General features: G+C 38.9%; 2 protein-coding genes and 1 long non-coding RNA gene across 3 annotated transcripts; 2 read left to right on the top strand and 1 right to left on the bottom strand.

Annotated features, from left to right (window-relative positions):
* Positions 1 to 10497: 10497 nt before the first annotated feature.
* On the top strand, positions 10498 to 42295 carry LOC134670818 (probable cytochrome P450 49a1). Its single transcript, XM_063528641.1, has 12 exons — positions 10498 to 10615; positions 12142 to 12324; positions 29071 to 29236; positions 30194 to 30283; positions 31471 to 31587; positions 33347 to 33423; positions 35820 to 36015; positions 36706 to 36850; positions 37658 to 37821; positions 38255 to 38333; positions 39032 to 39235; positions 40647 to 42295. The coding sequence occupies exons 1-12, from the start codon at positions 10513 to 10515 to the stop codon at positions 40761 to 40763; spliced, it is 1641 nt and encodes a 546-aa protein (XP_063384711.1). The 5' UTR covers positions 10498 to 10512; the 3' UTR covers positions 40764 to 42295.
* A 472-nt stretch (positions 42296 to 42767) lies between these two features.
* LOC134670893 (mucin-2-like) lies at positions 42768 to 69000 on the bottom strand. The gene is made up of 17 exons (XM_063528709.1): positions 68936 to 69000; positions 61581 to 61849; positions 59451 to 59610; positions 57399 to 57566; positions 56644 to 56822; positions 56055 to 56190; positions 55268 to 55700; positions 52123 to 53233; positions 51767 to 52029; positions 49657 to 51622; positions 49061 to 49596; positions 48618 to 49000; positions 48383 to 48557; positions 47699 to 48322; positions 47082 to 47410; positions 46562 to 46775; positions 42768 to 44307 (listed from the first exon to the last, which is right to left on the bottom strand). The coding sequence occupies exons 1-17, from the start codon at positions 68966 to 68968 to the stop codon at positions 44102 to 44104; spliced, it is 7185 nt and encodes a 2394-aa protein (XP_063384779.1). The 5' UTR covers positions 68969 to 69000; the 3' UTR covers positions 42768 to 44101.
* Positions 51577 to 54032, top strand: LOC134670951 (uncharacterized). Its single transcript, XR_010099148.1, has 3 exons — positions 51577 to 51622; positions 51767 to 51958; positions 53942 to 54032. It is a non-coding gene; the product is annotated as an uncharacterized LOC134670951 (long non-coding RNA).
* Positions 69001 to 115591: the final 46591 nt, after the last annotated feature.

Genomic DNA, 115591 nt, shown 5'->3' with positions numbered 1-115591 from the left:
ACCTCATAGCAATGCTGAGCCGAACGGAGCCGAGTTTACCCGAAGTCAGGAGTGTCTCCCCACTATTACAAGTCCAAGTGTGTTTTATTTATTGATACATCATTGTAGGTACCTAGAGTTATACCGTAAAAAGTCTGCAGCGATTTTGATAGCCCACGCAGTGCAAGTGTCATTTTAAACGTCAAACTTCTATGAAATTACGACGTATAAATAACACTTCCACTGCGTGGGCTATCAAATCCGCTGCAGACTTTTATTGGTGCGACTATAAAATTATCTACTTATCAATAAATAAAATACTTTAGTTTAAACGAGTTTTTAGTCATTTATCTTACAGATGTAGTGCATAATTTGTTATCCATCGTATTTTCTCGGAAACGTTCGTATTTTTCATGATACTTCAGTCAACCTCACACTTTTTGTACCGAGACTGACTGAAAGACTCATACACGTTCGTCTGAAATAGTCATAAGGGGTCATCCATTCATTACGTCACACCAATTTCTAGGTTTTTTGACCCCTCCCCCCCTTGTCACACTTGGTCACATTTGGCAAACCCCTCCCCCCCTAGTGTGACGTCACATTGTTTCTACGAAATCGCCAAATCGAATTAAGTACCTAAGTATTATTAATATTTTATCAAAATATTTTTGACGATATAAATATTACTAATTTTATAACCCAAAACTGCTTAGGAAAGAAAATTAAACGATTAAAAACTATTTTGGTTTTAAAAACTTGTTATTTAAATGTACAGCGAACTAAATAATTTAAATAAATTTTCGGTTACTGATGAAGTTAAAGTGACGTCACAAAGTTTGTGTCTCCCCCTCCCCATGTCACAATATGTCACATTTTCTTGACCCCCCCCCCCTAAACGTGTGACGTAATTAATGGATGACCCCTAACTGCCTGTTACACTGTAACTTCGCGCCTAACTACAAAAAAAAAATAGAAAGTACCAATGTATATCAAGTTCAAGTAAAAGTGCGGCCGACAGATGCGTAATCTTTGAATAGGTGTACCACGTGGGTGTACCTGTACCTGTTACATGTACTTACTTCGTTTTTTTATAGCGAGCAGCATAATTGTATTGGCACATTATGAATGGATTCATTCATTGTATATGTGACGTTTACACAATAATAGTTATTTCTTTTACAAGGTGGGCAAAGTTGTTGTTTAACCGCTCGTGCTAATATACCCGAGCAAGCGAAAGATCCCAAACTTGAACCACGACTGTAGCGAGTGGTTCGAAAAATGGAATCTTAAGCGTTGCGAAGGTTTCAAAGCACGAGGGTTAAACGAAATTTGACCCCGAGTGAAACTCATAATAGTCATAATTTTTCACCGCACCAACCCGAAGCAAATATTAAATGTAAAATATCAAACAAAATGAAACCAAATCAAATCCAAATGCGTTTATACCTACCATCCAAAATCATTATTTAAAAGTCAATTCTACCAGCAAATATAAGAAAACAACTCAAAATTTGCATTTGATTACTTTGCCTCACATGTGGATAAAATGCAACTTTGCTATCAGTTTTTGAAGTGCAAAGTATTTAAGCCTTTCGGAGATGGTGTGGTGAAAAGATTTTTTTATAATAAGTAACAGATATTAAGGTTAAGTACCTAGTTCAAATGCTTTGTCACACCGACCCGTCATTTTAGTACAAACGGCAATAGTTATTTGTACAACAAGAGATCAAAGTTTGATATTTCTTCGAGTGCTTATTTTGAGTCCCGCGCAAGCGAAAGATTCTATAATAGATTCACGAGCGTAGCGAGTGAATCTAATTTAGAATCTTGAGCGTAGTAAGGGATTCAAAAGCAGACGAGATGTAAAATAACTTTGATCTCGTGTAGTACACAAAATTTTTCACCCTAAGCAGTGAGAACATACCTATTAGAGGGACAGAGATAATAGAACCCATGTATATCGAACTTGTATTAGACCCCGCATGTTGAAATGACATTTGACTATAAAGGTCACTTGAATGTCATGACAAAATGACTCAGTGAGTGAGCAAAATGCGATTTTGCTCGACAAAATGACTCAGTGAGCAAAATCGCATTTTGCTCACTGATTTTAAGAAGCAAAGTACCATTGTTCGTGCTGCTGAGGTGAAAAACAAATTGTACATCGGTAGACCTTATTACAAAAGGCAATAAGGTTCACAGATGTACAGTCGCCATCAGATATATCGGAGCGGCCAAGGTGCTCACAAATATCTGAACACGCCTCTATTGTCAGGGAGTTAGAGCGCGTGCTCAGATATTGTGAGCACCTTGGCCGCTCCGATATATCTGACGGCGACTGTACAGTTGACAGGGTGGGCGATGGTACCCCAAAAGTAGGATTATTGAGGAGTAAATTGACCAAGGGATCTGTACCGGCAACCATGGTAACTCCAGGTTTAACCGGTTAACCCGAGTTAGTGAATGGAGTAAGTGGCTTTAAATCAACGATATCTAAAAAAGTCCAAAAGCCATAATCTCTCATGTTTAGCAACTTTATATGCAAATTTGCTGGCCCTAAGGCAATTGTTATTTTCTCCACATTCTATTAAAACCTTGAACCTTATTGTTAAGAGCAATAGAGCTCAATTTCGATTGTACCTATTATTACGAATCGGCACTTTCGATCTCGTTTGAGTAAGTAGTAACCTTACACTTGGATGAAAACGTCCGTTGTCATTCTTTAACTGGTCGTGTTTCCATAATACAATGAAGTTACAACAGATTTTTAGCAATAAAAGCGGGCAAGTGCGAGTCGGACTCGCGCACAAAGGGTTCCGTACCATAATGCAAAAAAAACAAAAAAAAAGCAAAAAGAAAAAACGCTCACCCATCCAAGTACTGACCACTCCCGACGTTGCTTAACTTTGGTCAAAAATCACGTTTGTTGTATGGGAGCCCCATTTAAATCTTTATTTTATTCTGTTTTTACTATTTGTTGTTATAGCGGCAACAGAAATACATCATCTGTGAAAATTTCAACTGTCTAGCAATCACGGTTCGTGAGATACAGCCTGGTGACAGACGGACGGACGGACAGCGAAGTCTTAGTAATAGGGTCCCGTTTTACCCTTTGGGTACGGAACCCTAAAAATGAAACTTGGGAACAATTTAAATTATTTAATGCTAACAAAGTAAATCGACTTTATCGTAATTATCAGACATTGTATATTTTATGGCATTTTCGGTGCAGCGGAGCGGTGTTAACGGAATTGGTATAAACAATTTTAACCCTAATGATTAATTTTATTAGCGTTAATCACGTTAATATTAACCTTAATTTACAATTTAAGTTAGAATTATCTATATTCTATACCAATTCCATTAACCCCACTCCGCTGCACCAAAAATGCTATAAAATTTACGATGTCTGGTAATTATACCTAGGTACTTATCTATTGTGTTCCTTTTGCGCTAGCATATGATATGAGTGCGTGCGAGACGCGCTGAGATTTATATGTATTTTTATAAAAACATTGTCATATTTTAAACCTTTAAGTATACAGTTAAAATAATTAATGTAAACAAAAGAAAACGAATTGTTGTTTTATTGCAATGTACCGTTTTAAACTTCAGAATAAATAATAAACTGGTAAGTGCATGCTATAAAGTTCCGTTTTACTTTAAAAAATACAGCTGTTAATTGTTGAACAGAAAATTTTTTTTTACCTGCTATAAATACCGTATCGAATGAAATGTCGTGACGTTGGACAATGGAGCCGCGTGCGCAGAAAGTCGCCCGAACCCTCCACGCGGGCGCTCAGTTCGCTCGCGGCTCGCCAAAAGGGAACACTAAACAAACAACTGACTATAGTGCTATAGTGTGTAGCTGTGTACTTCCTATGGATTATAGTGTGTGAAGTGAAATATTTTTTTGTGTTTTGGATTTAAGGTATTTTTTTTTAATTTTATTTACCTATAACTTTCTGTTGTGTTTTTAACTTTTTAGGGTTTGTTGGGGTCCGTCTGTCTGTCCGAGGCTTTGCTCTATCTAAAATACTAAGTGGGCTCCCATACAACAAACGTGATTTTTTGCGGTTTCTCGCGTAATGGTACGAAACCATTCGAGCGCGAGTCCAACAAGCACTTGGCCGGTTCTATTTTAAAAATTAAGCTCATCTAAAAGAGACCTGGAGTATGTAGGTAAGTGGTGTTATAGGGACCTTCATTTGTGACAGGTACTTAGGGCATATGAAAATTCATGGACTGGCCACATAGAAAAAATAAGTCGTTTCATATATCAGAATCCAGAAACTATCAGTAATACATAGTACCTATGGCCATTATCGCTATATGTAGGTACGTACATATAGCGATAATGGAAAAGCAATTTAAGACGAAACAGGAGCTGAGTTTTAAATATTTTATGTAAATATACCCGTCTCGCTAACGGAAGCGGCTCCTAAAACTAGTGCGATAAGGACAAGGCGAAAAATCCCGCGTAAAAATCTCAAAAATCGAGGTTTCGTACTCGACTGTTTCCTCTTCCAAAACTTAACCAATCGTAACCAAATTTGGAAATCTAAATGATTATGAAATTATCTAGGTCGGACCGTTTTGCTTTTATGGCTAATTGATATCAGTTTCGAATACTACGCCTCTCATTGCGTTGCGGCATAGTCAATTAGGCCATTTTGACCATTTTTGAAGGGCTGTAGTGCCTTAAAAAACAAAACTATCAAAAAAAGCAAAACGGTCCGACACAGATATTGACAATATTAATCTGTGTTGAAAAAAATCATTGCTCTAGCATCAAAACCCACGGAGGAAACAGTCGAGTACGTTTGTATGGAGAAATGACCACTCATGTTGGCTCTTAACGCGGCCCCTTCTTTCCGATATAATTTTGGACACTTTTAATCAACTATAAGATTAATAACTGGGAAAATGCTTACTTACAAACCACAAACAATTAGTAAATGCAAAACAATTAGTAAATGCGAAACATCTACTAATTGTTGAAATAAGTTTGTGGCAAAAATTTCATATTTGGTACGAGTACAAGCTTTTATCGCTGACTGTACTTTTCTTTCCACATACAACTAATACCACAGAATAAATAATAGTACTAGGTACAGAAGACTCACTCCCTAACAAAACGAGTCTGTTACGATTAGCACAGATATGGCCGCTAGGTGGGGACAGCGCCACGCGCGGCTTATGGCAAACCCCAAAATTTTGGCCGAACGGATGCACTTTTAGCTACCTGTAGCAAAGCGACGAAATCGCGGAGTGAGCCACGCCTGCTAATACTCGTACTCATCGAGACAATTCTAAAAACCCCAAACCCGATTAAGTTTTGTGGTTTCATCACTACAGAGTTCTTATGGCCACCTCCTGTCTCCATCATCAGATCAGCTCGATGGTAGGTACCATAATATTGTATTGTCACCCGACTTACATATATATGCAAATTTTCAGCGTCATTCGAAGTTAGGAAGGGGTTAACTTGCAATTGACGCTTACAAACATACATACAACCTACATAGTTACCTACATAGTCATAAAAGTTCTTCTTTCGTGCTTGAAAGGAGGCATGTGGCATGTGCTCATGAGTCGGGCTAATTAAAGCAACTATTACCTACCGTAAAACGGGGTGAGTAGGTTTCGCGGGAAGAGGTGGGTTATGAATGGGGAGAGAAGGTTTGAGAGGGGGGGTGAGAAGAAATTTTAAGGCTACTGCTACAAAAATAATGTATTCCAATTTAAAATGGAGCTATAGTAATAGGTACGCATAATAATAAAAAAATCAATCCAACAATCTTCCATAATCACCTTTGTATGAAAACCCCTCTCACCCCAAATACGAGGCACTACGGGATGAGGTGGGTTTTCCTCTTTATCGTCAAAGTTATGAAATGGAACTACCCAAAATAAAATAAAAACTAAAATACAAACGTCCGGAACACTTATTATATACACCATTCAGTTTTCATACGTAAAAATAAAATGTTATCAAGGTTTGAATTTCAGTTTTGATCCTACTCACTCCATTTTACGGTACTCCAATAAATTCTGTATAATTTACATAAGAATAGGAAGCAATTTCAATAATTTTCATTTTCCTCACAGCGGTGGCGTCGGTAAGGAAACCGAAGTTAATTGGCACGATTATTGCATACCTCTACATAATTGTTTAGATTGTATCTATGTACAGTCGCCATCAGATATATCGGAGCGGCCAAGGTGCTCACAAATATCTGAACACGCCTCTATTGTCAGGGAGTTAGAGCGCGTGCTCAGATATTGTGAACACCTTGGCCGCTCCGATATATCTGATGTCGACTGTATATGCCTGACTCGTACATTATCGGATTACGCAGTAGGCGCTCGGTATTCCGGCGTTCGCTAATCCGGCCCACACAGCAGGTAAGGGATGACACGCTAGACCGGGCCGAGGCCGGGCCGCAGCTTCAGCCGCTTCGTTTTCTATGGAAAGCACCACGTGATCAGCCGTCATAGTTACATGAATACCTAAGAGTGACATTCCATTTCCAACTGCAGCTGCAATACTGCTCATTTTACTATGGAAACGCGTCGCTGTCATTGTCAATTTCCATAGAAAATGAACAGTATTGCAGCTGCAGTTGGAAATGGAATGTCACTTTAAAGATTCCAACAATCAAAGAGGAAGTTAACAGATATTGTGTTAAATAAAAATAACGACTAAAAAACATATACGAGTGAAAGGGACTTCGTAAACACTAAAGACAATCCGAGTAGGCTGAAAAGTTTGTCAATATGCATGCACCATCTGAAAAATATTTGTATGCCTAATGGCTAAACATAGTGATACTCTTTTTAAGTGTACAATTATATCTGTAAAAACCTATGTTTACAAATAAATATATGATTTTTGATTTATGATTTTATAAAATTGGCAAATACTGCGGCTAGACCAAAGGCACTAGAAGATAAATTCTATCAAAGTCAAGAGAGAGTATTTAATGGAATACCTCTCAAACCCTCACAAAGACAGGATCTGATTATGGCTAAAACAGCCGATTGCAGATAAAAAGGAAAAAAAATAGGAAATGACATGTCGGACGCCTCGGCCCGGCCCGGTCTGCGGAAAAAAAATCTGGTTTCGAACATGACGCTCTATGCCACGCCTCATATAAATATTAATACTTAATATTTATTACGGTCTAATAGCGACATTTAACGAACCATCAATAACCTTAATTCATTGCAATAAGGTATATAAATGGTCAATTATTTGTATCGATGTTCGACTACTATTCACACGATTAGCTATGTATACCTACTAACCTACCGAAGCCGAAATTTAACCGTTTTCGATATAAACAGTTAGGTAATAAATTTTATTAAAAATGGTTCTACACTACACAGTCGTGGCTATTATAATATATGTCAGATGAATAAAATTACTATGTATAAAATTTTGAACGGTCTAGTTAGGCGGTCTAAGTAAAGTCTCGATAGAACTAGTAAGTTTTTTTTGTGCTAATGTCAACCAATTCGTATTTAAATAGCTATTTTTTACTTTTACCAGATTTTTTTTTATAACAAGCTATTACGGAGCTCTTAGGTAAATATAGAATGATAAACTAGTTATCGAATTCATGGCTCTGGCACCTATCGATAGCCCAGATAGGTAAATTTTTCTCCAGTCTTTATTAAGTACTTAATTAATTTATTTTATTTTATTAAATACAGCAACTGTTTTTATTTATTCGAATTTCGACACGTCATGTCAAAGAGACCCAGAGACGCCACAGGAGACCGCAGAGCGGTAACTTCCTCGCTCAACGTAATCAACCTAACAATTCAGCGACGAATTACTGCCAAAGTCTTGGGTCAGGGGCCATTTTTAGATTTTTTAGTTGAATTAGTTTTCTTTATTAGTAGTAGTAGTAGTAAAATACTTTATTGTACAAAAAGAAACATAAAACATGAAAGAACACACATCATCATTAGTTTCAATCATAATGTTATTTAATATATTTATTTTTGTTAGAATTAATTAAATAATTTATATTTATGTAGGTGTAATGATAATCACTGACACCATAAAACAAAGTCCCCGTCGCGTCTGTCTGTTTGTGTGTTTGTTCGCGATAAATTTCATCTATCAATAGAGTGATCCTTGAGGAAGGTTTAGGTGTATAATTTGTTAACCCGTGCGAAGCCGGGGTGGGTCCTAACTAATTATACGAAAAAATCAACATAAAAGACGAAAAAATATAGCACAAAAAGCTGTTCTTGGCTGTTCATGTTTCAGCGCTGTTTCTTATCGGACGTATTAGGAACCAAACATTTTTTTCTACTTTACGCAAAAGAATCTTTTAAGCGGACCATCCTCTTAAAGAGAAGTGTATAAAAAACCGGCCAGGTGCGAGTCGGACTCGCGCACGAAGGGTTCCGTACCATTACGCAAAAAAAAACACTCTTATTGTATGTGAGCCCCACTTAAATATTTATTATATTCTGTTTTTAGTATTTGTTGTTATAGCGGCAATAGAAATACATCATCTGTGAAAATTTTAACTGCCTAGCTATCACGATTCACGAGATACAGCCTAATGACAGACAGATGGACAGCGGAGTTAAAGTAATAGGTTCCCGTTTTTACCCTTTGGGTACGGAACCCTACACTGAGAGAAAAATCATCACCAGGAATTAAAAAACAGTTCTGTACTGGGGCAAAAAATGAAGTTTTAGTAATAATTATGGACGTCTCACTATTTCTGTAAAGTTTATTTATTTCTACAAACAGCTCAGTAATCCCAAATATAATTTCAACAAACAGATAATAGAAATTGCAAGAACTAATAGAAATTGCAAAAGTCAATTTGTTCCTATTAGTTAACTGTCCTTGTCCCCGGATTAAGTTTATTTTTGTAATTCTAAGTGTATTTTTGTTGTAGGTACTTTTCTCTCAGTGCGGAGTTAAAGTAATAGGTTCCCGTTTTTACCCTTTGGGTACGGAACCCTAAAAACTATATTCTGCGTGTAGACAAGCCGGCTTTCCTCACGCGAGCAAAAAAAAGCATTACGAAAGCGAAAGTCGATTGTAGTTAAGAGTGTAACCGCGGTTTTAAGACGTATGCGTATGCGCATAAGTGATAGCGTAGCATTCGTGTGGACAGGGCTACGAGTATAACCGCGAAAATCTAATTTCGCAAATTGCGTGCATCTTTCTCTGTCACTCTAATTAATCCTTCATTGGGGAAAAAGAGAAAGATCCCCGCAATTTGCGAATTTCGGCTTTCGCGGTAGCCCCCCTGACCCGCCCCTTTGAAGAAAACTGTACCTATATCGGTGGACCTTATTACAGCTTGTTGCAGCTTATGGAAGGATTATACGCAGAGAGCATATGGAGCCCTCCGGGTCCAACATAACAACGCGTTCCGGGTGCTGGTGGGGCTGCCCCGCTTCTGTAGCGCATCTGGGATGTTTGCGGAGGCGCGTATGGATTGCTTTTATGCGACCATACGCAAGCGATGTTCATCCCTGGTGCGCCGGGTGCGGGCCAGCCCCAACCTCATCCTGCGTTCTATCGCGGACACACTGAGAGAAAAATCATCACCAGGAATTAAAAAACAGTTCTGTACTGGGGGAAAAAATGAAGTTTTAGTAATAATTATGGACGTTTCACTATTTCTGTAAACTTTATTTATTTCTACAAACAGCTCAGTAATCCCAAATATAATTTCAACAAAAAGATAATAGAAATTGCAAGAACTAATAGAAATTGCAAAAGTCAATTTGTTCCTATTAGTTGACTCTCCTTGTCCCCGGATTAAGTTTATTTTTGTAATTCTAAGTGTGTTTTTGTTGTACTTTTCTCTCAGTGCAGGTTCGACTGTCCATACTTGAGGCACTGCTGTGAGAAGCATGTTTCTTGCTGCCCGTATTATATTTAATTTGTGTAAGTAGTTGAAATTTATTATTACAAAAGGCATAAGGTCCACCGCGATGCACAGTTAACAGTGTGGGCAATGGTACCTCTTAGCAATAACCCATCAGTCTTATATATAATTCTAGATATGGTGATGTCCATCCAAAAAACCAAAACATGTAGCGTTAGGCCCGGATAATTCTGCAGCGATTTTCGTAGCATAGACCGTGCAAGTGTTATTTATACGTCATAATTTCATTGTCATTGTGGTTTCATTGTGTTGAAGCAGTGGTGGCCGAGTGGATATGACGTCGGACTTTCAATCCGGAGGTCGCGGGTTCAAATCCTGGACGAGCCAGGTACGAACCAATGAGTTTTTGGAGGGTGGGAGGAGGCCTGTGCTCAGCAGTGGGACGTATATAGGCTGAAATGATGATGGTGATGATGAATTTCATTGTCTCCACTCGAGCACTTTTGCCATCCAGCCTGAAGACGCTGGATGCGGGTCGCTTCCAACCGGTACGAATGGAGGTCCAAGGGGGAGGCCTATGTTCAGCAGTGGACGTCTTATGGCTGAGATGATGATGATGATGATTTCATTGTTGTTACCAGGTTATTAGCTGAAGATGAGGAGTCAGATACGCGTAGCACAGTGGCCTGTCAAGAGCTACTGTCGGCAGGTCACCACCAGCGCTAGGCACCGCCAAGCGGCAGAAGGGCCTCTGGACAGTAAGTATAATACTTACTTAATTACAACAATGGTGTCCTTACCTGCCCCTGGGTCAATTTTCAAATAGGCATTTTTTGCTGTCCCACGGCTAAAACTCGAAGTCCATAGGACTAAAAGGCGGACGGACAACAATTATTTTTTTTCCTTTTGAGGCACGGAACCCTAAAAACTTAGAAGTAAGAGTTTGCTACTATACCTACTTACCTACATCGTAAATACATGCTCACACGCATACCTACATGTAATATAAGTACATGTATTACGTCACTGTTTTATAGAGCACGGAGACAATGGCGTGTTTAAATAAGAAATTAGATAACTTAGTACCTATGCTTTAATATGGTTTTATAATATCCTGGTTTAATATGTAGTTTTGCAAAAGAAAATTGTGTTAATTAAATTATACCAATGAATGTGTTAGAATTTAATGAATCAGTCATTAGTACTTATATGTACGATACGAGTATGTCCGCATGAGAGAACGAAATGATAATATTTCAAGTTTTTATTAGAAATTATTAAAAATGAGGTGTAAATAATATTATACATTACCGTAAAACGGGGTGAGTAGGTTTCGCGGGGAGAGGTGGGTTATAAATGGGGAGAGAAGGTTAGAGAGGGGGGTGAGAAGGGATTTTAAGGCTACTGCTACAAAAATAATGTATTCCAATTTAAAATGGAGCTATAAGTAGTTTACGCGTAGTAAAAAAAATCGATCCAACAATTTTCCAAAATCACCTTTGTATGAAAACCCCTCTCACCCCAAATACGAGGCACTACGGGGTGAGGTGGGTTTTCCTCTTTATCGTCAAAGTTATGAAATGGAACTACCCAAAATAAAATAAAAACTAAAAAAACGTCCGGAACACTTATTATATAGGTACACCATTCAGTTTTCATATGTAAAAATAAAATGTTATCGAGGTTTGAATTTCAGTTTTGACCCTACTTACCCCATTTTACGGTTTTGTTTTTTGTTAACTTTGTTTATTGAAGTGCAGACATCAATTAGAATACACACGAGGGAAAACTGAAAGTTTTTAGAATAGAGAAAACTGAAGTAGATGGGCCGTCACGTAGGCGTGCTAAGATATATCTTTCTGATCAGGGTGCCTACCTACGCGAGGTGACATTGCTTGCGTTGCGACAACGAAATGCTTTGTGTCTCTCTATTACTCTTCTATTTTAGAGCAGTGACATTTGCGTTTCGTTCACTACGGAGCGTGGTAAACGATTAGCATGTTGGCTACGCACCCACGGGTATCTTTTATTTAGGGTCACCTGAAACGCACACGGCTTAATTCTTTAAAAGCCCTTTTTTGGCGATTTTAAGTCCTCATACTTACGTTACTTTTCTAGAACTAAATCTAAAGTCACGCTTTGGCGCTTGTATGGCGACCGTCAGTATTTACTAGTAGCTTGGTCCATGGTTTGGGGCTAGGCCGAGCTTACATTGGTAAAATTGTCCCCAAACATTTAATTATTTATAAAATCAATCTTTCATTAATACCAAACTTTTCTCCAGGTGCCAAACAACCACTCCGCTCATGCCCAGTCCAAGGCCACCGTGCCCGCTCCACTCACGCCGCCTTGGATACTTCAGTATTCGAAACGGTGACCCCTTCGTCCATCAGACCCTGGGAGGAGGTTCCTGGACCTAAACCTCTGCCGCTGGTGGGGAATACTTGGAGATTTGCGCCATATATTGGTAAGTATATAATGACTTCTGATATGTAGGATCATAGAGAAATAATTAAGTAATCATAGAGTGCTCACTCTTTACAACTGGTTATAGGGACCGTGCGCGTTGGAGGGTCTGCCATCTTGTGGCCTTAATCGGAAATATATGTGCATAGTCATGAATATTGCCAAAGTCCAAAGCAAGTGCTACCATCTACCGTTCTCGTCGGTACATTTCCTTGTGCATAGTAGGTTCTGCCATCTTGTGGGCTACATCGGAAGCATAAACGACACATTTACGACTCGCGCCAAAAATCTGACGGCTCCTATGCTGCCCCCTATAGTTCATTGCACGAAGTTTATCAGCCCGAAAGTTTGACACAGTGAAGCTTAGAGCATTTAATAACTGGAGTGGCCTTTAAGAACTTACCCGCCTGCCGAAAACCTTGCATACATTTGACGTGCCCCTCCCCCGCAAAAATCGGCAGACTGTTTTGTAAAGATAATGAGAGCCAAGGGGTCTCCAGTTACTAAATGCTCTAAGTAATCTAAGTAGTGAAGGCTAATAATGATATGTTACTATTCGAAGGTCGCAAAAAATGTGACACACTTTTATGGCTCTACAAGTAAGGTCGTGTCAGATATTTTTGCGGCCTTCGTTGTGTAACATAATTAGGCTTAGACGCACTCTAGGTTTCTTCAAAACATTAGTAATGATAGAAATGACAGCTACTCGTAGAAACTAGAGATGCCACGAATATTCGGTAACTATTCGGTATTCGGCCTTTTCGGTCACTTTGCCTAATATTCGGTATACGGCCGAATGTTGCCTATTATTCGGCCGAATACCGAATATCTGTTGCAAATACCTAAAAAGAAAAATTACACATAATAATGACCAATAACTAGGTTATTTTAATATTTATCATGTATTCTTGAAATTTTCCAGCTCTAACAATCTTTCTTGAAAAGTTGTTAAATACGAAGACCCTTCTTTGAGTAGGTATTTGTTGATTACAAAATATTTGATTATTATCATGGGTCTGATTTATTCAACAAAAAATATATCTTAGCAAACGTTGTGATTTGTTGGTAAACAGTTTTCATAATAATTGTGACTTTCTTTTTTTTTTTTTTGGCTATCGCCACAGAGGCATTTGCCAGCATCACGTCAATAAGATATTGTGACTTAAAATGTTCGCATGTCAGAATATCCGGCGCGGCGCAGAATATTTGGTATTCGGTATTCGGCCAAAACCACTATTTGAGGCATCTCTAGTAGAAACCTCAGTAAAATGGTAAGAAAGCTAGCGTCTTCATAATTCGTTGTGCATTCCGGCACGACTTGTTCTCACGAAGGGTTTCTCGTGTTCTGTGTGCTAGCATTATTACTTTTGAAGGTAAAATTATCATTCTAGTTAGACCAAGATAAGTCTGCAACGATTTTGATAGCATTCGCAGAGTTGTTATCTTAAACGTCAATCTTCTATGAAATTGTGACTTAGGTATTAATACGAGTAACACTTGCATGGCGTGTGCTATCAAAATCGTTGCAGACTTTTCTTGGTCTAACTCTAGATGATTAAATTCGATTTTACGATAGGGGTCTGTCCATAAATTACGTCATCGATTTTTGTCGATTTTGTTCCTTTCCCCCCCCCCCTAAAATCATCCAAAAATCATGCTTCGAATGACCCCATTTCCTCCTACGTCATGCTACCATCATCCGATGTCCAGACCCCCACCCCCCCTAATTTGAAATGACGTAATTTATGAATAGCCCCTAGCTTAAACAACTTGTTACGGTTCTGATCTTATTTTGATAAGACCTTGGAGATCACTCACGATTGTAGCATGCGAAATGTAGTGAAAGTGGTGCGTGAGATGCGCGCTAATCGGGGTCCCTTTGTTTCCCATAAAGTTTTAAGTCATAATGTATTGTTTGTCATATTATCGTTAGTCATAAAACTGAAACCGTTAACTTTTCAGGCTTTTCCTAAGGTTATTCTATAGATAGGTTAGGTTAGGTTAGGTTTGTTTTATGGCAATCCTGAAAGTTTACGCGTTTCTGAGAAAAACCAATTATGACTAACGAAAATTCGGACAAACAATACATTATGACTTAAAACTATTTGGGAAACAATATAGACCCGCGCTAATCACCAAGATGTCACATCAAAACCAGTTCAAAACTATAACAGATTGTTAAATTAGAATCTGTATCTTCAGGTATTTAAATAAATAAATAAATATTATAATAGGACATTTTTTACACAAATTGACTAAAAGGCTTGTGTTGTCGGTAATCAGACAACGATATAGGTATATAATATATAAATACTTAAATACATAGAAAACAACCATGACTCAGGAACAAATATCTGTATCATCATACAAATAAATGCCCTTACCAGGATTCGAACCCGGGACCATCGGCTTCATAGGCAGGGTCACTACCCACTAGGCCAGACCGGTCGTCAAATACCGACCGGTTATTAAATAAAAGTAAACAAACAATTTGTACATTTTCGGGTAGTTATACCTAACATTTATTGGTTAACCAACCAAACGCGCCTGGATCTGACACTGAACAATCTGTCTTTAACCTACATTATTTGATCGTGTAATGTTTTCATCTACCCTCAACTGGCTTAAGGAGCCATTTGAGGGCAGATTTTGTTTACTTTTATTTAAATACCTAAAGACACAGATTAAAGAATCGACCTCTGGGTTATTTCGCCACTCATTATAACAAGGAAATTGATAAAATTGATGGATTACTGTATCTACAACAATAATGCACCTGCAGTTGACATTCGAATGATGTAATCAGAAAAAGTGCATAGGCAGGCGTGGCTCACTCCGCGATTTCGTCGCGTCGCTACAAGTACGTGCGGCCCACACCAATTTTAGTGTGGCGAACGGACGTTTGCTCGTGTGCGCCACCTAGCGATCATATCTGTAGTAATAGAAGCGTTTTGTTAGAGAGTCATCCTTCTGTACTTAGTACAGTCTACGTCAAAGATATGTTGACACTTTTGCACCTTACTCCTTTGTAATAAGGCGAAAAGTGTAAACATATCTTTGACGTCGACTGTACCTATACCTATTTACTATTATTTATAGAGATGTACCGATTAGTTGCCGACTAGTCGGGAAAGCCGACTAAAATGGCCGATTAGTCGGCGCTTTATAAGTGACAGAAAAACAGGACAAAAAGAAATAAACAGCAAATATTTACATAAGCTTTTCACCTATTTTACCCAAAGTCCTATTTAGGGTGCTCACGAAAACTTTTGTTCGAATTATGGACCGCTTGGTCGCTTTCTTGTCCGATTGTCCGGTTGTCGGATGAAATAATAAATTAGGATTTTTTTATTTATTACATTTTTTAGCGTTACTATTTATAATATGACGAATAGCGCGACGAAAGGGGTATAACGGTTGTTTTTAAGTGCATCTGAACCGGACTAAGACATAACTAATGATCTGGCCGACTAGCCGACTAGTCGGCCGATTAATCGGCCATTCTAGCGTCGATTAGTCGGCTAGTCGGCCAAATCAATAGTCGGTACATCACTAATTATTTATACTGCGGCATGGTAACGCTAACTATTACTAAAACGGTTTTTGACCCATCTGTGGTATAAAGACAAGAATTAGCATGCTTTCAACCACACGACATCGACTAATGATCAAATTAGCGCCGAATAAAAACCGTCGCGATTGTTATTCTAAGGACGATGACACTTGACGACCGGCATACAAAATACAAGTGCCGTTACAAAATAATTCGGCCAAGGTCGCTGTTACTTCAGATGTTATTGTCATGACATGTGGTTACCGTGGTTGCCAAGGCGTGGAAGTAAGTACCCGAAAGTCGGACTTTAGCCCCGGGGGGTAACTTTGGCCATTGAGATTTACTCGGTCCAGGTTATATTATTGCACTTTAATTATGGAAATTATGCCATGAGGTTGGTGTTAGCTAACCTTTGACGTTTTTATGTTTTTTATTAGACCATTTTCAATGAGTTTTTCATGTGGGTCAAAGTTACCCTCCATTGGGTAAAGTAACCCGAGTTTACAGTACATACTTCTAAATCAGTAATGCTGATTTCAATCGAAATTACTGCAATGTATAACTGTTGCATGTAACTATGAAAATAGTTAGGACTGCTGCAGTCCTAAATCAAGTCAAGTTTCTTTTGGTATGCAGGTAACTAATAGTTAGCGTGTTTGCTAGCGGATTTCAATCAACATACATGTTCATTTCATCAGGTATTTCAACATTGCCCAGTCTATGTACAGTATGTACATAAAACTTGTGTTCCTTATAGGGTAAACTACTTACTAAATGATCGCCCTTTTAGTCATTTGGTCCTAATTTTTGTAGGAAAGTTAGCAATGTATTAAATATAGTTGTTAGATACTATGAGTAAACCTACAATGCGAGGAATTGATGATGGTAATAGCGATGTTAATCCGATGAAAATACCAGACTTGAATGGAAAGCTCAGAATATACAGTATGTGTCTGACCATGGGGCTTTAATTCCAGGGCTTGATTTTACTCGCTAAATTGAGCTACTTTTACTATGGGAGCAACCCTAAAATCGGGGATTTTTTTTGACTTTTCCATAGTAAACGTCGACATCTGATCAGCCAAAATGTATGAAAAAGTAAAAACATTTTTCGGGATTTCGGGGTTGGTGCCATAATAAAAGTAGCTCAGTTTAGCGAGTAGAATCGAGCCCTGGATTTAAAGCCCGATGGTCAGTAGTACCCTGTATGCCTATGCTGCATTTGTTTTAGAGCCATTTCACATAATCCGATATCCTGTGTGGTGGTACTTCATAGCTAAGTGCAATTTTCACATTAACCGAGGCCACACGATCCGCGATTTCTGAAAGGAAGCAAGAATGTTGCAAATGGTTGCCTACATGTGCGTTCAGTCGTTACTGTAAAAGGAAGTCTTGTATTTCCGACAATTGGCTTACTGTGGTGGATCCGATTCTGATGTTACGTTTTGTAAAAGCAGAGGTGTGAAACTCCTCAATTCGTGCAAACTCGGCTCCGTTCGGCTCAGCATTGCTCCGAGCAATTATTAGGGTTGATACAACTTGAAGTCAATGCGTGCACGACCACAGATAAGATAATGGCTTGAATTTTGACAACCCTAAATAGCCGAAAGTAGGTTTAGGTTTAAAGACATTTATTCTCAAAAAGACGATACATCACTGACATGAGAACATATTTAAAAATACATATTTACATCTATCATGTAATAATCATGTATCATGTAGTAATCATGTTCATTTGTACATTTTGGTCTTACATTTGGCAAGTAGCTACATCATGATACCCTGCTAGGGTGTACAATATAGGATTTTAACTTATAAATAATTTTAATTTCGAGAAATATTAAATGTCAAAGAAATAAATAATAATAAAGTAAGACTAATTCATGCATAAAAGATATTCACATAATGATTGAATTGTCTGAATGCCATAAGTTCATAATTTGACGGAAACAATTGTTTCATGAGAAAATTGACAGTTTAAAATTGAATCCTATTAATAAACGCGTAAGACTCGTTTTTTAACGACAAACTAGTTTTATCTTCTGAGTCTGCCCCAACTATGCTTAAAGGATGTAAGTAGTGCATAATTGTTTTCCATCGTATTTTCTCGGAAACGTTCGTATTTGTCATGCCAGTGCAGTCAATGTCAGTACTTTTTGTACCGAGAATGACTGAAATAGTAATACGCACGGTCGTAAGTTTATTATGCACTACATCTGTAGCTACTTACGAGTAGGACCTATAACTAAAGGTTAAACATAATGTGTCATTCTATGGAACTTGCTAACTATGTAAACAAATCGCCACATTGAAATTGTCTCTAAATGATGAATTTACTAGTGACTTTTGTTTACATAGCTTAGCAAGTTCCATAGAATGACACTTTAAGACATAAACGGCGACCTCAACTTTAACTTCCTGACTTCTAAATACCTAATAGCTGAACTTGAGGAGGCCATTTTGAATTCGAAACAACTTTGACAAATCAGGCAGTTAACATTATATCATTTTATAGGCCTTGTTGTTGATGACGCTATTTATATTAAAATGTTTAAGTATAATAACAACAAGATGACAGTAGAGGTTTTAAAGACCTTGTTTTGCCATCAAAACTTATTTCCATTACTAATTAGTGATTATTATTATGTCATCCTTTGTATCATGGTGACTTAAGAATGTTTTGACGTGACGTGTAGGAATGATTTTTTTACAAGCTTTTTATTATTGTATTGCAATGTACCTATCAGTGGCGGCGCGTCCATAAAAGCCGATTCCCACCGGCTTGCCTGTTTTTGGACGTTTGAGCAGAGTTGTAAAGGAAATTATATGTGAGCCAAATTAGCCCTAGGCTTGCCTATGGATATATTTGACGCGCCGCCACTGGTACCTCTGTATGTTTGTTTGTAAGGGTCAAGTTTCTGACCCACTTCCCGAATGAAGATGAAAATTTGCACACACTACCTATGTAAGTCGGGTGACAATGCAAAATTATGGTACCATCGAGCTGATCTGATGATGGAGACAGGAGGTGGCCATAGGAACTCTGTGATAAAACAACGAAACAATTGTGTTTGGGGTCAGTGGCGGATTTGTAGTCTTTGCCGCCCTAGGCTTCAGGTCCTATAGCCGCCCTATTAGCCGCACCTATATTCGACTGCATTTTTAGTTAGTTCTTATTATCATCAGCGGATTTTTTGTCACAATTTGCCGCCCCTAAATTTTTGTCGCCCTAGGCCTGGCCGTAGCAATGCACGCACGAGAACTTTCCAAAGTTGCGAAACTTTCCACATGAGAAATTCTCGGTAACTTCTGAGAATGTTCTCGAGAACGAGAATTTATTTATTTATCGTAGTTTATACCATGAATATTCACGATAGTTTAGGTGTAGTCCTTACCCCCAGAAAATTCCGACTTTTGGTCGTCCGCTTCCGGTCAGAAAAATGTATGACGGCCCGGCCAAACGGTCAGACTTAGGTGGGGGGTGCTCGACCAAATGTCATAGACGGACCCTGGCAGTTTTTGACGCCGCCATTTTGTTTTTCAATATGGCCGACTTTTTTTTTTACTTTTTTAATTTTGTCCTAGCGCGCTGAAATTTTGGTCACGGAATCTCGGGGTCCCCTAAATACCAATGAAAAAATTTTTTTTGGAAAAATGCTACAATTGCGGGAAAACTGGCCACTTTTATTTTGTATGGCAACTTTTAAACGATGCGTGATAGGTGGGGGGTGCTCGACCAAATGTCATAGAGGGCCCCGAGACAAAATAAATTGCATTAAAAAAAATCAAAATGGCCGACTTTTTTTTAAATTTTTTCAAGTTGGTCCGAGCGCGCTGAGATTTGGCATGGCGGGAGACAGAGGCCTCTAGATAGTAATGAAACAAAAAAAAAATTTAGGAAAAAATTGTCGAAAGTCGAAATGTTCTCTGATATACAGTGAGAATTTAAGCAACTTATTGGTAAACTTATCACATCAACAAAATAGCTAACTGTAATAGACAATAATATATGCATAATAACATTTAGTTTTAAGTTATGCCTATTTAAACTTTATTTCAAGTATATTCTCTTGTTTAAACAATAATTTCCATGTTGCAGGAATGTTCTGAGAACATTCTCGAGAACGTTTCCGCTTTTTGGGAATGTTCTGCAATTTGTACATTGCTAGGCCTGGGCCTACTGGGCGTTAGGGCAAATCCGCCGACAATAGAATAGTCTCATTAGTTGCCTATGGGAAGAAAAGTACAGTCAGTGTCTCAGTGATAAAAGCTTGTACCAAAAATGAAATTTTCGCCAGTAACTTATTTTAGTTATAAAAAGTAGACGTCCGAGTTTCTGAGTCCCAGTAAATGCATTATCATCTTTACATCCTTGTGACAGGATATCATCTAATTGCGTATTAGAATTTCGAGTACTGAGACATTTACCTTATAGTGTAGTACATGCTCGTATTTCTGTCGAAAAACAAGAAAGGTTTCATTCACCCATATATTAACGGTACTGTTTTTGCAAAGTTATATTATAATAGAAACTATTAGTTTGCAGAAAGATACGAACCTAAATAAATACGTGCGCTTTGATTCACACGCACATAATAACTAAGCTGTTATGGTCGTAATTCACTAAAATTAGTCCAGTTAAAAAAAGAACCGTAAGATGAAACATTTATGATAAGTGTTATTAGTTGTTACAATTAATTAAAGTTTGAAGTAGGTGTATAAAATTAACGGTTAAATCGGAATTGTTTTTTTAATAATGCATACAGGCATACAATTCGGTTGATGGAAAGTAGTCACCATAGCCTATGGACTACTGCAACTTCAGGGACCTTGCCGAAGCTTTAATAACCTAATTGTGTTTCGTTTAATGACCCTCGTTCCGGGTCATTCCTGATGAAATAGGGAGTCGATTCAATTTCCGTTCACTGACTCAATTATCACACCTTTTGGACGCCAATGACGTATATATCCGCACCGTAGGTCTAATCCCCCACTGACCACAGAGCAACATAGACCTACGTGCATATGCATAAAGTTCAATTTCAGTTTTGACACTTTGGTGACGTGGCGTCCGAGTGACAGCTTTTGTGTTTGACACAGCGTCGAAAAGGTATTAAAAGACTTTATAACCCATAAATAGAAATAGTTACAGCCGTTTTTTTTCATTTCAGTCATTTAATAAATGTATACCTATGTTTAATTCATATTTTATCCTACTTTTTTGCTAACCGTTTAAATGAGCCTTATTAATTTCAAAGGCCTACTTAGAAAGAGGCGTGGTAGAGATTCGCAAATGGCGAATCGTGAGATCAAAGTATTATATTATAACCCGTTTTGAATTGGAACCCATCTAACCATGTGCTTATAGTGGCACATATACCGTAACTTCATTCACAGGTAATGTTATTATAATTCTATGTCGTTGTTTTTGCAATTTGCACAGATTTTAATTAAATTGCGTTGGTAATGTTGGTATCCGTATCAGACTCGTATTTAAAATATACTTAAGTCTAAATGCTTGAATGTTTGGTACTTTTGAGTCTGTGAAAACTCGCACATAGGTATAGTGTATCCAGGTTTTGTTTTCAAAGTTCAAAATGAAAATGAAGTTTATATAAAGTTAAAATTTAATTTTGGTTGGGGTCACACTGACAGGCTATTTTTTAGCATCAGAAAAATATTTAGAGAAATTGAGGCCTTTTATCAGGTACTTTAGCAAAGTGGTAAAATTATAATACTATGTTAAATTGGTAGGAATCATTCACATAATTTTACATTATACCACACACACACACACACACACACACCCACATGCCTGCACAATGATAAAAGCCCGACGCCAATTCTTATAAGTAGTTTTTCTAAATTAAAAAAACTTGTGTTTTTTACCCGACTACCAATGGATATTTAGCACACTTTTAACCTAAGTTCTTTGAATTGAATTAATTTTGACTTCTAAATTTGAGTAGGCTTAAACATCAAGTAATATAATTTGTGCCTTTTCTATTCCGGTTTACCGCTATTCGACTTTGGTATAAGCTTAAAGATGATATCACTGTCTTGATATCTCTATCAAGTCGGCTTTTTAACTATAGGTAGCAACGTAGTAATATAAAACAAATATTAATTTAAAAAGGTAATATTAAAAATAACTAAATCGGATCTCAAGAAGCTTTCAGTTTAGCCGAAAGAAATTTACTTAAATTAATATCTGTGTTATTTTACATAATATATTTTTTTACTGATCTTTCTTTATGTAAATAATAAGGATTTTAGAAACTCGAACTCGCCTAAAATATGCAATTAAGATGTGTACTAAATTTGTTTAAATGTCGCATTTGCATACAATAGAGAAGCTGTATTTAACGTGTTAAACCGTGAAAAACATGTGGGTAAATATTGCTCTCTTCGACACAAAACTAAGTAGGTATACATACTAAGTCAACTTTCATTAAGCTACTTTAGTAGTACAGTCGCCATCAGATATATCGGAGCGATCAAGGCACTCACAAAGATCTGAACACGCCTCTATTGTCAAGGCGTTATAGAGTGCGTGTTCAGATATTGTGAACACCTTGGCCGCTCCCATATATGTGATGGAGACTGTACTACTTACTACTACTTTACAACTGCTACAGTAGTACTTTAGTAGTAGGTAGTGTAAAGAGGACGACCTAACGGGAGGACACCGTGGGCAAGGGAAACACTTTCTTCGACTTTCTTTTTAAAATATGTTTTTAGCTAATTTTTACAATAAGATCAACATCTATATATACTAGGTAGCTGCCTCTGATCGAATAGTGTAGTAAATAAAGGTAGTGGATCCCGCAGTAATTCCTCAGCCAGAAAAAGCTTTACAGTATGATAAAGTATCAATAAATAAAAAGTATTGTATAAATTTCCAAAGAATAATAATAATAGTATTTAAGTAAATACCTAAAGTCTTAAATCGTTAATATCTTTTTACGGAAAATTGCTCCGTTTAAACTTTCTTCTCCGGACATGTTCATGTAACGTATTGCAACAATATATGAAATATCAAAAAAAAAAATCCCCGCAGAAATACCAATATTAACAAAATATAATTTTTTGACGTGGCTTGGACCGGAAAATTGCTCAGTCTAATTTTTTCACTGGAATGCCATTTTATTGCCGATTTATACATACAAATTGAAAATCTAAAAAATTTACCATGTAACTATACTTTTTTTCAGAAATTGCCCTTTTACTCGCTGTGGAAAATTTCTCTATCCATTTTATTTATTGAATTAAGTTCACAGTTTTCTTTCCATTCAACTATAAAAACATCCAAAAAAATTACGAGCGTATTCAAAACTAAACATATCGGGAGCAGTGTATAGGGAGCGGGGTGTACAAGGGATGACAGTTCTTTTGGATATTTTGGATTTAAGTATATACGTGACTACTTAGTATATATTTTAAAAGAAATCAGGCTAAGAAATTTTCCACTCTCAGTTTTTTATAGTTATTTTTTTTTTTTTTTTTTTTCTAGCCTACTTGGTGTCCCACTGCAGGGCAAAGGCCTCCCCTCGTTTGTTCCACTCGACCCTGTCATCGGCATTTTCCCACCATTTGGGGTAGAATGTGTCCAAGTCGTCCCGCCATCGCCTTCTCCAAGGTGGGCCAAAATGGTTACTGAGTGGGACCCACGGAATACAGTAGACGGTGCAGGCCGGAGTTTATAGTTCTAAAATACATAAACTTGGGTATGCATTTTTTTTTGGATTTTCTTACCCACTACGTCAAATTATATTCTAAGATCATATAAGAAGGAAAAAATGGCAGAGCAATTTTCCGATGAAAATGAGCGCCAAAAAAGGAATTATCGTAAAAAAATATTCTCATGTTTAACAAAAGTTTTAGATTTTTTTCTAGTATCACATACTGATACAAATAACTTATTTGGTAAAATAATTTTGGACGAGGAATTACTCGGTTCAATATATAAACAGATTTGTATTTTTACGTATAAATACCTAACTTAGGAGTGGTTTTTTTTTTGGATATTTATATGTTAGTTTCGGCTCATACTATACAATAACCAAGCAAAATTTCATCGACTGAGGAATTAATGCATGGGTCTCCATACAACAACTTGCTTCGTTTACTACACTAGAATGCCGAATGCGCACCGCGTTCTATTTGACAGCGGGCTAATATTCTAAATTTAAATATCATAACTAACCAGTCACAGATTAAAAAGGCTGTAAAGGTTGCAAACCTTTACAGTAGCTAATACATGTAGTTAGAGTCTGTGCGGAAAGAGAAGAGTCGTGGGATTTGAGGGCGCGCCAGTGCTATTTTATGGTTTTTGCTATGCTGACAACACTGGTCACGTGATTATAGTACGACACTAAAGGTCATGATACTTGAATCCCTTTTGTTCCGGTTTTTTACCACGGCTTACTAAACGGAGCGGTGGTGTCGGCTCGTCAACTCAATCCTCTGATTTAGCGCAGGCACTAGTTTTCTTTTTAAAACACTTGTTTTTATATCTCAGATACTAAAAAGTGATTGCGATTGACAAAACTGCTAAAACTAGTTAAGAATCTGCCTAATACAACTGTAATTTTAGCACCAAACAAGATAGAGTCTCATTTATGTACTGCCTAATCTATGCAGTCCGACAGTTATTAAAACCGGGCAGATCGGATAGAAATTGGGCAATAGAACTGTAATTTTATCTGGGATATATTTCACCCATTGTAAACTTGACTTGTAATGTATGTGTACATTATTTATAATAAATATGAATATGAATAAAAATAGTACATACGTAGGTAGGCCTTATTGGGATATGTCCGGTTCTCTCATCTCACGATATTTTACTTCGCCGAAAAGTCACTGCTAAATATGAAATATAATTTCGTAACTAACAGAACCTACAAATAAAGAAATATTTTATTAGAAAAAGTTTTATTCAGAACCTAGTAAACGAACTTACAAATAAAGAAATATTTTATTAGAAAAAGTTTCATTCTTTGTAATCGAAGTCTGAATTAAAATATGTATTCAATGTCACTTATGTTTGAGCTAGCTTCAAAACAACCAGGGACACTCGTGGAACTATCTTCATCTGAACTGGATGTGCTTGAATCCGGCACGTAGATTAAGAATTCTTGCATATCACCTACTTAGCGGTCTTTTATTCGAGATACCGTAGGTACATTTACACAATCCTGAAAAAGAAATTACATATAAATATGCATAAAATGGCAAGTATCAAGACTATTTGTCAGTTATTTTAAAGATCATGAATGACCTGCATATTTATGAAAATTAATATATTTTGAATTAATATCCTTGCCGATTATGTACCGGAGACAAGTTACTTAGGGGGCTTATTAAATAGGTAATTATTTAATATTAAATACAACATCAATACCCGCGAATAGCGGAAACACGTTCCGCGACTTTTTGTAAGTCGATAGTCGGCTTTTAGCCGTTTTCTTCCCGCTGACAAAACCGAACAATGTTAAATATAATTTTCCTTGTGGTTTTATGTAAGGTTTTATCGTGTTTTGAAAATATTTTATATATAAAACTTGCGATTTTTGTTAATAAAAATATACATTGACAGAAGTTTGTTTAGTTTTTACAAGACAGGTGTCAAAGGTTTGATTGCCATATAAAATTTAAAATGTTAGTTGCCGTTTCTGCCACGACTCTTCTCTTTCCGCACAGACTCTACTTCTATATGTATGCTAGTTTTAAGGTATATTATATGGCCACTAAGGTGTAAGGCCACACTAAGGTGTAATATATGGGCCACTAGTTGTCTGAAAAAAAAATTGTAATTTTTATTTGAAATATTTTATTGAATTTTTACACGTTATATTTCGGGGCAAATGCCTTAAAAAATCACACAGAAACTAGAATTATATTTGCAAGAGCAGAATTCAACCAAAACCTTAAAAGTTTAAAGATAGCTCGATATAAAAAATGACGATAAATTTCTATTTTATTTATTTTCAGTTGCATATCGTTACCTAAAATTGTAGTACATATACTGCTTTATAATGAAAGGCGTTAAAATACATGTGGTGGTTTATGAAACGAATGCAATTGGTGCCTAAAATATGGGGGCGTCATGGTATCTACGCACGTAGCGTTCCAGACAAATGACCGGCCCATACTCCAAGGCACCAGCGTCATTCTATCAGTCCTCTTGCCATCGACCCTGGCCAGACCGTTGGGCTTTAGGACCGCCGGTATCTTGGCACAGACAAGGGCCCTTCGGATGACGTAAATTTTCTATGCAACAATGAAATAAAGTCATCATGGTAATGTTTTCCATTTTATTACCTAGCTGGTAAAGTAATTTATAGAGAAATGTGGTTTAGATTGCCTGTATTGCGTCAAAGTTAATAGCTTTTAGATAGATTTTTAATGTTCTGTCCCCACATTATCTTCTGTTTAAGTACCTACTAAGTACCTACTTACTCAAAGCCGGTTTTATTCAACTTATATTCAGTCACCGGTGGCATCATTTAGGCTTTTCTACCGAATAATTTCCAAAAGCACATTATTGTAGAAGTGATTTATAGCGTTTAGCGAATATCCAATCTTAAGAAATAAGATTGCTTATCAAATAAATTGAAAAAATAGTAATTATATTTTCAAACATTGTCTAAAGTAAATTTCGCCCATCTTACAGGGTCCACTGTTTCGTGACGTATTGAATAAGTGAAATTGTTAGAATTATCGTAATAACCAATCAATTCAATCATCTAGTCCGTATCTAACAGTAATCTGCGCAGCGTACTCTCACTTTCGCGCATGCGCGAGTAAAATACCACATTAATATTGATGGTTGAAATTAACTGATATTTATTAATAGAATAAGGACTGTGTTATAATATAACTGCTATTTATATTATAATATCTAGGAGTCTGAGCGAGCTTTGCTTGGAAAACATACAAAAACTCAAAATCAAAAATGTGTTTTCCCAGAGACAAGACCTGTAGCTATATAGATCGACTTTTCGCCCCCGAAATCGTTAGAGCCGTTTCTGTGATCCCCGAAATACATGTACTTAATTATGTTTACTAATTGTGATGACATACGGCTCCGAAACGTGGTCTTTCACTATCGGCCTCATCTCAAAATTCAAAGTCGCTCAACAAGCTATGGAGAGGGCTATGCTCGGAGTTTCTCTGCGTGATCGAATCAGAAATGAGGAGATCCGTAGACGAACTAAAGTCACCGAAACCCACCCACCCACCGCCCACCGGATTAGCAAGCTGAAGTGGCAATGGGCACTTGGGCAGGCCACATTGCGCGCAGAGAAGATGGCCGATGGGGTCGAAAAGTGCTCGAGTGGAGACCACGGACTAGCAAGCGCAGCGTAGGACGTCCACCCACAAGATGGACGGACGACCTTGTTAAGGCCACCGGAAGACGCTGGATGCGGGTCGCTTCCAACCGGTACGAATGGAGGTCCAAGGGGGAGGCCTATGTTCAGCAGTGGACGTCCTATGGCTGAGATGATGATGATGATGATAATGATGTTTACAAGAATTGCTTGTTTTAAGATAAAAGATAAAATTGTCGATCACGCTTAGCGTAAAAAAACATCTTTACTATTCGACAGATGTCAACTGACTACAAAGTTGATTTAGGTATAGGAAATGAATTGGTTTGAAAATTTTATGTTTTCTATTTTCATGCCATAAAAAATTAAGGCATCACTTTTGTTCGGAAGATAAAGTCAACGTATATAAATCACAAATTACTGGATATGATTGAGTAGATCATAGCGATCACGCTGTATATTCTTTATTCTTTATTTCACTGTAGTCATGTTCATAATACATAAGGTGTTACAAGTATATAAAATGGTAGGTACATGACACCCTGTAAGGGCACACAATATTATTGTCCTTAAAACTAGAAACATAATATATATGTACACATTAACTTAACTTATTTTATATTAGGTAAGTATCCCGTACCTTAACAGTGCGAGTTAAATTTATTTATTTATTATTCATTTATTATACTGGCAAATTAATAAGTTTCATTTAATTATAGCATGTATCATAGTATCACAAACGTCAACATATCAACATATCATATAAATCACATATCACTGGATATGATTGAGTAGATCATAGCGATCATTCGATCATCATTAAGTTATCTGTTACGGGACAGTCGGTGACTTTCTACAAACTAGTTTCAGCTAATATATCATGTTACCATACGTGAGTAAAAGTCATATTATTTATTCATGTATACAGCCTACTTTTATCAAAATTAATTTAATAATAATACAAAAAAATGCAAGTCTCGCAATGCAGGTTCTCTACTATCTACAAAAAAGTTTTGAGATTAATGTGACATCAAGTCGGTTATTTTAGGGCCCGAATTTTGAAATAGACATCTATTAGATATCTTTTAGACATCATCAAGATACGATAACGATATGTGTAAGATCTAACCTGTCAAATTTGACATTTGCGCGATTCTGGAGATACTCTTGAACGATTTCCACAGGATAGGACTTAGAGAGCCAATTCACATCTAATAGATATCTTACTCTATCTAACGTAAAAGTGACATTGGTTGCCCGAATTGCGCTGCAAAAGAGAACTAATTGCGGATAGTGCCTATGTCGCGTTATGCCTAAACTTCAATCTTTAGGGGCATAAAGACTATCTAGCTTGCTGGCCGTTTCGCTGTTTGTCTGTATAGTGGACCGGCTGTTTAGAGCTCGTGCCTAGTTCTCTAAGTGACATACTCGCGTTTTGCCTAAACTTCAACTTTCAGGGGCGATAGGTCATTTCTGCTGTTTGTCTATATAGTGGACTGCCTGTTTCGAGCACTTACCTAAATCGTTAAGTGGCATAGTAATAATACCGCTGTTGTCCTAATGCGTGTTAGTCGTAATGCGATGTAGCTTAACAGCCATTTAGTCTTAAGACACTTTATAGTACAAAAGCTATAATGGCATGTTGATAATTAGGAACTTGACGTTTTATGTCATGTGCGATTTAGACTTGAGAGCTACATAGGCACAATCCGTTTTAGGCAGACGGAGAACAAAGGCACCGGTGGTCTTGGACGTGGTTTAAGGACATACCCGGGTCCTGGACGTAGTTTAAGGACATACCATATATTTTCAATACTTAAAGGAGGAGGTTATCAATTCGGTTGTTTGTCTTTTTCAGGTAACTATTCAGTGGAACACGTGGACAAAGTGTGCCTCTCTCTCCGAGAGCAGTACGGGAAGTGCGTCAAGATGGCAGGTCTTCTCGGCCGTCCGGATATGCTGTTCGTTTTTGACGCGGGGGAAGTGGAAAGGGTGTTTAGATCTGAAGACGGGGCTCCTCACAGGTAGGTGGAAATAGTACGTCACGATACAAGTGCGAAAAATAGGAAATTCGCAACGAGTGGTGATAAATTAAAACTAGACCGAAGGGAGTGTTTCAAATCGACACGAGTTGCGAATTACCTGTTTGCACATGTATCGCACAGTCGCCATCAGATATATCGGAGCGGCCGAGGCGCTTAAAATATCTGAACACGTACTCCTTGCACTTTCCTAGCACCTTGATAATAGAGGCGTGTTCAGGTATTTGTGAGCACTTAGGCCGCTCAGATATATCTGATGGCGACTGTACAATGTTTTACAGTACATATATGGCCCTTTGAATTTTCGACATACATATTATACATAGTTGCGTAATGTGCTAATTATCGCACTAGTGCGATAAAGTAGCTCCTTATGTACTGTAAAAAATATAATAAATAACTAATTAATACATTATTCTGGATAAATGAGGGATAAATAGCTGATACGTACTTTTCAAACTGCTGGATCGATTTCTATCAAACATAGCTAAGAACTACCGCAAGTAAATTCGCTTTCACGTAAAAAAAACCGCATTCAATTCGATCCATCCGTTGGAGGTGCTACAGACAGAGAGGCATACAGACAGACAATGGCGTCAAACATGTAACACCTCTCTTTTTGCGTACAGCAAAATAATCAATGGGGTGTTTTTGTATGAACTTGTACCTACTGCTTTCTTCCAAAAGAAAGTTGTTTTTTAGGGTTCCGTATTACCCAAAGGGTAAAAATGGGACCCTATTATTTAGACTCCACTGTCCGTCTGTCTGTCGCCAGGCTGTATCTCATGAACCGATCACGGTTAGCTATCAAGCTAAACTTGAAATTTTCACAGATGATGTATTTCTGTTGCCGCTATAACAACACATACCTTCTACTCGTAAACTCGACTCGCACTCGTCCAGTTTTTTTTTCTTTTATTTTTTTTTGTAATTTCTCAGACCATCAATGCCTTCGTTGAATTACTACAAGCACGTTTTGAGAAAAGACTTCTTTGGCGCCGAAGAAAATTGCGCAGGAGTCATTGCCGTGTAAGTAAAAAAGGTACCTAGGTACTCATACTGAAAGGAAATAAAAACTGGTTACTTTCTTGGGAAAATCCATTACAATGTGATCCGCTGCTCTTTATACAACTTTATATCTAGCTGACCGTCTTCATCGAATTTGCTCATAAAAAAAACGCAGGCATCTGGATCCCTATTCGACAAGCGACGTTTAATTAAACGTATCGTGTTGATCTCCCGACTCTCTCGTTGATGTGGGAAAAATCATAAGTTATCGAATACGTACAATCGTAAGTACAATGTCAAAATTTGAGATTAGCCATCCACAGTTAGGTGGCAACCAAAACAAACGGAAGCACCCCGAGTTTAGAGTTGAGTTTTAGACCCCTATTCGACAACCGACGTTTGACGTATCGTGTTGATCTCCCGTTGATGTGGGAAAAATCATAAGTTCTCGAATACGTACAATGTCAAAATTTGACATTAACAATCCACAGTTAGGGTGACAAGCAAACCAAACCGAACCACCCTTAGTTTAGAGTTGAGTTTTGATTGTACCAAATGATATTATCCACCGTTGATGGAATCAACACTGAGTAGCAATGAAATCAACTGTTGATTTGACGTGGATGCGAAATCTGACAGTTGTACGTGTCGAATTTGGCCCTTGGTTGTGCCAAATGATATTATCCACCATTGATAAAATCAACACTTCATAGAATCACCTGTTGGTTTGACGTGGATGCAAAATCTGATAGTTGTACATGTCGAATTGGGCTCCCGATTTCATCGGGTTCGGATGCGTAAAAACTGTAGAATCTTATTTTTACCAAATATGAATAATTTCTAAATAGACCAATGTATCTCTCTCTCACATCTGCCTGCCTCTACATAGATCTATTGTTGAAACCTTTTTCCCTTCCTCATTCGCAAATTCAAACTAGGCAACTGCTATAATTTTTGGCCACTCCATAGTAATTGCCGCTGTTAGGGCGGAACCCCTGGAGCCTGGCTCCCGCGGGTCGGACGCTTTGGGTGTCGGCGGGCCGGATTGGAACGCGTCTCGGGCCGGATTTGGCCCGCAGGCCGGTTTTGGCCCGCGGGCCGGAGTTTGGAGAGCCCTGCTATAAGGGATAGACATATTCTACTTTTTAGAACTAACCCTTGAGGGAAATATTAGAAGAAATCAATTTATGCTGTTGGTATGATTACAGGCACGGCGATTCATGGTCCGCGTTCCGTACGAAGGTCTCCCGTGTTGCACTGAGCACCAGTGCTGCCGCACAGTATACGGTGGCCGTTAGTGAAGTTGCGGACTCCTTTATAAACCGGTAAACATACCTAACTTCCTTCCTACACGTAAGTACAGTCGGTATCAGATATATCGGAGCGGCTAATGGAGCCCATTAATTATCAGTCTGCCGGACGACATCGGCCTGTCAGTTAAGAGCGAAATTTGACAGCTCCGAACAACTGACAAGCAGATATTGTCCGGCAAACTGGTAATCTGTGGGCCTTAGCGCTATTATATCTGAACACGTCACAGTTGTCAGGGCGTTAGAGTGTGTGTTAAGATATTGTGAATACTTCGGCCACTCCAATATGGCGACTGTACCTACTTTTCTAACATGGTCTGTCGGAAAACGAAGTCTCTGCATGCAAGCGGACCACGTCCACTGGACCACCCATTGTAGACATGACGTGCATATATAGGTCGGCTTTCCCTGGAGTTATTGTATTTAGAGCCAGTTCCACCAATAACAGATGACGGACTGATCAACGTCACTCAGCAGAGAACTATGAAACGTCCCATCCAATAAAATTTAGCGACGAAGAACCCATGTAGCGGCGTGGCACCGCTACTCCACGCGGCACGGCTGATGGCTCCTCTACACGATGGGCCAACGCCGGCCACTCCAAGGGACGCATTTATGCGTTAGAGGGAGCAAGTGATATTGCTATCTCATTCTACCGCATGGCTGCGTCCCTTGGAGCAGGGCTGCCAGTACATAAATCTTGATTATACGATCCAGTGCCTGCAATTATACGAAATTCGATTGCATTATACGAGTACAAAATTAAATAAAAATAACGATTAATTTTAAATCGATATTTTAAAAGCTGGCGAATTTCGGTTTTCGCGGTAAGCCCAAAATTGCACGGATCTTTCTATTTTACTCCAAAAAAGGCGTAATAAGAGTGACAGGATCGATGCCCGCAATTTGCGAACTAAAAATTTCGCGGTTATAGCCCACGTTGACGTGTATTTAAGTAGTTGCCGTTCCATTCAATCGCATAAACAGTATTGGCACACTGTTTTTTAAAGCATATCAGTAGTTTGACATCGGTGTTTTTTTCGTATCCAATTGTACCGACTGACCAACTATACGTAATGGATACGAATAAAATTCGATTATACGAATTTCGTAGCCAATTCTACGATCTGGCAGCCCTGCCTTGGAGTGGCCGGCGCTGGCCCATCGTGATGTAGAGCCATGAGGTGCGGCGCGAAATCCGCCTAGACTGCCTAGACCGCTAGATCTTAACTATGACAGACGGTTTGGTGCAACCGACCTTTAGTGTTACATTTTTCAAAGGGGTCATCCATTAATTACGTCACACGTTTAGGGGGAGGGAGGGGGTCAAGAAAATGTGACATATTGTGACATGGGGGAGGGGGGAGGCACAAACTTTGTGACGTCACTTTAACTTCATCAGTAACCGAAAATTTATTTAAATTATTTTATTCGCTGTACATTTAAATAACAATTTTTTAAAACGATAATTGTTTTTATTCGTTTAATTTTCTTTCCTAAGCAGTTTTAGGTTAATAAAATTACTAATATTTATATCGTCCAAAATATTTTGATAAAATATTAATAATACTTAGATACTTACTTAATTCGATTTGGCGATTTTTAGAAAAAATGTGACGTCACACTAGGGGGGAGGGGTTTGCCAAATGTGACCAAGTGTGACAAGGAGGGGGGGGAGGGGTTAAAAAACCTAGAAATTCGTGTGACGTAATTAATGGATGACCCCAAATGAGGTTTTGGATGATTACTATCAAATATACCTGTTTATTTCCAGATTGCGCGAAATCAGAAAAGAGGACAATGAAACGTCAGAGGACTTTTTAAATGAAGTTCACAAGTGGTCGTTAGAGTGTAAGTAGCTAACATTCCATTGTATTTTATTTAGTCCCTTATTAGAGTGTTTTCACATTGTCCGATCCGATATATATTATGATGTCGGAAGGAAGTAAAATAATGAAACAAAAAAATGATCAATAACGCAAAAAAGTCGGACTCCTGCAGCTGTTTTTGTCATAAGCACCTTCCGATATCCGATATCGGAAAGGCGCTTCCGATAAGTTTAACCATGTCGGAGCCCCCCGTCAGCGTCGGACCGACAATAACATAAAAACTAAAAGGTCGTGTTTTGCTGTCAAATTCAGATTTTAAATATTATTGATGGTAAGCGCTACTCTGGTGGAAGGTTACTTAACCCTTAAATGCATGATTTTTTCTTTTTGCCCGAAATTTATAAATATATGTATCACATAATTGTTTGCCGATTCTAGGAAAAATAACTACGACACCTACGATAACTATTAATGATTACTGGATACAGGCAATATCAGTTGTCACAACTGCCTGCCTGCTTACACAATAATAATAATAATAAGCCCGCAGGGCAGCTTGTGGCGAGCTGTTGGGAGGTAACGACCCCACGGACCCGAGTGCTCCCGAGAGTCGGTCAGGGTCTCCGTCTCCGGCGTGTCTTCCTCGGTCGGAGTGGACCCCAAGGAGACCCGCAGGACTCTCAGCTCTGGCTTGCCTTCATTGGCCGTCCAGAGAGGAGTCGCTAGAGCTATATGCTCCAGGGGTGGAAGTGAAAGATGCATAAGACGCGAGTTGGCACAGTGGCTGGTAACAGCCACTGGGTAGAAAGCGGCGCACACCTCTCGACACCCCTGAGCCGCTCACACCGATGTTGCCCCTGGTCGTCTTTGCGACGGCAGTTTCAGGGGCCCATCTAGTCAGCGGCAAGTCACCGCCTGCCTCGATAACTTGTGAAAACATTGTTATGGCAGGTGTCCGTACGTCTTTGTAATAACCCAGTCTCATAGTCCACCCAAGCTTCAATCCATAGACCGGTATACTGTTCTCTTTTTCTACAATAGTCCCAATGCCTGCTGAGACCGGTTCATGGGTGTTTATTGTTGCACCTGTGAACGGGTTTCAGCAGGCGTTCTACATGACATAAAAGCTCTCCAAGGGGCCTCTACGTGTTGGATCTGTGTCCCCACGCAAGCCTATCAAAAAACCGGGATCATAGGCCCGTGATATCCAAGGATACAAATAATAATAATAATAATAAGCCCGCAGGGCAGCTTGTGGCGAGCTGTTGGGGAGTAACGACCCCACGGACCCGAGTGCTCCCGAGAGTCGGTCAGGGTCTCCGTCTCCGGCGTGTCTTCGTCGGTCGGAGTGGACCCCAAGGGGACCCGCAGGACTCTCAGCTCTGGCTTGCCTTAATTGGCTGTCCAGAGAGGAGTCGCTAGAGCTATATGCTCCAGGGGTGGAAGTGAAAGATGCATAAGACGCGAGTTGGCGCAGTGGCTGGTAACAGCCACTGGGTAGAAAGCGGCGCACACCTCTCGACACCCCTGAGCCGCTCACACCGATGTTGTCCCTGGTCGTCTTCACGACGGCAGTTTCAGGGGCCCATCTAGTCAGCGGCAAGTCACCACCTGCCTCGATAACGTGTGTTAGCATTGTTATGGCAGGTGTCCGAACTCTTTACAATAGCCCAGTCTCATTGTCCACCCAAACTTCAATCCATAGACCGGTATACTATTCACTTTTGCTACAATAGTCCCAATGCCTGCTGAGACCGGTTCATGGGTGTCTATTGTTGCACCTGTGAACGGGTTCCAGCAGGCGTTCTACATGACATTAAAGCTCTCCAACGGGCCTCTACGTGTTGGATCTGTGTCCCCACGCAAGCCTATCAAAAAACCGGGATTATAGGCCCGTGATATCCAAGGAGATACTAAAAAAATATATAACTTCGATTTTCACTGCGAAATCAGTGTTAGAAGTTGAATTAGCTAAATCATATTTATGTAAATATGTCATTTTCAGTAACATATAAAAGAAATTTCTTACTACCATTAGAAAGGTACACTATTTGTGATATACCTATGATAAAGTTTTTAAATATTAAATAATTACATACCCCGAAAAAACCGTTAAAAATCACATACTAAAAATTATCTACTTATGGATTCTTCCAAGTTTGCCGACTTTTCGTCTTAAAACGAATGTAATTTTTATAAATTAAAAATATTGCGTAAATTTAACCCTTAAATCATCCCCCTATTACTTGACGTTTGGTATAAAGGTGCGTTCAAGAACGTAAGCCTTTTTATTTTAAAACTGTGAGCGGTCTAATGGTTTGTAGACATTTGGCAACCCTATGCATTTAAGGGTTAAGATACTATTACTTTGAACTTTTAGCTTACTTGAAAGCATAATGAATAATCTCCTTTTTCCAGCGCTCGGCCTAATAGCCCTGGACACTCGCCTAGGCTGCTTCCACGCGCCCTCCGGCTCAGAAAGCCAACGCATCATCGACGCTGTCAACACATTCTTCCTCTGCGTTGGACAATTAGAACTCAAGGCGCCCTGGTGGCGATTATGGAACACTCGCATGTTCAAGCAATACGTTAACGCTCTTGATACTATCCTCAGGTAAGCTGGCTAGAAAGGAAGCTAGTGCCTCATTGACGGACGGACGGATGGACGCACGGACGGACGGACGGATGTCCTTGAAGTTCCTGATGGTCATTTTGTTTAAAGGATGACTCACGTTAGACCGGGTCGTGTCCGGGCCGGAGGTTCCGGCGCATCGCTTTCTATGGAAAGCATCACGTGATCGCCTGTCATGTCATGTCATAGAAAAGTAAGCGCCGTAAGCTCCGGTTCGGACACGGCTCTGTCTAATGTGTTATGTGAGTCTTCCTTAAAGCCTTTTAAAATTCTTGTGGAATAGACGGGCGTTCTCCAAGAGGTCAGCTTTCCGCGAAAAGAGGCAAATTTTCTATAACTTTGCAATATATGGGAGACCGAGCTTTGCTTGTACATAAAAACTCAAATATGCGCGTTTTCCCAGAGAGAAGACCTAGCTAGATCGATTTATCGCCTCCGAAAAGCCAAATTTCAAGCAAATTTCATCGAAATCGTTAAAGCCAAAAGGCTCGAGATCCCCGAAATATATAAATAAATAAACAAGAATTGCTCGTTTAAAGCTATTAGAGAGATATAAGAATAAGAATAAGAAGATATAAAAAGGAAGCGGAGGAACCCTCAGAACAAGAACTTTAAAGGCCTCTGGATTAAACTGGGGTACTGACTATGGTTTAATTCAATCATTATTTTCAGTGTAACTCTAAGCCACGTGGAGAGAGCGCTGGAGGAGAGCAAGGCCTGTTCAAACAAGTCTCTGCTGCAGGACTTGGTGGCTGCCGCCGGCACCAGGGTGGCTGCTGTGGCAGCCTTGGACATGTTCCTAGTGGGGATAGATACGGTAATATACCTACTTAAACTCTACCTTACAAGCAAACTACCAAACAACATCATACTCTCCGAGCATGATGTTGTTCGGTATAAAATACTCGTATGAATATAAAATCATCATACATTTGATGGGAGCCAGCCATATTTTTATAGGAAGAAAAGTGTAATGGGGTTGGGGGGGGGAGGGAGGGGAATATAATGGGGTTTTGATATGAAAGACAAGCGCGAATTTAACCATACGCAATAAAATTATAAAGCCTGACATATGATCACGCGCCATGTTGCGGAATTTCACTGGAATAATATTTTTTTTATACTATACTGAATTCTCACTATACAATGGGAATAACAGCGCCCTCTTGACAATAATCATATATTACTGGGCAGGCTTTACATATAAATAAATGATCATAAACTTAAGTCTGTTCAGGAGTCGTTTGTCATGACAGTGGAGCGAAGGTAGATAAATTTATAATGTCTTTCTTCTTATGCTAGTTCTATAATCCCAAAAAAGAGGAATGAATATAATTATTTTATTCTACTGTCGCCGATAAAACTTTTTCGACATACTATTATCAATTAAATCAAACGTTATAGGGGACGCCTTTATAATGCCTTAAAAAAATAGCATAGCAATTTCGCAATGTCTGCTAACGTGCTTACATAGATACATCTGGGGGTGTACGGACTAGGAATCTATGCCTTATAAATCTATGGATACATCTACCATAACAGTGTTACACTTATTTTGCTACCGAAGTTCCAAGTAAATTATTCCACATTTAGTTTATGTCTAAGCATTGTAATAACATTTCAGACCTCAAACGCCGTGGCCTCAACTCTCTACCAACTGTCGCTCAGGCCGCATGTACAAGAGAAAATCTACAATGAGGTCTCACAAGCGCTGCAGGGAAGGGACCTGAGGCCTGGAGACATCAATCAGATGCCGTACCTTAAAGCATGCGTTAAGGAAGTATTACGGTAAGCGCTTTACGAAAGTGACCAAAGTGAATTATTATAAGTACTTTATAAGTACTTAATACTATGCCTTTTAACCGCCATAGAATTTTACATTGAACATGCTCGTGTCGCCGGCGGTACAAAATTACACGAAGTCTTGTCTTATTTACGAGACCGCGGCGAAAAGAGCCCGAATTTGTATGTCTTAGGTATATTTTAGTGTGCGGCGGTAAAAAGGTTTATGTTTCGAGCATAGTATAGAGAGCTAATTGTTGCAACCACGAACACAGCTGATGTATATGGCGCTGACGAGCTTGTGGTACTGGTGGCTGTGTTGTCAAAGTTAGGTATCGCCTAATAAACGGTGCTTTCTACTTCAGTTAAATCTTCTACTACAATGATGGTTTTGACTTTTTGTGTCCGTTGTAACTTTTTCAGGGACTTTTATTTTCAGAATGTATCCAGTAGTCATCGGGAACGGTCGACAACTGACTAAAGACACAGTTATCTGCGGGTACAATATTCCTAAAGGGGTGTGTATACGTACTTTACTTCGACTACTAGAATCAGACCAAGAATAGTCTGCAGCGGATTTAATAACCCACGCAGTGAAAGTGTTATTTTAAACTTCTATGAAATTATGACGTATAAATGACAATTGCACTGCGTGGGCTATCAAGTCCGCTGCAGACTTTTTTTGGTCCGACTCTACTGTAGGCCTAGCACATGATAGGCACGACATTATCTCGTGGCGAGATAGACTACTCGTCTTTTTCTAACTATACTATAAAATAAAAGAGAGACGGGTAGTCTATCTCGTTGCGAGATACTGTCGCGCCAATGAATAAAGTAACATAATATATAACACAATAGAGGCGTGTTCATATATTTGTAAACGCATTGACCGCTCCGATAAATCTAATGACGACTGTACCTTATAGAGTTAGGTTTAGATTAGGTTAGCTTAGTTGGAGTAAGTTAAATCATCATCATCATCATCTCAGCCATGAGACGTCCATTGCTGAACATAGGCCTCCCCCTTGGACCTCTGTACGTGCCGGTTGGAAGCGACCCGCATCCAGCGTCTTCCGGCGACCTTAACAAGGTCGTCTGTCCATCTAGTGGGTGGACGTCCTACGTTGCGCTTGCTAGTCCGTGGTCTCCACTCGAGCAGTTTTCGACCCCATCGGCCATCTTAAGAAAGTTAAATGATAATAATTAATTATTCCAGACTCAAGTGATCTTCCAACACTACGTAATGGGCAACAGCGAGGAGAACTTCACCAACGCCGCTGAGTTCCGCCCCGAGCGCTGGCTCAAGCGTTCCCCGCTGGACAAACACAGCGCCTTCGCGTCGCTGCCGTTCGGCTTCGGCCGGCGCATGTGTCTCGGCAGGAGGTTCGCCGAACTGGAGATACATACCGTCATTTGTAAGGTAAGGTTCAGACAACCGACACAAATGTCTCGATATAATGACCTTATTGACTTTTCCTGCAGTAATGCAGTCGGCTGCTATCCAAAATGCGGGCAGCAACATCGATTTTAACATTTGCAGCAGCAAGGCAGTCGGCAGTAATGTTGCGCTGGTCTTGGTTTACTCGGGTCCGTCCAAAACAGCTCATGATCCAGTCTTGGCAACTACTTAATCCCAGTCGATCGTGGCAGGGTCGCCATGTGGACGCCTTTTAAAATACTTTTGACTAATATACCGCCTAGAGCGCTGGCTCAAGCGCTCCCCGCTGGACAAACACAGCGCCTTCGCGTCGCTGCCGTTCGGGTTCGGCCGGCGCATGTATCTCGGCAGGAGGTTCGCCGAACTGGAGATACATACCGTCATTTGTAAGGTAAGGTTCAGACAACCGACACAAATGTCTCGATATAATGACCTTATTGACTTTTCCTGCAGTAATGCAGTCGGCTGCTATCCAAAATGCGGGCAGCAACATCGATTTTGACATTTGCGGCAGTAAAGCAGTCGGCAGTAATGTTGCGCTGGTCTTGGTTTACTCGGGTCCGTCCAAAAACAGCCCATGATCCAGTCTTGGCAACTACTTAATCCCAATCGATCGAGGCAGGGTCGCCATGTGGAGGCCTTTTAAAATACTGTAGACTAATATACCACCCAGAGCGCTGGCTCAAGCGCTCCCCGCTGGACAAACACAGCGCCTTCGCGTCGCTGCCGTTCGGCTTCGGCCGGCGCATGTGTCTCGGCAGGAGGTTCGCCGAACTGGAGATACATACCGTCATTTGTAAGGTAAGGTTCAGACAACCGGCACAAATGTCTCGATATAATGACCTTATTGACTTTTCCTGCAGTATCCAAAAATGCAGGCAGCAACATCGATTTTGACATTTGCGACAGCAAGGCAGTCGGCAGTAATGTGGCGCTGCAATACTGTTTTTACTCGGTTCCATCCAAAACAGCCAATAGCCCATCCAGTCTTGGCAACTAGGTACTTTATCCCAGTCGATCGTGGCAGGGTTGCCATGTGGAGACCTTTAAAATACTTTAGACTGTACTCGTAATATACGGCGCCTCTGTCTCGGCTGGAGGTTCGCCCAAATGAAGATTTGTAAGGTGAAGTACAAAGGGTGCCTCGAAGGACTCCAGTCCGGGCCGAGGCATCCATTTTGTATTGTATAGAAATTATCACAGAAGCTTAAATGTGGCTGTCTATTTAAACAAGTGAATTTACCAATACCTTGCCTATCCACTGAGACGGAGATGAGAGGGAACGCGCCGAAATTAATCAATTGTATTGGTTTTAGAATACAGCAGCCTTAGTATTTTTAAGTTGTTTAGAACTTGTCTGCAATTATTAATTCAAAGTTTTCTTTCTCCGCAGATGGTGCAGGCGTTCAAAATGGAATACCACCATGAGCCCCTAGACTACCACATACATCCCATGTACACACCGAACGGACCTATTCGGATCAAGCTTATTGACCGTGAAACCATTTAGGGCGTAGCTAGGTCATAGCGCTTAGCTTATTATAGTCAGTTTAAAACTATTTAAAAACGGCCCGTTTATAATAGTTGACTATCGACAGGCGTGGCTCACTCCGCGATTTCGTCGCTTTGCTACAGGTAGCTAATAGTACATCCGTTCGACCCCAATTTTGCTGTCGCCACCTAGCGGCCATATCTGTGCTGATCGTGAAAAACGCGTTTTGTTAGAGAGTGAGTCTTCTGTACCTAGTACTATTATTTATTCTGTGCTATCGATTGAGTAATCGTGGTGAATAATTTTAATGTTTGAGTATCAAAGAAGTTTGAAATCTCTTGCTGTGGGCGTGACTATACCAGCCGAGTGATTATCCAGGGCCGATATTCGGAAAGTCCAGGGGCCCATTTCTCAAACGGTATTATTCATGAACAACCGATTCGGAGATGTGAGTGTGTGAGACTGTCACATGAATTTGAACCTTAATACTATCATGATACTGTTGCTTTTTAAACGACATGGTTGCTTTGGCACGTGCTGTATGTAGACCGCTCTTAAAAGAAACAAAGGCTTTTGTTTAACGGATTAGGGCCCGAGCCCGAAAAAATCATCTGAGATAATTCATACTATAGTCTAATATTATTAGTGTTGCCATGGCAACCCATACGATTTGAGAGTTGGTGGACTAATAATATTAGTCTAATATCGTTCGAGAAATGGGCCCCTGGACAAGATTAAAAACGCAGTTTAGCTAATCTACGAGATTAACAATAAAATTTTATTAGGATTACGTTTGAAATTTTGATACAAATATCAAATGTTATTCGCGCGATCGCACTGAGAGAAAAGGATAACAAAATCACACTTAGAATTACAAAAATAAACTTAATCCGGGGACAAGGAGAGTCAATTTAACTAATAGGAAAAAATTGACTTTTGTAATTTCTATTAGTTCTTGCAATTTCTATTATCTGTTTGTTGAAAATAGATTTAGGATTACTGAGCTGTTTGTAGAAATAAATAAACTTTACAGAAATAGTGAAACGTCTATAATTATTACTAAAATTCATTTTTTCCCCCAGTACAGAACTGTTTTTTAATTCCTGGTTTAGTTTACTAATGATTTTTCTCTCAGTGCGCAGCGTACCTTTTGTTATGTTTATTAAATTCAATATTATTTTTAACGAATTTATTACATTTATGAAGTTTGTTTATGATTGCATGTGTTTGGTGAATCCTTAAATAAGTATGTAACGTAATGCTGTACAGTTGACGTCAAAGATATGTTTACATTTTTGCACCTTATTCCCTTGTATTAAGGTGCAAAAGTGTCAACATATCTTTGACGTTAAGGATGACTCTAAACGTACGTGTTTACGAACATGATTCGGTAATATTCAGGGTAATTGTAGTTACTCAGCAAATGTACCTAACTGTAAATTAATTTTAATATATAGGTATTCATTAACTACATAAATACATAATTATCTGTAAAGACTTCGTATTCAGTATTGTATAATGTTATTGTATTATATAATTTTTTAAAGGTTTCATTTTGTTTTAATACCTCCAAAATCTTAGCGATCCTTCTGTTTTTTATGTAGGTACAGTCACCTGCAATAATATGTTACTCTTCGAAGGCAGCAAAAATATGGGACACGCTCTTATGGCTTTACAAATAAGATTGTTTCATATACTCTTGCGGCCTTTGTTGTGGAACATATTATTGCAGGTGACTGTACAAAGCACGGCAAAATAGTACATTTTGATAAAAAAAATGTGCATACCTAGGTAATAATAAAATGTATTAGGCACCTTACCCCCACCCACCTGGGGGAGCATACACCTGCCGCGTGTGTGGACGAGGGATCCTCTCCCGCACAGGGCTATACAGCCACGAACGCAAGTGTCGTTACCGGGATGCTGCTTAAAACATCTGACACAGATGAAAAGGCCTATTATTAGGCACCTTATAATGTAGACGCCATGGATGGGTTTAAAAATTGAGAATAAAGAAAACGATTTTTTATAAATTTACATTCATAGAATGTTTTATTTGATACAAAACATCAAATCTTAAAAACACCCGAAATGTACAAAAGCGGTCGACTTAAACATAACACATTCTAATTTTTACATTTCTTACATCTCAATGTACAATCAGCAACACAAGTGCTCAAAATGGTCTCAACACGACTCTACGATCAAGAGTATAAGAGCTTGTGTAGATCTTTTTGAGCCCTTCGTCCGAGTAGCAACATTTGCCGCCGACTGTTTAACTGTTTTTGTACATAACTGGGCAAGTCAACTTGTTTGACATAATATTACAAAGTAACTAAAATACATATTTTTTACATCGAATGGCCACATACAAATACTGGGGACCGATTTTTGAAATTCGACCACTCGATTTCGTGTATTTCATTAAATAATATCTCCACAACTAGGCATTTAAATTCTACTAATAGAATTGAAAACGAGTGGTCAATACCACTAGATTCCCAATTTCTATCGCTCGAATTTCAAAAATTAGTATTTCGCCGTTTTCCACCGATTTTCGAGTGACAAAATCGAACGATCGAAATTCAAAAATCGGCCCCCTGGCATATATTATTTATTATTTACAAACATGTAAATATCACAAAATCAAGCTTGAAATTTGAAGGTTTCAGAATATAAATACAAATATTTTGACTAGGGCAAATAAATAAAGTATGCAAAGAAATATTTATGTACATATTTTCTGAGGATGCGTCAGAACGGAGTTTTTATGGCACTATTTTATAAGAAATAAAATAGGCATCCGAGTATTATGACTTTAGCTTAAATATACGGCAGTGATAGATACAAATAATAACGCAAAAGCAGCCATTTGCATTGAAAATCACAAAAATCATGATATAAAAAAACTTACTAGTATCACAATGTATCATGCATGATTACTCTTAATAATCCTGACTAAATCAACATAATGATATATAAAAGCAGCGCAATAGCGACATAAACCATCACTGCTATCATTTATTTATTTAATCGCGTGTCCTTATTTCGAAAATCTTTTTATTTGTATTAATTTTATGGGTGAATCAACTTTTTCGTGTTATCCTGCCCCGTTGTCCAAGGGACAATATTACAACACTTTGAAGAGATGTTGGATGCCGTTCTACTAACATGCTTAGTAGATGACCCATTATTATGGAAATTGGTTATAAAAAAATGCATGTTGGATATAAATATCATGAAGTCAGGATTTCAACAGTATTTTGTCCCCTGGACAATTAATCGTAACCATGGCAACGAGTGTCACGAAAAAATGATTCACGCTTATTTTCAGTTTAGTCAGGACAAAGTATTATTTAACAAGTACTCTGAGTGTTAGATTTCTTGTTGTGTTTGTACATATACACAGCAACGGTTGCTGATAAGAGCATGAGCAGAACTGAGCCAACAGTGACGTAGAGGACAGCAGAATTGTTGGTCGCCTGGGCAATGGTTTCGACTAAATGACTGACGTCACGAGCCTTTCTGGAGAGAGGCTTCGTCCTTGTGAACTGGAAGTTATCTGGAAAACCAAATAGAAAGACTTTAGTAAACCAGAAAAATAAATTGATTTGTGGTAGAGTCACCTGCAATAATATAATATTATGTTATGTTACTCTTCGAAGGCCGCAAAAATATGTGACACGCTACAATACAAATAAGATCGTGTCAGATATTTTTGCGGCCTTCGTTGCGTAACATATTATTGCAGGTGACTGAACCTGACGTTCTTTGCTGTCTTAAAAGGATTATTTTATTTTAAACCTTAATTAAGCCTCATCGAAAAAGTCTAAAGGTGTAAAATCTGGTACCATTAGATACAGATATGAACTGAAAAACCGATCCCACCAAAAACATTCTGTAAAAAACTAGCCAAGTCTCGATGGAGCTGCTTGTTTATCTCTAAAAAGTAATGAAATCTAGACAAAGTCGTGCCAAGTCTAAGGTTCCTTACTGCGATTTCTTTATTATTATAGTTAATGTTGTGTGACTTGGCCGTTGAAGGGTACACAAGGGTACAAAACCAGTTGCTCCATGTCACCATTGCACCAATCTGTCGCCAGAACCGCTACCCATTGACGATGGAAAATTGCCACTTGGAAAACGTTGATTCAATAACCAGTCAATTGTAGGCTTGATAAAGCTGCGTATTTCAATAATACTTATGTATGGGCGAGCCTGAAACAAACACTTTTTTTTGGTGCAATGGCAGATTGGTGCAATGGCGTCATGGAGCACCTGGTTTTGTACCCTTGTGTACCCTTCAACGGCCAAGTCACACAACATTAATTATAATAATAAAGAAATCGCAGTAAGGAACCTTAGACTTGGCACGACTTTGTCTAGATTTCATTACTTTTTAGAGATAAACAAGCAGCTCCATCGAGACTTGGCTAGTTTTTTACAGAATGTTTTTGGTGGGATTTCACTTCTTTTTGTAGAAACGTGGGCATATTGATTTATTTTATTAGATTTTCTTATTTAACACATTTTTTTTCTTTTTAGGAGTAGTTTTTTTATTATTACAAATCTTTCTTTTCTTTTTTTCCGGTTCTGATTCTTGTACAGTAGCGACAGTTTTTCGTATTGCCCATTCATTAAATCTAATAATTAAATAATAATCAGTAATCCGTCACTAATCATCATATAATGACTTGGCAATCGCACATAATGCTTTACTCGTACCGTACTCGTAAATATGTGTAATGCTCAAACTGCAATTAGCGCTAGCGTTATGTTCAATTAGAATTATTTTTAATAGATCCTTTTGCCATTATGCAGCCGTGCGATGGCCAAGTCATTATACGTATTACAAATTAAAGATATCTTATTGATACGGTTTTAACACCCCCTGGCACTGATTAAAATAACCGACTTGGTTACATCTCAAAACTTTTTTGTAGTAAAAGCGTTGCGAGACTTGCACCTTTTTACATGTAATGTTTTTGATGGGATCTCATCTCTTTTTGTTGGCAGTCCTTCTTTTCGGGTACTCATACCCATACTATGTATACACATATCATAACTAAACATATCTTCATTCATACTCACATCGTACATCGTAGTGTACCTTTACTTTACCTACTATTTGTAGGAACTGCAACAGTAACTTTGTAATATCATATATTTATATGGGATTACAAACTTACTTATGCAGTTCTTAGATCTTTAAAACGTGACTGATATTGCAATATTTTTAGGTTTTCCCTTTATGTGGCCATGAAACCCTAACTCTGTACCAAATTTCAGCTCTCTGAGTTTATGGGAAGTACTAGTTCTATTCTGATGATCATGAGTGAGTTTCATAAATGCGAAACTTTGCTTTCGCTTAACTTCGGAACTAAATGACCTACAGACTTGAAATTTTGGATTTTAAGTATGTGATTATAGCTTACTGGATGACCAAAATTTCTGCGTTCTGGTCTTATCCAGAGGTTCTCAAATAGGGGCCTGAAAATGCGGCGAAATGGTTCCAGTAAAGGATGGTACGGCAGTGTTTGCTTCGCGCTCGACTTGGCGGGGGCACTGCCGTGCCCCCCGATTTGAGGTCGATACCTCAAATCGGTTGTATAGGTATACCGATGTATACCTACGCTTTTTGATGAATATTAATCGCAATCTTTTTATACCACGTCGGTAGCAAACAAGCATACGGCCCGCCTGATGATTCAAATTCAAATTTCTTTAATGTCAAAATAAGACATGTCAAACAAAATCACAATAGAATTACAAAATATACAACTAACATTAGACATTTTCTTTAAAAATATTCTTACCTATAGCAGCCTGGGCCTCATCATCGTAGTCTACATTTTTGGCAGTTCTCCCCCCCTTAATTTCATTCTCACTGGGGAAAGGCGGTAGATATGTCGATGGGGGGTTAGTGCTGCTGGGCCTGAAGGGTTGAGGGCATTTAGGGTCTTTCGATCCTGGGTAGCAAGAGCTAGGAGTGGTAGGCTGCGGGCATCTAGGGTCTTGAGATCCTGGGTAACATCTTGGGCCCTGGGTAGTGGGTTCAGTGGGTTTTGGACAGCGGGGGTCTGAGCTGCCTGGATAGCATCGAGGACGACCTTGGGTGGTGGGTTGGGGACAACGAGGATCCGTGCTTCCAGGGTAGCAGTTCGGAGGTGCTTGTGTGGTCGGTCTGGGGCAACGGGGATCATTTGATCCTGGGTAGCAGTTCGGAGGTGCTTGTGTGGTCGGTTTGGGGCAACGGGGATCATTCGATCCTGGGTAGCAGTTGGGAGGAGATTGAGTGGTTGGTTTAGGGCATCTAGGATCAGTTGATCCTGGGTAGCATCTCGGCCCTTGCGTAGAAGGCGGCAAATAAGTCGGAGGACTTACTGTGGTAGGTCGTGGTGGTTGGGGACAGTTAGGATCAGGGGATCCAGGGTAACAACGTGGCTTTTGTGTGGTTGGCTTTGGGCATCTAGGGTCTTGGCTGCCAGGGTAACACCTGGGTGGTGCTGCGGTGGTCGGTGCGGGGGTGGTAGGTGCGGGGGTAGTTGGTTTGGGACAACGAGGATCTGTGCTGCCGGGGTAACACCTTGGAGGTGCCGGGGTTGTGGGACTTGGGCATCTAGGGTCTTTGTTTCCAGGGTAGCAATTCGGTGGAGCTTGAGTAGGTTTAGGGCACCTGGGGTCGGTTGAGCCAGGGTAACACCTAGGCCCTTGAGTGGAAGGGGGCAGGTAAGTAGGTGGCGTTAAAGTCGTAGGTCTTGGAGGTTGCGGGCAGTTAGGATCAGGAGATCCAGGGTAGCATACGGGTTTTTGTGTCGTAGGTTTAGGGCATCTCGAATCTTGGCTGCCTGGGTAGCATCTGGGAGCAGGTTGGGTAGTTGGTGCTAAAGTGGTAGGCTTAGGGCATCTAGGGTCTGTGCTTCCAGGGTAGCAATTAGGAGGTGCCTGAGTAGTAGGTCTAGGACATCTAGGGTCTGTGCTTCCAGGATAGCAATTTGGTGGAGCCTGGGTAGTTGGTCTAGGGCACCTAGGATCTTGGCTGCCTGGGTAGCATCTGGGTGCAGGTTGGGTAGTTGGTGCTAAAGTGGTAGGCCTAGGGCACCTAGGGTCTGTGCTTCCAGGGTAGCAATTCGGGGGAGCTTGAGTAGTAGGTTTAGGGCACCTGGGGTCGGTTGAGCCAGGGTAACACCTAGGCCCTTGAGTGGAAGGGGGCAGGTAAGTAGGTGGCGTTAAAGTCGTAGGTCTTGGAGGTTGCGGGCAGTTAGGATCAGGAGATCCAGGGTAGCATACGGGTTTTTGTGTCGTAGGTTTAGGGCATCTCGGATCTTGGCTGCCTGGGTAGCATCTGGGAGCAGGTTGGGTAGTTGGTGCTAAAGTGGTAGGCTTAGGGCATCTAGGGTCTGTGCTTCCAGGGTAGCAATTAGGAGGTGCCTGAGTAGTAGGTCTGGGACATCTAGGGTCTGTGCTGCCAGGGTAACAATTTGGCGGAGCCTGGGTAGTTGGTCTAGGGCACCTAGGATCTTGACTGCCTGGGTAGCATCTGGGTGCAGGTTGGGTTGTTGGTGCTAAAGTGGTAGGTTTAGGGCACCTAGGGTCTGTGCTTCCAGGGTAGCAATTAGGAGGTGCTTGTGTAGTAGGTCTGGGGCATCTCGGATCTGTGCTTCCAGGGAAGCAATTTGGCCGAGCCTGGGTAGTTGGTCTTGGGCACCTAGGATCTTGGCTGCCTGGGTAGCATCTGGGTGCAGGTTGGGTAGTTGGTGCTAAAGTGGTAGGTTTAGGGCACCTAGGGTCTGTGCTTCCAGGGTAGCAATTAGGAGGTGCTTGTGTAGTAGATCTGGGGCATCTCGGATCTGTGCTTCCAGGGAAGCAATTTGGCGGAGCCTGGGTAGTTGGTCTTGGGCACCTAGGATCTTGGCTGCCTGGGTAGCATCTAGGAGCAGGTTGGGTAGTTGGTGCTAAAGTAGTAGGCTTAGGGCACCTAGGGTCTGTGCTTCCAGGATAGCAGTTTGGCGGTGCCTGAGTGGTAGGCCTGGGACATCTAGGATCATTAGAGCCTGGGTAGCATCTTGGACCTTGGGTGGAAGGTGGCAGATAAGTGGGAGGAGTTAATGTTGTAGGTCTTGATGGTTGAGGGCAGTTAGGGTCGGGGGAACCAGGGTAGCATGCGGGTTTTCTTGTGGTTGACGGGGGCGTAGGTCGAGGGCATCTAGGGTCATTGTTTCCTGGATAACAGTTAGGGGGCGCTTGTGTGGTAGGTCTTGGACACCTAGGGTCGTTGCTGCCAGGATAGCAGTTGGGAGGAGCCTGTGTGGTAGGTTTAGGGCATCGTGGGTCATTTGAGCCTGGGTAGCATCTAGGAGCTTGAGTTGTAGGTGCTAAAGTTGTTGGCTTAGGACACCTAGGGTCTGTGCTTCCAGGGTAGCAATTAAGTGGAGCCTGGGTAGTTGGTCTAGGACACCTAGGATCTGTACTTCCTGGATAGCAATTTGGTGGTGATTGGGTAGTCGGTTTAGGGCACCTAGGGTCATTATTTCCTGGATAGCAATTAGGAGGTGCTTGTGTCGTTGGTTTAGGGCACCTAGAGTCATTCGAACCAGGATAACATCTAGGTCCTTGAGTGGAAGGTGGCAAGTATGTGGGTCCAACCGTTGTTGTTTTTGGTGGTTGTGGACAGCTCGGGTCGGGAGATCCTGGGTAGCAGACAGGTTTAGCTGTTGTGGACTTAGGACATCTAGGGTCATTACTTCCTGGATAGCACCTTGGAGGTGCCGGAGTTGTAGGCTTAGGGCATCTAGGATCAGTGGATCCAGGGTAACAGTTAGGAGGGGCAGGGGTAGTAGGTCTAGGGCACCTAGGGTCGGTACTTCCAGGATAGCAATTAGGAGGTGCCTGGGTTGTTGGTCTAGGGCACCTGGGATCTGTGTTTCCTGGATAGCAGTTCGGAGGAGCAGGGGTTGTCAGTTTTGGGCAGCGAGGATCAGTTGATCCAGGGAAGCAATTAGGAGGGGCAGGGGTTGTGGGTTTAGGGCACCTAGGGTCTTGGCTGCCTGGGTAACATCTCGGTGCTTGTGTGGTGGGTGGTGGAGTAGGTCTAGGACATCTAGGGTCATTATTTCCTGGATAGCAGTTAGGAGGTGCCTGGGTAGTTGGTTTAGGGCACCTAGGGTCATTCGAGCCTGGGTAACACCTTGGTGCTTGAGAGGAAGGTGGTATGTAAGTAGGTGGTGTTAAAGTCGAAGGTTTTGAAGGTTGTGGGCAGTTAGGGTCCGGGGAACCGGGGTAGCAAACAGGCTTAGGAGTTGTTGGTTTTGGACATCTAGGATCGGTTGATCCTGGGTAACATTTAATCTGCGGAGGTGCTGTAGGTCTCGGGCATCTTGGATCTGTGTTGCCAGGATAGCAGTTTGGAGGGGCTGGGGTAGTTGGTTTTGGGCAACGAGGATCGTTTGATCCGGGGAAGCAATTGGGAGGAGCAGGAGTTGTGGGTTTTGGGCATCTTGGATCTGTGCTTCCAGGGTAACAATTTGGCGGAGCAGGGGTAGTTGGTTTCGGGCAGCGAGGATCATTTGATCCCGGATAACATTTAGGAGGTTCTGGCGTTGTGGGTTTTGGACAACGCGGATCATTAGAACCGGGGTAGCACTTTGGTGTCGCAGTTGAAGGTGGAAGGTATGTTGGTGGGGTCAAAGTGGTTGGTCGTGATGGCTGAGGGCAGTTAGGGTCAGGGGAACCAGGGTAGCAAGCGGGTCTAGGAGTCGTTTGGGGGCAGCGAGGGTCCCTATTACCAGGGTAGCAATTTGGAGGGGCTGGGGTAGTTGGTTTTGGACAACGAGGGTCGGTGCTTCCAGGGAAGCATCTAGGAGGAGCAGGGGTAGTTGGTCTTGGACACCTAGGGTCATTATTGCCTGGGTAGCAGTTAGGTGGGGCCTGAGTAGTTGGCTTAGGGCATCTTGGATCATTGTTGCCTGGATAACAATTGGGGCGAGCAGTAGTCGTAGGCGCAGGACTAGTAGGTCTTGGACAACGTGGATCCGTGGATCCAGGATAGCAGTTCGGCGGTGCTGGGGTTGTAGGTCTTGGGCATCGTGGATCGTTACTTCCAGGATAGCATTTTGGCTGTCCAGTAGTTGATGGGGGTAAGTAAGTGGGGGGTGAAGTTGTGGTGGGCCTTGGAGGTTGAGGGCAGTTAGGGTCGGGGGATCCAGGGTAGCATACGGGTTTTTGTGTTGTAGGTTTAGGGCATTTTGGATCTGTGCTTCCAGGATAACATCTAGGTGGTGCAGGGGTAGTTGGCCTTGGGCAACGTGGATCTGTGGATCCGGGGTAGCAATTAGGACGAGTTGTGGTTGTAGGTGCAGGGGTAGTAGGTCTTGGACAACGAGGATCCGTGGATCCAGGGTAGCAATTTGGAGGAGCTGGGGTGGTTGGCCTTGGACACCGAGGATCCGTGGACCCAGGATAACAATTTGGAGGTGCTGGAGTGGTAGGTTTAGGGCAACGAGGATCAGTTGACCCAGGGAAGCAATTAGGTGGTGCCGGAGTAGATGGCCTAGGACATCTTGCATTAGTGGAACCAGGGTAGCATTTAGGTTTCTCCGGTTCAGGGGGTAAGTATGTTGGAGGAGTTAGGGTTGTAGGTCTTGATGGTTGTGGACAGTTAGGATCGGGAGAACCTGGATAGCAAACAGGTTTAGGAGAAGTTGGTTTTGGACAACGGGGGTCTGTCGATCCGGGGTAGCAGTTTGGTGGGGCAGGAGTAGTGGGTCTTGGGCAACGTGGATCCGTGGATCCAGGGTAGCAATTGGGACGGGCAGTGGTTGTAGGCACAGGGGTGGTCCTTGGACAACGTGGATCCGTGTTTCCAGGGTAACAATTTGGTGGGGCAGGAGTTGTGGGTCTTGGGCAACGTGGATCAGTGGATCCAGGGTAGCAATTAGGACGGGCAGTTGTTGTAGGCGCTGGAGTAGTAGGACTTGGACAACGTGGGTCCGAGGAACCAGGGTAGCAATTTGGTTGGGCAGGCGTAGTAGGCGTGGGGGGTTTGGGGCAACGAGGATCAGTTGATCCGGGGTAGCAGTTTGGTGGAGCAGGAGTTGTGGGTCTTGGGCAACGTGGATCCGTGGATCCAGGGTAACAATTGGGACGGGCAGTGGTTGTAGGCACAGGGGTGGTCCTTGGACAACGTGGATCCGTGTTTCCAGGGTAACAGTTTGGTGGAGCAGGAGTTGTGGGTCTTGGGCAACGTGGATCTGTGGATCCAGGGTAACAATTCGGTGGTGCTGGGGTGGTCGGTTTGGGACAACGAGGATCGTTACTTCCGGGGTAGCATTTCGGCTGTCCAGTGGTTGATGGGGGTAAGTAAGTTGGTGGTGATAAGGTAGTTGGTCTTGGGGGTTGCGGGCAGTTGGGATCAGGGGATCCTGGGTAGCACACTGGTTTTGGTGTGGTAGGTTTTGGACATCTGGAGTCTGTGCTTCCAGGGTAACAATTAGGAGAAGCAGGAGTGGTTGGTCTTGGGCAACGTGGATCTGTGGATCCAGGGTAGCAATTAGGAGGCGCTGGTGTAGTAGGCGCAGGGGTAGTCGGTCTTGGACAACGAGGATCTGTAGATCCAGGGTAACAGTTTGGTGGAGCAGGCGTTGTTGGACTTGGGCAACGGGGATCCGTGGATCCGGGATAGCAATTAGGACGAGCAGTGGTTGTAGGAGCAGGAGTAGTGGGTCTTGGGCAACGTGGATCCGTAGACCCAGGGTAGCAATTAGGAGACGCTGGTGTAGTAGGCCGTGGGCATCTTGGATCGTTACTTCCAGGATAGCATTTAGGCTGTGCTGTAGTTGATGGAGGCAAGTATGTTGGTGGTGACGAAGTAGTTGGTCTTGGAGGTTGAGGGCAGTTGGGGTCAGGGGATCCAGGGTAGCACACTGGTTTTTGTGTAGTAGGTTTAGGGCATCGAGGGTCGGTGCTTCCAGGGTAGCAATTAGGGGGCGCTGGTGTAGTTGGTCTTGGGCAACGTGGATCTGTGGATCCAGGGTAGCAATTAGGACGAGCAGTGGTTGTTGGTGCGGGAGTAGTCGGTCTTGGGCAACGAGGATCCGTGGATCCAGGGTAGCAGTTGGGTGCAGCCGGGGTAGTAGGTCTGGGGCAACGTGGATCGTTACTTCCAGGGTAGCATTTGGGCTGTCCAGTAGTCGATGGGGGTAAGTACGTCGGTGGCGACAAAGTAGTTGGTCTTGAAGGTTGGGGGCATTTGGGATCAGGGGATCCAGGGTAACAGACTGGTTTTTGTGTGGTAGGTTTTGGACATCTAGGGTCTGTGCTGCCAGGGTAACAATTAGGAGGAGCAGGAGTTGTTGGTCTTGGGCAGCGTGGATCTGTGGATCCAGGGTAGCAATTCGGACGGGCAGTGGTAGTAGGCGCAGGGGTAGTCGGCCTTGGACAGCGAGGATCCGTGCTTCCGGGGTAACAGTTTGGTGGTGCTGGCGTTGTTGGTCTTGGACAACGTGGATCTGTAGATCCAGGGTAGCAATTAGGACGAGCAGTGGTTGTTGGTGTGGGGGTAGTGGGTCTTGGGCAACGGGGATCCGTCGATCCAGGGTAGCAATTTGGGGGCGCTGGTGTAGTTGGTTTTGGGCATCGTGGGTCGTTACTTCCAGGGTAGCATTTGGGTTGTCCAGTAGTTGACGGCGGTAAATATGTCGGCGGAGACAACGTAGAAGGACGAGTTGGTTGAGGGCAGTTAGGGTCAGGGGATCCGGGGTAGCATACAGGTTTTCTTGGCGTGGTGGGGGCTGGTGTGGTTGGTCTTGGGCATCGAGGATCTGTGCTTCCAGGATAGCAGTTAGGACGAGCAGTGGTTGTGGGTGAAGGGGTCGTTGGTCTGGGGCAACGAGGGTCCGTAGATCCGGGATAGCAGTTTGGTGGGGCAGGAGTTGTTGGTTGTGGGCAACGTGGGTCTGTGGATCCAGGGTAGCAATTAGGGGGCGCTGGTGTAGTCGGCCTTGGGCATCGTGAATCGTTACTTCCAGGGTAGCATTTGGGTTGTCCAGTAGTGGAAGGAGGTAGGTAAGTTGGTGGTGACGAAGTTGTTGGTCTTGGTGGTTGAGGGCAGTTGGGATCGGGTGATCCAGGATAACAGACTGGTTTTGGTGTGGTAGGTTTTGGACATCTGGGGTCTGAGCTTCCAGGGTAGCAGTTAGGGGGTGCAGGTGTAGATGGTCTTGGGCAACGTGGATCTGTGGATCCAGGGTAGCAATTAGGACGAGCAGTGGTTGTAGGTGCAGGGGTGGTTGGTCTTGGGCAACGTGGGTCTGTGGATCCAGGGTAGCAGTTAGGGGGCGCTGGTGTAGTCGGCCTTGGGCATCGTGGATCGTTACTTCCAGGGTAGCATTTGGGTTGTCCAGTAGTGGAAGGGGGTAGGTAAGTTGGTGGTGACGAAGTTGTTGGTCTTGGTGGTTGAGGGCAGTTGGGATCGGGTGATCCAGGATAACAGACTGGTTTTGGTGTGGTAGGTTTTGGACATCTGGGGTCTGTGCTTCCAGGGTAGCAGTTAGGGGGTGCTGTTGTAGATGGTCTTGGGCAACGTGGATCTGTGGATCCGGAGTAGCAATTAGGAGGAGCCGTGGTTGTAGGTGCAGGGGTGGTTGGTCTTGGGCAACGCGGGTCTGTGGATCCAGGGTAGCAGTTCGGCGGTGCTTGAGTGGTTGGTTTAGGGCATCGAGGATCTGTGTTTCCAGGGTAACAATTAGGGGGCGCTGGTGTAGTCGGCCTTGGGCATCGTGGATCGTTACTTCCAGGGTAGCATTTGGGTTGTCCAGTAGTTGAAGGGGGTAAGTAAGTTGGTGGTGACGAAGTTGTTGGTCTTGGTGGTTGAGGGCAGTTGGGATCGGGCGATCCAGGATAACAGACTGGTTTTGGTGTGGTAGGTTTTGGACATCTGGGGTCTGTGCTTCCAGGGTAGCAGTTAGGGGGTGCTGGTGTGGATGGTCTTGGGCAACGTGGATCTGTGGATCCGGGGTAGCAATTAGGACGAGCAGTGGTTGTAGGTGCAGGGGTGGTTGGTCTTGGGCAACGTGGGTCTGTGGATCCAGGGTAGCAGTTCGGCGTTACTTGAGTGGTTGGTTTAGGGCATCGAGGATCTGTGCTTCCAGGGTAACAATTTGGTGGGGCTGGTGTCGTTGGCCTAGGGCAACGAGGATCGTTACTTCCAGGGTAGCATTTGGGTTGTCCCGTAGTTGAAGGGGGTAGGTAAGTTGATGGTGACGAAGTTGTTGGTCTTGGTGGTTGAGGGCAGTTGGGATCGGGTGATCCAGGATAACAGACTGGTTTAGGCTCAGGTGTAGTCGGCCTAGGACACCTAGGGTCCGTACTGCCTGGATAGCAGTTAGGTTGTTGTGTCGTTCGTGGGCAGGCTGGGTTGGTACTGCCTGGGTAACATTTGGGTGTTTCAGGACAACGAGGATCTTGACTTCCTGGGTAACAGTTGGGCTGCGCCGGAGTGGTGTTTGGTGGTGCTGGCGTAGTAGGTCTAGGACATTTAGGGTCATTGCTGCCTGGGAAGCAATTCGGCTGTGAAGGTGAAGAAGGTCTTGGACACCTAGGGTCTGTAGATCCTGGGTAGCAGTTAGGGGCAGTTGGCGTAGTCGATCTAGGACACCCAGGGTCATTGCTACCAGGGAAGCAGTTTGGCTGGGAAGGCGTAGTAGGTCTTGGACACCTTGGATCAGATGAACCTGGGTAACAATTTGGTCGACCGGTTGGTACATAAGTCGGTGGGGGTGTTGTCTGTATTTGAGGGCATCTTGGATCCGTGCTACCAGGGTAGCAGTTAGGTGCGGGTGGTATGGCTTTTGGACACCTAGGATCTGTGGATCCGGGATAGCATTTGATCTGAGGTGGGCCTGTTGTTATTTCGGTCGTGATTCCTTTGCAGTCTCCATCGCAGTTGCTCGTACAGAGCTGTGGAATAAATGAAGAATAATTAGAATATACCTACCTACCTAACCTAACCTAAGTAAATTATGCTTTTTGTACAATAAGTTTTTCCTTTTGTGCAAGAAAGTTTAAATAATGTCTGTGTCTATCCAAAAAATCAAAGTTACCAGTGACAATGATATCAAACGAAATCAAAAAAACATTCAAAATAAATTGACCTGTTCCTACCCTGAAGTAAAATATAGCCAATGAAGGACAGTTTTGTTTAATGCCGATTAGCTAACAGTGTTAGCTTCTCTTAGGTAGCTGTAACTTAATAACGACTGCTGCACAAAGTTACAAGCTAACTTAAGCTAAGTGTTTATGAATTTTCCTTACCTCGACATTGCAAGTGAGATAGACCTGGTCGGTCTCAGGGAAGCGGAATGCGCTCACTTTACTGTAAGCGATGAGCGTGGCACCGCTCTTGCCAGTGTTTGTGCTTTTCTGCCACAAATCTATAAGATTCCTCTTCCTGAAAAGTATAAAAATAAATTTAGTTCTACATTAGCTAAAATTTGGATCTTCGAACTCTTTGGTTTGGTTTGGTTTGGTGTACCAATGAGTTTCTCGAACGATTTTTATTATTTATTTGACATTAGCTCCAGGCTCCAGGGCAAAAATATGTTAATAAGCCATATTCTTCCTCTGGAAGATCAGATGACAGTCACGTGTTAAACTACCTACTACTACTAACCATATTGCAGTCCACGCCCCCAAGAGCGTAATAGGCAAGCCCAACAGCAGGAGCAAGAAGAACCGAGGCTCAACCCTGAACTCCTTTAAGGGGCCCACAAATTACCAGTTGGGCGATACCAGCCTGTCAGTTGTTCAGAACTAACACCTTTTGCGTTTAACTGACAGGCTGATATCGCCCGGCGAACTGGTAATCTCTGTACCCCTTTAGAGAAAGCGATTGAGGACTTACTTGGGACATCCCTCTTTGTCCGTAAGTTGTATCTTGTTGGTCTTCGGGTTGTCGTACTGTTCACTATCATACGCCCAGCAATCGTGGATCTTCAGGTTGAACTGGTTCCTCACATCCTTCAGGTATACCAGGATGGTCAAGTACTCGCCGATCTTGATGGAGTCTTTTAGCGGGGTCGTCTGGAATGGAATAATAGCTTATAAGATTGTGTTTTGTCATAATTTTATCCGATAAAAATATTGTATAGTGATCAATTTGATCATCAGGTAACAAATCTCTGTTATTGTCAGAGTACAAGGCACCTGCCGCGATAGCAGAGGACGCTGGTTCGATCCCAGCCTGGAGCACTGTGCACTGGAGGCCTATGTCACATTTTATTCGTATATGACATTTTAGTTCAGTTTACAGTATGACAGACAATTCAATTCAAAGTACTTCTTCCTAAAGTTACAACTAGTACAATTTCGTGTGCTACTACAATTGAAGGGATGTTTACAAAAACAACATAACTGCAGTGCTTAGAGCGGTTGACACTTTTTTAAGAACATTGTCAATCGTTTCAGGTGTCAACTAGGGTGTAACTGACTATAGGGTGTAACAGTTATCTTGTTTTTGTAAACATCCCTTCAATTGTTGTGTAAGGTCAATGCGTCAGCCAAATCCGTCATACGGAAAATACCGTCAACAAGCGTTTTTCTCTGAAACAATACACAATTAGTAACCTCCTCACCTCACCAGCTACTTATACTACTCACATTAGGGAAGACACCCTTCTGTATGTCCATCCAGCACTCCACACCACCCGCTGGTCCTTCGACGGCCACCACATCTAACATGTCAACCATGAATGGCTTCAGTTTCAGTGTGTGAGACTCCTGGCTCACCCCGGTGGACAGCTCGTATGATGTGCGGGCGCATGACACCTGGAGAAAAAATTAAAATTATTTTTTAATATCATAGTATTCAACGGGTGACCCCCGCGCGGGCAGCTTTCTCGCACAGCGAATTGCCATCGCAATCCAGCGCGGGAACGCTGCCTGCGTGTTGGGCACCCTCCCGAGGGCACCAAATTTTGATAGGTATTTTTAATTTTTAGTTTTAATTATTTTAATTGTAGTTAGTTTTAGTTTTATATTCCTAAATAGGGACATAAATATGTCTTTTAGTAATTTATGTAATTTAATATTTCTTATAATGTAATTCTACTTAAAAGAAAATAGTATTCATAGTCTAATAAAACATGGTCTTCTCTTCCCAGAGTGACACAAGCCTACGTCACAATAACATGGCCGCTATCTATAGCGCTATCGCATATTATCATATAGCGCTGTCGCATGATGACGTAGGCTTGTGCCAGTCAGGTGACCTAGAAAAGACGGGAAGAGAGTACCAGGCGGAGTATATTATTATACCATGTTTAATATAAAGGAACATCATCACTGGCCTTTGCGTCTATTCCAGGCGATTTAAGGATGACTCACGTTAGACCGGGCCGTGGCCGGGCCGCAGCTACCGGAGCTTCGTTTATTATGGAAAGCACCACGTGATCAGCCGTCATAGAAAATTACATGTCGGACGCCTCGGTCCGGGCACGGCCCGGTCTAGCGTAAGTCAACCTTTAAGATGTAACACCGGAGAGACACCGTTTTTGGTGGCTGAATAAGACTTATGCGAGACATGGTCTACCACATGACAGTCTCGACAAGAGAAGTTGTAAATTGTTACAATGTGTGTTGCTTTAGTTAAAAGATATTTCATCATATATTTTGTCTATTCTAGTTAATAAACATCTCCTATGATGGATATTTTTATCTGGAAATTTGGTGTAAATAGTCATTCATAAAATAATTTGTGTTGCCATCACATCCATTTTTTTGATTTATTTATTATGAATGGGCTTACTCATGGCCACAGACTAGCCGAGGTGTAGACGTGGCCTACGATGGAGCGAGCTCGCCCAGAAGGTGCCTGTTCACTCTTGATTTGAAGGTTGCCGGGTTATAAGAACACGGAAATATAGACGCCGGCAAGGAATTCCATTCCTTGGCAGTGCGCATAAGGAAAGTAGAAGGAAAGCGCTTCGTGCGAATTGGTGGAATATCTACCAAGTAAGGATGGAAACCGGCCGTGCGTCTAAAAGTCCGATGGTAGAATGGGGACGGTGGAATGAGCTCGTGTAGCTCTTGGGCACACTCCCCGAAGTGCAACCTGTAGAATACCGACAGGCTGGCGACTTTCCGCCGATGGGCCAAAGACTGAAGCTTAGCGGTTAGCTTCTTGTCGCCAATCATCCTCCTAGCTCTGCGCTCCACTGAGTCCAAAGCGGCGAGTTGGTATTTAGCTGAGCCATCCCACAGGTGGCTGCAATACTCCATACACGACCGGACTTGAGCTTTGTAAAGTGTTAGAAGCTGTCCAGGTGTGAAGTATCGCTTCACCTTATTTAGGACGCCCAGCTTTCTGGCCGCAGTTTGTGCTTTAGACTCAATGAAACCACCATTTTATATATATGAAACCTTTGACCTACCTATAGGCTGTAAAAGTATAAAAGTAAACAAACAATGTACATTTTCGGGTACCAATTCCAAAACCGCCTGGATCAGTCACAGAACGACCTGACTAACCTACATTATTTGACCATGTATTTTTTTCATCAACATATCTTCAACTGGCTTAACGAGCCATTGGAGGATATATTTTGTTTACTTTTATTTAAATACTTATAGATACAGAGTATAGATCTGGTCGATCCTCTGTATGATTGACAAGATGTGAGAAGTAATAAGTTTTCAATACGGTACTTATACCTTTCTGGCGAAGTCAAGCGGGCCCTGCACGAAGTCGTCAGCTTGGAAGACGAGGACATTGTCGATGGTGCCGCACGCGTTGCATAGAGGGCGGGAGCCGCAGCCGCTCAGCGGCACTCGGAACGAGTAGCGAGACTGGCTGCCGCCTAACGACACGTATCTGGAAACACGGAATACTTCTTTTATGGCTCCTCTACACGATGGGCCAACACCGGCCACTCCAAGGGACGCATTTATGCGTTAGAGGGAGCAAGTGATATTGCTATCTCATTCAATCAAAATCAAAAATCAAAAATCAGAGTCGGACTCGCCCACCGAGGGTTCCGTATTTTTTAGTATTCGTTGTTATAGCGACAACAGAAAGACATCATGTGTGATAATTTGAACTGTCTAATGTCTACCTATCACGTTTCATGAGATACAGCCTTGTGACAGACAGACGGACGGACGGACAGACGGACAGTGGAATCTTAGTAGTAAGGTCCCGTTTTTACCCTTTGGGCACGGAACCCTAAAAATTAAGTTTTAAATAGTCCCCATCAAAATATTAAAAAAATCCTAACAAGTAAGTATCTAATTAGACTCTGACAAGATCTTGACTCAAGAGTCAAGATCCCTATCAGTGTTGCCAACTCGGATTTTGAAAAAACGCTAGACTAATGTCTAGATTATGCCAAAATTATGCCAAATATTTTTGAAACACCTATGCCAAAAAATGCTAAAATATCACTTGAAAGTAGACACTTAAAACACATACATTTTTCAAATTTGCCGCCTTTTTCTACTGACAAGATCTGCTTGACCAACTTTATATAGTCCGTCGACGTCCATTCGTCCACAAAAGTCAAAATTCATATGAAAATATGAACCACATAAGGCGATGGCGCATATTGTTGCTGCCAAGTTGGCGCAAACTTGGCTTAGACTAAATAATGCTAAAAAATATGCCAGATGCTTAATGGAAAATTTTGGTGCCAAAGCGAGTGAAAATATGCCAGATCTGGCATCATTGATGCCAAGTTGGCAACACTGATCCCTATCGTATGCACGTTATAAGTAACTCATATTATAGAGTGAAGGGCTGTGAACTGTATTATCGTAATACGAGTATAGTTTCTCACGTTCTTCCTATTCCACTTTAACCCGCCAAAACCACATTTACCTAGGATTATTACCTATTATAATATAATTATCCAGTACCTAGGCGCCTATAGGATACATCGCGAGGAAACCGGACTAATCCCAATAAGGCCTAGTTTTCCCTCTGGGTTGGAGTTCAGATTGCAGTCGCTTTCGTAAAAAGATTGCAGTCGCTTTCCCATGAGCCGTGGCAAAATGCCGGGATAACCCGAGGAAGTAGAACGATAACGTTATCCGACGATAATGTGAGCAAAAATTTTAACTGTAGGCTGTACTCCTCATACTGACCAACATTTGTTTAGCGACTTTTAAAAATAAGTTGTGGTTTGATTTTTAAATCACTTTAAAGTTTATTCTGAGACGCAATGTATTGCGAATTTTGTTATGTTTAAGGCGTGACAAGCAAGAGTCTAAATAGGTACTTCATAATTTATAAAAGTTGTTGAACAAAAGTGTCACCGTTTGAGGAGTACCAGTCGACGTCAAAAATATGTTTACACTTTTGCACCTTACTCCTTTGTAATAAGGTAAAAAGTGTAAACATATCTTTGACATCGACTGTACAATCTAAGTATGTTTCTTTTCTCTTAATGAATGTATAATTATACAGGATATTTACTCTTGGAGACCTTATACATCTCTAAGGATAACTTGATATACTATAATCTTATAGTTCTGACACCTAGAGTCTTTTACACCTCTAAATATTATAGATTTTTTTTGTGCGTTTTGTATCTGTATTTTGTATGTAATTCGACATTAAGAGACCATATACATCTCTTAGTAATTGTAATACGTTAGATTGAATTGTTAGTAATATTTTGTAAAATTGTTGATGTTATTATTTTTGCTTTTATGTAAATTCAATGTTGACGTGTAAAAGTGCCCTTGTGGCCTATTTGCTAAATAAATGTTGATGTTTGATGTTTTAATTATTTGCTCGTGTTACAGGCCACACCCGATAATAACACAGAGTTTGACTATACTCACTTGCATTTAGGATCATTCAAAAACCCTTTACTGTAAATGATTCCATCGTAAACATCAGCAAACTCCACAGTAACATCAATAAAATCTCCCGAACATTGTACATCAATATCAGGTGCCTGTGGCGAGTCGGCCGCTCGCGACCCGCGGATGAAGGTGACCCCGGTCTCCTCTGAGGACTCGTAGAAGGGGGAGAGGACGTTGCCAGACAGCTGGTAGTTCAGCTCGGCAGCAGTGAGGGTTTCGCCATCTGAAGCTGTAGCGAGCGACAGCTGGAAAAAAAGAAAAATGAATTTAGTCTAAACCAGTGAACTAGAGCAAATCAGACTCCCAAATGAATTATAAGTAAGGGGCTCGGGCGACCAGAGGGCTGGCCAGTATTTCGCACAGCGCAGCATCGCTATACAGCGAGGAAATGAGGCCAGCCTTCTGGGCACCCTGCCTTTGAAGGCGATTTAGGCCAAAATTTTTACCTGTAGGTAGGTTAAGTATTTAGTATTAAGATTATGTTGGTTTTTGTTTATTTAATTTAGTTTTAATAAACTACACAGCTCAAAATTGTAAACTACGAATTATATCGGCTTTAATAACAACTTTTATTCGGCTACAGATGTAGTGCATAATTATTAATTATTTTCCACCGTTTTTTCACGGAAACGTACGACCGTGTCTTGCTATTTCAGTCAGTCTCGGTATGTACAAAAAGTACTGAGGTTGTTAGAAATAGCATGACAAATACGATCGTTTCCGAGAAAATACGATGGAAAATAATTATGCACTACATTTGTTATCTTGTCTGTACCAAAATTCACTTTGGCACAATCGAAAGTTGCCGACAGCTACCTAAATGATTCATCAATGACAGTTTTACACAACTATGTGTAACATGGAAATATGTATCTCGTGTGAGCAAAAAGCATTGTCTTCGTGAACAATAAAATATTAGATGCGCGATAAGGCAGCCGTGAACGGTTGACTGGCATAAATGCAAGATTGGTTAAATGTAGGGCTTTTTGTCTGTGCCTTATATCACATGGGGCCTAAGGATGACTCACGTTAGACCAGGCCGTGTCCGGCCCGGAGCTTCCAGAGCTTACTATGACATGATAGGCGATCACGTGATGCTTTCCATAGAAAACGATGCGCCATCCTTAACCAAAACGATTATGGTTATATTGTCTTCAGTTACCAAGGTAGTTACTCATAAAATTAAAAACTATAGAAATTGATTATATCGCATATAATGAATAAGGTGTATTCGGGTAATACCGAATGTCGGATAATTCCGTAATTCAGATGAAAATCACCCTTAATTCCATCATAATAAAAGTCTCTTTTCGGAATTATCTGACAGTTTTCTACATTCGGAATTACCCGAGTAAACCTTACATCCCGACGATTCCAATTCTTCCAATCCTTTGTTATATAGCGTTCATGGTGAACACCCTAAGAAAACAAATATCTCTATCAAAATTACAATGTAGGTGTACGAAACAATCCTAAATACAAAAAAAATAATGAATCAAAAACTACAAAATGCCCTTACCAGGATTTGAACCCGGGATCTCCTGCTATTTAGGCAGGTTCACTACCGACTAGGTTATACATATCTTAGATGAGTCAATATCAATATAAACATCTAGGTACCGGTCAAAGCTTACGTATATGCTTGATTGTAAATAGGTTTATTATCCGATAAAATTTATAGTTATAATGTATACTTATCTACCTAATAAAATCCATAATTTGCGTTATGGTAGTTACGCGCACAATAACTGTTTTATAACCCAATCACATAATGTTTTGTTTTACATGTTACATGTGGAATCCGTTTATTATGACTCCTTTTATTGACCAATAGGGATCATCCATTAATTACATCACACGTTTAGGGGGAGGGAGGGGGTCAAGAAAATGTGACATATTGTGACATGGGGGAGGGGGAGACACAAACTTTGTGACGTCACTTTAACTTCATCAGTAACCGAAAATTTATTTAAATTATTTTATTCGCTGTACATTTAAATTACAAGTTTTTAAAACGATAATCATTTTTATTCGTTTCATTTTCTTTCCTAATCAGTTTTGGGTTATAAAATTACTAATATTTATATCGTTAAAAATATTTTGATAAAATATTAATAATACTTAGGTACTTACTTAATTCGATTTGGCGATTTCGTAGAAAAAATGTGACGTCACACTAGCGGGGAGGGGTTTGCCAAATGTGACCAAGTGTGACAAGGAGGGGGGACGGGTCAAAAAACCTAGAAATTCGTGTGACGTAATTAATGGATGACCCCATAGGGAGACCGAGCTTTGCTCGGAAAACATATAAAAACTAAAAAAGCGCGTTTTCCCAGAGATAAGAACTAGCTACATCGATTTATTTCCCATATAGCAAATTTCATCAAAATTCGTTAGAGCCGTTTCCGAGATCCCTGAAATATATATAAATAAACAAGAATTGCTCGTTTGAAGGTATTAGATAGATATTCCCCCTTATATTGATTATATAAGGTCATGTTCAGGGGTTGGTCAAAATAAGGAGTCATATGTAGGTACATAAGTATATACCCGTACGTCATTCATTTATTACTGTACCGAAAACCAGCGTTGTAGTAGGTAACCCTGCTGCAACACATGCTGAGGTTCGCTCCTTTTTAGCATCATAATTTTAAATATTTTATATCTACATGTAAACATATTAATTTGTGCCTATTTAAGTTTAATTCTAAAGCTTGTAGTGTTTTGTAGCATTGCCTGTAAACATTTTTCAATGAGGTGTTAAATACAATTTCTATGTCTAACAATAAATGTGGTTATTATATAAAATTGTTTGGATTCTACTGTATTAGTATATCTAACGTAATGCGCAGGTCACGTCAAGTGATATGACAGCTGACATATAACTGAAAAGCGCAACCGCCGTGCACGCTGCATTACGCATCTGTGTGGATCGACCTTTATTAGGCCAGTATTACTGCGCGCGAGTGACATGTAGGTCAAAAGGTTAATAAACGAAATTCACGCGTGGCAACGACGGCCCTTTACTAATCACAGAGTTATTTAATTAATAGTAGAAGAGATATAAAATTTATTTAAAGACAGAAGAAGAAAACCGGGCAAGTGCGAGTCGGACTCGCGAACGAAGGGTTCCGTACCACAATGCAAAAAAAAAAGCAAAAAAAACGGTCACCCATCCAAGTACTGACCACTCCCGACGTTGCTTAACATTGGTCAAAAATCACGTTTGTTGTATGGGAGCCCCATTTAAATCTTTATTTTATTCTGTTTTTAGTATTTGTTGTTATAGCGGCAACAGAAATACATCATCTGTGAAAATTTCAACTGTCTAGCTATCACGGTTCGTGAGATACAGCCTGGTGACAGACGGACGGACGGACGGACGGACGGACGGACGGACGGACAGCGAAGTCTTAGTAATAGGGTCCCGTTTTACCCTTTGGGTACGGAACCCTAAAAAGAGTTGTTGTACTAAAATATTTTGTTTTGTGGAGATAATAGGGTATTTACGTACTAGTCAAATAAGTTACTTATTTTTTTTCAAGATCCAAGATCCAAGATCCAAGATTTAGAACTGTCAAAACGATTTGCTAATAGGTATGGCATTTATATGAAACATTAGGTACCTACATCGTTACGTCACGGCCAACTCACGTACATTTTATATTACTATCCGATTTATTAAATAGAACTTGTGTTTAAAAATAACTCCTGCCTGTGTTTTTCTAATAAAAATTACCGGTTGCTTTATTTCATGCATGGTGTAAAATAGTTTATTTTAAATAGGTACAGTATAATAATACCCTACAAAGGACAAATACATACTATATAAAATAAAGTGTTAGAAAAAATAGTAACTCTGCTTTGATAGTAGAGCTGTAACACTTATCCCCTTATTTATAAAACTTCACAAGCTTCAAGTCTGCAATAGCCGTCCAACTCCGACTCGCACTTGGCCGGTTTTAAATATCATATTCAATTATCTTATCTATAGAAGTTATCAAAAAATCCTAACCCTTGACCGTTGACTCTTATATCAATATCGGCCATTTGACCTACTCACCTACCGCTAAGAAACGAAGGGTTCAGTCGGACCAACGTAAAGGCTCCTCTTCACGTTGGGCCAACGCCAACGAGGGACGCATTTATGCGTTAGAGGGAGCAAGTGATATTGCTATCTCATTCTACTGCATGGCTGCGTCCCTCGTTGGCGTTGGCCCAACGTGAAGAGGAGCCTTAATAGGAACTCTAACCCTTGCCAAATATATATATATATATATATAAATATATATATATATATATATATATATATATATATATATATATATATATATATATATATATATATATATATATATATATATATATATATATATATATATATATATATATATATATATATAGGTATATACCTAATATACCGGGTGTGGCCTGTAACATAAGCAAAAAATTTAATTGTAATAGGCTGTACTCCTCATACTGATCAACATTTATTCGCGACTTTTAAAAATATTTTGTGGTTTGATTTTAATACTCTTTAAAGTTTATTATAGGACGCAATGTATTGCGAATTTTGTTATGTTTAAGGCGTGACAAGCAACGCCAATCACAATGATATGGTGTGGCGATGATGTCCATTAAAGATAATATTTATTTTGTATAAAAAATAGGGAGTCTAAATACTTTATAATTTTTTAAAGTTGTTGAACTAAAGTGTCACCGTTTGAGGAGTACAATCTATGTTTTAATTATTTGCTCGTGTTACAGGCCACACCCGGTATATATACCTATGAAGGTATACGGATAGGCACTGGTCCCACCGCGAGCTAGTAAGCTATGAGCTATCGGCTATAAACACGAACAAAAGATAAGCACTCCCGTGTAAATAAAAGAGACACGGCGATATTTATAGCTCACCGCTGGGCGAGTAACTATAAATATCGCCGTGTCTCTTTTATTTACACGGGAGTGCTTATCTTTTGTTCGTGTGTATAGCCGATAGCTCATAGCTTACTAGCTCGCGGTGGGACCAGTGCCATAAGATCCTTAAAAGAAGTCTAAGAAAAAAACGTGCCCCCGAAAATCAAGAAAAAAGGTCCAAGCGCTCACAAGTTGTTCGCAGAAATCGCGAAGCGTCTGGTGACCGAAGAGCTGGCGGCTACCTCGCACAACTTATCAGCATTGCGATACAGCGAGGAAATGCCGCCAGCATCCTTGGTACAATGCCTCAGGGGCCTATTTGAGATTTAAGCTAGTTATTCATTTCGTTTAGTTGTACCACTGTGTGTAGGTATCTTTTAAGTATGTAATTAAATGATTTTTTCTTAAGAAAAAAATATGCTCTAAAAGAAGGCGCCATACCTTTGAAAGAACTTACTTCTAAAGCTTTTTATATTAGAACTTACTTATATGTAAAGCTTTTTGTAAGTTCTTTTGTCGTCTCTCAATTCTCAAATAAATGTTACGTCAAATATTATTATTATTATTATTCAGAGCCCGCTGTGTCCCACTGCTGGGCAAAGGCCTCCCCCCTCTTTCTCCACTCGTCTCTATTTATTGCAATATCTGGCCAGCCTCTCAAGAAGGAGTCCAAGTTATCCCGCCATCGCCGAGGCCTGCCGGCTCCCCGGTTAGACTCGTGGGGCTCCCACTCTGTGGTTAACTTGGCCCACAAGTCGTCCGGCATTCGGCAGACATGACCAGCCCAGTCCCATTTTAACTTGGCCGCTTTCCGAGCTACGTCTATTATTCGAGTTTTAGAGCGCAGCGTGGTGTTTCGGACTCGATCCCTTAATTTTACACCTAATATGCTGCGCTCCATAGCTCTCTGGCAAACCCCGAGTTTGGACTTCTGAGCTACGTCACGTCAAGTCACGTCACGTGAGCTTTTGAGTTACGTCAAAGCTCCTCGTAATTTTATTTGCATATTAACAGTGATACAATCTAAAATTTTAGATTCCACCATTTCCATATAATTATGAAACGAGACGAAACGCGGGGTCATAGTTGAGTATTGACATGATTAGCGCAACGAAAGGCAACGAAAGGTGGAAACGTTTTGTAATGTGGTAATATGACAAGTGTTGCTTCATTTTAAAGTGTGGTTACTATATTTGAGGGTCAATGGACTCTTGAGTTAGGTGTGGTCGTGTAGTCTTTCCGCGCGATTCGGGAAATGAATTAGAGATTAACTAGATACGATATAGTAAAGATATGTGTAAAGATACGTCCCACGGGTAAAGGTACCTTATGGCGGTTGGCCGTTATTATTAACGCCGCTCCAATATTATTGCGGCGCTATGCGACGTAAGCGCCAGCCGCTATTCGGTACCTTTTTCCGTGGAACGTCTAATTAAATTCCCGAATCGCGGCGCCAGTCACCATAAGGTATCTTTTGCAGTGGGACGTCACATGTCTTTATTATTTCATATCTAGTGAATCTCTAATTCATTTCCCGAATCGAGCCGTTTGTTTATTATTAGAAACTACGGGTTTTATTCCACTCGCTTTTCGGTGAAGGAAAACATCGTGAGGAAATCGGACTAATCCTAATAAGGCCTAGTTTCCCCTCTGGGTTAGGGTTGCCATACGTCCGGATTTGTCCGGACATGTCAGGATTTTTGACCCTTTGTCCGGATTGCGGCCGGACTTGGCAAGTGTTCGAATTTTTAGGAATAACCTTATAAAAAATGTTTACGTGATATATTTATTACAAAGTTAACACAGTTTTTATGAATGAAAGAAAATATAAAAGTATTAGTAAGTAATTAACGAAAACAATAATATTTCTTTCAACGATGCAGTACACCGCAGAGAGCAGCGCGCCGCCGGGGCGTCGTTCAAGCTACGCCAAATCTCTGTTACAAGAAATGTCCGGATTTTTAGGGTGATGTCAGGATTTTTATCAGGACATTTAATTGTTCCATATGGCAACCCTACTCTGGGTTGGAAGGTCAAATAGCAGTCGCTTTCGTAAAAACTAGTGCCTACGTCAATTCTTCGGATTAGTTGTCAAGCGGACCCCAGGCTCCTATGAGCCGTGGTAAAATGCCGGGATAACATGAGGAAGAAGAGAAGAGGATCATCATCCCACGCAGGCATAGTCGCGGAAAAAAGCTAGTATATAGTCTAAAAAAGCATGGTCTTCTCTTCCCAGTGTGACATAAGCCTACGTCACAATAACATTGCCACTTTATATAGCGCTATCGCATATTATCATATAGCGCTGTCGCATGATGACATAGGCTTGTGTCAGTCACGTGACCACAAAAAGACGGGAAGAGAGTACCAGGCGGAGTATATTATTATATATATATATGTATGTTGGTTACCTGCACAAGTGCAATCAGTGCCGCTATGCGCATGACAGCCGCTTCATGGGGCCCTGAAACAAAACAAATAAAACGATAAGTAGGTAATTGAAATCAATACAATACAATACTTGTCATCTTGAAACTTTTTAAGTCATTGTCAATAGAGGTGACAGCAAGGTGTCATCTATTGGGCATTATGGTAACATTCCATTTCTAACCGCAGCTGCACTACCGGCACAGAATAAGTAATAGTATTATCATACAGAACGGACACGCACCGCCCCGCCCCGACTCGGATTACCTCGCCCCGCGACTGAGTTCTGACGGACTCCTGACATACTCCCAGTTCGGCTAGCAACGCCGCGGCGCGATGACGCAACGTTCAAAATGCCGATGTATTTTGCGATCTATGGTTGTTTTTCAGATTCACGAAATAAAGAACATTTATTTTTATTATACATATATTAAAAAGAAGCGTTTTGTAATTATTTATATTTAGTCCACGCTAATTGTGTATCGCCAATTCTACATGACATTTTTGGTAATTTATTGCCGCACCACTTTACGTAATATTTTACGGCCTTTACGGGTTACGGGTGAGTTCGCATATACGTTCAAATAATATTAGCTGTGACCTGTGAATAGAACAGTTTATTATAGCAAGGATCTAGGAGAAAATGCCATCTTGTAAATTATGTTTGTTTCTTTAATTTTAGGAAAAAAAATGTTTGATATTTACGTTACGAGTACAACGATAACGCTCCGTGAACTCAAAAACATGTAAATAGTAGCCCTAAGCGACTTACTCACACAATTACGCGTGTACAGACGTGCCGTTCACACATATACACGGAAACGAGTTTTGATGTATGGCGTGTCCGCCCTGTGCTACCGGTACTGAACGCGTCGCTGTCATTGTCAATTTCCATAGTAAAATCAACAGTAATGCAGCTGTCGTTGGAAATGGACTGTCACCTTTAGCATGTGAAGCTAGTACGTTTACCTTAATCAACTTGGGCTATTAAATTTCGTCTTAATAAGCCGCGCTCTTCAGTTTACTGTTTATGAAATAAATTAACACATTTATATTAAAATAATATTCATACAATTAGGAGGTAACAGAAAAATGGTAAATTTTTATTCTTTGCTCTAGTTGCATCTGCGTGTAGCAGTGTAAGCATACAGACTAAACTTGAGTCATAATTTTAATTTACTAAGTACGTTTACCTCTACTTTTCTAAGCAGGGTTTTTTTAAGTTAAGTCATTCAGGTGTATTAAGCCTACTATTACTTATGTCCAGTATTTTCCACATTTTTGTTTGCATAAAACTAAAGCGCTTTTGACCATTTAAAATGATTATTGGTTGCCCAGAAACAATATTAGGAACTGACCGACATATTTTTAAAGGAATACGGCATACGGCTGTGGCATACCTACCTACTTCCGTAAGAATCAGACATACTATCTCCGGATAAATAAAACATGTTTACAGAATCAACGTTTGTAATTCCTACATATTAATCTTAAAAATAATAAATTTTCCACATTGTCTAATACATGGTAAGAAGTTAACTAGTAATATTTTAATTGCATTTCGATTTCATGGCTTTCAAATGTCGGAAGCATATGAGATCATGTATGGACATCAGATCGTGAGCCATTAGACACAGCATGATTCAATTAGGAAATCCGTCACGCTCACCACACTAGCAACACTATGAACTGATCAAAAGTAAGACTTATATCTTTGGAATAAGGCTTTTATAGTGTCAACTAGCATGGACCACGGTGCCGCTAGTAAAATTGTTTAATTATTATGTTAGTTTTAATTCCTTGACCTGATGGTTCTTGAACTATGCGGTTTGAAGAATTTGTTCCGTGGTTGATTTTGATGGTTCAATGAAAATGACCATATATTTAATCTAGTTTTTCCTGGTAGTAGCAATGTTCATTCCGTCTTATCCTTAAGAACTTTTCATATAATTTCATAGGAACTAGGTCAAAAACTTTATAACGGCCCGATTCGAATTTTAAGATACGTCAGTTAATAGATCTAGGAACGATATGGATTATACATGTCAGTGTCAAATGTGACGTTTCTTCAAACAAAAAGGTCACTTTTGACACTGACACGTCTAATCCATATCGTTTCTAGATCTATTAATTGTCGTATCTAAAAGTTCGAATCGGGTAGTAAGTTAGGGTATACGAGTTTACTGTGGACACTGGACAATGTAAAATAAACGGATTACAAACCCTAATTTTTGTTTCTGGACCCTTATAGGTATATTTTAACTAACTCCATAAAAACTGTATGATGATTAAAACCTCAGTAAAAATTATCCAAATTATCCAATTTGTCCAGTCCACAGAAAATACACCAGTTTTCCCAAGCGTTTTTGACCCTTAATATATTGTTAATCAATCAATCTATTAGAATGATCCTAAAAAAGACTTAACATTGCTTTCAAATAGCAAAACTACTCCATTTATGACATAAAGACCATTCTAAATACGTCACGTTCCTACAACATACCGACATAACTCGGAATCCGAATACCATATACACTATTGTAAACCTTAAACGCAGCGGCGGCCCGAATGGCCTTACTCATGATCGAGTTAGCGTTTTTACTGACCCCGCCCGACGTTGCTTAACTTCGGTCAAAAATCACGTTTATTGTATGGGAGCCCCACTTAAATCCTTATTTTATTCTGTTTTTAGTATTTGTTGTTATTATATAGCGGCAACAGAAATACATCATCTGTGATAATTTCAACTGTCTAGCTATCACGGTTCGTGAGATACAGCCTGGTGAGAGACGGACGCACGGACGGACGGACGGACAGCAGAGTCTTAGTAATAGGGTCCCGTTTTATCCTTTGGGTAGGTACGGAACCCTATAAGGCTTAAGGCTCGGCCGCCAACATCTATTCCCTACAACGATATAATATGTAGGTAGTGCGTTAACGTGCCCAAAATGCGCTCGAGTATTTAGCAAGAAGATAGGGTACGTGAACCACCTAAGGGCGCACCAGAGGGTGGAGCTACACTCTAATAACACGAGTTAAAAATTGCTTACTCCAGAGCACACAGTCGCTGTGGCCGAAATCAATCAGGAGAGCATCATCATCATCATTATAAACCCTTAAAGGTTTCGATAAAAGATTTACCTTATTGCCCAAATCAGTAGCCTTAATTACCACGGCTGCCTTAAGCAGGCCACTGACGAGCCTTCCAAATGGATGCCGTTACAATGGATTCATCCAAATGGACGGCATCCTAATATTAAACATTGTACGTTTTTGACATTCACGGACCGATTTTGGATTGCAGCCAGGCTATTTGGACTGTTGGAAGGCTCGTCAGTGGCCACCTTTAGCAGTGTCAAATTGACATTCGCTAACGTCTGCGTAACTTACCTACCTTTTATCATGAATCTAGTATAGGTATTAACTTGATCTGGCATGAGGGGGGTGGGGCAAATGGTCATGGTTCGGTCGAACGGGATAGTCTTATGTATATTTCAGTAGGAGTTGTAGCGAAAGCGCTATTATTGTTTGTCCTTGTCACAGTCTCACATTTTTTTACCCCCCATCGTAAATTTAGTATGTATTATGGTGGGCAACAAATATATTCGACCAATCATAGTGTCGCATTGCGTATGTTTTGTCCCTCACGGAGGTTCGCCTATACCACTTTTATAGGATCCTACCTTATGCTTTTTATCTTTTTTTATATAATTTGTTTTAAGAGGTTGCTTCACCGTACGGCTACCACCAGCAGGCGTGGCTCACTCCGCGATTTCGTCGCTTTGCTACAGGTAGCTAAAAGTCCATCCGTTCGACCCCAATTTTGGGGTTTGCCATAAGCCGCGCGTGGCGCTGTCGCCACCTAGCGGCCATATCTGTGCTGATCGTGCCAGACGCGTTTTGTTAGAGAGTGAGTCTTCTGTACCTAATACTATTATTTATTCTGTGCCACCAGTTTGACACTGTCATTCGCTGGCGTGTGCGTAACTTACTTCCTATGTATCTCGCTCGTACTCGCATTAATGCGAACGATGTTTACAATGGACACGATTTTATGTGCGTGTGGGTCTTTCGGAACAATCATCTTCCACTTTATGCAATACGCGGATGTTATATCAAACGCCTTTACTTAACGTCTTTATCGTTTAAGGCCCCCCACATCTAGCGTCTTTCGAGCGTCGGCGTCTACAACTCTATGGCCGCTGCTCGACGCAACGTCGACGCAACTGCGCAGCGACGTCATTTTCCATAGCACTGACCAGACAGCCGACAGACCGACAGACGCCGACGCTCGAAAGACGCTAGATGTGGGGGGGCCCTTAAGGGCATAGTGTAAAGTTCCATCATGCAATTCATGCGTATATGAAAATTCCAAAATATTTCACATAGAAATAGAAAATCGAAATACATTGATTTATGACAAACAAACACAGATGACAAAAACATGTTGACAAATATATAATGTATATCATTTACATAACATTATCCTTATTAAAGGTTATGTACATAAGCATAACAGTAACCTTTGACTTTTAACATTGAAAAATATATACGTTAAATGAGATGATTCAGATGACTCAACGTGAAAAGAATCTGATGGTAAAAGGACCTCGTGATTTAAAGTAAGTAAATGTTTATATTAGCTTACGGGAAGAATAAATCCTTTTAAAGGAATGGGTCTTCTATATAAAATACATACGTAATAGTTAAAATGGCCGATCACGAGCTTAATTGCAGCCGTCTCCCTCGAGAGGTCGGCGGTGTGACCTCTGCTTCCGCGTGTTTCCACAGAGAGGTGCCACAGGCGTAGTTTTTACTACGGAGTGACAATTGGCCTAGTAAACTTCGGAAAACTATTTTAAGACGTGCGAGTGTAGAAAACAAATTTAAATTGGTTGATAAGTACATAGTTGGTTCGAAAATTGCAGCTTATGCTATGTACCGTGCTGGTTAGGGTTCATCCACATATTACGTCACAGCAACAGGGGTAGGGGGGTCATGCCAAGTGTCTCTCTCCTATGAAAAAGTGTGCCAAGGGGGAAGAGGGGTCTAAAAAATTGATTTTTGCATGGGTGATGTTATTATGGGCGACCCCATAGGATTCCGTTGGCATTTCGTTTAATTTTGGTACTAAGTATCTCGAAATGTTTTGAGTCATATATATACATTTATTTTTCTTTTTTATAATTAGGTACCTAATTAATTAAATTCTTGTTTTGATGGCATTATAGATGACTGTCATTAAAGCTAAAACATCATGTTTATTTTTTATTGACGAATATGTGTCGAAGTCTAGTCAAAGGTCCCACTTTGTTGCTTACCATAAGGACGAGATTTGCTTGTATCTTTATACGAATAACCTGCCATAGCGTCCTTATGGCAAGCGACAAAATGGGACTTTTTGCTTTTAAAAGACATATATAAACATTTACATAACGTAAACTTGTAATAAATATAATATACCATGTTAAAGACAAGAGATAATATTACGAACGTCAATGTACGACACAAAAGTAATACCACTAGGTACACTACCAAAATATTTCACTAGTATACAAATACTACAAAAATGTACCTACTCACACGCAACTAAGTATGGTGCGAAGTAATTATACGTTCTTGTCTGCATTGTCTTGTGTCTCCCAAGTTTTTCCCGTTTTATACATATACAAAAACACTAATTTCATTGTGTCTTTGTCCAATATCGATTACCGATTGGATTGTGAATAATCTATAGCTACTTGGCTTCATGGATTTATGCATTGTTGTGTATTGTATTGGATAAAAACAGAGTTGGATGGAAATTACTGTAAAAACCGGGCAAGTGCGAGTCGGACTCGCGCACGAAGGGTTCCGTACCATAATGCAAAAAAAAAACAAAAAAAAGCAAAAAGAAAAATGGTCACCCATCCAAGTACTGACCCCTCCCGACGTTGCTTAACTTTGGTCAAAAATCACGTTTGTTGTATGGGAGCCCCATTTAAATCTTTATTTTATTCTGTTTTTAGTATTTGTTGTTATAGCGGCAACAGAAATACATCATCTGTGAAAATTTCAACTGTCTGGCTATCACGGTTCGTGAGATACAGCCTGGTGACAGACGGACGGACGGACGGACGGACAGCGAAGTCTTAGTAATAGGGTCCCGTTTTACCCTTTGGGTACGGAACCCTAATTAGTAATAGGGTCCCGTTTTACCCTTTGGGTACGGAACCCTAAAAATGGAATATTCCGATGTCCGATAATTTGTTGATTTTTCTCATCCGGTTATTGTCAATAGGTAGGTACGTAGTATTTCATTCAATTGTTTGGGTGCATTCGGAACACGACTTACTCAAGCAGGCATTATTATATGCGCTCCACTCACTATCAGTATAATGTCATTATTTTGATATTTCTTCAAAAATATTAAAAATGTTTAATAACTTCATTATCGTCCATCATTCTTTCTGTCATTTCTGATTCCATCATTCTAACCAATTCACTGTCAGTATAATGTCATTTCTAGTATCATTACTTTGACATAACTCCAATACTGACGGAAATTATTAAAATAAACTTCATTACTTGCCGTCATTCCTTCATGACACTCCCTACACTATCACTAAAAACGCCATTCCGTCAAAGTAATGTCAGTATCCATGATAGTGTCGGGGCCGTAATAGGCATAGTCAAGCGAGCGAAATGTAGCTGGAAATTTTGCAATTTTGGAATGTTTCCGATGGGACATCAGTGCGCTATAAGGTGACAGAGTGAAGAGGTGAGAATTCTGCAGATACATAAGTAGTATTGTTATATATTGAGTTAAAAACTTGACGTTTGACAATACAGATATTACCTTATTATAAATTTTACAGCACAACTGCGTCATTTATTTCTGCTATCAATAAAGTTAGTTAGGGGTCATCCATTAATTACGTCACACCAATTTCTAGGTTTTTTGACCCCTCCCCCCCCTTGTCACACTTGGTCACATTTGGCAAACCCCTCCCCCCCTAGTGTGACGTCACATTTTTTCTACGAAATCGCCAAATCGAATTAAGTAAGTACCTAAGTATTATTAATATTTTATCAAAATATTTTTGACGATATAAATATTAGTAATTTTATAACCCAAAACTGCTTAGGAAAGAAAATTAAACGATTAAAAACTATTTACGTTTTAAAAACTTGTTATTTAAATGTACAGCGAACTAAATAATTCAAATAAATTTTCGGTTACTGATGAAGTTAAAGTGACGTCACAAAGTTTGTGTCTCCCCCCTCCCCCATGTCACAATATGTCACATTTTCTTGACCCCCTCCCTCCCCCTAAACGTGTGACGTAATTAATGGATGACCCCTTAGTGGGCACATTTTTTCCTTAGACTTCTCTTTAAAATCAATAACTCTAATGACTAAATACGAGTAATACTCTATTGGTAAATTACTTTGGTTATTGGTACTCGAATGACTAAATACCTCATTGTACATAATACCAGGCCGCGCGCGTTTCGCCGCATCTGCCCGACAAATCGTGCGACAGATCGCGCGACCAGTCGGACCGGTCGAGGATCCGTGATGTCACGACCATGGCACACTTAGACCACAATTCGTAATACGAGTTTACGAGAAAAGTTTAAATTGTGAACGCGGTGTTAATGAACTGGATTTTGTCTTGTTTACGTGATATTGACATTTTTATATTCAGTCGCCATCAGATATCGGAGCGACCGAGATGCTCATAAATATCTGAACACGCACTAACGCCTTGATAATAGAGGCGTGTTGATATATTTGTGAGTGCCTTGGCTGCTACGATATATCTGATGGGGACTGTACCTTACTGCATTAAGCGGGCCACAGACCATCAGTTTTAACTGCACAGTTTTAACAGTTCAGTCAAACTGTTCAGTTAAAACGTACGTGTGTAGGCAAATTTTTCAACTGCACAGTTCAAAGATTTGCCTACACACGTACGTTTTAACTGAACAGTTCGACTGAACAGTTAAAACTGTGCAGTAAAAACTGATGGTCTGTAGCCCGCTTTAGTATTCGTACTAAACCTTTTTTAGGGTTATGTAGTACAGTCAAGGCAATGGATGAAACGCTTTTGATACCTAAAACATTCCTAAGAACTACCGCTATAAAACGTGCTTTAAAAAAAACTGTATTCGTCGGTTTACACGTTTAAGAGCTACGATGCCACAGACAGACACACACACTTCAGCGGTCTGATTTATAACATCCCACTTTTTGCGTCAGGGGTTAAAAAAGAAATAAAAATCAATGTGAACTATTCTACCTTGACAATCAGTATGTTGAGTAAGTTCAACATATTTTGACAGTTATCATAACAAATCCATAGTTAAACTTAAAAAACCTTAAACTTTATGACTTGATTCTAACCTTCGTATGTATGTTAATTAGGTAATATAATGCCGTATGACTTCATATTAGTACGGTCAGCCTAAACGTAGCCGGTCAAGGAGCTGTCTATATATTAATAACTGTTATTTTGTATTGTTTAGTTGGTATCTAGGTTTATTTATCTATCTAATACCTACCTTTACACTACCTTTACTTTACTCGTATTTCGGGGATCTCGGAAACGGCTCTAACGATGGCGATAAATAGGTCTAGCTAGGTCTTATCTCTGGGAAAACGCGCGTTTGCGTTTTTATATGTTTTTCGAGCAAAGTACAGTCTTCAGATATTTATATATAGGTATCGAACGTTATATGGACCGTGATTACATTTTGTAAAATTATAAGTCTAATTAAACTAACCGTGAATCAATCAAAACTGTTATCTAGGTTTATTATTGGTTATATACCTATAAAATGTTAGATGTTCAATAAAATAAAATATCTTGTTTGTTTTATTATTTCTGTTGACTCCTAGAAAAGAAAATGTAAACAAATAGCTTTTCAAATAATTCCCTTACTTAGGCTTCGATTGAAAAACTCGATTACTACTACTCGATACGGTACTCGATTAAAAATCTCTTCATTATATCACGATTGTATAAAATACGATTACCGTATTCTCACGCATATTCCAAATCCAAACTGGTTTTCCAACGGCATGGTAAGACAGAACACCGAAGTGTATGTTTAAAAGCCATTATCAATAAAGTCAGTATATAACAATGTAGCGCTTACACAACTTGGGAGATGATTACAAGTGTCAGAAGCAATAAAATAAAATAAAACGTGTTATTATCGATAACCGCGGCCGGCATCATTCGACAGTTGTGAAGATATTTATGCTACATTTCGTAATTTCTACAATAGTACAGTTGGTAGCAATACATTGAAAGTAACACTAATTTTTTTTATATGGTAAGGTAAATGTACTAGTGCTCGACATGCTTTTGCCCAATAAATGACTTAAGTTTCAAGATGACATGTACTGGGACCGCGTCGAGCACTAGTACGTTTACCTTATAGGAGGTAAACGGGCAGACGAATCGCCTGATGGTAAACGATTACCGTCGCCAATGGACACCTGCAACACCAGTAGTTGTAACTGCATTGCCGGCTTTTAAGATGGGAGTACGATCTTCAACTTAGTCGCATCTAAATCGGATTAGCGAATATTTTTAGTCAGTTAATTTTGTGTTTTCTCATTTAAAACTTTATTTTGTCTTAAAATAAAAAGTTATTTCCTATTGCTCAAACAAAAACATGTTTTTAAAAAACAGTTTTTTTTAGAATATTATCTGTGGTGTCGAGTGCAACTGTACCGAAAGTTGACCGTCAGTTCTGACAGGGACAGGGTGCTTCAGAATGAAAATAAGTGCATGTCCCAAGTGTTTTTCAATCAAAAATATCCTCCATAAATATGTACGTTTATTATTATACGCTAACATTAAAAATAATAAGTACACTGGCGTTCAAAAGTGCATGGACTTGTTTCAACCGTAATATTAAGGCATTACGGTCGACATCTATCGATGCACTTTTAACGCCACTGTCATTAACATCGCGTCATTGGCATCTTTTCACAATAATAACTTTATAATTAATTAACGATTAAAGAACCGAAGTTTAAGACAGATATGCAAATTTTTGGCATAATAATTGACAATAATGATATGATATATGGAAGGCTAACAGCACACATCTTTTGTTCTTGACCTTTGTCTTCATAACATCAAATCGTCTCACTATTTGAAAAAGGCAATTAATATAAATTAAGTTCTAGCCACACCCTCCGCCAAGGTAGCACACATATTTCACACGGCAAAAGATTATGTCAGCTTACTATATGTCACAATAGAAACATTGCAGTACCTTGACTTAAAATGCTAAAAAAGGCGTGGTCACGACAGCTTGATGAGTTGAGAGGTAATAATGACGGATAAACAAAACAAAAGTCAAGGTAACTAATAGTTGGATATTGAGGAGCTAATAATGACTAATAAAGTACCTGTCACTTGAAAAAGCTACTAAAATATTAAATACTGTATTAAGGATGACTCACGCTAGAACGGTCCTGGTCCGGGCCGAGGGTGATGGTGATGAGGGCGATGACTGTCTTTGCTTTACTTAGCCTCGAATATTTTAAGAGAGATTTAATATCAAACTCAAATGTCATTGTATGCCAGAGATGCGAAATCAAATTCAGCTTGAAATTTGTTGTAGAATATAACGTTTAGATTATTCTTTTGTCAAAATTGTTAGCAGACGTATCTGTTATCGGTTAAATATAAAATTAATTTACATATTGTACTTCCATTGTGTTAATGTTACATTATTGCCTTAAAGATTCACAACAATAGAAAAAAACTGGCGTGAAAGGTCACTTGACCTAACAAATTATAAACACCATTTAAAATAATACTTAAAATCATACCAAAAGCATTGCCTCTGTAAAACCATTGTAAGAAAGAACTCTAATTACGTATACTTTGTTCCGAATATAGAGTTCCAACTTATTCTGACGGTTTTCCCAAGATTCTCCGTGCGATGGAAACATGGGGCCTTATCTTGACTATCATTAATTATTCTTTACACAAAAAGAAGATTTATTCGTAATTTCGTAATTTTGCGGCAGCATGTGAGACTTGATATACTGACCGGCTGTTTTATTTATAGGATTATAATAGACAATGAATGAATCTGAATTAAGCCATAAATTAGTTGGTCAAAAAAGAGTTGAGTAATTTTTCTTTGTCCACATATTTTAAAGTTCTTACTTAACTAAGCACAACAAAGGCGAAAGTATTAATTGAATTGAATTTTATTTATTTAAAGACAACAATAGCCCAAAATGGTTAGTAACAATTATTAATGATTTAGTACTCTGTTTATTATTTATGGTTAAGTGATACCTATTGTTTTTTAACTTAGTGTCAAAATTTATGACCTAATTTTCAAGATAGAGGTGTCAATAAAATTCTTTGGTAGCCTGACTGATTAGTAGGTACCTATATGACTTTTTAAAGCGATTTTTAATAACATCCTCGTTTTTGGGAAACTGGTTTCGGTTTCGTTGATAGCCCACGCAGTGCAAGTGTTATTTTAAACGTAAAACTTCTATTAATTATGACGTATAAATAACACTTGCACTGCGTGGCCTATCAAAATCGCTGCAAACTTTTCTTGGTCTGACTCTACCTAAGTATGCTCTGTTTGACACTTGAAAAGTAGCGCACCAGTCATCCCGGCCATGTTTCCGAGCGCTTGCGCCATGATTGCGCAGGCGCAGCCTGTAATTAAGGGAGCGGGATGGATCTTGCCCATGTTACGTAACAAGGAAAAAAACCAGACAGGTGCGAGTTGGGCTCGCCCACCGAGGGTTCCGTTTTTTTAGTATTTCTTGTTATAGCGGCAACAGAAATAGATCATCTTTGAAAATTTCAACTCTAGCTATCACGGTTCATTAGATACAGTCTGGTGACAGAGACGGACGGACAGACGGACAGTGGAGTCTTAGTAATAGGGTCCCGTTTTAACCCTTTGGGTACGGAACCCTAAAAAAGATAATTAGGGGACTTTTTCTTACAACATTTACCGTGTTTTTACAATATTTATGGGGTGGGTTATAAATTAATTTGGATTTTTAAAAGCTAAAGATGATGGTAATGTTATGTGTGTAACATGTTTAGTTTATTGCGCGCTTAATAGAGGCTTCTGGTGACCAGAGGGCTGGCCACTATTTCGCCCAGCGTATTAGCATCGCTATACAGCGGGGAAATACGGCCAGCCTTCTGGGCACCTTGCCCGTTGACGGCGACCTGGGGGCAAATTTTTTATCTATAGTTTTGTAAGTTTTATTATGTTTGTTTATTCCTTTCTTTGTTTATTTATTAGTTATATTGTTCCACTGCTGTGCATTTGTCTCTCTCCTTGATCGCTACAAATCTCGCTGTTAAGCTTTTTTCGTCTTGATATATCGTAAGTCACTCAATGTTAATCTAATTCTAACTATGACATGGTAGAAGAGAGGTAGAAGAAAATGATATCAAATTGTCAGTTGTTGTGTGTATCAAATATATTAAATTGTCTTTCACCTGTTAGTATCTGATCCTTTCGCATTTTCTCAAAGGTTAGCTGGAAGAGATCCCTTTTAGGGATAAGTTCGCCTTTGTATATAACATTTTTATTTTTGTTTTGTTTTTGTCCATTTTATGTAAACCTGTTTATGTGCAATAAAGTGACATACATACATACATACATACATACATATCGAATTAAAATTTGGGGGTTGCAACAATTCATTTTACTAATTGTCAAGGATGACTGGATTAAGGGGCCCACTGATTAACAGTCCGCCGGACGGTATCGGCCTGTCAGTTAGAATAAAATTTTGACAGTTCCGAACAACTGACAGGCCGATACCGTCCGACAGACTGTTAATCAGTGGGCCCCTTAAGAGTTCCCTAATAAATTCTCAGTTTTCACACTGTTTCATAATTTTAATTCGAATACTCACCACCAATAAATGTCAAAATCAATTATTGGAACACACATACATAACACTCGAACGTCTCCCATATACCCGAGAAATACGGTCTAAAATTACATTATTTGACCGCAAGTTCCACCATGTAATAATCAGCAGAAACCACAAGCAGAATTGCATGACCCGACCTGACCTCAGTTTACTAAGAATGAGCCCACGAGTCGGTTTAACGACTAATCGGGAGTTTAATATCATTTTCACTATATATTTAAGACGGGTAATGACCAATCGTCTGAAATTATTAACTATAAAGCCGATCAAACAAGTTTGTCAGTAGAAAAAGGGGCTAAATTCAAATTTTCTATGGGATGATAATATTTATCAAATCTGGCGCTTTTTTCTACTGACAGAAATTGCTTAACAGAGTATAATTTATTAATTGTTCGAATGCGATTCTGCAAGCCTATTATGGATCGCTTTATCCACATTTATCCACGTGATAAAACAACTGTCACTTTTTAACTCTGCGGGATAGAAAGAGACGGACACCGTTTTATCACGCTGTCACGTAGACAAATACGACCATCATATCCGTACAGGTATAGGTTATACCTTTTTAATTAAATTAACCACTTGTTAGTTAAAGTTAATGTGTGCTATGTCAAGATTGTATTTACTGTGCAGGAATAAATACATATTTAATGTAACTTGTGTAACTTTTCCTCTAACTCTTGCAATTTAGCACCCAATTACTGAAAGGTTACCCGGAAACCCTTATATGGATTAGTTCGACTTTATATATGTCGCAGTAAGATAGATATAGCCGTTATATAGTTATAACCCTAGGGATATAATTATATGACGTAACATAGTTATACGAAAGCGATTCATTACTATCTTACTAGGTATATAACTATAATACGGCTTTAGTTTAGTGATATAGTTATATTACTGGATTAAAACCCGTAAATAGAGGAACGCCACAAGGGTCCATTCTAAGTCCAATTATTTTTACTCTTTTTACAGCTGATCTCAGTAATAGACTAAAGCACTGTTCTATTCATTTATATGCAGATGATACACAAGTTTACTTATCGTTTGATCCACAAGAGACAGCACAAGCAGTAGAACATATTAACGAGGACTTAGATATTATATATCGGTGGGCAGTTAATAACAACTTAGTTCTTAACCCTACGAAATCCAAATTTTTAGTCATAGGAACCAAGCATCAGTGTGATCGTGTCGCAAGCCATAGCCCTAATATAATCATTAACGGACAGGCGGTCGATAAAGTACACTCCGCGAAAAATTTGGGCCTGTTAGTTGACGAGGAATTGCGTTACATCGAGCACATCAATGCTAAAATTAGAAATGCGTTCTATAGGCTGAAAATTCTATATGGCATAAGAAATCATTTAACTGAGCCAGTCAGGTTAATGTTGGTGGAATCACTTGTCCTGTCACAGTTCAACTACTGTGATGCAGTGTATGGACCAAGAATATTTGCCAAAACTGCCCAAGCTATACAAAGAGTACAGAATGCGTGCACACGATTCTGCTACTCGGTGCCGAAGAGAGCCCACATCTCACCGTATCTTAATGAGAACTGTATACTTAAAATGGCGGACAGAAGAGTATTGCACTTAGCCTGTCTTATAAAAAAAACTGTAACAACCAAGAAACCAGATTACCTTTATGAAAAAATTAACTGGTTAAAGGATGAGCACCATTTGAACACCCGCAGTAAAATACAAAATAAATTATCTTTACCGCACCACAAAACTGTTGGGTATAGAGGGAGCTTTAAATTCTCAGCAGCCAAAATTTGGAATGATCTGCCTCCACCTCTAAGAAATAATGTGTCCCAAAATACTTTTAAAACTAAACTGAAATCTATATTACTCTATAAACAGAAGAATACTTAAGCACCCTTGAAACACCTATTGAACAGTACCTAGTAAGTTTTCATGTCTTGCCCTGCCTAGCTAATAGTTTTATTATTATTTTTTCCCCCGCCTTTTTTTTTCTCATGCCATCGTCATTTGCCAATTAACTTAGATTTAGTTGTTATTAGTACTCAGATTTAATAAAACACTTGTTTTATTTTTTATTATATTTTAATGTCTTATATGTATAATTAGGGGTGAACTGAAAACCAGCGCTGTGACAGCTAGTCTGTAACACAGCAAATGCTGAGTCCATCCCTATTGTCACACTATTGGTTGTTTATGTGTAAGTTTTATAACATAAGAACGATTAATGTCAATCTATGTTAATTTCATTGTTGCTGGTTCAACACGTACTTATTGCTCAATATGTGAATTTTTTTGTTTGTTTTGTCTTTATCGTCTTTGTTTTCTTGTATGTGTGTGGCAATAAATAATTCTTATTCTTATTCTTATTCTTAAGTTTAGTGAAATAATTGTAAGTTGGAGTGCAGTGGTGCGGCGGAGGTATAGTTATATCCCTAGGGATATAGTTATATGCCGTATAGTACGTAACGTATTATAATCATATTCCTAGTAAGATAGTAATTGTAGGAATTAGGAGTGCGGCAGTGTGGCGGAGGTTTAGTTATATCCCTAGGGATATAGTTATATGCCGTATTATATTCATATTCCTAGTAAGATAACTATTGTATATATTTTCATGCTGCTATTTTTAAGGGTTTATGAGGCATTGCGATCGATTCACGAAAGCTGGCGCGAGATTTGACAGAATTTCAATGAAAATAGCTGTCACTCAGTAGAAATCTCGCGCCAGCTTTCGTGAATCGACCTATACTTTTACGTAATATTGCTAAAAAGTATTATACGGCATATAACTATATCCTTAGGGATATAACTATACCTCCGCCGCACCGCTGCACACCTACAATTATTTCACTAAACTTAATCCAGTAATATAACCATATCAAATATCAAATATCAAATATCAACATTTATTCAGCAAATAGGCCACAAGGGCACTTTTACACGTCAACATTGAATTTACATAAAAGCAAAAATAATAACATCAACAATTTTATAAATTAAAACTAACAATTCAATCTAACGTATTACTAAACTTAATCCAGTAATATAACTATATCACTAAACTAAAGCCGTATTATAGTTATATACCTAGTAAGATAGTAATGAATCGCTTTCGTATAACTATGTTACGTCATATAATTATATCCCTAGGGTTATAACTATATAACGGCTATATCTATCTTACTGCGACATATACATTTCTATAATAATGTCCATGCGTCATCTGCAATGCAATGTTTAGAACCTACAGGGGCCCACTGATTAATAGTCCGCCGGACAGTATCGTCTTAGTAACAGACACAGACACGGACAGTGACGTCTTAGTAATAGGGTCCTGTTTTTACCGTATGGGTATAGAACCCTAAAAATACAAGAAATACTCCCGGGCTTTTCTTTAAAATGTCTAACAGGAGAAACATAACGTGACTTGAGCGTAAGAATAACGCAGTTTCTTCAACTTCCTGGTGAATGTACTAAACATCTAAATAGTAAATAATCTATAAACATGTATATAATAGTAAATAATCTATAAACATGTTAATCAAATAATAATTAAACTAAAAGGCTGTATAACTACGTAACCACACCTCACGTTGCCCAATAGTAAAAAGTGATGGGTGATCAAGTAATCACTCATGTGCGTAAACGCAGGTTATGACTTATGACCCGGCATTTGTTAAAATGGCGGATGTGTTTTGTTTTTAAAGGGTTTAAGCGTGGGTATAATCGTTTATTTTTCACATGGGCTTTTATAAATGAGGTTGTACGGAAGTATGCAATTTTTTACGTTACGCCACCGCCACAGTAACAAAAGTAATACTATAGTTCATTACTGAACACTATCCTATAATATGTGATTATGAACTATTTTAGATTTATTTAGATTTAGAGACGGTGATGATTTTTTTTAATATTAAAATTTTTAGAATTATTAAAAAAAAAAAGTTATAAAGAGTCATCAATTATTTTCGCAACTTTTGAATGTCTGTTCCTGCGTACACGTTTTCGGTTTATACTTGTTTATTTGTTTTTAAGTTTGTAATTACCTATATATGAGCTTTGTTTAGTTTGGGACTAGTTCTAGGTCAATTAATAATTGATAGGTAGGAGGCGACACACTTATTTGCAAAAATAGCAAATATTAAAGTTATTTTCTTGAACATTCTAATGTGATGTTAATGCATTTGAATGTTTTATACGCCTAATCGTTCAGCACCATTGTAAAACATTTTTCTAAACATGTCAGTATTCATTTGAATACAACTTACTCTTCGTTAATAGCTTTAAACATTCACTTTTATTGCTGAAGGAAGGCAAAAGTGATGGCACTAAAAAGGCACATCTTACATCCATCAGTTACGTGTGTATGAATATTCATTGAAGTTGAAATATGCTTAGGGTAATTTGTTGAGTCAGCGTGTATTAAGTATTATGGTAACATTCCATTTCTAACCGCAGCTGCACTACCGGTACTGAACGCGTCGCTGTCATTGTCAATTTCCATAGTAAAATGAACAGTGGTGCAGCTGTCGTTGGAAATGGACTGTCACCTTTAGGCGGCAAATAGCTTGAAAGAGTTTTTAAGCGTTATATGTAACAATAACTGATTAACTGTAAATGAAGTAGTAAAACTAAAAACCTCCAAATATAGCTAAGTAGGTAAGTACAATCTCAATACACAAGATTTGTTATAAAAAATCGCACTCAAATCGGTTCATCCCTTTGACAACTATATCACAGTTTTAACAAACTATATGTGTGCAAAATTATACTAGTCGAATTTTGTATGAAGGAAGAAGAAACATATCCAAACGTAAAACTTTAAAATTCAAGTACCATAGGGCGTAATTTTAAAAGGATTAAAATATTACCCATATGCAATAGAATCTATATGCTGCAACCACATGGAATTATATAAACAATTAAATGCGGTCGACACATTAAAACACCAACATCAAATCATACGAATCTCTAAAGTAGGCATAAAACTTAAAACGATCACGATTTTATATGCAAACAGTTATTAAAACTACTACTAATTACTATAATTCTTTAACCGCACTGCATGAATCGACTTAATTACGCAAACTCGTACATTAAGCATTACTAGATTTGAAAAGCTTCCTTAAAAACATCACAATAGAGTTTATATTTCAAAAACATGTTGTTGATAAATAAAGTGTTACTCGTAAGATTCAGTTTTCTGGTTCTTCAAAGTGTGTCAGTTTATAATTGTGGGTGATGGGTTATTGGTATGTTATTTACCAATATCAATGCCATTATGGCGTTTAAAAATAATTGATACCGATTTGTTTCAAATACAGTGTGAACTCCATATAACGTCACTCGATATAACGTTTCACTCCCTATAACGTCGACATTTTTGCCTCCAGTTGGTTTTACTTTAATATGAATTTCTCTCTATTTCACGAAAACTCTCTATAACATCAAAAAGTGTCCGGTCCTTTGTGTCTCGCTATATAGAGTTTAAACAATGCAATGCAATATATTTTACGACATTATTTTATAAAGGAGATTATGACGAAGAAGATATGATATAACTTAACAACGAAGCTAGCAGGTGGATTAGTTCTCTGTAGTTAGATTTATCATTTCTTTGTATCTGTATAATGCCATACGATTAAATAAATAAACAATGTTATGACAGAAGAAAAGTAGTCATACGTTTTGTGACAACTGGACTGTCAAACGTATCCTCTAACCAGTCCGCCGGACGGTATCGGCCTGTCAGTTGTTCGGAACTGTCAAAATTTTGTTTTAACTGACAGGCCGACACCGTCCGGCGGACTGTTAATCAGTGGGCCCCTATTGGTCGCGATACAGGGCCAGCTGCCAGCTAACCCAGCTTTCATCATTGTGGCCACAATATTTTGCACTACGCATCTTTGTAGGTTCCTTTATTTACAAGATACATACTAGAATGGCCGGCGACCTTTCATGTTTTACACCTACTATCCTACTAAAATATCGTGGTAAACACAAAACTTTTTATAAACCAACATAAATTGACCTATGGATTTCAAACAACGATGGCTAATCGTGTACCAGACTTATTCTGGTCAACAATACAATTCTCCTAGCATAATAAACATCTTGGACTTTCAGTTCACACACGTTTATTTTTATATATTATGTAGACCTTATCTCAACGCAATAAGGTACATAAATGGTCATTAAATGTACAAGGGTCAGGCACGATACGATCGAATGTAAAAGATCATCTCATAAATTGATCCACACGTTCGCTTCGCGCTTAGGACGCAATCTATCTTGCTATAGGTCACGCTACTAGCAATTTCGACTTGTTAAGTGTGAACTTGTGATATGACTGTCTTTCTGATGCCGATGCATCGGTTATGATTTTGCTTCTTGGTAAAATCTAATGAATCTCTAATAAATGACAATATTATTAAAGACAATAAAAAATTGATAATTATATTGTCTGTCGCTCCTTTTGTGACATGAATATGTAATATATGTAAATAAAATGTATATATTTAAGTTCTCATTTTAAGTGAATATTACAAATTCTTATGCGAATAAATAATCTTTAAACCGAAACCGAAAAAATAACACACAAACCAACTTTGTATCTTGAATCAGAACTGCCTAAATGATGTGATATAGCAAGAAAACCGGGAATGGTCAACAAAAAATACTGACATTTCGCGTCTCCGTAGGTACTTACTAGATATATTAATTAATCTACTTTGACCTTCCTTATAAGCTATAAATCCTAAAACTTGCTAAATGCCAGTACCTATGACATTTGCAAGTTTTTCTATATAAGAAAAAATGCAAAAAAGCTGCCTGAATGTTTATGCTTCGGACGCGATCATTTAGTAGTTTAAAATGTTTATAAACCAAGAAATCTTATTATATATCTATGGTTACGAAATTAAGTTTTTATTTTGTGAATGACATTTTAATAGCTATTTCGTATGTCGTAATTTACCTATAATATTTTGTTTTTATTGAGTCTAGGTATGGTAAGTAATAAAATATTTAGTATAACCAAGTGTATATAGCATTATAACGTTTCAAGTAATCTAAGCGTTAAAGAGTTACACCACACACGAGCCTGCCGCCAAAAAGACGCTTCCATACAATCAAAGTTTCGCTCTTATTTTAAAACGACATGAAACTTGGTACTTTATGAACCATTACGTAAAATAATTATATCTAAGTATGTCTGGTACCATCGTTTTTTAAATTTCCCTATTTACCTAAATACCAAATTTCATCTAAATCGGTTCAGCAGTTTAAACATGAAGAAGTAATAACACAGATAGATACAGAGTAGATTACGCATTTATAATATTAAGTAGTGATAAACAAGAAACCTAACGATTTAAATACAAATTTATAGTCTCTATTGCGTTAAATGCTCATTGTTTACAATATGGATATAAATCATCGACCTATAAAGGAAATAATTACTCATCCGGAACCAACTGCATTATTTGAATTAAACATAACCTAAGGCATAATCGTGCGAATCGTTAGCCAAGCTAAGTCAGCAATGTGGTTAAAAGAAAAAAGGCACATGTTGACCTAACGGTTGGGTATAGATGAGTCTTTTTGATCCTAAAAATACTATTTGCACCATAATTTGTGGTAAAGACGGTCAACGCTTTTAAGATGAGCCATCTAACAAAATAATTACGAAATACTAGGTACGTACCTAGTTTACAAAGTAATTTAGATTTAGATATTTATTCTCATAATATTAAATTACATTATAAATTATGCTAGACTAATCTACACGAATTTATATTATGATCGTCATTCATATTTACATAATATTATTTAATACATACAAATTAAAAAATGTCTTGCAATAATTAATCTTATGTCAACAATTGTGTTTATATTTACTATACATTAGATTAGATACTTTAAAACGACCCTCTTAATATGCGCAATAGAGCTGAGTGAATCGCCTTTTCATCATCTGTCACCATGTTTGTCATGTTCTAACAAGTATGTTCTAACATTGTCGATATCGGGATGTAGGAAACTTCGCGCACGCATCAGCGCCATCTATCTTGATATGTGTTAAACTTATTGGTATGAAACATCTACGAATACCGTAAAATGGGGTGAGTAAGGAGAAAACTGACATTCAAACTTCGATAACATTTTATTTTTACATATGTAAACTGAATGGTATATATAATAATTATAATAAATGTTCCCGACGTTTGTACCTATTTCAGATTTTTTTATGATTTTGGGTAGTTCCATTTCATAACTTTACCGATAAACACAAAATCCCTCCTTGCCCCGTAGTACCTCGTAGTATTTTGGAACATTGTTGTTGTTGTTGTGTTTGGTTTTTACTAATTGTATGTTATTTTTAATATGTCTTTTTGTACAATAAAGACTTTACTACTGCTACTACATTGTTGGATCGATTTTTTTTTCTTGTTAATATCGCTATAGCTCCATTTGTAATACGAATACATTATTTAGGTAGCAGTTGCCTTTAAAAACCATCTCACCTGGCATCCCTTCATTCATAACCCAACTCTCCACGCAATCCCTACTCACCTCATTTTACGGTACTAATATTGAAATAACTTCAGCATTTACTCACATTTCCTCCGGGTCACGAGAAGTATTTGACGTGCTGATGCAATAGATGGCGTTAATTCCAAGAGGCCATATTGTGGAGCTTGTAGAAGTATTGCAGCTATTTGCTTTTGTAGCAGTTGACTAAACTGAACAAATATGTACACAGAAACCGCTGTTGGTCTGTTTGTCATTTCCAGTGTCTTTGAATCTTGAATCTTGAAATAATTGTAGTGTGATAATATTCTCATCTTGTAAATGTTAATAAGAAACATTTATAAATTAGTTAATTAAATTTAATGACATCTTTTTCATGTGTTTTTATGCTGCATTTATTACTGACTCCATAATTATTAGAAATATGTAGTTTAAAATATACATATATTGTTTTAAAGTTAATGAACCATGAATAAGAAAAGTACTTACCTATAATTTATAAACAAATTTATCAATCATAAATGATCTAGGCATTGCAAAATATTGTGTATTCTTATGTCACTGTCTTCAGAACAGAAAAAAATCGTCACTTATATTTTTTTCTGTGCCTTTTTCCGAGCGTATTGTTGGTTATAGTATCGACTTCACCTTCGCGGAAGGCCATTTTAAACGAGAGCAGTCGTCGGCGCCAAGCTGTCTGGTAACGAAAGGTCGACATAGCAGGGCTTTTACCTGCAGAGTGTAGAGTTTATCGACACTGAAGCCGATTCTGATTATTTTAAGATATTGATCTTGTTTTGACACGACCGTGACAAGCGCTCACAAGTATCGATCACCGCACAAGAGCGTCATATAATCATATAATTAGGCATTTCGCTTGCACTTAAATGCGTGTGAGAACACTGCGAGTCTGGTAAAGGTCGGATCATAACAAGAACAAAACTGTAAAAAATTGTTATAATAGAATCAGCTATCATTAAGCGTATAATAGTTATAAATGATACCTCTAGTTTTATAGTGATGTAGGTATAAACTTAGTCACATGAGAATGTGGGAATCTCTGACCTTATGTTTATTGGATGCTATGAAGGTCATTGAATAGCACTTGTCAATGAATGTCGCAGTTTGTCGCTATAACAAATACTAAAAATAGAATAAAATAAATATTTAAGTGGGGCTCCCATACAACAAACGTGATTTTTTTGCCCTTTTTTTTGAGTAATGGTACGGAACCCTTCGTTCGAGTCCAACCTGCACTTGGCCAGTTTATTTCATCTAGAAATCTAAACGCCATTTCAAATGTGGTCTAGATTTCATTTTCTAAATGCCTAAGCTTTTTAGGTAACAAGCCATTCAATATTTCACACATCGAAATTACGCATTAATTATGAAATCTCAAGGTCATGTGCTTGTACATTAATTTGTTATCGCCGAAACAATAGAAACACTTGTGTAACAGAGGCGGTGTCATTTCACAAACGTACAATGATTCTCACAGAGTTAAAAAAGTAAAAACAATTGCAAAACTTGACCAAAGAGCGGTTCTCATCTAATGTTGCGCTTGAAATATGATAGTTAATGTTACGTTGCTAGTTTAGGGCTAGGGATAGCGACGTCGAAGAGCCGACAAGGGACTTCTTGACCAGAGTTGACGAAATCGTCTGTTAACGCCATCAAAGTTCGTTTGAATGTTCTCTAGATTTTTTGGCTGAACTTCAAAATGGTGGAAAAAAAAAATGTTTTTTGCTCATTACCGAACAATGTTGTGTGTAGGTGACTTTGAGGAGATAAGCTTATTATTATGGACTAACGTGGAACTGTGCAGCTATTGAAAAATTTGTCTTGAAACGCGTTTACCTATTTATTGTTTAGTCAACACGTGGCAATCCAAATTCACATTAGTTTATTAGACTTCAAATTATTGTAGCAGCATGAGCGATCCACTGTATCCACCTGATCCACTGTTGCTTGAGCTGTATTATACGATTGTCATAATGTCCTACCCTTAGTACGCCAAACTTAACATTTTGACAGGGACTTTGTTAACAATAACAGCGTGTGAGCAGCTGACAATAACACATAGTTCTAACTTTTTGCATTAAAACAATTGAATGTCATTGGTCAGTGGAGATATCATTGTGTTACATGATTGACGGCGTTATTAATTGTAGTTTTTAATTAAATTGAAGTTTTAATTGCTACCTACCAAATCAACAATAATATGTATCATTTTTGGCTATTTTCTTAAATAACTTCTAAACTGTTTATTTTAAAATTATAAAAAAAATATATTTGTAATCCTCAAAATGAGCTTTTTCATTTGAGATATAACACGGTATTGTTTGAAAAACTTTATTTTTTAACTTTCTCATTTTCCGAGAAAATAGGCTGTGACAGACGGACGGACAGACAGACGCACGAGTGATCCTATAAGGGTACAGTTTTTTCCTTTTGAGGTACGGAACCCTAAAAAGTACAAAAATATTCCAGTGTAGTAATATCTATAAGTTTATCAGTAGGTATGCATAAAAATAACAAATTCATACAGTCAGCAGCAGAAGTTTCTAAGCGGGCGAGGTGTTCAAAATTACCTTGCCCTTATTCTCTTAACAATAAAGTCGCGTCAAGATCATTTTGAACACCTGGCCCGCTTAGCAACTTCTGCTGCTGACTGTAACTACACTCTAAAAAATATATTTTTTGTAGGCTTCGATTAAAATATTTCGTAAAAGATCTTATATCACTTTGATTTATGTATTTTAATGCGACGATTTCGTGACTGGTCGGTATTGACCAAAACTTCTATAAGCTGTTCTTTCAACGAGTTTCATTCGGCATAGAAAGTAAATTATTGGGTGCATCGTGACCCGATAGTATAATTTAATTGATGATCGTTATGATAATTTAAGAAAAAACTTAATAACAAAACTTCCGTGAGACACAGACATATTAAACCCCCGACACAACACACAAGCAACACACAACGCAAGCTCCTGATGACACTCCTCGGTACGGAGTGAAACATGTCGAGCGTTTTTCGACTTAAAATACGTGAGTGACCCGTTTTTAATATATTTAAAAAAATTAAAATGCGACGTGCGACCTAAATAAACTATGCAGCAAGTTACACGCCTCACGCTACGTCGTACCTGTATGATAGGTACACTTATATTTATGGTGGATTTAAATATGTGGAGTGTTTTATCATAGCTTGTTAAGAATGTAGATATACCATCATACTAATAAAATAATATACAGGGTGTAATTTTTTACGTGATACAAAATATGTTTATCTAACTCCATAAACAACTAGCAATTGAATGCTCCTACTCCCGTTGAAATCAGACAATTTTTTTTTTATCTTTTTTATTTTTTTTCGTGATATTTTTTGTACTTTTAAAGGATATTATGATATTAAAACAGCTTTATAAGATATTTAAAATGTAAAGTGAATTAAATTACTTTTCAAAGTAGCATAAATCACAAAAAATGTTTAATGACTTGTGATTTACGCTACTTTGAAAAGTAATTTAGTTCACTTTACATTTTAAAGCTGTTTTAATATCATAATATCCTTTAAAAGTACAAAAAATATCACGAAAAAAAATAAAAAAAATAAAAATAAAATTGTCTGATTTCAACGAGAGTAGGAGCATTCAATTGCTAGTTGTTTATGGAGTTAGAAAAACATATTTTGTATCACGTAAAAAATTACACCCTGTATATCTAAAGTGAGAAATGTGCCAGGTTAAATGCGATATACCTATGCACTATGAACCAAGAGTAAAGCGCCGTGAAATTAGCAGATAATGCCAAGTATGCGCAAGCGTGGATTGACGCGTGTAATTATAATAAGTTTTGAAATATAACCAAAAGTATAAAGTAAGGGAAGACTGAATTCGTTTCCTATCTAAAATGCACGTTCAATCTACCAAAAGTTTAAAAACCACAAAAATAATAAGCACCTGCATACAATTGTAAATGGCGTCAAAATTCACAATTGAATGCCACTCATTCAATTAGCAAATCATAAATATATATAGGCCCTTAATTATTGTAATAAATTAATAATTGATTTCACGGCTTAACGTCAAACTAACATAGTTGTGTTTGGACAACATCATTGAGATATAATAGAAGGTTAAATAAATTAGCTATAGTATGCCGATGTCCAAATGTGTTATTTGTACAACTAATTCATAATGAATACACAAATAAGCCTTTCTAATAGAATTATCAGTTAGGCCCTTTTGTATACAATATTGTCAATAATTAGCGATAGCACTCAAATATAACCTTTTTAACTATTCAATAAATGCATTATTACTAATTATCGCACCACAATTTATAATGTCACAAGTACATAAGAACCTTAAGCTGTATGTCAAAAGGGTCAAATTTGATTGACAATACAAATTTCCTAAAGGGCACAGTTCATTATATTTTCACGGATGGATATAATCTAAGAGAGTGATGAAAACATAATTTACATTATTACCAGTACCTTGACTTCATACGGAATGACAAGCGAAACTCATACTTTTACGAATATAATGATACGAATATTGCATGTATTTTTAGTCGTGTGTACATATTTATGCTAAATTTGTGGACAGACCACGCGTTGATATCTAAAGTTTCACCATACCGTAATGTTTAGCAAAGATATTTTTCAAACTCATGACTACTTTTATGGTGAAATCATTAAAACTACGTACAAAAGCGATTTGAATCAAAAGCTTCTTTAAGTACGAGCTAGCGTTATGCGTTTCTTCAGTGAACTTACTAAATTTAAATACAGTAAATGGACTTGAAAGCCTATTTTTTTCGCTGGACCCTTATAGTCTGCTTCAAACTTACTGTTTCATTAGAGCTTTATGATAAAGGGCTTAGTAAAACGTATTTCACGGGAAAGACGCCCGTTTTTAGGCATATTAACTCTTCGTATGTATAAGCACTGATCAGTGCGAACGAATTTAAACCTATTGTATTAAACAAAGGTTTTTAATTTGTGCGCACTGATCAGTGCTTAGACAGACGAAAGGTTAAGTCCATTTGTTTATTATTACAGTGTGTAAAATTATAATTAACTCACAAAATTGGTCGGTTTTTCGGTAAACATGTACCTTACCTTAAAGTCAAGGTACTGATGAGCTTGCGATGTGTATTCTGACGCAACGGTGAGGTTGGAAGGCTGTGAGAATCATCATCGCCACATAGTCATTACCAGCACCATTTGTATTATGGCATACTTGGAGTTTATCAGACTACAAGCCAATAAGCTCATTCAAAATATAGTAAACTATATGTATAAATTGATGCAATTTTATTAGAAAATTGTAGCGTCAGTGATAATGTAGAAAATGAAGCTTTATTGATTTTATGTATGTAGAAAAACACCTTTTTTTATATATGATGGTCTTTATATTGACCTTACGCATGCTTTTTATGATAGGTACCTACCTAGGTAAGTACCCAAATACTACATATACTACTATATAGCTATCATGAAAATTCCTAGATTAGGACTATCTGATTGAAATACGATTGAAATTTTGACGACCGGTCTGGCCTAGTGGGTAGTGACCCTACCCGCGAAGCCGATGGTCCTGGGTTCGAATCCCAGTAAAGGCATTTATTTGTATGATGATACAGATATTTGTTCGTGAGTCATGGGTGTTTTCTATGTATTTAAGTATTTGTATATTATATATATCGTTGTCTGAGTACCCACAACACAAGCCTTCTTGAGTTTACTGTGGGACTTAGTCAATCTGTGTAAGAATGTCCTATAATATTTATTTATTATAATACTGTTTTTTTGCCTATTTTGTGATTAATCAGTAATCGTTTGAAGGTGAACTAAATCGCAAAATAAAATAAAAGATACCTAACATTATTAAATACGAGTAGATCTCCGATATAATCGTCTGACATCAAAAATAACTCGTCTTAAACATGTGACCAGTTTTAATAGTAAATTATACAAATCGTCACATCATTAAATAATGCTAATAGGTTTAGTTTTGTTTTCCTCTCTAATTCCTATTACATGCTAAAAACCGATAAAGATGTTTTTCGCCTCATTTCATATTAGTCAAATGTCGGTCAATCTTTTATCTTTTTTAAATACCTATTTTTAGATTCTCGGTATCTCGATACTTTTAAGAAACCTGGTTTTATTCTCCCAATGTGTTCTCCCACATACCTGTAAAAAAGAAAAGTAATATATTAGAATGTGAATTTTCCTAAATATAACAAAAAATGAATCGCTTGAGACTGTTCGGCGGATCAAATACGATCTCTAAATCTAGTACAAAAAATCCTGGTTAATGAATTCATGACTTAAAAAGTTAGATAACAAAGTCACCCCTGAATTTTAAAGTTACTCCTATTTAGTATTTACGATAACTATACCTATACTAATAAGTATTGAAATTTTGACGACCGGTCTATATAACTATACTTATTAACCAAGCCTACCCTGTACAAGTAGGGCAAACCTTGGCTATTCGGTGATACTTGGTTATCCGGTGATAGTCAGTTTTAATGTGTTTTATCCGCGTTACCTGGTAATTATATTACTTGAAACCATATTACACCACATTAGTCACATCCATGGTATCTCTTAAACATTGTTTTAAGCAATAAAATTACCGGGTAACCCGGCTAAAAGACAATAAAACTGACTATCACCGAATAACTACGTATCACCGAATGGCCAAGGTTTGCCCTACTTACTGGAAAAAATAGCAGTTGTATAAAAAAATAAAAAGCTGTAAGAGCCATACAGAGTTAAATACAATATATAAATCCAACTTATTACAAAATAAAGTACATTAACTCAAATGAGCTGCCATTTAATAACATTTACAATTCAGTTCCCACGATAAACATTAGCCATGTGTAATCTTGCATTATCTCGGGTTAAGCAGTTCGGTATTAACTCAATTGGCCGGCAGTGAAGCGTAAAAACTGCAAATGCCAAAAGGCCAAATGCACACGAGATCGCCCAGGAGATCTGCATATTCACCTCAATTCAATTCATTTATATATCTTATTTGTCGAAAAGCAGGTATTAAGTGCTCCACTTTTGGCCATACCTATGAGGCCTACAAATATTTACGTGAGTGGCGGTCTAGCTAATGAGCAGACATCGTATATTTTCCAGCAGTTTTGGTGCAACAAGTGGTGTTTAACGGAATAACGGAAATTGGAAAATGTACGATGTCTGCTAATTATTCAAATTAATTGTCATCATCATAATAATAAATGTCAACTATTTACATACGTGTTCATCAAATAATGTCAAAATTCTAATTGTCAAAGGTTCATTTAAGGCCTATATTTAAATTATTAATTTAGAGCATAAATTACGTATAGGTACATGCATCAAAATCATACTTCCCTAGTTTCCACAACAAACTGTTTAGGTGAAAACGTTTTCATTAACTTGAATTTTTAAAATTAACTTAAAAAATCAAGTGAGTGAAAACGTTGTCATCTAAACACTTTACAATTTATGTCTCATGAAAATTTAATTTTGCCCAGACATAGCCCAAAAGCTCTTAATTAAGATCCAAAACTAACTTGAATACCTATATGTATCTTGATTTAGGCGTCAGGCGTCAATATTATTTGAATGTTGCAGGTCTCAGGCAAAATTTTCTCATAAAATAAACTTAATAGCCATGTAGTTGTAGGTATCACAGTATTTGAATCTCAATAGTTTCCTGAGTTCAAAGGTGTTTTCTAGCTCATCGGTTGTAGTTAATGGTTTTTTAAAAGACATACACCATGTTCAGTTCACACCGCTAACCTAATCGTTATATTAGTATACAACGTGTAACATATGTTTTTGTATAATTAATAAAAGGTAATAGGTACGTCAATGAAGTATATTAATTATGAAGGTCATGAGTTCAGGGTTAAAGAAGACATGTTTATGGTTATTGGAGATGTTAGACCGCAGAATAGTTTTTGGGCCTTTATGTGTGGTTTTATATAGTTTGTGGTTTCTAATAATTTACTAAAGTTATGTGCTCACTGTGTGAGCATTGCTCATGCCATTATAGAAGTAAGGTAAACGTCCCAGTAGGTACTGAACATCCTCTTCTGCCCCGCGTTATCCCGGCATTCTGCCACGGCTCATGGGACCCTGGGGTCCGCTTGACAACTAATCCCATGATTTGACGTAGGCACCAGTTTTACGAAAGCGACTGCTATTTGACCTTCCAACCCAGAGGGTACACTAGGCCTTATTAGGATTAGTCCGGTTTCCTCACGATGTTTTTCTTCACCGAAAAGCGACTAGTAAATATCAAATGATATTTCGTACATAAGTTCCGAAAAACTCATTGGTACGAGCCAGGGTTTGAACCCGCGACCTCCAGATTGCAAGTCGCACGCTCTTACCGCTAGGCCACCAGCGCTTCTGGACATCCTATTAAGTATTGCGTACTGGACATCCTATTAAGTATTAAGTAGATAAAACCCTGTTGTCACCCCTATTGCCTATGTTTAAAAATAATACGTAGGTACTGGGACAGTGGCAAACACTTAGACGTCTAGGTACCTTATTTGAACTTAAAGATTTTAATGATTGAATACTCGACAGACTATGAACAGGTTATGAATTCGATCAGGAATCCAGAGGGCCTACCGCGAACCACGTTCGACGTGTTGCCTCTCTGTCGCACTTGTAAATTCGTACGTAAGTGTGACAGGGAGAAAACACCCGTGTTTTGCGGTAGGACCTCAGATTCTGGATTAGTTATGGATCTGATCTGTCAGTATCAAAAGTGAAGATTTTGATTAAACATATAAAAGTTAACAGATTAAAGTTATATCAGTTATATCACGACCTCTTGGCAAAATTATTCTCTTGGGCATGAGACCCGTGGCTTTTTGATCCATTGGCATCTCATCTGCGCTACTTAAATCATATAAACCCATACCTATTAGTTACTCAAAATAAATTCACGTATCATCATGTGGTAGCTGGTTTTATAATTAAAAAATAAGGTCACCAATGTCTTCTACCACTCATTAAAATTGTAATCACACTCATTCGCAAATCACAAGCCAATATTTACATACCCAATCAAAGTGATACAGAACAATAAAATTTGATAGCACCGCAATAAAAACTCTATTACACTATACAGCCATAGATCACTTGTTATATCACAAGCATTACATAAGTATCGACACAATGGATCCATGATCAATGGAACAATAATGTACAGTCGCGTTCACAAACGTCTTTGAGCGGTTCTTTTATTTTTTGCCATTTTTATATATTGTCACCTTTTTTGCAACTTTTCTAGTCAGGATCGCGAGCCCTTTTCATCCTTATAGGAGAAAAAAACTGTCGTAAATTTTCCATACATTTTTATTACTGCCATTAAAGTATACGGGGAACGGGTAACACGTAACACAATGGGAAAAAATGTCTGGAACATTTTTTTATCCCATTAGGATTGAAAGGGCTCATGATTCTGAGTAGAAGTAACATAAAAGTGGCAAAAAATGTCACAGTATTATATAAAACTGGCAAAAAATAAACTCCTATACAAGCTAACGATATCCAAGAATAGATATTTGCACGAATTTGGACGTCAGCTTGTAAAGATGTTTGTGAACACGACCGTACATTTGAACAAGTACAAGCTACCGCCATACATGGGAAGCTTTCCATATTGACATTTGAAAAACATACAACCCACGATTAGAGATAAACGTGACGAATCTTGTCATCGTATCGATGTGAAGATCATTAGATCTTAATGATGAGGATTGTGCTATGATGCCAAGTGACACAAAAGGTATTGATCGTTTTCGATGTCGTGAAAAATTACAATGTTAATGAGTTTTTGTTAATAACCATAATTTTTTGGATTTTTTTATTATTTCTACTTACAATCTTGAGCTTTTTCACGACCAGTTGGAAAAAAGAGTATTACTTATCATGCATTAACAAAATAAATAAATATTATCATAGGACAATTTTTACAGAGATCGACCTAGTCCCACAGCCCAATAAAGGATGACTCACGCTAGACCGGGCCGTGCCCGGACCGGGGCGGGCCGGAGCGAGCCGACGCAGGAGCTGTCAGGAGCGCCACCGTGACCGGGCCGTTCCGGGGCCGAGGCGTCAGGGCCACCCGTTTATTACATTAACACTAGTGCTGTCCGAGCAATGCCCGAGCCTCTAGTGTTTACATGTAGGAACTCGAGTCCTTTGAGTCTGAATTTGATGTAGGCACAGCTCGTTTTAAGACTCTGCGCTTAAAAAACTTCTCCCGACTTCTGTCCTTTGTAGTCCTTTTTAAGAGCAACTCAAAAGGACTCGAGCCTCCAAATAAAGACTCCGTGAAAAAATTTATAGGTTTTTCCTATATAACAGTAACGAAATTAAGCGTTATTTTATGATTTATGTACGTATCTAATCTACAAATTATACATAAAGACAATGCATTTCGATTTTTTTTTTGTAAAAAAACGAGAGTTCTCTGAAAAGTACTCAAGTCTCTACAAGAGACTTTGGTCTCTATCTAGTTGAAAAGAACTCGAGTTTAAACTTAATTATAAGGGTCAGAAAATTGAGTAGTCTTCAAGCAGAGGATGACGTTTTGCAACCTTTTTATTTTGGCAAATATATTCCGACACAGGGGTGGTATTCCATCTGTCCAATCTTGGTCCAATGTGTATTTGCGTCTCACATTTTGCTTAATGAGAGAATGAGACGCAATGCATATTGGACAAAGATCTTAATCAAGTAGAATACCACCCGAAGAGAAAAATAGGTTGTCAGGAGGCTCCGGGAGGTGACCGGGCCGGGCCCGCACCGTGCCACGCCCGAGCCCCGGTGATCACGTGATGCTCTCCATAGAAAACGACGCTCCGGAAGCTCCGGCCCGGCCACGGCCCGGTCTAGCGTGAGTCATCCTTAACGCTTGTGTCGGGGGTATACTCGTATACTAGACGACGATATACTCAAAATAAATGAAAATGGAAACGAAACGAAATGTATGAAAAAACTTAAAAAAAAGGCTCTTGCATCCCTAGGAATAGGTACTTATAATAATCAAACATCTACCTAGATCTTTACTTAGGTAAATATTATAGCTCAGATATTTTATGTTCTTGATGCTTATCAAACGCAAACCGTAAAATAAAATTGGCTTTAAAATCAAGATCTTTATTTTTACTACCAACGGAGCTAAATCTACATCTTATTTAACGTTAAAAAAGGTCAGACGGATAACGACATAATAATAATTATGTTATCGAGAGTGGCTCCAGTTCTTTATAAAATAACCGGTATGAAAGAACTATTATTTGTTAATCAACATTATTCATGTATAACCTATTTAGTTTTACGGACAATAAAATCCAGATTTGGAGTTACATCACTTTCCAATATAAACTTTACTACTTTGGTTTAGTTTTTGTAATAGTCAATCAATAAAAAGAATCCATTGGACCTCAAATTACTTTGACTTTTTGGTTAAATCTTCAGTGCCATGCCACAGGGGCTATTTTTAGACTTATTTTAGACAAACTAAGTTACATTTTAGCTTTACTTTTACGTAAATTTTATTCATAATATGTTGTTAAAAAACAAGTAAATAACTAAAAATAAAAATAGTTTTGGAAACACGCACCTTATAATGACGTTGTTAAACATATCGGTACAGTTAAGGTGTCAATTTATCTGGGGATGCCTGTATTTTAAAAGCGTTAAGGATGACACGCTAGACCGGGCCGGGGCCGGGCCCGAGCTTCCGGCGCTTCGTTTTCTATGGAAAGCACCACGTGATCACCGATCAGCCGTCATAGATATTGACATGTCGGACGCCTCGGCCCGGTCTAGCGTGAGTCTTCTTATAGAGAAGAAGTTTATTGGTAACATTCCATTTCTAACCGCAGCTGCACTACCGGCACTGAATGCGTCGCTATCATTGTCAATTTCCATAGTAAAATGAACAGTAGTGCAGCTGTCGTTGGAAATGGACTGTGGCCTTATGTCTAACGGCGGCGGCGATTGCTCAGAAATCTATGCAAGGTAGCGAAGCATCAAATGAATGAACTTAGTTCAAAAAGTGCATTAAATCTGAAAGCGTACTTTCCCCTCGTGATCGACCGATTTGTATCTCGATCAGATGCACTCATCTCATTGTCTTCTGATCGCTTTGGATCTGACTCATCGAGAAAGGAAATGGTAAAGATGCTTCCTTACGCTACGTCTTACGTAGGCGAACAACGCGCGAACGCGGCGCGGCGCGGCGCGGCGAAATCAATCCTTTGATGCCCATAGAAGTGTCCTACGTAAGCGATCTCGTTGCGAACGCGGTGCGGCGCGATTTGCACGCGAATGTCAGGCGGCGCCGCGCCGCGTTCGCGCGTTGTTCGCCTACGTAAGGCCCGGGTCTCCTATAAACGCCATCGGCAGCTTACAGCGTCTGCGTCACGATGCTTACTATAGAGATGTACTGTTGTGGTCTGTTTTAGACGTCGACGTCAGCGTCTTTTTTGTTCAAAAACGTTGACGCTGACGCCAGACGCCGCGTACAGCATAAAATAGGAGACCAGGGCCTAAGACGTAGCGTTATTGAAGTATTGACGTAAAATGTAAGTTTTCTTAAAATATGGAACACAAAAATGCTGCGTGATGGTACGGCAAAGTCTATCGGCCCGATGCGAACTTTAAGATACATCAATTAATACATATATCTAAAAACGATATGGATTATAGTTCGTTTTTTTTAGCATTAGAAAGAACTCCACAGAAGCAAGCGTGCAGTTTTTATCAGGCATTTATTAATAATTATTAATTATTCAATTATCGAATGTAGCGTCAATACATATAGGTAATTTACTTCAAATTATTACCGCTATATATAAGTATCGGGTTTGGAACCACAAGCTTACTTCTGCGAAGTTCTTTCTAATGCTAAAAAAAACAAACTATAGATATGTCAGTGTAAAATGTGACGTTTCTTCAAACAAAAACGTCACTTTTAACACTGATACATCTAATCCATATCGTTCTAGGTCTATTATTGACGTAAGTATTTTAAAGTTCGAATCGGGCAGTATGGGCTTGAGCAAAGTTATATCAAGAAAAGGATGACTCCCGCTAGACCAGACCGGGCCCGGGCCGAGGCGTCCAACATGTAATTTTCTATGACGGCTAATCGGTGATCACGTGGTGCTTTACATAGAAACGAAGCGCCGGAAGCTCTGGCCCGGCCCCGGTCCGGTCTAGCGTGAGTTATCCTTATAGTTGGGTTTTTTAACATTAGAAATAAGGTAAACAATCTTGATGTGTCTTTTAATTGAAAAACACATTTTAAAAATAAGTTACGGCAAATATGTAACAGTTATGAATCTAATACGATCATTTATATTCTTCTGCTTTGATAAGTAATAATTTTTGATTTTTCAAAAGCAAGTTCTTTCTAGTGCTAAAAAAACGAACTATAGTGTCGAAGGTTTTTAACATAATAATTTATTTTTATCCGACATTATGCGATAGATCTTTTCACTAGAATTATAAGAAAAAGACCACGCTACAATCTACATTTACACACACACATTACATTTACATTTATTTTTTAATAATTAATTTATAAAAGCAAAGTCAATTGATTAAAATCCTTGGCTTTATTATTGAAATATCACATAATGTTTATAGATGTGCCAAACCTCTGATCGATTCCGGTTACAAGATATCATAGGCATAAAATAAAATCGTAAAATAGCCACATAATAGACATTTTATTACTTTAGTTCCCCGTGTCAAGGATGCTGACCCACCCAATATTCTCACAAGGTAATGTCAAAAGTTGAATAATAATCTGTAAGCAGATATTTTTTGTTCGGAGATGGACGATCCTTTAAATTGTTTAGCGATTTAAATGCTAATTTTGGCAGTTTTCGCTTCGAATGAATATTTCTGTTGCTAAGGGTTTTATAATTCACATTTGAGGTTTATGTATTTAATCTAATGTAGTTGTGTAGTGACGTAATATTTTCTATTGAATACTTGTTACTTCAGAAATTTTGATAAGTGCGGATGTTTCTCTTTGTTAAAATTTTTAACACCTACATATTTTCATCCAATTTAAACTGTTGTGAGACATACTAACATTGAATAATTTTACGCGGCGAGCTGCAGTGCGCGATACACGGCCGTCGTGAACGCTGCTCGCACTGTTATTGCTTGAGAAAGGAGACCTAGGCTCTCCGAAACATGGCGCGCGAGTGACTATAAACAAGTGAGTCTAAACCGTAAAATTATTCTACATATTTTCACTCAGTGCATCTTAAAACATTTTCGTTATTTTTCATTTTTGAGTGTTTTATTTGCTTTTTTATTTTTTTAATCCTCGTCTAGTTACCATTGCACAAACCTTATTGTGCTTACCTTCTGTAACACTAGGTTTATTTATATACCAATTTATTGTGCTTCTAGGTAGTAAAATTGTCAAATAGAGCCTGAAATTTTTAATTTTTAGTCACTTTTCAAAACAATTTGCAAAAGGTAGGTAATAAAATAATAATATTAATAATCAACGAGAACATTCTAGTGAAAATATGCTAAAAGATAGATACAATGGTAATGGCACCAACGACAAAATTGCAGTTCGTTGTGCAAAATTAAATAAATTAGTGCAATTGTCGGTGCAACAGAACGAAAGCGTGAATAGCGTAATGAACATTTTACAATCGCGCAACGGGTTTATGTTTAGGCAAAAATAGACTCTTGATTCGTCTAAACTTCAGAAAGCAAAACAAAAAAAAATACTGTAAATATGATGCTACTTTACCTCCCTAGGGAGAAGATGGCCGATGGGGTCGAAAAGTGCTCGAGTGGAGACCACGGACTAGCAAGCGCAGCGTAGGACGTCCACCCACAAGATTGACGGACGACCTTGTTAAGGTCGCCGGAAGACGCTGGATGCGGGTCGCTTCCAACCGGCACGTATGGAGGTCTAAGGGGGGGGCCTATGTTCAGCAGTGGACGTCTTATGGCTGAGATGATGATTACCTTCCTAGGGCAAGATTTAGGACAATACATGCCTATGTCCAAAATTTAAAGGGCTATAATATATACATATGTACTGTAAAATGTTGTACAATTACACGTGCGACAAGGTAATTCGTAACTCGTGTCGATTTAAAACACTCCCTTCGGCTTCGGTCGTTTCGATTTATGGCCACTCGTTGCGAATTTCCAACTTTTCGCACTTTATCCTAATGTACTAATTAGGAAAATTAATGAAATAACAGTGGACTAGTATGCGGTAATTATGAAAACAATTACAATTACAGCAAAGTAATTAACCACAATTACCTACACCAAATAGGATGCCACTCAGCGTAAGCCGCGTCTATTTGACACGGCACTGGTTTTCAAGGCACCCAAAACTAAAAAAGGAAACATTTAAAACTAAATAGACACTGGACAGAATAGAAACAGAACAAAATATGTGTAAAAGTCGCTCTCCCCGTCTGTTAGATTTGTTTTTCTCATAAAACATTTCATATACATTGGATGCCAACCCAAGTCACGTGGATACTATTCGTTTGATACTTAGAATACCTATAATTAATTTAAAAAGAAACCAAGGTCAGCGGATGCTTTGGTCACAAAGAAAAGGTCAAGTGACAAAATTATATACGACCGAGAGGCACTTGGTGTCATGTTTAGAGAAAATAAACAAAGTTATGCTAATTAACTCATCTGTGCCAAATTTTATGCCAAATTAAAAGGCTACATTGACTGATTTATTTGTTTTTCAGATAAAGTAAATGTTGCATAAAGATTTTTGCATTTTGGGTTATTATATCTGGGGTCAGTGAGCATAACTAGTGGCTCTGTGTGCTTTAGACCTCGCATTTATTTTTATTTATTTATTATAGTTCAAAAATAAAAATAAAATACTTCGGTGAATCATTAACACATCCAACTCACAATACATTCATTATAATAATACACATTGTCAATAACTGTCACATTGTTAATAATTTAATTTAGTTATTTAATTTTAAATTAAGTGTAGGTAATGAATTATTCAAATTTTATTTATTTAATGTAGGTATGTTTTAACTATATAGTTACATGGCAATAAAGGCTTTTTTATTTTATTTATTTATTAATGAATTTATTTTATTTTAATTTGACGATCATTATGAGATATCCATGCTTAGCTTAGCATACCATAAAAAAAACACAGAACCGAATTTATAACCTCCTCCTTTTGAGATTTGGAAGTCGGTTAAAATGGTGTCAGACTAGTGTCAGTTAATTCTAATTCTGACCATACGGTACATAAGAGATATTTTTCAGTTGTTGAAGCTTTTATTTGTATATTTACACTAGCTATAGTTCGTTTGTTTAGCATTAGAAAGAACTTCAAAGAAGGTAAGCGATCTTGACATGTCTTTTAATTAAAAACGCTTTTTAAAAATCAATAACTACTACTTATGAAAGCAGAAGAATATAAATGATCGTATTAGATTCATAATTGTTACACATTTGCTGTAACTTATTTTTAAAATGTGTTTTTCAATTAAAAGACACGTCAAGAGTGTTTACCTTATTTCTAATGCTAAAAAAACGAACTATAAGTGAAGGATCATCGAAATACAAGGTGACAGAACGCAAAAATTATATTAACATTTCCTCATTCAAATAACACTGTTTATACTTCTATAAAACTGATTTTATTAGTTAATTTTATAACACAAAATTATGATAATTGACTCATTCCTAATCCGCTAATCAACTAATACCACTTTAAAAATAAAGCCTAATTCCACTTTAAAATAAGACCTAGTTTAATCCTCTGGGTTAGAAAGTCAGATGGCAGTCGCTTTCGTAAACTAGTGTCTACGTCAAATCATGGGATTAGTTGTCAAGCGGACCCCAGGCTCCCATGAGCCGAGGTAAAATGCCGGGATAACGGGAGGATGATGACCACTATAAAAATAAACTGAAGTTTGGTGAGGTCATGAACTCATGAATTACTTATAACAATATAAGTTTAATATAATCATGTTGACCACGGACTAGCAAACGCAGCGTAGGACGTCCACCCACAAGATGGACAGACGACCTTGTTAAGGTCGCCGGAAGACGCTGGATGCGGGTCGCTTCCATCCGGCACGTATGGAGGTCCAAGGGGGAGGCCTATGTTCAGCAGTGGACGTCTTATGGCTGAGATGATGATGATGATGATAATCATGTTAACATTTTGACTACCGAATACCCATGCGACATAAAATCTATTTGATCTGCCTGTTGCAAAGAGCAAATGTATGCAAACATTGTGCAAGCTTGACGGATTCCGATTTAGCACTTCGCACTCGTAATATGTTTCTCAGTTTTCGACATGTATTTATTAATGTTAGAAGGTCAGTGAGTAACTACATAATTTAGATGCCTAAATAAGCATTTTATAAAGCTATTCGTCATATGTAAGTGTTTCTATCTAAAAAAGATAGGTACAGTTGCCAGTTCGCACGCATTCTAACGCCTTGACAATTGTTGGGATATTTGCGAGCACCTTTGCCACTCCGATGCACTGATAGCGACTGCACTTAACTAACCCAGAATTAGGTGGAAAGAGTAATATTTTTGAAGAAATCAAAGTTACAACCGGAAATCACAAAAATACCGTAAATCTACCCAATTATAGTCCAAAATCCATCTATGGTACTGAACTTTCTCGAATATCTTCGATTATATGTAATTATTATTTGAATCACTCAGTCCTGAGGTCAAATTTAATATTTACATAAAAATCGGAGAAAAAACCCAGATAAAACTAAACTACTATACTTTATCAATGCATATAAATAATATCTGATTTCTGAAATCCACATTGGTATTTATGACTTAATTTTGCATTGAACTTGTTGCCTACAATTGGACAGCAGTGGGATGGTATTATGGTAGGTACCTAAATAAGAATTAAATCCTAAAGGAGGATGGGCTAATTGGCCTATTGACCAATAGTTAAGGACAAGCGATATGTCACTGGATAGCTTATTCTAAGTTCTAAAACTTTTACTATGGCAGATAACAAATATGTGTGTGAAAAAAGTTATCACTGTGCAAAAAGTAGTGTGAGTTTAAACGTAGCTGTATAGATTTTTTCGATATTAAGTTCCTGTGTCGCAGATCATTAAGGTTTTGTTATTGTGGATCTTTCCAATGGTATGTCGCTTATTCTTATTGGTTCATAGGCCAGTGTCCATACAAATCTGCCCATCCTCCTTTTGTGTTCCAAAAGACGGTGCATAGCACATAAAGTTTGTTGTATGGAAAACCGCACACTTCACAGAATCGTTGTACGTCGTGTTTGCAGTACATAAAGCAATGATTTATACATTTTGCTTGCAAATCGCATAAAGTGGCAATGAGGCAGGTTATCCAAAAGCTATTACGGCTGTCAACGAAGATGTAACCAAGCTTTCTTGGGAAGTGCGTGAGAAAGTTGACTCGCGCGCACACCGTATATTTATTCCTGTCTGTTACCGAGCACTGGCGAGCCGACAATGTTGCCAACTTGGCATAAATGATGCCAGATCTAGCATCTTTTCAAAATCCGAGTTGGCAACACTGCGAGTCGAACGGCTTCTCGAGGGTTCTTATGGACAAGTACAAATTTAATAAACGGTAAAACGAGTGTTCATTCATTTTTAGGGTTAGGGTCAGTCTGTCCGTCTGTCTGTCAAGGCCCTTTATCTCGGGCACGCGTGGAGGTATCGAGTTGGAAATTTAAACCATATACTCAAGTCTACGGTCCCTTGAAGCTGTGAAAAAATCAAACTTCTATGTTAACGTAAAGAAAATTGAAGGCAGTTTATGCCGCAAAAAATGTATAAGTATTTCGACACTCCCATGGGAATCAAAATTGATAGGGTACCTACTTCCCGTTCACGTAGAACTAAGAAATTTGGCAAGTTATCGTACCTTATTCTAAGCGACATTCAAACCTGTAATGTACAAAATAGTCATTTGGGTTCATCTGAAAGTAACGCCAGCGATTTCAAAGCGATCAGAATAACACGAGATATATTAAGGAAGTTTTGCGACTTGCGAGCCGTAGGTCGGTAACGCATCAATGCAATACTTTACAATGTTTCTTCCTGATTCGATGTTATTACTGGATATGAAAAGATAACATGCAAATCGTTTTACCCGACAGCGAAAACAAAAGAGGGTTATTTATGGGTTTATCTGACGCTATGCAGTTCCAATTAAAAAAATATGTCAAGTGAATGGAGAATCTCTAAGTTTGTTTTGATAGCTTTTTAAGTGCCTGTTAGGATCTAAGGCCCCCCCCCCCCCCACATCTAGCGTCTTTCGAGCGTCGGCGTCCGTCGGCGTTTGGTCAGCGCTATGGAAAATGACGTCGCTGCGCAGTTGCGTCGACGTTGCGTCGAGCGCGGCCATACAGTTGTAGACGCCGACGCTCGAAAGACGCTAGATGTGGGGGGGCCTTAAAGTTGGTTAGCAACCACAATACTGACTTTTTTTACGAGAAGACGAGAGACGAAAGCCATTAGATTCGAATCGGTTGGAAAATGTAATATAGGTACCGTTGTTATGCAAAATAACTATGTGTATGACAACTTATTCACTTATACATGTCTTCACACACAATAATATACCTAATGCTGTCAAATTATATGATACTGGCAACCTTTGTAGCCCAGTCAAAGACGTCTACTTACACAATTTCTTAATTGACGAAATTTGATATTTTTGACGACATGGCCATGCACTAATGATTGGATGTAATTATGTATGTAAATATTATGGATATGCGTGGATCTGACAAATTAATATTCTGCATCGATACAAGAACACGTTATAAAGGTAATAATTTGAATAATTGGCATTTAAGGTTACATTTCAAAAACAACTTAACGTGAACCGTCCATTTAAGAAAAAAACATCAAAAATTAATCTCGATCTCTACTTATATATGCTAAAACAGCAGCAGAAAAAGCTAATATTATTAGGCGTATTGTATGTCAGCAATTGCTTCAATTTCTATTTTATTTTATTTATTAACATAAAAGTATACAGCTTATACAGATACAATGTCCCACAAAACAGTTTACACAGTTTGACTGTGGGATCGTGCAGTCTCTACTCTCTTATATTAAAGTTAAAATTTATATCTGTCATTACTAATAATGCTCAACAATTACTAAATGTGATTTACTAGGTAACTACGCAGCTTTTTACCAAATTTTACTTTATTGACTTGCTGTCTGATGTCATTTAATTAAAAATATATAAAGTTACAAAATACAAAGGATATGAGCGTGAAGTATTAATTAGCAGGTACAGTAGGTTAAAGGTGAAATCATCGACTATTAATTAGTGTCGTCATTCGATCTATCAAACGGTTGCTATTACAGTGAAACCTGGTTAAGTGGGACCTGGATAAGTGAGAAACCTCTATAGCTGGGACTCATGGTGCGGTCCCGACACTTTAGCACTGAATTACCTCTGTTACTGAGAAAAAACGAACCTCTATAACTGGGATTCGTTGTTGTGATTTTATAGTCACATTTACCTCTATAATTGAGACAGAGAGTGTATTTTACCTCTTTAACTGAGACTATATTTATAAGATTACATTTTACTAATTGTTTTTTTTTGAATTTTAAAGGGAATTGACTTCTGTATCTGAGATAACGTCAATCTATGACCTCTGTAACTTGGACTTCATTGAACAATTTCCGTATTCTTACTAACTCTTAGTCTATCCACAAAGTCCGCATTTGCCTAATTGTGTCTAACTAAACAACTTCGAGGTTGGATTAAGTTAATTTATGTAAGTAGTTAAAACTATCGAAACAAAAGCTGAAATTTTGATAAGTAACACGAAAAAATATTTTTTTTATTTATTAAATTTCTAATACGCAATGAAGTCCGTATCAAATTTAATTTAATTTTGAAATATCTATCCTTTGGAGAATCATTCAAAATAAATTCAAAGAAATATTTAAACAGACTTAAAAAATATTTAGGGACAAGGATTATTATACCTTATTTATTTTTAAAGATAATTAGTAAATACCTTATTAACCACCTCCATAACTGAAATATACTCTATTCTCACCTCTATTAATGGGACCCTCTGTAAATGAGACAGAAATTTATTTGTACCTGGCTAACTGGGAGCCTGGGTAAGTGGAAAACCTCTTTAAGTGAGACAAATTTGCTCGTCCCTTGAGATCTCACTTATCCAGGTTTCACTGTATTTGAAGATAGTCATTTATTTCTGCGCCCACGCACGCATTATATGCTTTTGAAACTGCTCACGTGAGAATTGTAATTTTGTGTAATATTATCAGATTTATTAGTAGCTGACTGTGAACTTTATCTCGGTGGAGTAAAGGTTACTATTGGTCAAATTGAGTAGACAATGGTTGTTATGGCGGCTGATGGTGCTTGTAATGTACCGGAAAATGTAAGCGTGGGTCGGTAAAGATGCGGTGATTTTAGTCGTGCATTTAGGTGCGACGAGTTTAGTCATGGAAATATTTGTTTTAATGTTGTTGGGGCTGCATACATCGCCATTTCTAGTAGCTCGGTACTACTTACAGGTCTAGCGTATCTTAAGGGGCCCATTAATTATCGGTCTCGGTATCGGTCTGTCAGTTTTTTGGAACTGTCAAAATTTTGTTCTAACTGACAGGCCGATACCGTCTGGCGGACTGTTAATCAGTGGACCCCTTTATAGTAGGTAAGTCAAGTATTGTCTGTGACAACCCTACTGTGTTCTTGTGCGTTGTCGGTATTTACGCAAACCTATATATTGTTTTAATTTAACTGATTTTGTAACTAATGATGACGTGAATAAATGTATTTTCTTTCTTCTTTCTTTCTTTCTTCAAACATTAAAGGGGTCCACTATTACATTTCTACCTATTACCCCCAAAGTAAGCAAAGCTTGTACTATGGGTGCTAGGATATACATACTTCAATACATAGGACACACCCATGATAAAGAATATGTTTACTTACCTACTAAGTTTAATAATAAATACCTATTTGGTATTTAGTAAAGTAATTCGGGACAACACGTCTGTTTACATTTTGGCTTATTATCAATTGTCCGCAGCAAAGCAAGTACTTAAACACATTTTTAATTACACAAACGGGTCTACCGCGATATAATTTCTTTGTTTTTACCTTCAATTCTGCCGTTTCAGCTGTTTTGCACCAGCTGCGGTCACGTAAAGACCCGTAGACCCGTTTGTGTAATTAAAATGTGTACAAAACGCGAGAGTTTTAAGTCTTAACAGGCGTGTCTCACTCCGCGATTTCGTCGCTTTGCTACAGGTAGCTAAAAGTACATCCGTTCGGCCCCAATTTTGGGGTTTGCCATAAGCCGCGCGTGGCGCTGTCGCCACCTAGCGGCTATATCTGTGCTGATCGTAACAGACGCGTTTTGTTAGAGAGTGAGTCTTCTGTACTTAGTACTATTATTTATTCTGTGGTCTTAAACACATTGTTAACCTATCGTAGTTAACTATTGTATCTGTCTAACAAAGTACCTATTCTGTTATTGCCTGACCTCGTGTCAAATGGCCAGATTTTGAAATAACGGTATTAGGGATTGCCAAATTTCACAAAGTGCATAAAAACTCATAGCTGTCTTTATTTGTATTGGTTTTTAGGGTTCCGTACCCAAAGGGTAAAAACGGAACCCTATTACTAAAACTCCACTGTCCGACCTGTCCGTCTGTCTGTCTGTCCGTCTATCTGTCACCAGGCTGTATCTCATGAACAGTGATTGAACTGTCTAAACAGTTGAATTTTCACAGATGATTTATGTTACATATTAGATGATGGTGGTTAATAATTATTCTAATATTATTGATGTGTCTAGATTATAAAAATTATAAACAAACTAATTTAACATTATATATGTTACACATTTTAAATGTCAAATCTATTTAAAAACGCCAAAAATAAATATAGTCCGTTGATAGTAAAATAAGGTTAATACGTAAATTTTGATACATATAAGTACTCGTATTATGTAAAACGAATTGTTTTTATTACGTTTTAGAAATCCTAATTACCAAATAAAAGGAAAACTCATATTTAATTGACCTATAAGGTTAAATTACTTTTAAAAGATGTCTAAGATGCGTATTTACCAAAGTACGAGTAGCTGGTTTGTTAGTGCACGACACCTTGCACTTTGTGACTATGCGCAGTTGATTGTTAGCTGGTCTTGAGCAGATACAGACCGGGAGCCGTCGAGAGCCACGTCTCATTTAGTGGGGGGAGGGGGGAAGTTGGAGCAACATTTCTCTAAAACTATACCTATTAGGGCATGGTCACCCGGTCTGTTTCTGCTCAAGACCAGCTAACAATCAACTGTGCCAAGTTTCAGCGCATAGTCTCAAAGTGCAAGGTCCCCATACAACGGTGTGCACTAACAAACCAGCTAAAGAGGATCTTAGATAAACTAAATGGATAAACGGTGACATTTGTCAAGTGTCACCTTGATCTCACAAAGGTTAACTAGAACATTACTACTTTGAGGTAAAAATAAACTTATTTTGTAATAAAACTTGTTCCCCATCATAGCCCCGCTTCTATTTAATACTAGAACTGCCTTGCCCTGTTCATATATAAGTCTACCCTTCAAAGGCCCATCGGCAAGATGCCCAACACGCAGGCAGCATTCCCGCGCTGTATAGCGATGGCAATCCTTTGCGCGAGAAAGCTGCCTGCGCGAGAGTAATCTGTTGCCTATTTTATGATATTGTTTTTCTTCAAACCGTTATGTAAAATCCAGTAGTGCCCAGCAGTGGGACGTATAATGTAGCTAGGCTAGCTCCTGCGTAGTCTACATTCGATGGTGTATATTTACCTGAAAAGAAAAATAAAGTTGTAAATAATCACACCAAACAAATAAAATCAATATAATAACTCATTTTAATAAGTACGTCATGAGACGAAAATAACGAATTAAAAAATATCTGAGCCCATAAGTTTATTAATTAGCTAACCTATTATACTTATAAATTGGAATCAAAATTTTATGAGGGTGCGTTTCGACCAGACATGTACGAAAATGCGTTGCGAGAGGGATGTGTTTATTAAGAACCAATAGAATAGGCCCCGTGCATGAACTATAGGGGGCAGCATAAGAGCCGTCAGATTTTTGGCGCGAGGCGTAAACATGTCGTTTTTGCTTTCGATGTAGTCCACAAGATGGCAGAACCTACAATGCACAAAACCCCTGAGCACTCTATTTTTACTACCTATATTTCTCTATGCTACAGCTAACCGGTGATTTCTACTGCATTAGGCTCTTCTCAAAAGTTTGCCGACCCCTATAGATGAACTTTACCATAAGTTCCCATGTCTATCACGCTATCACATACAATCGCTTACGCAATTTTTCATTCACCAAATCGTATACTCATCGTATGACCTAAACAATTACATAAACTATGTTATACACAAACACAAATATTACAAGCCACTTTCGCTTAGACGAGACGAATCGGATAGTTTGCCAACTATGTGAACACTAATACACAAAATGGCGTATGTGTTTAAAACTTTAGTGTAGATATGACGTTTTGGGTGTGAGTGGTAAAGTTCCATGTGCGTTACTGTACAGCTGTTAATGAGTCATAGTTTGCAAACGATTAGTTGGGCTTACCAGAGATTAGTGAAAAGACTGACAACATATATACAAAGTCGCGTAAAGGATGACTCACGTACGGTACGGTCTAACGTTAGACCGGGCCGTGTCCGTGTCCGGAGCTTCCGGCGCTTACTTTTCTATGACATGACAGATGATCACGTGACGCTTTCCATAGAACAAGGCGCGCCAGACGCTCGGGCCCGGACACGGCCCGGTCTAACGTGAGTCATCCTTAACTTATTGTTGTGAATAATGCGACTACCACGCCGATTAGCTACCGGCTCGATTCTGAAAATGTATTAGATCTCTACTAGACCTCAGCAAGTTACGATATGGATAATTTAAAGATATTTGTAAGATAGATATGTCAAATTTGACGTTTCCACGATTCTGGAGGTCCTCTTGAACGATTTCGACAAGATAGATATGTCAAATTTGACGTTTCCGCGATTCTGGAGGTCCT

The sequence above is a fragment of the Cydia fagiglandana genome, chromosome 14 (genome assembly GCF_963556715.1).
Source record: "Cydia fagiglandana chromosome 14, ilCydFagi1.1, whole genome shotgun sequence".
Taxonomy (NCBI): domain Eukaryota; kingdom Metazoa; phylum Arthropoda; class Insecta; order Lepidoptera; family Tortricidae; genus Cydia; species Cydia fagiglandana.
This window is presented reverse-complemented; position numbering and strand designations above follow the sequence as displayed.

Coding starts and splice junctions, on each gene's coding strand:
- LOC134670818 (XM_063528641.1), top strand. CDS start 10,513: ATGAGGAGTCAGATACGCGTAGCACAGTGGCCTGTCAAGAGCTACTGT. Junction 10,616..12,141: donor GGCAGAAGGGCCTCTGGACA/GTAAGTATAATA, acceptor ACTTTTCTCCAG/GTGCCAAACAACCACTCCGC. Junction 30,284..31,470: donor TGCGCAGGAGTCATTGCCGT/GTAAGTAAAAAA, acceptor GTATGATTACAG/GCACGGCGATTCATGGTCCG.
- LOC134670893 (XM_063528709.1), bottom strand. CDS start 68,968: ATGCGCATAGCGGCACTGATTGCACTTGTGCAG. Junction 59,611..61,580: donor TTGAATGATCCTAAATGCAA/GTGAGTATAGTC, acceptor CCGTGTTTCCAG/ATACGTGTCGTTAGGCGGCA. Junction 49,597..49,656: donor CCAGGAAACACAGATCCCAG/GTGCCCTAGACC, acceptor TACCGACCCTAG/GTGCCCTAGACCTACTACCC.